This window comes from Tympanuchus pallidicinctus, unplaced genomic scaffold (genome assembly GCF_026119805.1).
Source record: "Tympanuchus pallidicinctus isolate F22 unplaced genomic scaffold, pur_lepc_1.0 scaffold7, whole genome shotgun sequence".
Classification (NCBI taxonomy): Eukaryota; Metazoa; Chordata; class Aves; order Galliformes; family Phasianidae; genus Tympanuchus; species Tympanuchus pallidicinctus.
The window spans coordinates 15,092,501-15,217,258 of record NW_026294791.1 but is presented as its reverse complement, the minus strand read 5'-3'; the positions used below and the strand labels follow the sequence as shown (position 1 = coordinate 15,217,258).

The following is a 124,758-nucleotide window of genomic DNA, read 5'->3' as shown; positions in this document are numbered from 1 at the left end:
CTTTATCTTTTTTTTACTTTATTTAAATTTAATTGCATTTCCTTGAGAATACTTCCAGGCAGTTCCTAGTGTATTGTATGCCTTCACTGTCAGTTTAAGTAAATCTGAAGTTGAGTAGAGGCTTGATTGCATTTTTTTTTTTTCTTAGAAGGATGCATCTGCATATACATGCAGATGAAGGTGAGCACTACTGAGCAAAATAATAAGTGAGGTGACAGTAAATGGGACTAGTCATAGAGATAGCAGAAGTAGCCTGCCTAATAAAATGCTAAAGAGTGTTTAGGTTTAGAATGGTTAAGTGTGTTCCTTTGGGTTTTGAGTGAATAAAATATCTCCAGCTTCAAAAAAGCAAATAAAAAGCAAACAATGACAACAAAAATGCTGAAGAAAACTGGAATTTTCTACAATCTGTGTAAACACAAAGGATTGTTTCAAAGAAAAAAGAATCCTGCAGTTACAGCTCATGTAATCCACCTTGGATTCTGCCTGCTTGTCATGAACATTCAGTGTGTGCTGAGTTTGCTGCAGAAGTACTGCTCGTTGTGCTCTGTAGCTGGGAATGCAGTAGGGCACGGAGAGGCAGGCTGCACAGTGACTGTCTATTAGCCACTGAATTACCAGAGGACAGGCAGATGTCTTCTCTTCTGAGAGGAACTGAGCAGTGCTCCGAGGGAAGGAACATCTGGCACTCCCAAGTGGAATGAAGAAGGAAAATGCAGTGAGCCGAGATCTTGTCAGTGTTGTGAAAGAGCTGGGACTTTGTTCGCAGGTTAGAGCCAAGCTCTAGAAGTGAGAGGAGGTTGGGCAGCTCCCTAGAGCAGGCTGAGCAGTAGCTGAGGTGTTCTGTAAATCACTTGGAAATGATCAGATTGGAAGAAGGAATGGAAAGATAGATTTATTCTATAGTAGCCCGCTGTGGACATTCATTTTCAAGCTTTTTAAATTTTATCTAGCCGTCTAACAGATCAGATTTGATTTAGAACAAATATTTCTATCCTGTGGTTCTAATAACACCTACTCTTATGTAAATCTGGATCCTGTGGATATGCTCATCAGAAAGCAAAGCTTGCACCTAAGGACAGTTGATAATTCAGGGTTATGACTCAACTCAAAAAGAGCTAAGTATTACTTGACCTTGTCTCTCCTGGTTTTGTTTTTTGGGTTTAGCCTTACAGAGAACACCTCTGGTCCTCTGAACCTGTTGTGGGAAGGGCCAGGCCAGGGACTTGGGTCTCATGCTCACTCAGGTATGTACAAGCTCTAGAGGAGTGTACTCAAACACAACATGTCTGCCACGTTTTTAATGTGCTTTTCTTCTGGAAGACCAAACCTAAGGATCAGAAGAGCTTATGAGTAACGCTGACTTGTGCTGTTGACTAAGATGTATTCTGCATTAATGCTTTTCAAAGTAGCTGTATGTTCTTTTTTGGGTTATTTATCACTCGGATTGATTTTAAAATGTATCCTCCACTTTCAAGTTTTCAGTTGTTAGCACTGAAATATTTCACTGTGCCTTGGGGTATGGTGGCCCCGCCTTAACTGCAGGCCACACCTTTTGCATACTCCAAACCTTGTGAGAAACTGTTTCTTTTTCTGGGCTGTGAGGATGCATAGAGTCTGTATTCTTTCATATCTTTCATACCTTCTCTGAGCGCTAGGCTGATACAGTGTCAGGTGCTGACAGTGCATAAGTGTTCACTGCAAAACTTGTGGCTGCAATCAGAGGTAAGGCCGCTGTCAGACATGGAAGCATCCTGATGCAGGCTTGCAAGGAGAGTCTTGGGGCCCTGGATAAAGGCGAGCACACAGACCAGCCTCCTGAAAAGTGTCAGCCACCTCAGAACAACTTGAAGTGCAAACAGGTCATAGTCTACTCCGCTGAAAGAGATGTGCAAGGTAGGATGGCTAAGGAAGATTCTCATAGAAAGCTTTTTGAGATAAACGCAGTCCCGTAACTTGCATTTTGGAAAGGGACATCTGGCCTAGGGCTTAATGCAGTTCATCTCCTAACTAACAAAAGAAAATAATGATTTTTTAAAAAGGGAAAAAAAAATCAGGTGTCCTTCAGAGACACGGCTTTAAGAACCACTTATTGCTTTTGTGAAGTACAGAGGCTTGTGGTGACACGTTTGGGGCATTCCTTCATCTCACTATCAGCATTTTGCCTTTCCTATGGATGAATGCTGTGGATGTGAGTAGGAAGGCATTCTTATTGCTAGACTGGGTTATGCTGACTGGCCAGCCATTCTGGAAGTCAGTATGACTGAAATGTGATCGTGGGAAAGTGGAACATGACCAATAATGAAAGTAATCATGGAGAATATCATGTTAAAGCATGCTCTGCTTGTGCCCTGTGCGACACCAGCTGTGGTGCCAATGCAGTTCTGTGGGCAGTCCTGTGTAATGAGTTTCAGTGAGTGAGTGAGTATTCTCCCTGGGAACCACATCTCCTACCTCTCAGCAATGCTGTTACTGGGATAAATTGCAGGTGTGCAGAAAACAAAGCAGACTGAAAAATCATCTTTCAAGATTATAATTCACCCATACTTGAATTGTAAAATAATAAATAACCTTTTTTTCATGTATAGGGTGTCAAGGGCAGGTGAAATACACTAAGAAAATAGAGATTCTACACCCTAAACTTTAATAGAGCTGTCGCTAGCATTAGTAAATGTCTTTTCAAGTGTATATGTTAATTGTATCTTAGCAGTCCTGGTAGCCTCACAGACAGCTGCAGGTGTGTTGGGATTCACCAGGGTTCCGTCCCATCTTCGCAGCTTTACATGTGGCCTTGAGACTGCTGGCCGTGTGTCTCCAGTGAAAGAGCTGAACAAAGAGTAGCATTAAATTTACATTTCCAGTTGCAATGCGGATGCAAAGGGAAATGAGCCAAGTGGAATTAGTAACATCATTTCAAGCGCTGCCTAACGTCCGTAAGCAGCTGTGCCTGCCCTCAGACTGCGATGGGCCATTCGGAACATATTTCTTTACAAAGTCATTGAGGAATACAACCCCCAGCATGCACTGCTCGCTAAGAGTTCTAATGCGGCTCTTACATCGGCCTCACATCGGGCAAACCCTTTCTTAGTTACGCTAACCATCTCCGGCCTGAGGCACATTGAGGAATGGCCCATCTGCGTGGGAAAAACTGGACACGGAAAGCAGCCAGTTTTGTTTTTTGTTTTTTGTTTTTAATTAAGGCGGCGCTGCGCTCCCTCTCTGCACGCAGACGGGTGCCAGGAGCCGCCGCCGCCTTCCCGCCGCCCTCGCAGCTCGCCCGGGACCGAGGCGCCGCCTCGCGGGGGCCAGGTGGCCGTGCTGCGAGCGGAGTGGCGGCGCTGCCCGGGCTCGAACCCGGTGCAGGCCGCTCGGCCGTTTCTTCGAGCGCCGCTCTCGCGGCCGTCACCTTGGAGACGGGCGGGCGGGCCGGTGGTGCCGCCATCTTCCCTGCGGCGGCGGTGGGTGGGTGACGGGGAGAGCCCCGGCTGTGGAGGACGGTGCGGTCCGAGGAGCACGGCCACAGAATTCCATGAGGAATGGCTGGGAGTCTGTGACTGCCGGCGGCTGTTGGCCCTGCCGATCCCTTCAGCCGCTGTGGCTCAGCCAGGTGTGCGGCCGGCTCTCGCTTGTGCAGAAATGCAGTGTAGAAGCAAAGACTGGCCTTGTGGTGTAGGACTGGAAAGAGCTGTTACTTTAAATGGGGAAAAGCCTAGCCGGTAGCTGGTCGGCTTCGTCATTCACACCCACCTGGTGCGAACAGAGCCAGCGCACGGGGTGCAGCCATCATCTTGCTGCTGCTTTTACCAGCGTCTGCAGCAGCATTCAGCCCAGGTCTGCCTGCCAGCCGGGCGTCCCTTGGCGTGTGCAAAGGCAGAGAAGGAAAAGTGCTTTGCATTTAATGCAGAAGTAAGGGATTTGTTCTTTTTTTCCTGCAAATGTATTGCATGTTGAAAAGGAAGCAGAGTGCCCGAAGCAGCTGTTGGGCTCACCTCCCTTTGCTGCGCATGCAGGCTGTGTGCTGGCAGCAGTGGAGCTGCAGGCCTTTGCTCTGGCCTTGCTGGGCCGGCCAGCAGGGCTGCAGGCAGAGCGTCCCAGAGCGGTGCCAATGCATGGGCTGCTATCTGCCTTCACCTCCCCTCCAAGAGTTCCTAAGGTGTTAACTTTCAAAAGGGAGGCCCTGCTGTGTATTTCTGTCAGTGATTTGGGAGTTTTAAAGAATTCATGCATGAAAAATGACTGTAGGAGCTGTATGCTCCCATGTGTGGGTAACGACTACATGGGAACACAGATCACAGCAGTTTTGCACTGAGACTGCTGCCGTTTACATGCTCTCTTTGGGAACGTTATGAAACGTTTTTAAATACTGGTGCATGTTAATGCATTGATTTCAGTCAGCCCCTTTTTGTCCCACTTGAATTTGTTCAACTTAACAGCTCTCACGTCTCATGTTTGCTCTAAGATATGCCTAGCAAATTAGACAAATTAAAAAACGCATGCAAAAATGCACCCCTATGCACATGTATCAGGTTTGTTATTTATTAATGGACTCCAATTTCCGTACGATAGCCTACATTATTTTTTTTTAACTTTGGCTCAATGGGTAGTTTATGCCAATTACATGTAGTTTAACAGCTTTGAAATCTGTTTTTGCTTTTCTTATGCATAAAGACATGGATTCTGTTTCAGGTTTTAATTAAACTCTACACTGACTTTAAAGATTCTATTGTCCTTTCATTTAAATGGGATTTTTGTTAGATCTTTAACAAGGCCTCTGTGGGGTAATAAATCTAAGCAATTGTCCTTATTAGGAGTAGATTATTCTCAAGAGATGGAAAGTAACAGAAGTAAGTAAAACCATTTGTAGAGACTGAACTAAGGCTTTTTCTTCCTAAACATTAAACAGACTTGCAAATGACTTGCTTGGGTGCTCAAATTAAATTAAATTATATTTTGTTTATTTTTCACATTTCTAGTGGAGGCTATTTGCGTTTACTTAAACTTGGAGTTTCACTGAGCAGAATTCACTCCAGGGTATGGATCCGTACCTTCAGTAAACAAGCCGTGCATGAAATTCAGTACGTGCTGCAATTTCTTTTGTTAGTAATTGTTGCCACACTTTTATATTATGGGACACGCAGACCTAGTGAGTATATTCTTGCTCCCTCATGTGTTCCACAGTAGGTGAGTCTTGGCTGGAGAATTTGCCTGTCATTTGCCGCACACCCCAGCCAAGCAGAATTGCAGAGCATATAGCAGCATGCAGTTTGTCCAAGGGCCTGCTCAGGTGCTCATCTAAAACTGCAAGTTGTTAGTCAGGGAAAACTTGCCACTAAAGCACCCTTAGCCTTCAGTTTACCTGTTGTCAGAAGGTGAAAGGGCTCTAGTGGTTCTTTTTGTTTGAGGTGTTTGCTTCATTTGAGGGTATTCTCCACTTTGTAGGTGTCCAGACCTTGTTTTATTCCTGACTTTAATCATAGGTTGGCTGCTGCTGCGGCCTGGTTTCCATCACATACAATCATATCCTGAATTTTAGCCATACATTTAATTCCTAGCTTTGCTAAACACATCATAGTGCAAATCTTTTCAAGCATCCACTTATTTGAAAGTTCCATTTTTGTGGTGCTAGGCTGGGGATGCTCATTTGTGGGACTCTAATTTACCCAAAATCAACTGGTGAAGGCAGAGATCTTGTGCAAGGACATGCAGTGAGACATGTGACATGAGAGGCTGAGTTGTTTTCGCTGGCTTCAGTTCCCGAGCTGCTTGAGCTGCTGCCCTCTGCAGAGCATGCAGCAGGAAGCTGGACTCCAGGGACACGGCTGCACGTGACGCGACCCACGTCCGCCTGCACCGGGAAGGAGCCCTCAGCCCTGCTCAGGAGCAGATGAAGACAAACCTGTCTTGGTTGCTGCAGCCACCAGGTATTTAATGTCCTGAAGCTCTTCTGTCCGTGGGCTGTTCTGTCCCTGTCCTGCGCGCCAGCACCTGGTAGAGCCAAGTGCTGTGAGGCTCTGATCTGCTTCTGTTCCCTGCCTGGTACATGGTCATGTTTCTCCATTCTGACTTCTCAACTCTTCTTGTCTCTGCGTGACACTGTAGTGATACTTTGGGCAAGAACATAGTCTATATGTATAATTTCTAATTAGGTATTTTTTTCAATTTCCTGGGCAAAACAGCAAGTTTTGTTCAGTCTTCGTCTCTTCTTGTTTCTGTAACTCAATTGGCAAAGAGTTTGGAATGGTAAATCATGAGGGAGGTGGGAAATTTGCTGCAAGTGAAATCTGTGGCTCTCAAGCCTCGTGGCTTCTCTGTACTCTGATAGGAATTTAGGAAAACAGAAGGTACTGACAGCAAATACGTCACCTGGTTGCTGTTCTGCTTTTGGGATAGAGCTGGAGAAAGAAAGAGGGCAAAGAGGAAGCTCATAGCTGAGCTTATGGGCTTGGATTGCCTGTCTTCCTTCCTCCTAGTGCAGCACGGTGAGAGAGTGAGTGGCAGAGAGTCAGAGGCTGAGTCCTGATGCTGATTTAACTTTTAATGTGACACAGTGCCTAGGCCTGTGAACCAGCTGTGAGTGCTCAGGGGCAGACTCTGGGGAAGTTAAGAGTCTCTGTCCTGTATTGTGTGGCATTAGATCTCCTGTTTTAGCCAAGACATCTTTGAGATGAAGTAATACTATATCTCAGCCAAAATCTATGGGGTGTAGCTATGGCATCTCACCAGTATGTGGGATTTCCCCTCTGTTTCCTTCAACAGCAGCAGGGCCAGGAGCTAGCTCAGCTCTGGAGAGTGAGGCTGAGAGGGCTCAGCTCTGCACCTAAGAAGTTTGTTGCTTCTGTTCCTCCATCCCCCAACCCCTGTTTCTGGGGACATGAGCTGTTAGCAGGAGCTGGGACTCTGTGCCTGCAATATGAAGGCAATGATTGCTTGCTGACGTGCACTATCTGACAGTTGAAAGGACCTCTGCTTGCCTGGCACTCTAAAGCTTTCCAGTGCTGGCTATGCGCTGCAGTGCCAAATGCATCTTGTAGATGCTGTTTGCATATTGCCCAGAGAAGCAGCCACGTTCTGTCCTGTTTGCAGCCACCTCCCCTGAGGGCAGCAGGCTGTGTGGGTCTGGAGCACCTGTGCAGCACAGGTGTGAAAAGCTGCCCTGCTCCTGCCCTGAGGCACAAAGCTGCCTTCATTCTGCCAGGTAGAGCGGAAAAGCTGGGGTCCGGCTGTGGGACACATCCCTGAGCATCTGTGTGATGCAGGTGACGTGTATTAAGAATGCCAGTTTGCTTCTCAACATGAGCAGATTGAGACTTAGGTGGCAAAGTAATGGGAATGCTAAATGATTACTGCTAACCCTTACTAAGATGACAGCAAATCTCCTCTATATTAATGTTCCGCTTTTGAGACTAGGTTGAATCTTTCTTTATTAAAGAAGGTGGAAAGCCTAGATGTAACTCTTTAATCCTCAACTGGAAAATACAATTCTGAAATCTATTATCTTAGGAATGCAATAATCAGAGTAATAACTGATATTAAATCTACTGTGAATATTATTTAAAGTACTTCCCAAATGGAAACAAAAGTTGAGAGGACAGCATCACGTTCACTTGGACACCTGCTTTCTCTGCAGTGGCACACAATAGGAAGAGACTGATACCTATTTTCTGCCTTATGTGATTGTTTCAGGATCTACCAAAGGCTGGAGATCATTGTGATATTCATAAACACATCCATTTCCTCTTTATTCCTAGAAAAGACTGTTGGAATTACACTCTACAAACGCAGTCCTGAGCATGAGGACCTGTGGTGGTTACCCATGTGGAGTGTCCCACCTCTTTGGAAATCTGTGGCATTAAAGAGAATGTAGTCAACCCCTTTCCCTGGCCTACCTGCACCTGACATCATGTACACGTTGTTTCTCACAGCATAACAGGATTCCTGATTTTCCCCAATGATGTTCTTCCTCCTCCCCATGTTTTTCATCTGTCTTTGCCCATTTGTATAATGCATCTGCCTGCTCTGTTGTTTTCATCTTCTCCTAATTTAGTACCCTGGTGAATTTCTCACTCTCTGCAAACCGTTAATAAGAGGCTCTGTGGCTCTGCTTGCGAAGGAAAATGCTGTGTTCCCAAGATAGCTTAGAGACTGGTGTTTATCTGTGCACACTGTTTAGGAACTTTATCTTTGTTTTGGTATTAAACAGGTGGAAAATGATCTCTGGATTGTAACCTGTTTGCCTCTCTAGTTTGAGAATGCAAGGAACACAGAAATTCAGAAGTTGCAGGATGTGAGAGGGCCTGTACAGCCTGAGGGAAGGGGCAGTTTGCCATGTAAGCAGAATGAAAAAAACAGATGAATGAAAAGCTACAAAGCCTGTCAGGTCCCAGCCTGTGGGCCCACGAGGGCAGCCCTCTCCTCCTTCCCACCCCCTTTTCTGTGCAGCCTGCTTCAACCCGCTGCCATGCTTGGTGGCTGAAGAGCTGGCAGAAATGGGCGTGTGCCTGAAATACCCTCATGCTGTGCAAGGCCGAGCTGGCTGCCCGCGTGTATGGCAAGGGGAATTCTGCTTGCTGCTGCCATTTTTGTGCTGCTCTTGCAAGAAGCCAGGGTTCGTGTAATTGCTTCAATCCAGCCGAAATTCCTGTGGCTTGCGCAGCCCAAAGGAGCGCAGCGTGCTGTGGTGGGTGGTGGCCAGGTCCAGCCCCATCAGGCTGCCCGAGGGCCACAGGGACATGGCGGAGGCAGTTGTTGGGGTGACAAGGGGAGGGTGGGCTGACGTAGACCGAGGGGCTCAGCACAGTGCTGATGGGAGTGTGACTCCTGGTGCATTAGGGCCTGCTGTTTTAGGGCGGGGATGACACTGCTGCAAGTGCTGTGTGCGTTAGGCAATGCCCAAGGTCTGTCTGTGCCCACTTATTAAAGCCGTGTTGGATCAACAAAGTTGTCCCTTTCGTTTGTGCTCCCGGCTAGAAGCTTTCACTGGATAAAGTAATCAGTCTCCTTTCTGTGCTAGGGCAGCCAGAATCGCCCTGTAGCTGCACCTCTGACTGGGTAAGGACCGCTCTTGGCCTCAGCAGGTTTCTGGAAGCACCCTGCAGGCCGTATCTCCTGGCACAGATGTCTTGTGCCCTCGAGCCTTCTTGAGCAGCAGTGCAGGAGGGAGCCTGCTGCTGCCGGACAGTGGATGTTAACTCTTTGTTTTCTAAATTCAGTGTCCATGTGACACCGAGGGAAATAAACCCTTGGCCCCTCTGTACAACCACATGTACCTCCTGCTGCTGCTGTTAGTAATGCTGCATGCAGTCCCTCCGTGCAGGCTGGGAATCAGAGAGCAGGTGGCAGCAGGCAGTGTTTGAGTCTGGGCAACAGCTGACAGCGCTGCCGGAACTCGCGGTCAGGTAACTCAGAGGTAACCGTCAGCCTCAGTCAGCAGCAGCGTTGTAAACTGAAGCAAACAGTGTCGCCCTTGATTTTTCTAGAGGGGGTGGTGCAGAAGGAAATTGAAGTAAAAATTAATTTTGAAGTGAGTCAAGGCTTTTTGCAAGCTGCTTTCAAATCTCTGATAATAACAGAACCTATTTAAAATAATGGAAAGCTGCCATCTGCTGGTAAAAAAAGTAACGCACATAATGAAGAAGCAGACTTCAGAAATGATAAACAATTCTTTTGTATTTGACGTGCCACAGCAAATATATATGTGATGTGGGAGCTGCATATATTTATTTTACTGTTTTCATCTCCATTTGCATTTTCATATAGAATATGCTAAACAGATGCGTATAACATAACTAACTTTAACGACAAGAGCAGAAAACCAAAGACAATAAGAATAAAGAATGAGGACTAATAAAAGCAGATGAGCGATCGGGGTGGTGACAGCCTCCAAATGTGTCCTATTTACATTGCTAATAAAGAATCGCATGTACTTCCTTCTTTGATCCCCCCAGCAGACCCTCCTGTATGACCAGAATTGTAGCACTGGGAAACATTTCCCAGCTTCTTCAGTGTGATCTCTTTGTGTGTGGTTTCTTAGTTAAGCTTGTAAATAGGAAGCAGGGAAGCGGGTCTTTAATTGTTTCTGATTTAAGTAGGTCACCTTCACCGATACCCAGATCTCCCATGTTATAAGCTAGGCTGACTATTGAATGAATGTAGGAAATACTTATTACACAAATACGAGCAGAGAAAATAATTCAGCAGAGGACCACTCCCACATTATACGGCCACTTACACAACTGGGCTCCATAAATCCCAGGTATGAGTGCACAGCAGGGGAGAGACCATCCGATTTCATGTTTGTATAGTGCCTACCAGGTAGCTGTGCTGAGCGCCCCTGGTCCCCGAGGTGCTGCTGCACTATAAATAGCAGTATTAGCGTGAATTACCTCCTGTGCAAACACCAGGCCGCTTGGCTTTGTCATGCATGCAGTTTTCTTTTACGGTTTTGGTTACTATAAACATAACCCGTTGTTTCAGCAAACCAATTTTGTCATAGGAAATGCTTAAAATGGGCAAACTGAAAAATAGGTCAGCTCTTCCTTTGAAATCAGAGAGCAGTGTGCATTTATAACATTTCCCAGGTTTATTTCCTTGGAGCAGGTTTGGCAGGTATGAGAGGAAGTCAGAGATTTATTTTTGGTGCTATGTACCAGATGTCATACCTGCTTTTCTGAGACAGCGGCTTTTATCTCCAGCAGTACCTGCTTTAGTAGTGATGAAAGAAGTGACTCGAATCCCATTTAAAGCATGTAGTGTGCGCTGTTTGTATGCTGCTGAAGGGAAGGAGAGGCTTCTTTGGGAAGCTCCAGGCAGAGTCTATGCATCATCATAAAGCGAACGTTTGCATCCCTCCTGGCAGCGTTTTTGCCTCTATGAAATGAGGAATTAGTGCACACAAGTCCAGGCTTGCAATCCTAGCACGGGCTGAAGGTCTACAAGGAAGCCTGGTTTGAAGTGTTGTTGTATTTATGGGAACTCCATTCGTGGCTTGTTTTGTAACATCCAGATTGTTCTTTGAAAAGGACTGGTTTCAGGGGATCTGTGATGCTGTGTGTGCTTCATTCACGCTGATCTTCATTAACTCCAGTGCTGCTCAGCATCATGCCTGATGGGGCCCTGCTTGGTGGCAGAGAGAGGCTTAGAATATAGGGCTCAGGAAAAACACTGTGACTTTTTTGACTTTCAGTCTGTGGAGGATCTAGCCTCTGGTACATGATCACAGGGGCCCTGTTTACTGAAACGCTCCAATAGAAACACAACATGATCAAAGGGAAACAGAGCCAGGGGAGCAGCGGTGCCCATGGATACCTGTTAGCAGGCAGGAGCTGAAGCTCACAGCTGCCATCAAAGACCCTACTGTCCTCTGCTCTGCTCTGCCGCGCTTCCATCTCCCTGCTGATGGGATGCTGCCTTCCAGCTGGAGCATGACTGACAGCTGAAATAACAGTCCCAGTTTGTTCCAGGTATGTCAGTGACCTGCATGACCTGTAGGAAAGATAAGGTAAAGGCAATCAAAGCATCACACTCCCATAGCCTCTAAGGACTGTAAAAATGGAAACCTGGGAAACAAGCTAGTACATATGTGAAGGAAAGAAATGAGGGTGGAAGTTCACCCTTCCCTGCTAATATGCTAAATCAGGAGTTCAGTGAGACTGGGCTTTAACCCAGTAATAGATAGGAGGTGAGTAAGAAATGATCAAGAAGATAAGGCTGATATTTACTTTGTTTGATGCTAGAATCATGTTCAAAAAGTCCCTCAAACCATAGAAGGCTGTGGCTGGCAGGGCTGAAAAGGTGGGTTATAGCAAAAAGGAGTTATTGTCATTACATAAGTTGAAGCAGTTCAGGTCTGTTGAACCGTTTAATGCCATATCCCATTTGTCTTTTATGAGCTTGCTTTGCTATGAGATTCAGGAGATTGTGCTGACAACACAATTAGCTGGTTTTGTTCTGTGTTTCTAGAGGATTAAGCTGTGTCATGCCTCTGCCATGTTTGAAGTTTGGCAAAGGGTTTACCATTCTTTTGGCCAATGTTTGATCCTACTTCTTTTCCACACTGCCCCTCATGTACCTCCTCTTGAAATGGAGTGCACAGGCTAAGTAACAGTAAAGCTACCAGTGGTTTACCTAGAAGCAGGAATGCCATTATTAGCTTGGTCCTAGCAAAGTGTAGCTCTCAAGGTGAAATGAGATCCTGATTTTTGTGAGTGATTATTATGTAGTGGACTCAGAAGGGATACGTAGCAGTTCACTGCTGTTCAGAAAGCAGTAAGACATTCACTTTACAAGTAAGAAGTATGAAACATGCATTATTTCGCTCGCACAGAGAAGGAGGAATGCGAAGAGAGACGTGTAATGGTTACACAGTTGTCAGTTGTTGCGAATGTAGTGACATTTGGAGACCTCTGTTATTCATTTGAAATAAACAATGGAATAGGACCCATATGCTACATGCTTGTCAAAGCCAGGCGTAGCGATCGGCTAACGCGCTTATCGGCCAGGCAGTGTGCATGGGGATATTCTCCTTTCACACTGTCTGCTGACTGGAATTGGGCCCATGAGGAAGCCAGGTGATTAATCTGCAGGGGTTTATTTTTTCTGAACTGTTAATGTCCTCTGTTTCAGAGCAACAGCCCATGGCTCATTAAGCAGGGAGGACTTGAATGCAAGTGTGAAGGGCAGCACTGAAAGATTCTCTACGCATCTCATTGGAGCTGAGAGATTAGAAAGATTGTGTTGGAAAAAGTTTGTCCTATGCTGGAGCTGAGTTAGTGCATTCTGAGAAGCAGCAGTACCATTAGAAATACTTACACATTGCAGTCAATAGGAATAAAATCTAAAGCCACAAGGCTCTTGCAGGATGGTAGCAGACACTTGGTACTGGCCCAGAAGTGCACAGCTGCTGTGTAGCTGACCTGCTGGGAAGAGCACGCTCTTATTAAGTCTGTTGCTCCATTTCTTTGGTGATTACATCTCTCTCTCACTGTGTTCCTTCTGCCTGTACTGCTTGTGTGCTCTGCTGTCAGATGCTGAGAAAGCGAACGGGGTTGCTGAGGCTAACTGCCTCGACAGAAATGCAACAGAGGAAGGATGCTTACTCTGAAAGATGTAGAAATATTAGATTAATCTTGGGATCTGGATGTTATTAGGCCTCATTTTAGTCTGTTGTACCTGTATTGAAGACTAGTTTGTCTGCAAGTGGAATATTTGAAAAGATGTTGATTTAGGAAAAATAGTCTTCAGGCAATGTGATATTATATAAGCATTATTTTATTAGCCCCGGTAACCTGGAGAAAAAGGGAAGCATCTCAAGGCAGCTTTTACAGATAGGGAAAATCAAGGCTTTGATGTAGAGATTCAGGCCTATGTAGCCTTGTGTCTGCTGGTGCTTGGCCCTGCTTGCTTTCACGTGAGTCTCTTCCTCCCCTCAATTCCCAGTCACAGAGTAGCCATGTCCTGCGCAGCTCTTGGCAATGCTGATTTCATCCTGTGAGGGAGTCTGTGTCGAGAGGGCAGCCGTGAAGATAGGCTGTTGTAGGAGAAGGTGAGGATGATGAACTAAGGGCTGTCTTGCATCAGGCCGAGAGGCTCTCTTAAGTGTAATTGTGGTGTTAATTTTCCCATGATCAGAACTTCCACTGGTCTGCAGAGATAAAGTGGCAGCAAGGATGTGTGTGGGAAGGGAAAGTAAGCAGGCTGCAAGGCTTTCTGGGCTTCGCTCTCCACTGAACCTCTTATGGCTTCTTTATTTTTCTCTCCCGTTGTTCTTTAAAGTTCTATAAGCAATTAGAGGAAGCTTAGCAGTAATACTGCCTGTGGAGACCAGGAAAGCAAGAATACATTCTACATCATCGCTTCCCTTTGTTTGTCTTTTTTATCTTTGATCAGCTGCAGATGAAATACCCAGCTAACTGCTCACACACTCAGGGCTGCCACTCACGCTGATGGAGCTCCCTGGCACAGGACGATGCTCTGCAGCAGTCTGGCAGTCTCCATTTCTTATTCCAGTGCTCTGACAGGTCACTCAGGGAGACTAAGAACCTCTATTCTGGAGTGGAAGAGGAAGTGCAATTTCAATTTTGTTTTGATTTGAAATTTTCCATCTACCTATCAAGACCAAATCCTTGAACTATTTACTTAGAATAACTGAAATACCCCTATCTGAAATAGTGGATATGCAAGATTTAGCCATTAAAGAGTTGGGGTAAAATTAAAATCCCTTTCAATAATAACTGAAGTCGGAGAAAATCTTTCAAGAAAATTAAACACTTGATCAAAAAGAGAGAGGGGTTATTGTTGAGAGCATAAAGATTAAACAGGAGAGTTGTCTCAGAGAATAACCATCAATGATAAGTAGCAGGCAGTTAATAATATCCCCTCAGGGATCTTCTTTTACTCATGTAGGTTTTTGGACAAATACAATATTACATTTTTTATAGCTAAAGCACAAGAGAGCTTTGTGCCATTTCAGGGTAGCAATAAAACTTCAGTGGAATAAGGACAACCGGAGAGGTGGGCAAGGGGGTAAGCCAGGCGCTGAAGCAGTGGGGAAGCAGTGATCTGCCTCTCAACCCCCAGCCTCTGAGACCCATTCTCAGTCCTCCCTTCCATGCCCCTTTTTCCTATGGGCGGTGCTGTATCAATGCTGAGATGTCATATGGCATTGCCCCTTGTTACACAGCAGCTGAAGATGAATGGCAGACCAAGTCGACTAAGGGTGTGATTCCATGCTGTAGTTAAGAACTTGTTTAGAGCTCGAACATGCAAATGGTTGGAGTGGTAGAATTAAAGGGATGGGAATCCGCAACCAGGGGAAGGCATGTAGGGTAGAAGGGCTGGGGGCAGGAAGGTTTGGAGGACTCCTCAAGCCAGCTCTGCAGCTGGAGAAACTGTAACATGAAGCAGCTCCCTTGATCTCTAATTTTTCTTCTCTTGCTCTCTCCTCCTATGTAATTACAATAATAAATCTTGTTGTTCCTTAACCATCTTGTGCCCATTGCAAACATTTAAGAATTAATGCAGTTTTTGCATGTGATGCACATGTTCTGCATGTCCCCTTGTGTCCCTTCACTTATTCATTTATCGTGTACACACAAAATTCCCATAAAATATTAATCTGAAATACAAATCTCTCTTTGCACTCTGGGAACATTTGCATATAGTAATGTTAACGAGATTATTAATTCTGCATGCACAGTCTGTGGGCTGCACACAGGGCCAAATTTCTCTCAGCGTCTGTACTGAAATCAGTGTCAATTCCAGAAATATTATTTTAATATTAAAAAGTTAGTGGGAAAGGAGAGTTTTCTAGAACTGGGACATTTCCTTCAAACTCAAAGAAGAGAATTTGATTCTTGGCTTTCGGTTTTTCCTTCCAAGTATTTCTTTGTGGAAGGAATTGTATACTGCTTGTATTTCTGTCTGATGACTCCTTATAGATTAGTACAGCCTGGAGTCAAAGAGAGATTTTTTTAACAGTGCTGTAATCCATGAGGAATCTGAACATTTCTTTTGCTATTCCTCCTTTTTGGGACCATTGGGAGTAGCTACCCTTCTGCAAGGCTGCTAGGGGCCAGGCCTCCTCTGCACCTCTCTGCTCATCCCTGCCTTCTGCCAGGTGGCATCTCTGGAGCAGGGATTTGGTCTTTAGGACAGAAAGTCATACTGGTCCTGTCAGAAAGGTCTGTTCTGTGGGCTGCACACAAATCCCACCATTCAGAGCTATCAGGGCACGTTGCACCCCTTTCCCAGCTTCACTTCTGCAAGCTAGCTGTTTCTCCTCTTTGGTGGACTGGGAATGGCCATGTTTACCCACAGTGAAACCTGAGTCACTGCAGCTTTTCCAAAGGCTTCTACTGGGAAAGTCCCAGAGTGCTCCCTGCTGCAGGGGACAGTGGGGTAAGGCCTGTACAGTGTGGGGCCCTGCGGCCGGGCACTATGGGGCTTGTGTTGGGCACTGCAGCCCGGGAGCTGGGCCTTCTGGCAGGGAGCACACAGAGGTACCCAGCTTGCTGCTTTGGGGTGACACAACATGCTGCATGTGCTGCTGTACAATCAGAGCCCTTCTGGTTTCCGGAAACAATGTATTTTCATTTTGGTTCAATTTCTCTGATGGAATTCAAATGTAGATGTCTGCAGTAGGAGAAGTCAGTGCTTTAGTATCCACAGGAACAACACCTCCACCCTCAGCAATGAGTGCTAACTTCGAAGCACTCATTTGGCTGTATGGTTTTTTAAAGTATTATCAATGAGGCATGTGAGAACATTTCCCCAGCTGGAGCTGAGCACTTCCATGTGCTCACCGAATTAGGGACCACGTCATTAATGAGATGCTTAAGGACTGACTGGAGATCCAGAAGAAATGGTCCTGACTTAATCAAGCCATCACATTTCTCTTAATCATTACTACTCCATCATCTTTCTTTTTTCTTTCGCTTCCTTCTTATTCGTGCTTAAATGAGAAACATCTGTTTCCATTTTTCACATTGTTCTGTTATGTGAGTAACAATATTAAACATGTTTTTTTCTGCACTTTGAGAGAATAAATTAATGCTAAGTTTTGTGCTTTTAGAACACTAAAGCAAAACATCTGTTTCAGCTGCAGGTCATTATGATGAAAAATCCTACTCTGTGTGTAGTGCAAAACTGCCAAAAAATGTATCAACTTAAGCACATTTCCTCACCTGTCCTTTTACTATAGCAATTGAAGATGGCCAGAGGACAGTAACACTTGTCTTTGGGGATGGAGCAGTTGCACGTGCTCGCTGCTGTGACCCACGGCAATCCTCGAGATGATGGATCCTGCTCTGATGTGGTGGTGCCCCGAGGTTGCCCCATAGCATCGGGCTGAGTGTCTCCATGAGACTGTTTCAGCCAGGCTGGTGCTGTGCAGGGCTGCCTGATACCCTGTGAGCAATACCCTTCAGTTGAAAACAGCCCCCTCAAGTCAGCTGAGGTTTGAAGGTTGTTTGTGGGGCATGTGGCTTGAAGAAAGTTCAATAGGCAAATCTACTGCCTAGGTGAACTGAGATGTCTTGTTGTGGCAGAGCTCAAAAGTAGATGTCTGTGTTCCTTTGTTGATAATGATCTCCTTTGTGAAGCACTTTGAGGTCTACAGATGAAAAGGCAACAAGTACCTTAGAGCTTGGCTATTAATAAATAAAACGATGACTATTAGAAAAAACCAGTGCAGTCACTGAATTATGCAGGGAGAGCCTGGCTTTTTGGGCAGGTCCTGGCAGGTAAGTAATCACGTACTCCTACAGGAGCCTGGGTCCACCCTCGTTTCCCTCTGTCTTTAATTACAAGGTTCAGATCCTTCCTAAGTATAAAGGAGGTGCTCAGCATCTGGCAGGAATGATCTTCAATGCTGCACAGGGATTTTCCAGCATTTTAATAGGAAATTTTTTTTTTTTGTTCTTGCAATCTCCTAAAGCAGCCCTGTGCTCACACCTCCATGGTGCAAACGGAGGTGATGGCTTGGGGTCTCTAGCAGTCCTGTGTGCTTTTTGTGAAGTGTTCTGGCTCCTGTTTCATTTAAACATGGAGTTTTTGAGAAAAGAGCCTGTGTGTACCATGCTGCACTGGGTCTGTTCACCTGCAGCCTTCCCCACCCCCAGCGTACGAGCGTGATTTCCTTTCTGCACTGCTCTGTCACCGCTTGGCAACTTTCCCAAGACAATCCATACCAGAAAGGAGAATATGAGTGCAGAGACGGGAGCAATGCTGATGGAACAGCTTCATTTAAATACCATGAAATGTTGAGATAAGAGACATAACTGAAAGCAAATCACAGCCCCTAATCTCTACCATCAGTTCTATGGTTTGCCTTCACTACCAGCAGCACCTAACAGCCCCTAACTGTCCTCCATCTTGTTCAAGAAACTGCCTGTGGCAGAATGCACAAGCAGCTTGGCAAGCAGTTTGAGAGGCAGCCATTCTATTTATTTATTTATTTTCTCCTAATTCCTCGTGATTCTCATAAGCATTTCCCCACTGATGTGCCTGTGGCATCATTAGGTGTTTAATGAGAGTGACGCCTGATTGTTACTGTTTTTATAGCTCATTTTGCGTTGACAGCTCTTTGGTTTTGGCAGCTTATGACAGGTGTGCAGACTTCTTGCTACACCCAGCTTTAGGATTTGTGGAAATCTTTACCACTGAGGTATTGTCATAAAATCTGCCATAATGGATTGTCAACATGGATTATTTTTGAGTGCGATGTGTGTCCAACAGCACAGAAGTTTAATAGCCAAATAATTATTTGAGCGTGTTTCTTTTTTAGTTTAACTGAAACATTGGCGGTCCGCCAACAGCCACGATCAGGCAGAAGTTAAGTGCAGTTCTGCTCTGGACAATCCTGTTGGGCATCCTTTAGCTGCTCTGAGACCAATTTCACTCCACGGGTTGTGGGTCACCGTCTCATTTCTCTTCTTCCTTGCATCCAGAATCTTGACCGTTCTGTGTTGTGCTCAGAGAGAAAATGCCAGCATTGTATCTGCAGGACACAAGGCTGTTACAATTGTAAGCCTCGGACAGATGCGTGCAGTGTCATTTTACTGCCTGAGTTTAGTCTGCACGATGGCTGTGCTTCATTCCTTTCTTTACTGATGAAATTAAATGGATGTAATTTTTGTGTGTAGCCAATAGCGTAATTCATGGGAATACACTGTCTTCATCTACAGTGTCCCGTGGAAGATAAGCACTGAGCAGTGCCTTTATTTAACAGTTGTCTATGCAAGGAAAATACTGGCATTTTTTACAGAGTAACTAATATCTATGGAGCTGTCATTTTTGTATTATTATCCAAGCGATTTTGTCTGGGTTAGGATGCCAGTGCTTCCTTGCAAAGCGTGCACCCTGTGTGACACAGAAAGGGAGCGAGCAGCACCTCGCTGCAGCCCCACATCTCCTGCTGACCCACAGCAGTGCTGCCCAGCCCAGCCTGAGGCTGCCCACAGTGCAGGCCTGCAGCTCTGTGCTGCTGCTCCCAGCGCTGCACAGCCCCAGGAGCGAGCAATGCTGTCTGCTTGTCCTTGTATACACAGCTACTGTTTCAAATATTCTTATCCTGGCTTCCAACATCTCTACTTTTATGTCCTTGTTTACATTTAATAGCAGTTACACTGGTTAACTGGCTTTATTTTGGAAACCTTGACATTTCTCTTGCCAGTACTGAAGCTGTGAAGATCTGAAACAAAGACGTGCCTTTTTACTCTGTTCCTTCTGATAGGTTTTGTCATTTGGCAACTGTTGTTCTGTTAGACTTAGCAGAATTTGGACAGGATTCTGATCTCCTACAAAGTGACATGCATTTATTAGAATGCAGGAGCAGGTTTGGGGCCTTTTTTCTGATACACCATGCTGGGTGCCGTGCATGAGAAATTAGAGTCTGTCTGTTGTTATGTGACCCAGCAGCTGCGGGAACTTCTAGGGCTTCTAAATAGTGAAATGAGAATCAAAATAGTATTCCCTTAAGGGAGAAAAGAAAGGGATCCAGGCTACCCTTCTGCAGATCTCCTGGGCTCCAGAAGAGGATTAACCTTGGGCCAAGCCAGCCCTCATACACTTGTAGTTCCACTGAGGTAAAACAAAAAAATGAGGAGAAATTTGGAATTATTTCTGCAGGCTCTTTCAAGATGTTCTTACTTTCATAGTTTCTCCTGAAACCCATCCAAGTGCTTAAAAAAAAAAAAAAAGAAGAAGAAGAAAGAAACAATTGTAATTTCTAAACTAAATGAAACACGGGACTTGGGATTTGCTCACTCACTGTGTCGAGGGTGTACTTTTGACACTTGTGTGAAAGAAAGAGAATCCCATGGTTTGGATGGCACTGCAGTTGACATTGAAGCGTACTTCATTTTGTGTTTGGTTGTTTTTCCTTTTTGGTGCACAGGTAATTGCTGACAATTGCTGACATTGCCAAATAAGCAGTAGGGAAGTCCCCAAGCCATTTAATATTCCTGCTCCTGCTGGGAAATGGGATTTATTCCATCAGCCACCCTGCAAGCGCAGTGTCCTCACCCGACTCAGAGCAGGAGGACTGCCAAGTGCTGGGGGGGCCAGCGAGCCCTGTCCTCCTGCCCAGCAGAACTGCTCCTTTGCTACCCTTAAGGTTTTATTACCTGGCCATTGTCTGTCCTCTGGGCTCCCTGGGAGAGTCCCAGCTGGGACACATCCTCACAAACATACTCTGTTCCCCCTAATGCCCATGTATGTTTGGATCGCCTTCGCCTGTCCTCAGGGCACCCCTATACCTGTCCAAGAGAACCATATGGCCTGGCGCTGGGCTCTAGCTCTGCCTGTACACGTGCCCTACCTGCCCAGCCCTGCCCAGCACCATCTGGCCATGTGGTGACAAGTTGTCTGTGCCTCCAGCCCAGTTCCTCCACGTGGCCCCATGCTGCCATCTTCAAGCTCTCTGGTCACTTCACAGGCTCCTCCGTGTTTGGGAGGCTGCAGCTCCAAGCTGAGGTGTTCTTAATTCTGTTAACCCGAAGAAGCAGCAGCACTCCTTCCCAGCACTAGAATCTGTTTCTAAAAGGTAGGGCCTGAGTGTGCCACCCCAAATGGCCTGAGAGACCTGAGAGATGTGCTGGTTGTCCTAGGGAAGGTGAGGCATAGATGGGGACAGGGCCTCAATCTGTACTTTGTGCTGCTGTTTTTATTCCTCCTCAGCTACAGACTCAGTATGCTCATGTGGCATGTCCTCAAACATATCACATGCCACCTGCATACAAAAACCAAACTAGCAGGCAAGCCAAGTGTGTCCAGTGAGCATTTGAGAAGGAGCCCTGGCTCCCCCAGCCAGTCAGCATTTCCTCATCTGAAGCTGCCTGGAAGTTCGTGCCTCTTCTCTTCCCTTCCCCACATCTGTGGTTGCCTTTGGCATCAGTGTTGGGCTGAGAAGAAGAGCTGGGAGATACACAGTGTTTCTGCAGCTGCTTGCTGTGAAGCAACCCTGCTGCTGTCCCAGCAGGCTCTCAGGCCACTGCTTATCTTCCTCAGCCCAGGAGTTCAATTGGGTCAGCTCCTGCTGGCCAGGGTCTAGCAATGAAATGAGCGCTCATTGAGTCCTTATTTCTTTATAAAGGATGGAATAAAGAGTACTGATGAAAGTGATTGTATAAAATTCATGCTTAGTGAGTACTCTTTGTCTTAAATTAATCCTAATAAGACAGTTTTTCCCAGCATGTGCAATTTTAACAGTCACTGTGAGAAGCTGTTCTCCCTAATACACTGTCACAAATGTGATGGCACCATCCTCCTTTGTGTAATTGGTAAAATGTTACAAAAACGTGGTTATTGCTTCTCCATAAATGGCATACTTTTAGAAGTATTCAGTCTTACACTGATTTGGCTCAGTTGCTTGCTGATTAAGATGCCTTCATGAAATTTTAAACCACTGTTACCTCACTGGCTCTTATAAAAGTTCAAAATCAGGATTTTCTTTTGAGCAGAGTAAATAAAAACATTTCTCCTGTTTTAAAGCAGAATGTGAACATTGTAACTCAAAGCTGAAGGTATGTTTGAGTGACCATTCATACGTAACTTCTTACGGAAGAATTTTAATCTGCTTGGAATGGGATCTGAGAGAGACATAGATATAATGATAGATTGCAGAGATTGTGTACATATACAGCTGCATTTGTTGGAATTCCCAAAGTGGAACTACTCTGCTAACAGTTCCACTCTCACAGATAGCCCATTTTTACTCTGTCAGTTGCCTGTATGGTCTAACTAAAAATACCCTTTCCAATGCCTCACCTGAGCCCATTTCCACACACTGACCTATGAACACATTGTTGGGAACCAGAGCCAAGTGATGTGAAACTGGGACATGCTGTAAAAGGAGCGTAACTGTTCCTCTGCATTTCTTCATTCTTTCTTTTGCTGAGAAACTTCTGCTCAGTTTGCATTCCAAAATACTGAAATAACTATTTTACAGTTACTTTAAATATGTAGATTTCTATTACTAGGAAAATTAGTGCTGGAATTCTCTTTCTTTAAGCCTTGTTGAAAGCTCATTAAAGTCTTTGCACTGAGCTTATAATAAGACATTTAGTGTTCCTATGAGCTTCCTACTAAAAGTAGCATTATATCACAAGTTTGGTCTGTAAATCCCAAACCTAAGATAATATTTCTCGAGTGGGATGATGGCAAGGGAACTGCTGAACAAATAACTCATCTGAGAACACAGGCAGGACGTGATCTAGAAATTCTGGATGAACAAGAGAGAAGCGAAGGCTTAAATGTAACTTTGATCATTACATTGAAGATGCTTTCTGGCAGATGAGATGCAAAGATGTGGCCAAGCTGGGAAATGGGGTGGTGCTTCTCTTTTGTTTGCATAAAGAGGCAGGGAGGCTGGGAAGAAAAAAGTTGCTGGGTAATAAATCTTGCATTGTAAGAACCCTACGTTTTCACTTGCTCTTTTCATTTTTGACATTAATTTTATTCTACAAGAGGAAACTTTATGTTCCAGTGACCAAGCTGAGATATGAGATACTCAAACCAACCACGCCATACGCTGATTCTGTGCAACCACAGAATTTGATAAATAATTTTTCAAAATTGGGTGATAACTCTTAGCCTGACAAGAACTATCACAGTTTTATATATTTTTTCCTCCTTTTCAGGATTCAATTACAAAGATGTCTGTTTTCATGCCCTGAAGATATATGCTCATCTATACAGCACAATATACACTAAAAAAAGCTTGTGTAGCTTTTTAAGCTGTATCTCTGATGTTAGAAAGCTCGGCTATATTCATAATTAATTGTCTTGATCAAACCCAAACTCCTTACAATTAAGAAACAAACAGAAGGTATGGCATATCAAACAGACTTTCTGCTGCTGTGATCTTATCTAAAGACAAAGTAAGTTCCTTGGTACTTTCACATTAATAGTAATAAAGGATTTTTTTTTTTATTTTCTTCTTTAAATATTATTGTTATTATGTCTTCCCGTGCACAAAGCTCTGGAGCTCTACAGATGATGATGATGATTTATGTAATTGAGTCAAGCATAAGGACAAGAGGGTGTATGTCCACCTGAGTTAAGGCAAGAAATCACAATCACTGGTGTAGGAGCTGCAGGGCAGGACGGCAGGAAGCTGTGTGGAAAAGAGGGTGGTATGAAATCCTGGCTGGTGTGTAGTGACACCCTGGCAATGCCAATGACAACTGAGATCCTGTTGTTCATTTTTTAATATATGGCACTTGCTTTTAGAGGCTGCAGTTTCTGGTGAAATCGTCCTTACTTGGACTCTTGTCCTCACTGCTCTCTGGCCAGGTGACTCTGAAGTGCAGAAATGGTGGGTACTGCCTGCCAATAACAAACCAAAGCTTGTCCTCCCTGTGACGGTGTTGAAATGGTGATCAGCTGAAGGAAGTGGCCTTTCCCCTTTGTGCTACCTCTGTCCCTCACTGTGACCTGTACAAGTTACAAATACAGATTTGGAGCTTGGCTAAAAGAATCATTGTCACAAACTCCTCATGCTAAGCTGGGAGGCTGTAATGTGGCGCCCAACCACCCAGTGCAATTGCCTTCTCCTCAGCAATGCTTTGCTGGCGTAGGGTGCTCATGTTGAAGGTCAGGGACAAGGTCAGTGGCAGTAGGAGCTGCACTCTCTTCTGCCCTTTCCTCTGCAGGGATACATTAAGGGTACTAGAGGGGCACCTGAGACAAGGAACTTGAAATTACTCCATCTTCTCTCTGTATGCTATTTTAGCATTTTAATGTGAACTGGATCATCACAGCAGAACTGTGATAATTTATTTCTATTGTATCTAGGTCCTTTCCATTATCTGCTGAAGGCCAGTTTATTGCTGCAGCTTTTCTCCTATCCCACTGAATTATAGTTCATCAACAGGCTCAGGAAGAAATTTCTTACTATTTTTTTGTTCATAGCATATTTTCTTATATTAATACTTCCTGTACATGCTACAAATGGCAACCCTCCAAGGAAATACATTGTTGTTTTGAAGAAGGTCAATGCTATAATATACAGTGGTATTTTCCTGCCCTGCCTTCTCATGATCTTTGAATTCAGTGAGAATTGAACTCAGTAACTCAGACATAAGAAAAGAGATGTCAACTCCTTCTTTTTAATGTGAGATGGATAATAATAATGCAAAAGAAAGGAAGGAAGGAAGGAAGGAAGGAAGGAAGGAAGGAAGGAAGGAAGGAAGGAAGGAAGGAAGGAAGGAAGGAAGAGAGAGAGGGAGAAAGAAAGGAAGAAAGAAAGGAAGATCAAGGTTAATTTGGTCTACTGATAATCAATCCATCCAGGATTAGTTACCTAATAATATTTAGTATGTGGTACCTGAGGAACAGCTAGGAATGGAGTCTTGCGTGCCAGGCAGCCAGCACTGCCCCAGCAGCTGCTGCTCCTCTGACCAGATGACAGTAACACTCCTTCCTGGTGTGAGACTGAAAACAGGAGGCAGCTGTGGGAGGCTGCACCCAGAGCCGGTGCCCTTGTGACAAAAGCTGTTTTGTAATTGCAGCAGTAGGCTCAGCTAAAGGAGGTCTGAGCAGCAGATACCGTGTTTCTGTGCTGCTGCTTATGGACGGAAACCTAGAAACAGGAAAACACTGGTAGTTGTCCTTATTATTTAACGTACTAGGAAATACTTTCCTAGATGGGAGATTTAAAAGAGCATGACAGTCCTGAAGGCAATTCACAGTGGCAAGTAGTGCTGCTTCCCTAGGCAGTCTCCAAATGTTGTACCTCAGGACTAACCTTACCTTGGGATTACAGTCTGGAGAGCGAAAGGCTTCAGTAATATGTAACTTTACCTATACATTCTTACTGCCCTTCTACTGTTTTATTGACAATTCTTGAAGTTTTATTGATACTGACAAGGATGACTAAAATATCTTGATTTATAGAAGGAGAAAAAGATATGTTATGAATAGATTCTTTTTTTCTGTCAGAAAAAGACAAGACTAGACAGTCCTCTTTAATTAACGTTGACAACTATTTCAAAAGGAAGAAACAAGCCAACAGGACATGAACCAGCAGCTCAAGCAAAAAAAAGTTAAATCATTTTTCTTCTTTCAATTTTTACAGTGTTGAAGTAAATCAAACTGTTCCAATTAATTCTTCTGTTAGTGACTAGTTCTTCTAAAATCTGTAGAAATATGCTAATTAGTCTTTGTAGAAACAACCAGTATATTGAGTTCCAAATTCTTTTCTGTGTTGGTGGAATGAGTAGCATATTTTTATAAGAAAGGAAAGGAACTGGAAGGATCTCTGTAGGATGAAAAGAAAAGCTGTGCAGCAAGGTGAGCAATAGCACACAGATCTTTCACACGATGTATCTGGGGCCTTGTTTTGTGCTTGTGAGGGACTCAGAATGATGACAAGACAGTTTGGTAGGCAGAGGTTATGATGCTTTTTTAAAACAATAATCTTAGCTAAAAAACCCAAAGCATTAAATCTGAAATACTCCAAGTTCTCTACTTTATGACCTCGTTGTAGTGAATTGAAGATGCCACCTTTTCCTATAAACTCATTTTTTGTCTGAAATTCTGGTATCAAAGATCATTGCAATTTTGGAAGTGTTATGGATGATAATTTTCTTCTTTTTTACCAAAGGTCGCAGTATGAAGATGAAATTAGCCTGAGTGGAGAGGGGAATTGCATGAGGTTATAGCAGTGTACCCATTACTTGAGTGTGTTGCTTTTTTCTACAACTCAAACCTATGTAATCTAATATTTTCTCTGGTTTTGTGTTGGTTTTTATATACAAGGTAAGCACAGTATTTTGGTAATGAAAGAAATGTGTAAACTGAAAAGGAATTGTTCAGAGTGATGCATGTAGAGGCTACATTTCTATGGTGAAGCGTTTTGCATAGAATTAACAAAGTGCTTGGGGTCCTAGGGAATAAAAGGTGCTATATAAATGTAAGAAATCATCATTAAAAAGTTTTTCCCTCCAGGCATTTGGGATTTTGCAGGGTTTCAAGGAGGCATTTGCAGTCTTCTTTCATTCAAAATGCTTCAGCTTAGACCTGCTCCAACTCTCTCTGCAGCGTCATCTACAAAAATGTTTATATGAAGAAACAGTTTCTGCACTGGTTTCAGTTAATCATATTTTGCTGCTAACAAGAAAGAGTCTGCTTTGGCATAAGCTTTTTATAACCATTTTGAAGACCAAAAGGAACTAGGTAGCAATCTTTCCTCAAGAGGTTTTCATTTGCTCTTTTAACCATTATTAGACCTTGTCTGCACTGGTGGAGAAATAACAGAGGTTCACAGCCAGGATATGTGGGTACGAAAAGCCTACTGTGCACTATAGGGATTAGAGTTCAAGAATTATATCTTATGGGCCTTCGTGGCTGCGCATGTTTGTGAACTGATCTTAGAATGCCTTGTTGGAGGCTTTCCCTTTCATCCCAAATTAGACTGATTGGTTTTGTATGTGTATATTTCTGTACATTTCTGAACTCCTTTTTAACCCAGCATGCAACATCTAAGATAATCTACCACTTTCCACATATTGTAAGTGTAAGTGGCAAAGCTGGCAGAATCAGAAATCAAATCGTTTGTGAGATGGCTGGACTGTCTTAGTAACTGTCATTTCGAGGAAATGGTGAAGTTATGTGCACCATGAATTCACACCAAATGTAGATCATGGAGTGTGGCTCATAAGTATTTTCATGGAGTTCAGTACTGTTTAGAGAATAGGAATTTTTTGATCACTAAGTTGAGGCACTAAATAAAATGCTAAGTATCTTTAAGCTCTTAAAATTGTGAGATATTGCAGCATTAAAGTTTAGGCTTCCTTATGCTCTCATTTTACTCATTTACATATGAAGTTAAAAACACTGCATCTTCTGTAATAGTATCATACAATTTGGTATTTTCCTTCAATTCCTACAGAATTGAAGCAGGAATTGCCGTTGCTTACAAATTATCTGGTAGGGGAAACAGGAGTGAGTGAGTGTAATTACCTTAAAATAATTGGGTACAGTAATATATATGATATTTAGCAAGTATAGAGCCAGTATCAATACAATATGTGCTTTTTTGTGCTTTTGTTTGCATTTTGGTTAGCACGGAGCACCTATTAACAAGACCCTGAGAAGAAATCTGTGGGTTGTGTGAGATGTTTCTTATGCTAAGGAACAGTGGAGAACTATCCATATGTGCTCCAAAATACCAGAACTTGATTTTATAAATGTATCTTTTCAGAAAACAAGCTTAATTCTCAGAAGAGTCACATTAGCACTCATTAGGGGACTGAGTGCTTCAGGGTACTGTTAATGAAATTCATTGCCTTTTGCCTGTGGGCTATCAGTTTGAATTCAGTTGAACTCAGCGGAGATTTAAAATTGTTCTATTTAATGGCCTTTTAGTCATCTCCAAAGAGATGAGTTTGGTGGCTCTCAGTCCCAGAATGTAAACCATTTGCTCTGCCTTCTAACTGGCAAGCTCCAGAGAAAGCCGAAAGTTTAATGGATTCTGGGGAAAGATGTGTATGTTACCATGAAAAAGCAAACCAAAGAAAAGAAAAGGTCTTGATGCACGCTAGTTACATGAGCACTAACAAACACGTTCGTAAATGTACAATCTGCAGTCCACATATGAAGTCTGTAAATTAGCAAATTAGCTGAGCATGTGACATACACTGCTGTGCAGCAATGCACAGAATGCAGCGTGACAAGGGCTCCCAAAGGGGTTATCTACACCTATATGTAAAATCACACCAACACATTAAATGTTTAAATGTCTCTGGAATTCCTGTCAGATAAATATATATATAGGATCAGAACAGCTATCTGGATAGTAACTGCAGTTGTGGAAAATGATGCAAGAAAATTGATTTCTTAAATGTGCTCCATTACTTCTCAGTAGTTAAATGCCTCTCATCTATTTGTACAGATGTTTAGCTCAGTTTTTTTTTTTAAATGGGAGTGATGTCTTCAGAACCCTCTAGAGAATACGTACCAGCTCCATTTATCCATGCTGTAGTGAAACTTTTCCTAATATATCTAACCTTAATTTCTTTTAGTGCAGCTCGAAACTGTTACTTTTTGTTCTTAGCTGGATGGATTTAAGTGTAGTCCTCTAATCTCTAGAAATCTCTAAGAAATTTAAATCATTCATATTTTCAGTTTGGGTTACATTTTTCATAAATTCTGATTGGTTGGTTGGTGTTTTTTCCCCCTCCTGTTCTTTTCTTCTATTGGTGCTCTTTGAAAGATACATTTTCTTGAAACAGAGAGCCCCAAACTTAACACAGTATTCCAGCCAAAGATTTACCAGAGTTAAATCTAAGGAGAAATTCTTTGTATGTCCTAAATATGACAGTTCTGTTCACACATCTCCTTGTACTGCAGCTTTTTTTCACAAGTGTGACATTGTGGATGCATGTTCTGTTTGTGATTTACTGTGGTCCACAGCCCCTGTTCTGAAGCCATGGTGTTTATTCATCTGTTCCTAGCCTTGCAATTGTGCAATCGTTGTTTTCCCATTTGAATTGACAGAAATTGACAGTTGCATCCTATTTTTGCAATCAAGATCATTTTGAATCCTATTTTTGCCCAGCAACATCCTTACAGCTCTTCCATTTTATTACTGTTGGCAAATCATAGAATCATGTAATATCCTTAGTTGGAGGGGGCCCAACTCTACTCCATTACTCATGTAGTTAGAGATACAGGACACCTCCATGCCCAAGAAGCTGCATTTGCTGTATTCTGTTGTCATTCACTGCCAACTACTTTTTGAGTAGTTTTGTACCACTGCAGTCTTTTCTGTTCAGATTTCTTTCACTTGCTCAGTTATGGAGTTCTGAGTCAGTGTCAAAAGCCTTTTGGCAGTCAAGCCACAACAGACCTGCCGCTATTTCCACCTGCAGTCCATTATACAGTCATCAAATGGAATGACTTTGGCTCTGTATGATTTTGTTGACAAATCCACGTTGGCTGTAACTTATCACTTCATTAGCTACCACGTACTTAAAGATGTGGGATTATCTGCTTCAGTACTTTTCCTGGCTCTTCCTACACTCCCCTTGGAATTGCACGTGCTACGCATTCCCTTTTCCCCTCTTCTGAAGCACCAGTTGTCTTCATGAGCTCTCAGTGACAACTGCTCACACCTCTGAAGTCGCCTTATCACCTTCTCATTCTAGCGTGAAATCCTTTGGGCCCAGCAAATCTAAAGAAAATCTAATTTATCAAAGCAGTCCCTAATTTACCAATTTGTCTCCCTTGAATCCCTGCCCTTTTGAACCGGAGCCTGCCATTACAGCCATTAATCTGAAGGGCTGGCAGCTAACGCTAGCTTCTTGGAGTCCCGTCAGAGCTGTTCCCCAGAGCGGAGCGGCCACCTCCGCGTTTTCTCCTTTCCCCTTGCCGCCGCTTTGCTGTGTTTCCTGCTCCGCTCTCATTGCCCTGTCACATCGTTTGCCAGCCGCTGCTCGTTGCAGGACTGCCTCTTTTGTGCAGCTCCTTCAGCGTTTGACCTAGTTTTCCACTTTCTGTGGGAAAGGCACCGCTAAGCAGCAGGCGCTTCGACTTCCCGCTCCCCGCGCACCGGGAAGCCCGGCGCAGGTGAGGGGAGGCCACGCTGGGACGGGAAGCGGCCGCGTTCGGCATTTCGCCTTTTGAAGAGAGCTGTTAGGAGTTTCTCCTCACGCCCACAGCAGGCATTTCCCGCCCGCGCTCACGGCGCTGCCGGGGACAACCCGAGCCTGACGGCGCGGCGGAAGCTGCGCGGCGATAACAGCCCCGCTCGCGGCGGCGGGCAGACGAGCGAGGTCGCGACCCCGCACCTCCCTGCGGGAGGGGGCAGCGCCGGAACGGGAACAGCGGAGGGATGAAGCGCGCATGCGCACTCCGCTCCCCGGGACGTGGGGCTCCGTGTGCGGTACGGGGGGGGCGGGAATCTTACGCGATGACGTCATGACGCCGCGCGCAGGACGTAACCCCGGCGTGACGCACAGCCCGGCGAGCCCGTGAGTTTCCCGTTATGCTTTTTTTTTTTTTTTTTTTTTTTTTTAAATGCCCTCCCCCCGCTCCCCTCCCCCACCGCCGAACGGACGGCCGGGGGCGCGCGGGCGGGGAGGGCCGGGGCGAGGGCGAGGTCCTGGGCCGTGGCGGGCGCGGCGGGCCGGGCCGGCCGCCCTAGCGGCGGTTGGCGGGCGGCCGTCGCCTCCATCCTGCCGCATCGGGAACATGGCGGCCGCCTCCGACCCGCTGCGGCTCCGCGGCTCGGCCGCAGCCGCCCGCGCGGCGGTAAGTGCCGGGCCCGGGGCGGCGGCGGCGCGGCGGGGAGAGAGTGGGGCGGCCGCGGAGTTCCTCCGACGCCTCGCCGCCTCCTCCCGGCTACACCGGCGGTACCCGGCCCTTCCCTGGGCCGGCGAGCGGCCTCCCGGTGCCCCTGGCCGGGCCGGACACAAAGGGCCGCGCTAGGAGGGCTCTGCGCGGTCACATGAAGCGGCGCAGCCAGTGAGCGCGGGGCGGGGGGGAGCGGGCCGCCGCCATTGCCGGGCGCGGAGCGGCGGGGCGGCCTCGGCGGGGCCGGGGGAGGCCGCGTGCCGGGCGGCAGGTAACGGCGGGCGGGGGGAGGCCGTGGCTCGCGGGTTGGCCGGGGTCGGTGCGGGGGGCTCCGGCGGGCCGCGCTCCCGCCGGCTCCGGCCGCGGAAGCTCGCCGCGCTCCGGCCGGCCCGGTGACGCGCGGTGCTGCCCGTTCCCTTCCTCCTCGGCTCGGAGCGGGTCGGTCGCCCTGTCGACTCGTGCCAGTCCCGGCCCGCTGACGGCTGACGTCTGCGCGGTGCCGCTGCGAGGCCGAAGTTAGCGGGCACCCTGGCCGTGGGGCGGGGGCTTCCGAGCGAAGTTTGTGTTACGTCGGGCTGCGGCGGTGAGCGTCGCCGTGCGCGCGATCCTTATCGCACGAAATCTGCAGAGTTCTCTGTCGTCGAGTCTCCGTATACAACCTTCAGTCTATCTGAAGTTCTTGCGCTGGGATAACGTGGGCGATATAAACTGACAAGTCATGATGGTAATGAAAAACAAACTGTGCATCCAAGCAGGCTTCCATCAGTGCTGTAAAACTCTGGCCCTTTAAGCGAGATCTCACCTACGGTCACGTTCTGATTCCGCCTCCCCTCCTCCGTAACACGTAATTAAGTTATGAAGGTTGTATCATGGAACTTCACTTTGAGACTCATAAGGGGAATGAACATGCACCAGGTTTTAGGAAGAAGCCATTTCGTGTTGTGTAGCTTAATGAATTGTCACACAGACAAACAGTTGGAGAGGTTTGTGTCCTAAAGATAAGGATTTCTGGAATTCCATCAAGGAATTGTGCCTCTTACTGAGAAGCTTAGGCATTTTTAAAATAAAAGTTGCAAAATATTTTTTTCATTCAAATTATGAAACAAGGCTCTAACTGAAGCATTTTCACATTTAGGAGGTACATCTGAGTTTTGACAACTTTATGTGGTTCTTTTGTATAAAATCCTTTGCTGCCCGACTTGTGTAAAGCAGGTAATTTGAGGGCAGAGCAGGTGAACTGATTAGGCAATGCAGAATAGATCCTGAGGAGCTTTTAATGGGTCACTTACCTGGAGAGGAAACACTGCAATTTCCTTATTGGAAAGGGGTTTAAGTAGGGTGCATGGAGGAGCAGTGCAGTGTGACAATCCTATTACACTGACTTACCATCAAAGCTGATGATGCAGTCCTGTCTAATATGACTGCAGAGGGATGCAGCACAGAGTTATGCTTGAGTAATAACTGAAATAGGAAGAGTCTTCAAAACATTGTCTTTAAAATAGTTTCTTGCAACACCTAGCACAACTTCAAATAGAGGTTTCTTATTATTGTTTTAAAACTTAAGTAGGAAATGTTTGGGGGGGTAGGAGGATGTTAATTTCACCAGTAAACACCTTTCTTGTTTACAGGAATAACTTTTCTTTTGTTGTTTTTTGTCATACTGAAAATAGTCCTTGGCAATGTCATTTAGCAGAATCAGGGCAGAAGTGTTACTATTTTGATTTTTTTTCTGGAATCTTGTGAAATCCAGCATCTCTTCTGCAGTAACATGTGAAAATATACGCCTAGGAAAATGCCAATAAAAGTTTGTGAGTGAACGTAAAAAGTGATCAGATGGCCTTCAAATCTCAGGAGGTGGCCTGAGCTGTAGGAAGAAGAGGCCCTGTTGACATGAAGCATCCTTGTGAAGGTAATTCTCAGAGCAACAATTGATTGAAGCTGGAGCATCAGCAATTGAATTAACAGGATGTTAAACAATAGTGGCAGTGCCTCCCACTTTAAAATAACAGTGCAGGCTGAGTTTCAGTATGGACAGCTGAGTTGCCAGGGGAGTTTCTGGTGGGATGGTTTGTGCTTACACTTGTAGGTGCTTGCACAACTTACTTGTGCACAAACCTTCTATTTGTAGGGCCTTCTGCAGAAAACAAATCGAAAGAAAATAAGATTCTTTGTAGTAATAAAGCATATGCACGCTCACATGCCTCTGTTCACCTTGAACACTTGCAGGTTTTTTACCAGCTTGCACAAGAAAGCCAGCAAAGCAGCTCAGCAGTGAAAACTGGACAAAATGCAGTGTAGTTGTGTCACTTGCTTTGCAGTTCCCCTGAAGTTGGTTTGGCTGAGGGTTCTCTGATCTTGCAGTCTGGCCTGGTTGGTTTGGCTGGTCAGGAGCTCTCTGTCAGCATGTTTTCATATTTTGTAACAGCTTTTTGTGTTCTGCAACCTACAAATGATGCCGCTTTTAGTGGGCTGCCTGTTGAGATTATTGCTTTTAATTTGCTCTATTATTTCAATCCCAAATGCCCCACTCTAAAGCTATGGTTATTTTAAGCCAAACTGAACTGATTTCTTATGTTCTATGCATTTTGATATTCTGTACTGTGTATTGAGAGGGTGAAAACATTTAGTAAAATTAGGTTATATCTGCACAAAGTTGCACTCAAATTGACTTGTAAACTGATTCAGGATGGCAGAGCCTCCAAATCATGATTCCTTCAGTTGAAATTTGTGTCCAAACATCTCGTGAATGTGAAGAAATTCCTGGTAAAACAAAGCAAAACAAGTCTTCCTTCTCTCAAAATACGTTCATTTACCCTCCTTTTTAGCACTCTAAAAAGAAGCAGATTTTTGATAGTGAGCCTTTTTCCTTGCTGCTTTTTTGAGATGTAGGCGCAAACTTTATATAGCTGCTGGCAAAAGAGCTTAAGTTACCCAAGGAAGCTATGAATGTTGGTTGTTATGGTTGATACACTTAGATACTACTGGGCTAACTGGATTAAAGGTTTCCTCATAGTTTATAGTCAGGAAAGCACCCCTTTAATGCTTAATTAAGGAAGAAGTCTTTTATGTCTGTGTGCAGTGTGTCTCTTGAATCAAAACTGTGCTAGTAGCAAAGAATTCACACAAGCAGGGATGGTAACTGTCATGCCCACGTCGTTCACTGCATTGTAGAAAAGGCTTCTTTCTGCTGTATGAGGATGTGAAATAGGCACTGGGATTTCCCTCACTGCCAAAATCATCTGAAATGGACTCTGGCGTGGTGCATCTCTACAACACAGTACTATTTGTGCACGATTAGTTTAAGTCGCAGCTGTCTGTCAAAAAGGGCCATGTAATGAGTGTGCACAGACTTGGAATGTGCACTTAAAAAAATGGAGAGAACGTGATGGTCACAGGATTGATCACGTTACCTTGTGTGCGATGCCTTTAATCCTGGGGTAAAGTCTACCCATAATTCTGTTGTATTCACTCATAAATCTCCTTCGCTGAAGGAGAACAAGCTTTTAAAAATTCTAAAGTAAGGAAAAAAACCAAAAAACAAATAGAAACAAATACCTTATTGTGCTGTGTTTCTGTTACTGTCCAACCCCACCGAGCAGCTGCTAGGTTGAGAAGTTGTTGTTGCAATGCCTTTAAGGTGGTGAATTAACAGCGAGTGTACAACTGTCTTGTTTTTGTTATGCTAAACATTAACTGACTGTTTCTTAGCAAGCTTGGGACTACAGAGTGCGCTTCCTCCAACGGAGTGAGTGTAGTGCTCTTGGTAGGGGAGCTGCTGTTCTTAGAGGTGGCTTAGTGCAGCCTCTGGGAAAGGTGGATCTCTAGCTGGTGTTATCGCTGATTGACACTGAGTGCTTAGTCTTACATATAGTTGATTAGTTGAAGAATGATGGATTATGTAGAAATTTAGTATTTCTTGAAACTTAATCCAGAGGGTACAGAGTCTGCTTAAATCAGAACAAAGGTCAGATCACTGGGCTTGGAACATTTCAGGTCTGTTGTCAGTGTGTAGTAATGATTTTGTGTGACTAACATTGCAAGTTGGATACGTTCTGTACTTACACAAGCTTTGGAGTTGAAGACATACTGTGTTTTGGGGGAATTCCAGGTGCTTTAGTGACTGGTCCAGTTGGAGCCGAAGACTGGAACTGGTCATTGCAGCTCTTCCATTTCCTGGGCTGACTGTTAGCACTGCCCTGTAAGAATGCTTTTGCCAACAGTGGTAGAACATAAGCAAAGTAAGATGCAAATTGTAGATTGTGTATAGTTTTAAATATTTTATTTACATCCAGTTGCCTGATCTTTCCTTTTTTAACTCGTGAAGAGTGAGGAATTCCTTATCATGTGTCATAGTAATGTTGAAGAATAGTAACGGAATGCTTCCTACCTGTCTGCTGAATAATGAGCTGTGCTTTATCCCGTCCACCTTTCCAGTCCTGCTTCTTCAGGGGGACAGCGGTAGGCGTTCCACTCGAGATTTATTTCCAGCGCAGACGTCCAGCACTGATGTCTCAAAGCAGAGGGCTGCTTTGGGAAAACTGTTGCTGATGTCTGCTTGTAAAGCATGGCAGTGCAGTAATGGCTCTGTGCTGCTGGTAGGAAGTGGCAGGTATCTGTTTCTTGTCCGCCTGCAGGCAGCAGGCTGGTGGGGGGTGGCTTGGTTTTGTTTGGTTTTGGTTTTGCCTGTTCTGCTTGATAGTCTGCTGTCTTTTTTTTCCTCTCTATTCTTTTTTTTCTTTTTTCTTTTTTTTTTTTTTTTATCTTTGGCTTTGTGCTTCTAATGTCAGTCCTCTGAGTATTTCTACTGTTTGCTTCTGATTTACACAGCTTTTCTAGCAGCATCGTTATCCAGTGTGAAATAATTCTTGCTTTCTGTTTTTACAAAAGCCCTTAATGTTTACAGTGTTTGCTGCTGATATCTTTCTTCATCTTCATACCCAGGTATAAGCAGCAGTTTCATGGCTGCAGTGGTTCAAACATCATCTCACTATTATCTTTATTTAAAAATATATAGTTTTTCAGTCAAAAGAGGCAGGAAGATCATAAAATGTTAATCCTTTTACTAAGTTTCCATGCACCTTAACAATGCTTGCAGTTTATTGAAGAGTTTACAGTATTTGTGATTACTGTGTTTGCATAAAAACTGTAACTGCTCTTAGGGAGCCGTCAGTAAAGACTTTGGTTTCTGTGCCCCTCTGATAACCATCAAGGAGGAAAGGGAGCATTTGTTATGAAAGCTTTTTTTTTCTTTGCTCGAAGTTGAGTTGCTATTAGAAGTATACTTTCATATATATTCTTATATATTTTTGCTTGAAAAGTTCTGGTATAAATAACTTTGTTTCTTCCCCCAGAAGGGCTGGTTTTTGTGCAGTACTTGTTGTGAATGTCTCTTCTGTGAGAAAGCCAGGAGTGTTTGTGCTGTTGGTGAGTGGGAAGCACCAGCTCTGCAGCTGGCTGTGCAGTGGGTGCTCGTCCTTCCTGCTCGCTTCCTTTTTGTTCGTGTTTTTTCTAGATCTTCCTAGATTTTCACATACATTTAGGCATGAGTGAGATCAGTTTTTTCGTGAGCAAGGCTTTAAAAACAACCTGTTGCATGTAGAGAAAGCAACTGTAATGCATAAAATTTATACCAAAGGTCAGAGCTCTGAAAGTGCTGCAAAAACAGTTTTTTGTCTTCTATTGACTTGAAAACAAAACACCACTTTTTGCCTCCTTCTCGGGTACTTACTAACAGAAACAAATTGTGATAGTTTTTTTTTCTGGGGAAAAGGAGAGAGGATGGGTGCTGGGACCATGAAATGGTGAATGAAGAGAGGAGCTGTGAGCAGCAGCCTCAGAGGCTTTGGAGCAATTACAGAATGGGAAAGAGTGCTCTTTGCCTCACGTGCAGACTGCAGTGCAGGTGAATCTAAGGTGGAATGGTTGCTCATGTGGTACATAAACCAAAGAAGACACTAAAGACAGCGTGTTGGAATTTTCTACATCTTTGTTTTGGAGAAGCCTCAGAAGGTTATTTTGTCTGGCCTGTTAAGGAGTTTGGGCTAGCACTTGTGTCCGTGTCCTTATAAAGCCTTGAATGTGCTGGGTAGTGGTGACACACATAGTGATGAGAAACGATAGGCTTTTTCACGAGCTGCTTTGGCAGTGACTCTTATAGGCATTGCTGTGTGTTCCTGCAAATTACTGGCTTCTGTTCACAAGCTTTTTGGGTGGTAAGATTTAGCGGCTAAGTTCGCCATGATTCTGACTGCTGTGGTGTGGCAGGAGCTGCGTGTGGATTAGAGGGTCCCTTTCCTTGCCCAGTGTGCATGAGGTTTGGAGAGGAGGGCAGCTTGCCCACAAAAATCTTCTTTCCCACTTTTACCTGTCTGCTGTGATTGAAAGAGTGCTGCTGCCACTTGTCATTGTGTACCAGTAGAAATGTGTGTTAACTGGCATTATTTGTTTCTTTTGAAGAAGGAGGGGAACCAAAAATAGAAGAGCTGCTTGGGAGAAACCATTTGAGTTACTGTGTAACAGAAGTGTCCTACTATTGCCAAAAATACCGCACAGGTACAGCGATAACTCGTTTTTAGAGATGTCTGAGAGAGGAAGAGCTCTCCTATTTTGATCCTCTAGAGAAAGAAGTGATTGCAGCCTTCTTGAAAGAGATCCTTCAACACAGATGGTTCTTTAAATGTTGAAATGGGTAGTGGGAATTGAGAAGTGTAGTTCTCTCTTGTGTTCTGCGTCTCTGCCCTTGATTCATAATTCTGTAAGGTTTGTTTGGCTTGAGATGGGTTGATTTCATTGTTCAATTATATAAAAATTGGTTAATATTGCATTTCTGAGCCTACTGGAGGTCTCACGCGGGTGAACAGAGAAGGTGTGCAGGTGGCACTGTAGTAAGGTTTCATTTAAAAATAAAAATAAAATTCAGATGTTAGTTTTTGTGATCATTTCAGGAGTTGAGTGTCCGTGTTCCTCTTATCTATCCTGATAGATCCTTATAAGCATTCACATAGAGACAAGCAGTTCAAATCCTCTTATGTTATTTTCCCATGTAAGAGCCTTGTGTTATGGAGCAAGATGCAAAGTTCTAAATTAATATCATCTCTAGGATCATTTGTTGGCATTTAGAAAAATTGGGAAGATGTGCACGTTCTGTGATCTCTTCAGAAATCCAGCAAAATGCATGAGGGAATTAGAAGGATGGGTTTGTACTTCTGCATGCAAAGCGCTGCAGCGTTCCAGCTGAAAATTTCCTAATAGTGTTGGGAGTGTTAATGAGGAATTGTTTGGTTTTGGCTTGTTAAACCATTTAGGGAAAAGTGGTTTTGTTCATATTCTGTGACACGATTGTTTTGATATTTAGGATGTTGGGCACTGCTTTAGTTGAAATTGTATTAAATGTATTTCACATAAACTTAGCTTTAGATTCACCTAGTGAGCTGATTCTGAAGTGTGCTGGTGCCTGCAGTGTTCAGGGGATGTAAAAATACCAAAGAGGAAGGATTGGAATGGTCCTTTGTTTTGTGGTTTCCACAATCTTAAAACAAAATCTGACAGCTTAGTAATATTAATGTTAGGGCCCAGGGTAATTTTATTCAAAATTATCTCCCTGCAACTTCGCTTCTTTTTCTCCAAATAGTTTTGGCTTTTCTTTCTTTTTTTTCTCCTTTTTTTTTTTTTTTATTTCTACAGTAAGTCATTTGGAGTGCCATTTTCAGCAGGAAGAAGCGTAATGTTGTCCTTTTTCTTCATGACTTCTGTCACTATTGATTCATTAGCATTTCTTCCTGATCTTGAAGGAGATTTTTTGCATTCAGATGTGAAAATCAAAGATGTATGAGCTTAATCAACAACTTATTTAAAAGAATGCATAAATATTAAAGTACCACTATGAAGCATAACCTTTTGTTACCACTGCTTTAATTCAGAATTCACACTTTGTTTTTAGCAGGGCAGCCCTTCCAGTTGAGTAAAAAAAGCAAAAAACTTAAGAACACCAAAGTCAAACTCCCCTCTCCTTTAGTCTTGTCCTCAGTATGAATCTGAGTGGTTTATGACAAGCTATACCTCATTTAAAAAGAAAGACACAAATGTTGTATTGTTTTCCTCTAAATACTGTGAATTCCCAGCGACTTTCTGATAGGCCAATGTAGTCAAGGAACGGGTTTGCTAAGGGTATTCCCAAGCCTACTTTTTGGAGGAATTTCACTCTTCTTTGGTGGAATTTCCCTGATTTTGTTTTAGCTGTCCTTTGAATTTGCTTTTGTGAATCTAGGAGAAAGATGCAATTTCTTAAATGAAGTCTTAGTACTAGCCTGTGTATTTATGTACTTGTAACAACATTCTGGAGTGGAATTAATTCTTGGCTCTTACTTTCTGTGTTGCCTAAAGTTGATTAAATAGGAAGCGATCCAGTTCTAAGCATTTTGTTAGACTTGCTCTGGTGAAGTCTACTCCTTTCTGTTGTACATAATATCACGGCAGAGTTCCTCTCTCATGCATTTAAGCCAGAATAATTCACATTTCAAAGAATGGTTTGGGTTGGTAGGGACCTTTAGGATTGTTTATTTCCTGCCCTCTGTTACAGGCAGGGATTTATTGATATTCTCTAAGCATTTACTCTTGCTTGTAGTGTTCTAGATGAAAACAAATATGAAACAGTGGAGCTAAGCTTGAAAATCTAAATGTGTATGTGTATATATATAAAAATCACTTGCAGTGATTTTTAGGTATGTTAGTTAGTATGTATGAATTGTTTGCAAGAAGTATTACCAGATCTCTTTTTAATTGTGGATGTGCAAGACCAATAGCAAAGCTTCCTTAAATGACGGTGAGCAGTTTCATTTGCTTTTAGGAAGTTTTTAATTTGTGCAAATTAGATAAGTATTTACTTGCTAGGAGAAATGTATTTTTCTTTTGGTTATGTTCTTTTTTAAGGAGCGAGGTTGGCATGGGAAACATACAGGTTTCTTAGCTCAATTAAAAAACTGTATTGTGTTTGTATTCTGAAATGGAATGGTTGCACATGTTAGTGGTGCCAAATGTATTGATGTTTCTTAATGATGATTGTATGCGACCTTAGCCACTGCAAATTCAGTTCTGTGGTCTCCTGTAACCCAATGTAAAGCCTATAAAATAGGCTTAGAGTGTGGTCTCATGTCCCTTTTGTTCCTTGAGCTACTGTAGAAAATTTGGTTGGAAAATCTGTTTTCAGTAGGAAAAGTGAACTTAAATGGCTGTATACCAGAACAATGACAAGAAAGTCTATTTTATTACTAAGTCCCAACCAGACCAACTGCCTGAGTGCAGCCAGTGGGCTGGCTGTGCACAGATGAGCATAACTAATGTGGTTTGCTTTCTGCCGTTGTCTTTTCTGAAAGTTTTACAACTTGAGGAGCATACCAGAAGAATAGGTTTCTGTAGGCAGAATTAGAGTGATTTGCTGCTGTAATCCATCATATGATGGAGACTTATATCATGAGCAGCAGCGTTTGTCTTGTGACTGCAGTGGAATATTTAAGGAGGTAAAGAGTAAGTGGCCAAACACTCAGGCTCTAATGGTTTTTCTTCTCTGTGGCATGCCAGGTATGCTATGATCTTTTGACTGTAGCTGCTGGCTCACTTTATTGGCTGTGCACCTGCAAGGCCAGGTAGTGGAAACTTGGCCAAATGTGTACCCAAAAAGTGGAGAGAAACTCTGATACTTAGTGTATGCAAAGGGAGGCAAGGCTCCACAAACATTTAAAGGGTGAGAGTTTGAATAGAGTGGCATTTATGTAAGTGATGGACGGCATTGGAAGCTTGATGTGCTGCCAGACCAAGAGTGAGCATTGAGTAGCTCAATGAGGAACAGGGTTTTACTTACTTGAAAAACAATTTGCAGCACCTGCTATAAAATGACAGAATGGTTTGAGTTGGAAGGCACATCAGTCCACCCCCGTGTCACAGGCAGGGCACCTTCCACCAGATCAGGTTTCTCAAGATCCCAGCCACCCTGGCCTTGAGCACTTGCAAGGTACAACTTGACCCCAGCACCAACAGCAGTCCTCTGTCTTCATAAAGCAGGTCCCTGTGGAATGAAGGCTTTATACTGCTCAAGTGTGACTCCTCAAAGTGATCTTTGATATGTCATAAGGAATGGAATGTAGAAAGCAAAGTACTTTGTATCTTCTTTTCAAATCTGATGAGCAGTAGTTGAATCCTATTATATAAAATATGTTTTTAAATGTAGATTTTATTTGGACAAAACTATTGCAGGAAGGCTGCTGGTATTGGAATATATGTATTTAGATGAGTGTTTTATGTAGTTTTCTCCTTGCTGGAGCACTGCTTGCAGTGGCTGCTTGGCTCTCCAATAAGCAGTCTGTGGGAGCCAGCTGTGGTGCTTATGGACGCTAATGCTCCAGTGTCTGCTCTGACCTCTGCTGGAGGTTGTCATCATAGGGATATCAGAGTAAAATGTCTCAGCCATACCAACTCATAGATCAGCATAAACCTGTGAGGTTCTTATTATTAGTTTATAAGCATGGTTTTACAAATATTTATGGAAATCTAGGTGCATGGAATCTCCAGAGAAATTTTGTGAAGACTTTTTGTGTTTGCACACTCCCACAAAGGCTCCCAGCGTGAGATTCTCTTTCCTATCACTGTGTATGGGAGATATCAGAAATGTGCCTTGCCAGATGCAGCAGGCCTTAGAGCTTATGATCAGAGCTCACGTGTGCGTTCAGCTAGAATAGACCTGTGAGGAGTTGCATTTGGAATTAGAGCCCTGGTTATTAGGGGATATTCATGCTCAATTCCTGTAGGTAACTTTCAGAAACACTCATTTAGTCTTTTCTTCCATTGCTGTTATGAAAGGAGTGTATATTTCACTTTCTTATTAGTGCTCTCCCACCATTGCTTGCTTGTTTGCTTTGAAAATGTCATGAGAAGAAGGGTTTTTTTTGAGAGGGAAATGGAAATCATAGAGCTGAAGTACATCTCTCTGAAGAGAAACTCGAGGAGCTGGAGCGCTTCAGCCTGGAGAAGAGACAGCTCTGGGGAGACCACGTAGCGGCTTCCCAGCACTTAAGGGGGGACAGAGAAGCTGGAGAGAGACCTTTTACAGGGAAGTGTTGTGGTAGAGCAAAGGGGAATGGCTTTAAACTAAAAGAAGGGGAGATACAGATCAGACATTAGGAAGAAATTCTTTACTGTGAAGCTGCTGAGGCTCAGATACCTCCCAGAGAAGCTGTGGGTGTCCCACCCCTGGAGGCGCTTAAGGCCAGGCTGGGTGGGCCCTGGGCAGCTGAGCTGGAGGGGAACAGCCCGCGCATGGCAGGATTTGAACTGCATGGACTTTGAGGTCCCTTCCAACCCAAACCCTTATGTGATTTTATGAAAGTTGTTGCGTTTATCAACACGCTGTAGGATTTTAGGCTAAGCCTTTTATAAAAACAGCATTCCAGTCTTAAGAAAGCAAGGAAAGTGTTTCAGATTTTGTCATTTTTAAGACTGCAAAAATGTCGAGAAGGAGTTGGAAGTGAGCACACACTGTTTTTGTCTCAGATTTTCTAAACAGAAAATCCAGGGAGATGTGAATCTACTAAGAAGCTGCTTTTGGCTACAGCACCTGCTCTGATTATGTAATCTCTGTTTTGAGAAAGGTTTTTCAGTGGTTGCTCCTGTAAGGACAGAAAGTACGCTGCTACCTGAATAACCTCATACTGGACCGTGTTCTTACAGCCCGAGGGTTAAAATAATTAATTACATTGCTGGTCTTGTTTCCAGTGTCCCACAAACTGGCTACAAAGTCTCTTAAATGCGGTTGTTTCAAAAGTGCACTACTGTGCTCTTTTGATTAATGTTACTGAATTTGCACAGAGTACAGTTTTAGAGAATACAGATAGATAAGTACATCTGACTAAAAGAGATAGTCTGGAGTGAGATATCTTCAAGTGTGTAGCCAGAGAGAAAACTTGAGCAATTTGCTGCCTTGAAATTTAAACAGAGTTTGTAGTAAGAGTTGTTGGTGTCAGAAAAGCGCTAAAGCTGAGAAGAAAATGGCGACCCGAAATCATTGTTGCTACAGTAACAACATGGCTCGACTATTAATGTGCTGCTCTCATCATGTTAGGTGTGCTGTGTGAGATGCTGCTCCCAGGTAAAAAGGACCTTACTGGGAATATATTTAAATCCACTTGGAAGCCTGACAATAACCATTAACATCTTTTAGAATATGAATCTATTTATTGGAATGACTAATTTGTAGTGAATATTTTTTTAACTACTGTTTTCTACAAAAAACAAATTACTTAACCGCTTTCGATTGTACTGATAACTTTGTTGTTATAAAACAATTTGCAGGAAGATAAGGTGCAGTGTGACTGATCTTTTGGTAGTAAGTTTAAAGGAAAACTATCTGGTTTGTTCTGAATTATTCATTTATTATTTTGTTCTATTTATTTCCATGGAAACTACAACAGATGCAAAGAGCACAATAATAATATCTGATAGAGCAGATTCTCAGCTGCAGAACGCTATTTTTCAACATAGTCACCACAGGTAGCAGTGTATTTTCACCAGTGGTGAGAAGAGCCTGCGTGCTGCACTCCTAACAGTCTGCACCGGTGGAGGAGACCCAGTGTTGCCCCTGCTGAAAGGCACCACCTGCTGCCTCACCGTGCTCACATCTACTGATGGGTTTCCATCAATGTTCAACAAGCATCCGTGAATATCAGTGGGTGCCACTTTTTCCACACGGAGGAGTTCCTTGATGCTGCTTTGCTTCATGTGCCCTTCCATGTCAGACGCCATTCTGTCAGTGCCCCTCTGCTGCCATCTGTCACACAGCAGCAACACGTAGTGGGATGTTGGTGAGATGGTCAGCCTCTACTGCTGTACCACCAATGTACGCCTCTGACATCGTGTGCTGACATAATAAAACATGAGGCACTGCATTTGGAGCACCCCTCATATTACTCTCATGAATTTAGTGTGCTTTAATATCATGGTTTCTCAGGAGTACAAGTAATTTTTATTTAACACTGGAAACCCGTTTGTTTCTCTTGTTTCAAATGCTTTACTATTTTGAATTAAAATTAAGAAATTGACATCCTGATTGAAGACTTAAAAACAAGGAAGGGTCTTATTTAAAAGTGTAATCTGTGCATCTTTTTGCATTATGTTTTATTTCATAAGGCTGTCAACGTAGGCGTTCTGCAGTAAAATTTGCAAGTTTTTCTCTAATTGAGGAAAGCTCATTTACATTGAAGAATTTCAAAGATGTGTAATGAAGAGGTCAGTCAGGAAATAGATGTGTGAAGTGCAGGAAATGTGTGAAAACAAGTTGATGCATTGCTGTACGCCTGGGTTCCGCAGGTGGTGGGCTGGGAGTGGGTGCAGATTGGTAATTGTCTGCTCTCTATACAAGTCCACTGTGTGTGGAGTGCATTGTATAGTGTGTCAGATCCCATGTGTGTTTACTTTGAATGTACTTGTGTAGTATTTGTATTGGACAATCTTATTCCATGTACTATTACAAAACAGCCTTCTGACTCATTTCAGTGGAACTCTGCTTCATTTACTGCATCTCAGATGTGTGCTGGATATATAAATTGCAATTTCAAGACTGTAGAAAAATGCTTGGTATGTAAGAACAGTTATTTGGGCAGTGGAAAAGGATGCACCAATTTGGTGTACATGAGGCTTGAACACTTTGTGGCTCTTACGTGCAGCTTTGCCTCTGTGTTTTATTGACATTCAGGGGGCTTGGCAGAAGAGAGGATGGTTGTTACTTTAGAAATGAACTGGCTGTGTGTGTGTTCTGGAGTGCATTCATGTCCCTGTATGTGTGCTGTGTATATAAAGCTTGTGTGATGATATAGCAAAGGAATATGCAGTAATTGAGACTGGAGGAGTTCCACAGCTAAAGGGCTGAGATAGTTACCACACAGGTAATGTATTGCAGAGATTCTGCTGACGGTATAATGATGAGAGAAGTGTTCAGTGTCAAGGATGATGCCAAGGTTATGTACAGTGTCAGTAATGTGGAGTGAATCAGAGAGATGATGTCACGCTGCTTTAGGCTTTTCCTGTTCAAGAGGAGCTGTTATGTTCAAGGTACATAATGGCAGGAAATCAAAAGCTAGTTTGTGTGGTCAAGGCAAATGGAGTGAAGGGTGACAGAAAACTTACGGATGTCTGCTATGCAAACTGTATTGATTTGTAGTTTAAACTGGTAGAATGTTACAGAAAGAAAGGGAATTGTTGCTCTGCAGCTTATTGGATGTATTATGGTAACTACCATTGTGAGGAGTGCCATTTGATTTAGCTGAATATTGACAGACTGAATATCAACAGTATTTAGGATATTACATCCAACCTTAGCAGATGGGGAAGCTGCAGTGGGAAGTAACCTTTAGCAACAGTATATTAATATTCTTTCTTAAGATCCAGAAGTTCTTTAAACTAATGCTTCAGTTTGCTTCTACCATGCTTTAATTTGTTGCTTACTATATACTTGCTTACTGGGTAATGTATGTTCAAAGCAGACAGTTCTTAAACCTATCTGCTTTCCGTCCGCTTGCTTCTCTGCAGATATCTTTCCATCTGACTGTGTGCCTGCTGTATTCATCATTAAACACCTACTTCTGTCTGTTTAGAGATGAAGATGAAAAGTAGCCTTTTTAACTGGTAGCTGTTTCATTAGTCCAAACCCCAGTCTACCTAGAATATTTTTCCCTCTGAGAGCTTTGCCTTTTTTTCCCTCCCTTTATTTAAGTAGTAGAGATTTTTGAAATAGTAATTAAATGTCATTTGACTTGACTGATGATAAAACATTAGCTCTTTTTTCTTGACTCAGGTAATTCTCTCTGACAACTTTTTTCCCACTGTGATAGTCCAATTGATGTTACGTTCATCTACTTGTAATCTGCTTGTTTGGACTGAAACAGCTTTCCTCTGAAGCATCATCAGTTGTGTTCCACTCCTGCGCTGTCATACTTCTCCTTGAAGTGCTTTGCCATCCCATATGGGGTGTTGTCAAAAAGCAAAACTCTTCTCAGTAGAAAAATGAGATCAACAGTTCCACAAGAAAGCCCCACCACAGCTTTGGGAACTGTGCATGTGCTTTTTACTGTGGTGGGTACTGTGAAAGGAAGAACTGCAAGGGTTGTTTTTTTGGTTTTTTGGTTTTTTTTTTTTTTTTAACTGTTTTTTCATATATAACTCAAAATCTAACAGGAGATGGAAAATGCCGGAGACAGTCTTCTGTCTTTCAGTCCCTTGCTTGCTATTTCTTTCAGTCAGTGAAGACTTTGAAGGCAGAAGCATCTCCAGTAAAAGGATGTAATTCTTTGTAGGTTGTTTAATGTTTGGTTTTGGCTTAATTTTACTTCTGGATAATTTTTGAAATAATGGCTTCAGTCCGGTACCTGTATGCGACTATTGCAAAAACAGTGATTGTTATTTTTCCTTTACAAGTTTAACTTTGGTAGAATTGTGTGGCATTTGTAATTCAGTTGGCTAAAGTTGGAATAGCACAGGTTGAGATAACTTCTACAGATTCTCCAAGGGAATGAATTTTGTGGTTTTAGAAAAAAACGTGTTAAAGTTCAGTCAATTGTTTAACATTATGTTAACAGCTGAAGGGCTGTTAACATAAACTGTTAACAGTTATAAATGTTAGCATAAACTGAATGATAGTTCTGTGTTTGTGGGTACTGAATGTTTTAACATATATCTAAAAGCATCCAAATCCCTTCTACCAGAGAGCAAGCAGCTGCATTTTGTACAGACTACGCTGTTTCTGATGACTTGCTGGAAAAAAGGGCAGTCGAGGTTTGTATTCAGTGAGTATTCGGCTGTAATGACTGATTCACTTGCTACTAGCTGTGAAGGTCTTTCCTTTATCAGGCTTCTTTTGAAATTATTTTTTTCTTGGTAGTAGTGGGTGACCGTGCTAGTGGGAGCTGCTTCTGGGTTCCTTGAGGAGTTTTTTCTTATCTGCCACATTAGATCTATTAGATTCCCGTGGATTTGTCAAAGACTTCCTGAGCTGCGTCAGACGGTAGAAGGAAACTTCTGCCTTTTCACTGCACCTTCTCTCTGCCGTGTTTCAGTTTGATCTTAGTGCTGGGACGCTGGTGTCCTGATGAATGTATCTGTCACTCTCAACCAAATAAATACATTTCTTTTATCTCAGGAAGTGCTTGAGGTTACGAGCACAGGTGCAATACCAGTGCTGTGTTTTTTGCATTAAGCTGCTGAAGTGAACTGTGCAGCCCCAGCTTATACCAGCCAAAAAAAGCTGTTGCTACAGCTTATTCTCACCTTTGTTCCTTTGTCTTCCTTGCTTCTTCTATAATCAAAATCAGCTGTGAAGGAGAAAGCTGGCTTTCTATTACATTAGAACTTTCACTTTAAAACAACAAAATAAATGCACTTCTCTAAATACTGCAACTATTCCAGGAGAAGGTGCTGGCTGGAAAGAGTTAAAGGTGTTTTCCCAGATAGATGCAGAAGTACCTATTGTTGTGGATCTGATAGGGTTTTTTCTGTTAAAATTAAGGACTAAGTGGTAGATAAGTGCATCAAAAACTTTATCAGGATTACTGTAAAGGTTCCTTGTACACCTTTGCAATCTGGTGTTCCTCAGCCTTTGCAATCTAGTGTTTCTCAAAGGCTTTGCCTAGAAAGGGGCCTGTTGTAGGAGGTACTTCATTATTGAAATCAGGATGCTACTAACTTAAACAGAAAGTGGACAGAAATGTATTTAATCTTAAAATAAAATGTAATTGTAATGACCAGAGGAGAAATGGGGCAAATTTTGTGAAGTAAATCAGATTTAAACTCAGGTGAATTATCTTAATATACACTATGTATTGTGAATGACTGTGAGTTCAGTGCAGGAGTCATAGGTACAATATTTTCTATTCTACTTACAGATGGGGAAGTGGTTACCTTAATTGTTCTTTATGTACCTGAATTTTGAAGTAGCAGCTGTAGCTGTTTGCTTTTGAAAGCAATACTAAGGAAGCTTTTATAGCTGATCTCCAGCTAGTCATAAAGATTGGAGTTTTTTAGTAGCTATAGCGTGGTCATCTCTAACAGTTTTGTAGCTTGTGTATTTTTAAGTTATTCTTAAGATACTTTTTGAGAATTTCTGTCTCTCTGCAGCTCACCCATGCTCGAGTGACTGTGCTTGCCTGGGTAGTATCCATGTACATGTCTTGATCTGTGTATGGACTGGAGAGCTTCTTGTGCCTGCTTTGGGCTGTTTGATACTGTGTATGAACGGCAGCAGCACTGATACGCTGTTTCTGTTGTTGGTTGTTTTTTCCACTGGTTTAGGTGATCAGCCCTGGCAGTGCAGAGCAGCATTAGCTCATATTCACTGATTAGCGGGATCTGCTTGTGCTTTTGGACATTGAAGTCTGCCTGTTTTTCTTTGTTATTATTGGGGTGCTTGTGAGGCATTGTCCATCTCTGCCTGTGCTGTGTGCTTCGTGCTGCCTGTTCTCAGCCCTTACAGAACAGGCTGGCAGCAAATCAGTGGTCAGAAGCGCAGCTTCCTGCGGTGGCCACTTCACTGCTGTGGCCCACTTCCCTCCTTGGTGAGGCCTTGAGGTGAGAACTCTATTCTTACTGGCCTCTGAGTTCCCTTGGGCCTTATCTTTGTTACCTGGTGGTAGAGAGACTTTCTTTACAGCTGCTTTTCTGATTATGAGAATTAAGACAGGAAAAATCAGAGGTAAAACATTTGTGATTTTGCCTTTCCCTCAGGAACCCTGGGGAGCTACCTCTCTTGGATCTGCGGGGAAAGAATTCTGGGTGCTCAGTTATTTCAAGTGTCAGCAGCCTTGAAATGAGAAGTAGCTGTTAAGATTGGGCTGTGTGTGCTATAGCGAGAGGAATCCTCCTTGACAGCAGAAGGACCTTCGATGGGGAGGTGTTGGCTGGGCAGTGCAGGTTTGGTTGCTTTAAGCGTGGTCAGTCTCAGTGCTGTCAGTCATCAGCTTATGAGTCCCACCGCAAGACGTGTGTGCTGCTGCAGTGTTGGCCGTGTGGCGGGGCTCTGAGTGTAGTGGTTACTAAATCCTTAACAGGGGAGTTAAGAGCCTGGAGAACTGCAGCAGGCTTTGGTAGCCAGCCCGTCGGTCCTTCTGCAGTTTGCTTGCTGGTGAAACTTGTGGCACCTGCCTCTCAGCTGGACAGTATCCTGACTGTGGTGGTCTGTTTTCTCTCTTCCCTCTTTTTCCCTCTGTGCCAGATGTAGATAGAGGATAACCTCACTTTTTTCCCAGTGTACTCTAAGAGCTCCCTGTGAGCCAAAAAAGTAGTTATATCCAAGAATACTTGTATTGGAGCTTTTTCAAAGGTGTGGATCTTCTCCAGGTAGGCAGTATAGGTTTGCTATTTTATGCAGCCATCTGAAGCGCTTGGTCTCATGTAAGGTGTTGCTGTGCCAAAGCTGCAGCAGCGCAGCATAGGCTCTGCCTGCTGGATTGCTATGTCCAGCTTGGTCCTGCGGTGCAGAGATGCTGTGCAGTTGAATAAGAAATGATGGAAACTGTACGGAGAGCAGTTTTTGCTAGTGTTGGGCCAATTGCAGTTTTCAAAAGATAAGAGGATTGTTGCAGTGGTGAGATGAGTTTGCAGGGTGGCTGGGTCATTACATTGAAAAATTGCTTGCTGTGGAGATATGTTAGGTTGGGCCTGGCTTTCGCCAACCAAATTGCACAGGCTTACGGAGATGTCTGTTTTAGTGCTAATCCTAGTGCTTGGTAGTATTAGGCTGCATAGACCTTCTTCCCCTTTTCTGAAAGGTGTTCTGGCACATCGTCCATGGAAGGTATATTTTGTGAGTTTTTAACTATACTTGCTGTTGAGCCTTCTGTTGCATCTAGTGGAGATTCACTGCTTTTTGAAAAAAATTCTTTTGCTTCTGTAGGCACAGGGTTTGTCTCTTTATAAACTTGATTTTTTAAATTATCATTGTTTGGGGAGGGGGAGGGAAGTATGATGTAATTGAGAAAGGAATGCAGCTTTTCAGTAACATGGCAGAAAGGTTGTAGTTTTATGTGGTAATCAGGAAATGATCCTGTGGCTTGTGAAAGGAGCTTGGAGACTTGTCTTGTGATGGGTTATAGTGCCTACAAAGACTTGGCAGAGGTGTCTTTCCCCACTCTCTGCCTTTGTATTTCAGACAGATGGCTTTGCAACAGAGGCTGACTGGGGAACTAAGATTCAAAAGACCTGCTGCGTGTGAACCAAGTTAGGAAAGGAGTCCTGGGCAGTATGTGAGGATCTCTTTCCAGTTAATTCTGATGACGGATTCATGAGTTTTGTCTTGATATGAGTGTCTTGTGCTATAAAGCTGTATTCTCCTTGTCTTCACTGGTAGTAAACCAGTTTTACAGAGATGCTGTATTTTGATCCGTTCTTGTTTTGTACAGCTTCAATAATTTTCAGTCTCTTCCAAATGTCCTGTAGTCTGGTACCTCCAACTAGGAAGTGAAAAATTTCCTTACGAAGTTCTTTTGAAGATTTGTAAGCAAAACTGAAAAATGGTTGGTTAATCTGGTATTAATCAACCTATATGAAAGCAGAGTAGGCTATGATTTTAAAATAGGCCAATTAGCCTTTAAATTATAGTTAACTTTTTCAAAGGAAAAATGAACTGATGAGACCCTGTATTTAAAACCTTCCAACACTTAATTTCAGGTACTTTGATAGTTTTTATGAAAAAGGTCAGAAAAACTTTTATTTCTGACCATTTATTCTCTGTGCTTCATTCACTGTTAAAGGAACATAAAATAGCTGAGTTTGAAAGCACTAGCTGAAAATGCAGAACTTCTCTTGCTATGCAACTTTTTCCCCCTCTTCTTAGTTTAATAGCACATATATATTTATATGGCTTCTTGATGTGTTTGAGAGAAAATCACTCGAATTTTGATGTTTCCAACCTAGAATACATATAGATTTCTCTAGGTTTGTGTTAAATTCATGTTTTATTTTGCAGGTTTGTTTTAATGTGGAAGTGGATCTCAGAGCTTAATGCAAAAAAAACAAACAAAGGTATGTGGAATTTTTTTCCCAGATTGCTTGAATCCATTAACACATACTGCTAAGCTAAGAAAAGCAATCAGTGAAAAACTGTTGTAGTCAAAAAGCTATTGTGGCATTCTGCTAGCTGACGAGAACCAGAATTATGAGTACTTAAGATGGATTTCATTCTCTACATATTATCTGCCTGGTTTCTAAGTATTGAAAATGTACTTTGCATTGTGAAAGGAGTGTGTTAAATTTCCACTTATTTTTTTAATAAATAACCATGTGGGAAATCTGGCCAGCTAACAGAATGGTATTTCAATTTCTTAATTAAATTCTTTTTTTTTTCTCTGTCCTGTTCTTAGGAAGAAACTCTTTGTGGAACTATTTGTAAGCAAAAGTATATGAAAATCTACTGTCGAATCTGGATGTCCATTTGCATTTGCAGACTGTCAGTTTAGGAGCTTAAGCATTTCTTGGCATGCTCCTCTTACCCCCTCTAATTTTTTGGGACGAAAGATTTAGTTAAACACGGATTTTGTTTCTTTTCACATTACTTCATGTTTTACAGCAGTAATACTTTGATTAATTAATTTATTCCCTATTAAGTTACATTAAATACACCTACGAGCAGTTTGCTTTCATCTGTTTTAGCTTGATTCCTTCTCAAGTATCTTTAGGTAAGATCCCAGATCCAGTAAATTCTCATTATTGTGGAGATGGGTCTTGATAGTTGGACATGGGGGCTTTAGCAAGTAAGATCTGGATTCCCAAGTTTTCTCCTTGCTGCTGACTTATATACCATCTTAAATTCAGCTCAATATTTTGAACAGGTGAGAGGGAGGTCCTAGTGTGTACACAACAAGGGGATAGAAAAAATGGAAACAGTATAGCGATGTTTGATTGGTACTGCTGCTGCTTGGAGGAGATCTTGAGGCTCTGACAGAAATAGGCAAACCAGCTGTACTTGGCTGTGTCTTCTGTCTCCACTCATGAGTGACTGCAGCATCTTGTAGACTTCTGACCAATGAATTCAAATTGCACAACTTGATGCAGATTTGGCCTTTCGTGTAAGCTTATGTCACCTAAAGCAGTAGTTGAAAATGTGGTGTAATGATTCACTCAAACATCTTGTGCTCTTGACAGGAATTTAGTTCCTGATGATGGAAAGTGCCTTCTATACAGGTTTTCTTTGGGAGTAATGAATTTGGGTTTTTGCTTTCTAATTGCAAATAGTAAGATATCTTGACTTTAGGGAAATCAAATAACTTATTGCCAGTTAAATGTACACAAATAAGAAACTATTTAACAACAATGAATGTATTTTATTAAGATAAATGTCGTCTATGTTGATCAGAACCAGTTTGCTGTTGATGATCAGTGGATGCCACTGAATGTCATTTATTACTCTAGAGTTGTAAAGTAAGTGAGTAAAAGTAGAGTGTTAATTTGAGGAAGTCTTGTAGTAATTGGGAAATACAGCATGCTTTAGGAGATCTCTACATCAGCAGGAGGTACAATCTTAGAATTTGTGATACTACTGAAATACCTACAGCAAATGATTGTCAGTCAAAGAAAGTAAAAAGCATAATAAATTGCTGCATACCTCTCAGAACATGCTGAAGAGAGAAAAGATACTACTTTTTTTCATTGTAATGGGAAGTGTGGTCAGAATTTTTCCCAAAGTTGGAGAGTGTGTCATGTTCTAAGATACATTTCCATAAAATTGAGTTAAACTGTTTTAATATCTTCTATTTAAAAAAAAAAATTAAAAAAAAAAGGTTGCACTGCAGATGTGTGGCAGTGCTGTGCACATTCTCAGCTCTGATCTTTAGGAGTGCCATCCCAGGAATAGCAGGCACTGCTGACTAACAACATACAGCTGATGAATTTGAGAAATATTTCTGTCAAAAATAGTCAGATGAACCTGATTTCTAAAGCCCTTCCTAGTCTGGTTGTGATCTCTACATGCTGAGTTTTGAAATACAGTGAGAGTAAGCCTATGTGACTGTGCAGTTGTAATCACTGGAGATTTGCATAGGGTTATGACAAACATAATTAGTCAGTTTGCTGATCCCTACTGTATTTGTAGTGGAAGAAAGAGTTCTTCAGCTACTGCTCACAAAACGTGTCTGAACAAAAACACCTGATTGTAGGGAAGCGTTTTCTTTTAAATTGAGAGTCACTTTTGGATTTGACTACTAAAAATACATAGTTGTGCTTGGATTAGTTTGAAGTCTTTTTCTTAGTACACCTTCAGTCACTCACTTGATGGCTGGGGAACGTTTTTAGTTCTGTGGGGTCTACACGTGGAGTCACTACATTTGCATACGGAATCTCACCACCACTTGGTGGCACTACTTGGCTTCGGAAGGACTTTTTTCTGAACAGATAATGCCTTGGTTCCACAGAGCTCCAATTTGAAGAGGAGCAGCCTTGTTTTAAATTTTCTAGAAGTTCTGATGCACTTCAGAAGTGAAGAGGCTTCTTATTTAACCTACTGAAAGGATTTGCTTTTGTATGTCTCTGTGGAAAATCTAGCTATCATATATATGTATTTTAAGATAATTTCTCATGATAATAGTATTCTCAGAAGATGTATTATTTAATGCTCCTCAGCTGAATTATTATCATAGCATTTACTTGTAGTGTTCTACTTAGATTGAATAGTATACTTCAAGTGATTTTAAAAGATAACATTAGTTTCATGGTAGCGTTCTTCATTATGTTATCTGTTGCAGGCAAATAAGGGAATGACAGAACTTCTTTCTTGCCTTGAAAAAAATTTTCTCTGCACTGTTACATTTATTTATTGATTAAAAACATTAGGAAAGAATTCCCCCATTTGATGAGTTCATGGCCCTTACTCTTAGTTCCTGCCTGGCAGTTGTGCCAGTTCAGCTGTAAGTGTGCCAAGCTGTTAAACTAGGTAAGGAAATTGTTAATAAACTGAAAGAAGAGATGTGGAGGAAGGCAGGAGTCATTTAAATTGGCTAAGAAAGGCATAATTCCAATATGTAACCAAGTAATGCAAGCTGAAATCTTCTGCAGTGACAGCAAAGCTTTTCTTTTGTGTTTTTTTTCCCTTTACAAGAACTCTAGTAGTGGTGCTAGAGCCCATAACAATGCATGTACTTTCTTAAGCATGTTCTCTATATGAAATTCTTCACTCGCTGTGACTATAGTCATAACTGATGGAACTAGTTTTCATGATGGAGAAATACTTTCCTTACATTGTCTGGAAAGCTGACACTGAGAATCCAGCTTCCTTAGGCCCGTCTGTGGTATGACAAAAAGGAATCTAAGCTAATTGTGAGCTGGAAGAAGGGTTCATCCTGTGAAAAAGTAATAATCGTGGCAAATTCTAAGTAATAGAACTGTTAATAAAAGATGAGGTAGAACTAGGAAAGTGCATGTTTATAAATTTGAGAATAATGAGATTATTTAGTGAGAGAACTCTGGAAAACAGCAACACTGGAAGAGAGGGATATCAGAGTACAGTTCTGCTGTCTGTTCTGCCTAGCTTGAGAATATGCCCTCTTCAGGTGGAAACTCACATGTTCCTATCTGTCCTTCCTATCCCTGGACACCACTGAAGAGTGGGCAGCACTGAGTCCAGTGCTGCCCTTTTTGCACTCTTCCTTCAGATGTTTGCACATATGGATGAGATCTGTCTCCAACTCTTCTCTATGCTAAGCAGTCCCACTGCTGTCAGCATTTCTTCATATGAGATGCTCCAGTCTCTTAGTTGTCCCAGTGGCCTTTCAGGAGACTCCACAATAGCTCCAGGTCTCTCTGTGCTGCAAATCCCAGAACTCCAGATGTGGCCTTGCCAGGGCTGAGTTAGAGGAGAAGGATCACCTCCCTCAACCTGCCAGCAGCATTCCTCCAACCGCAGCAGGGAACCCACATTACCATCTGACCACAGTAATTTATCTGTGCATGTGAAACTATGGAGGGCAACAGGTCTGTGGTGAAATAGTAAGTATTATCTCACCACAGTAAGTCTGTAGTTTTAGAAGTTCTGTATGCACTCCTGGTGTGCTGTTAGGTATTACCTCATCTGTGTCCATCTCGGAAAAATCCGTGGTTGGACTGTAGAAGGGCAGTGTCACTTCAAGCTTGTTCGTACTTGTGAAAATACAATCTAGACAAAGATGCAGGAATGTGAGGACTTCAGTACTTGACTGTCCTGTATGGATAGCGCTGTCAAGTGCTATGGGGAGTTATGGAAGCCTGTGGGGCTTCCTCTGTTCGAGGTTTCCATTGAAGATTCAAAGGCTTGGTTTTGTACAGGCTAGGCATCTTTTGGCAGTATCCAGTTCACTTTGAAAAGTCTTTGCCAATGAGATCATCTTAAATGGCTGCAGTAGCTCTTAAAGCTAGAAAAATATTTTTGAAAGTTCTACATCTGATTCTTTTGACACTTAAATTGTATTTTCATTTATTTTATTGATTTTAGTATTGGATTTTAGTGTGATGTACTCCTTTGCGACAAATTGGTATATTTTCCCAAGGAAATCAATATTGGAGAAGTAAGATTAAGAATGGTTGGTGGCAGTAACAGCATTCTGTTCTACCATTTCTGAATTGTAAGACAGTCTTGCTCTGGTTGTGAACTGTTGTCTTGCAGATGTGAGATGTTTCAGTATCACTCTTACACATTCTAGACCAAAAATCATGTTTATAAAACTCTGGTATTTTTTCTAACTATCGGACACATGGCTTTCAAAGGAGCTGTTTTGTTAGCTACAAATTTCCAGCTAACTTTTAGAATATAAGTGTGCTTCAAGTTTGATGTTCCTGAGTATCACCTTACTGGAAGGACAGACATTTTTTTTTGTAAGTTGATAGACCAGTAGAAATGCTGTCTCGCTTTTCCTGGAAGATCTGAACTTAATCGTTTGTTTAGACAGAAGGGAAGTCTTTAGGTTTAAATTCTAAAGATTTTGTAGACTTGATGTCTTTTTGTTGCTTAGAGAATTCTGAGTCCTAAAACTTCAAATTAGTAAATAAAATACTTTTGAGAAACGATTTCTTACTTTCCAATATTCTGCATTGGAAATGCTTTGGATTTGTTTTTTGTTTGTTTGTTTGTTTTTGAAATACAGGTAAAGTTTTGGTAAAGTTGCGTTGCTGGTGGCTACTAATGGTGAATTTTCCATTGCTGAGCAATGACAGTTGCATTTATTTTTTCTTTTTTTCCTCCCCTAATTGTGTTGATCTTCTGCTAGCCTGTGTAATTATAAAAGACTCCTGTGTAAGTTTCTCTTTGGTCAGCTTTTCATAAAGAAATAGGACAACTTGGTGAAAATTTTCAAATTTGATTTACCTACTTCTTGCTGCCTTTTTAAGGAATTGGGAGCAATCTTTGCAGTTTTAAAATTAAAAAAAAATTAAAATTAAACATTTTTAGTTAGTAGTATTGTAGTCATTGGGATCCCTGTCCATTGCAGTAACTTCTGGATTTTTCATAGTGTTGCATCAGTGAATTTTCTTACTGTTTTGAAAAAATCACTCTTAATTTGGGAACCCAACTAGTTATGGGGCCTTTCCAATGTTTGGGCTTTCGCATAGCCAGCTGCACATCAGAGTTGGTTTAGTTCTCAGTGGAGCTGCTCAGGCTGTAGTTATGTTACTGACCACACAGCTGTGTGTAGAGGTGTGAGAGGGCAGTATGGTGGTGCAGGGCAGTGCATGCTAAGCAAGCTCTCTGTTCACTGCAGGAGTTAAAAATACCCAGAAATGTTCAAATGAATTTGTTTGTTTCAAAGCTCAGTGAGGCAATTTATGAGTTAGTAGTCTGTCTGTGCTGTGGAGAACTGAGTGTGTTTTCAATGGCTGAATCTGCAAACAAGCTTGGCGAAGGCAAAGTGAATCACTGGTTTGTTCTGTGGTCATCAGGCTTTGTGGTCCTGTTTTCATCTGGGTGGTGGATCAGGAGAGATTTTAAGAATGGATGGAGGAAAACTATTAGTAGGTATTCTATTCTGATGTTTAAAATACCATAATTTTATCATCTTAGAGTATTATTACTGCTAGATAGCACCCCATACTTAGTAGGTGTGAAGTGTGTGCACTGTTATATGGAAGAGGCTAAAGCATTGTGAAGTATTGCCCAGATGCCCTCCAAATAAGATGATTTTTTTCTTCATAAAGTTGTGATGAGGTTATGCTTATACACTTGGCTATTTGGGAAACAAGGTTTTTGGCTTTCTCATCCCCTCCTGTTGATTTCTACAATTTCTACAATTAGCATTTATACAATTTCTTCCTGTTCTGCATGTGTCTTCGTTTTCCAGGTGTTACAAACATTTCACTTTTGATGGAAGCTCAGTACTTGTCAGTGGGCCATGATCAAGTTAGTAAAGGAATAGACTGCACAGTGAGGGAAAACAGGGATCCTCTCTGCCTTAACCTGGTGCCACGATGTGCTTAAAGTTCTTTAGTCAGCTGTTTGGAAATCTGTGACTTTGGTTCCATCAGTTGTCATTCCAGAAAGATTTGTTTCAGCAGTGCTGCTGGATAGAAGTGATGACATCTGTTGTTTTTTTTCTGTTTTAATAACAAAGTCTTGAAGGAATAACAAATGTTAATGGAATCAGTAAAAGCCTGCAACACCTTTACTATCTCTTGAATATTTGAATAATCTCAAGTACCTTGGTTATTCATGGATGTGGCTTAAAGATCTGGATTTATGGCTAGTTACTTGGTGCAGGACAAGTTCAGTTTTGCCTTTGTTGTAGCACTGTATAAATAGTGTGTTTGTTCAGTTAATTTAGTGAGTAAATTCAACCCATTTAGGAGATGACTCTTCAGTCACTGTGATACTTAATAGTGACTCTGTGCTTTTAGCTCGCTGGTTTATATTTATGAATTTGGTGAGAAACTTGGTATCAAAACACAGAGACGCTTAACGCTTTTCTCAATCTCAGCCTTGTTTTTCCGACTTAATTTTTCACCTGCAGTATCCTTTCCAGTCTGTTGTAAATGCTTGTAAAACAGCGTTGTTGTAACAGAAATGGAGAAAGCTCTAGCTGTATCTGCTCGTAGACAACATCGGAATGCGCTTAGCATTGCAGTGTAAGCTTTAATGAACTTGTGTTGTGGAAGGCACTGCAGTTTGGTGTGTGACACTGCTGTGTAGTTAGGGTTGTCATTATGAAATAGGAGCTTGGAAATGTCATAAACCTACTTGTAATAAATACAATTAATAATGTACATAGAACAATGGAATTACGTAGATTCCTATCAAAAAGAATTCTTAATGAACAGAAAGTGGACAGCATAGGTTTGATGACAGGAAGGTTGCATCTAATCTGAATTACTGAGTGACCTGGGAAGCTTGCTGAGAGGGATTACCGAATAATTATGTTAATATGCAATTATCACCTCATTTCTTCTGCAGTAACCTCAAGATGTAGTGTAGTCAGGGTGTTATAGCAAGTGCTGATAGTTTGCAAAAATACTGATGTTTGAGATTTTTGTGACTACAAGATTAGCTTAAGGCATTTAAATGATGATCTGTCAGCTTGAAGACAGATCTGACCTTACACTCTTTTAATGCTTACAGTATCTGGCCACAGGCATTCATATCTGCAGAACTAATTATGATCTGAAACTGATATTTTATGAGTAAAAATAGTATTTAGAAAGCAAAAATGTATATTTAAAATTACTTAATTAAATCAGTTGGAATTGGGCTTAGTTGGCTAAATAATTGGTCATTTTCTACTTTTGAAAATGAAATAATGTCACTGTAATAAACAGTGGGTCACCTAAGTCAGGAACAACACTGTTAACCATGCTTCATTTGTTCTAAGTTTACCTAAAATGATTGAATAGAATTTTGAAGTTTCCAAGGTATGAGCCTAGAATTGTGGTGTTTGTGTAGGCTTTCTGTGCTCTGCTGTTTTGCACGCATCTTCTGTGTGAATGTTTCTAAGTAAAAAATTAACTGCTTTGCCCTGGTAGTGGATGTGCCAAGCACTATTTGCAATATTAAATCTGAAGTTTAATCTCAGTGTTTACGTTTCAAGTACTCTAAGGATTAATTACCATATATTTTGACAGAACTGGTACAATGTGTGTTTTGAATGTGGTGTAGAAAGCTATAAAACTATATGGAAATATGCAAAGATTATTGTGTACTCTTTGTTAAATCTTTGTTGTTTCAATGATTGATTTTCTGTTTTTTCCAAGCAGTTCAGGATTATGTAGCATTTCAGTCTGGATATTGTGCTTCCTCAATGGCACAAGTGAAATAATAGCAATGTTCTTCTCAAAAGTAATGACATTGTGTGGCATCATTGTTATTGAGCAGATTCCTACATGTACAGTACTGCATTTTGGCTCCCTATTATCACAATACTCACAAATCTAAGAATATCTTTTATGTTTTTTTTAAATACACTGTTAAAAATGCTAACTCCCTTGTTGTTGTCCTGCACACCTAATAGTGAATTGTACCACCCCAATAGCTGGAAAAATGTGATAATTAGCAGAAAATTATTAAAATGTAACAGCAATATTATCGATATGATAAGCAGCTAAGGCTTAATTCAAAGCCTGAAATCTGTAGGGACTGCTGTATTACCATAGATGTCTTCTAATCAGATCCATATGGAATAGTTTACAATCTCACAAATACACAGTACAGAAGGGAGTCTCTTTTGAGATTGCACGATGTGATGTTTTGGATATTGTTCATGATAGTCCTGAAGATTGAGGTGGTTGTATTGTGCCCTCTCCTCCTTGTTTTAACTCAGGTTTTAACAATATTGCACACAGTTTTTGTGTATGGAGCAACATGATTTTTCCTTCACCCTGTAAACCTGTGAAAAGTTTTCAGGAGCCATTTGATAATGAGGGCTGCAATCTCCGTGTTCTCAGACAGCCTCCCTGCTGTTTGGGGGGTACCAGTGGGGTTGCTTTAAATGGGAAGCTTCTGTTCTTCCTCTGAACCCCTAACACCACAACAGATGGGTGGAACTTGGAACGTGGAAGGTTTTACCTCAGAGGTGGTAACAGTGAAGCCACTCATTAACACTGAATTTACCACTTTGTTAGCAACGTTGCTTCCTGTTGAGAAAAGCTAATGTAGGCTCTGAAATTGACTGAGCATGCACTTGTCTACATCTGCAGTAACAAAATGAAGAAAATGTACGACTTTTAGGAAAAGCTAACTTGCTGGATTTCTTCTAAACTTTCTTGGAACGTTTTAGAGTCTGCTGTTAATTATTAAATGGAGCTTATGCTTCCACTTATAAAATCATTTGAGCAGTCCTGTGTCTTTGGAGCTTTCCCCTCTTTAATTTGATTTTTTTTTTGCACTACTGATTTTGTAGTGCATGTTTGTAGTACCCTTCTCTAACTTGTGTTTATGTTGTAAAGACTCCTGCTGCGTAGTGCGTTATCACCATTTAAGGATGATACCGTAAATATGGTGTTATTGGAAGTTCGTGTTGTGTAGAAACTGGCTCATCTGAAAAGAGCAAAGCAACTCAGAAATTACAAAATGAAGACACATATCTGGAGCATCTAGTTGAACATTAGGACATTCAAGTAGCCTAATAAATAGAATCATTTCATGTGCATTGGGCATTTGTTACTGAGCTGATGTGAGTACAGCAGCATTGCTAAATTGAATAGATCACTAACTAGGTAGCAAAGAAAACACTTTTTGAACTTCCTGTAAAAAGTTTTTTTTCACTTTATTTGTACTCCCTATACGGTTTATTTTTCTTCAAAATGGTTAAGAAAAAAATGCAGTATACTGAGGTTTGTTATTTAGAAACTTTAAGGAGATTAGATTATTTTGTCAGTTTACTGATTTGAAGAGCACAGAATTTCATGAGGCTCTGGCTAGCTTTGAATTACATGGCTGGCTATCATGATGTTGAATTGGAAAAACTAATAGTTCTGAATTAATTTTGGTGTGTGATGTATGAAGATGAAATTGGTGCCCTTTAAACAGCTTATTTTGTATCCTTAGGAAAAAAGGATGTCAAGCGTGGTCTTCCTTGATTTTGATGAAGGACCACTGCAAGGAGCCATGGACATTTGTCGTGAGTTATAACACCGTAATTTGAAGAGTCTAGGTAATGACTCCATTCAATAGGATTCTTTATTCAAAATGTTGATTAATGTCTGAAATTAAGCATGCGATGGCAGGCACAAATCCCCTAAAATATGAAAGTACAATTCAAGGGTAAAAATGTGTTTTCTGTAAAACAGGTAAATGTTTCCATCTCCGAGGTGGATGTTGTAATGCCTTACACTTATTGTGTTCTCACGACCCATATGTAGGAAACTTCTTTGTGCTCAGTAAGCATTGGGTAGATTGTGTGTAAATGAATGTTGCTTATGGAAAGGCGTACTTAACACACGTGAAGAATTAATTTGTAATATTCTCTGTCATAGACAATTCGACGTGGTGACTTCGTTAGGTAGATAAATCCTAACTATTTTTTTAACTGATTATTTTTTTCCACCTCTAAGAAAATCTGTTTTATTTGATTACCATTTTAAATGGGCTCGGAACATCAGCAGGATCTGTTTTATGTATTTGTCTGAAAGCAAGGAGAGTGCTTTTTTAAGAACATAATGGGAAAACATTTCATTTCTCCAGTGAATTTGATCCTTTGCTATGTTTGCAGCAGCAGTTATATGTCCAAAATTGGCCTAGTTGGATGTATTCTCTATTAATACCCAAGTAAAAGCACTACAAGCTCCTGTGTATCATTATGTCAACTGTATACAAGTGCTTTGAAAGAAGCGATACCTTGAGATATACAAAAATTATGTTGGTTTATTTCTTAGGTCTCAAAGGGAATTACATTTTAAAAAGCAATATAAAAATCACTGAAATGACTGTAGTGGCTGTCTGGATAACCTTAACTCCTTACTTGTTTTACTTTTAGAACAGAATTAAGGATAAACAGTATGCTCAAGTGAATATACATGTAAAATGCATTTGCACAATTTTTGTCAATCATATTTTTGCATGTAAGTGTTGAAACTTTTTTTTTGACTGAGATAATACTAGACAGTGCTGTACCATTATTATTATGGTCTAGCAAAAAAAGAAAAAAGTATACAGTTTTTGGTTCCCTTATTGATTGATTTAAAACATGTCTCAAACTTGTTAGAATATATTTTTTTCAATTCAAAACATTCTGACTACAGTGTGAAGGAGCATGGTCCTCGAGAAAATTGTAAATTAAAATTGCCATTCTTATATTTCTGTGATTCTGATTCCTTTCTTTCTTGTTTTGTTGTTTTCTGTTTGTTTGTTTTAGTATAAATGTACTTAATGGACAGACCAGCAACATGGATGATTTAGAGATGAATACTGAAGTTACTGGTGCTAAAGAAGAAGAAGAGGAAATCCTATGTGATTTTGTATCTGAGGAGGAAGGTGGCATTCCTGAATCGCAAGAGAGTGACGCATTGTTTCAGAAAAACAGTACATTGACTCTGCCTGAGGAGCTATCCAGGGACAGATCTGAAAAAGCCTTAAGTGGAGGCCAGACTTCTCTATTTATACACACTGGTGCTCCTACTGTTTCTAGTGAAAACTTTATCTTGTCTAGAGGAACTGCTGTTAATGGACCAGTTTCACACTCCACCTCAACAAAAACTTCCATTATGAATAAAGGCAGTGTTTCACTAGCCACTGGACAGCCTGTAGGTCATCATACAGATTCCTGCTCAACTTTGACTGTGGTTCATGATCTTCAGCTGCCTGCAAAGAGTACAACAGAAAATTCAAATCAGCACCAAGTTTTATTTTTGTTACCTGATGTAGCACATGCTAAGAACGTGACTCATTCCATTAAAAATTTACCTACCTCTGCTTCAGTTGGTTGTGACTCACAGAAATCAGTAGGAAATAGTGTAGACAGCACTTTAGTAGGCCAAGTAGAAGTTTGTGAGGATGACAAAAATTTACTGGTAAAAGACGATTGTGTTGATGCATTAACAGGCATTTCCTCAGGTACAGGTGGTTTCAGATCGGGATGTGAACCCAGCTGGGATCCACAAAAAGAGTTTATACAGTTTCTTATGACAAATGAAGAAACAATAGAGAAATCTCCCATTCACTGTAAAGTAGGTTTAGAAAAAAAGAGAAAAAGAAAAATGGATGTTAGTAAAATAACACGCTATACTGAAGACTGTTTTGGTGATACTACTTATATTCCTAGTAAGTCAAAACTGCTAACTGTTGACTTCTTAGAACAGAATGAGGAGCTACAAATAGTAGAACCTCAGAAATACTCGTTGAGTAAAGTAAAGCCTGAGTCCACAGATGAAGAGCTGGAAGCTGTTGATGCTATCCAGCAGCTCATTTATAGTCCCACTGGTAGCTGTGCAGAGGATGCTTCTCCTGTTCACACTAGCACTTTTCTTTCCAATACTTTAAAAAATAAATGTGAACAGAATGATTCTGAATCACCATCTACCTTCAGTACTGATGAACCATCATTTTATCCCTGTACAAAGTGCAATGTGAATTTTAGGGAGAAAAAACATCTGCATAGGCATATGATGTACCATTTAGATGGGAACAGCCATTTCCGACATCTCAATGTCCCCAGGCCCTATGCGTGTAGGGAATGTGGGAGGACATTTAGAGATCGTAATTCACTTCTTAAACACATGATCATTCACCAAGAACGAAGACAGAAACTGATGGAAGAAATCCGTGAGCTGAAAGAGCTTCAGGATGAGGGTAGGAGTGCACGGTTACAGTGCCCACAGTGTGTATTTGGTACCAATTGTCCCAAAACATTTGTGCAGCATGCAAAGACCCATGAAAAAGATAAAAGATACTATTGCTGTGAGGAATGCAATTTCATGGCTGTGACAGAAAATGAACTTGAATGCCATCGAGGGATTGCTCATGGAGCAGTAGTCAAGTGTGCTGTTATTGGTAGTGACATGTCCCAGAGGAAGTCACAGAAGAAGGCATCCATGAAAGATCCATATTTAGGATCCTCAAAGAAGTCGTCAACGTACATGTGTAAGATGTGTCCATTTACAACTTCAGCTAGAAGCATTTTAAAAAAACACATGGAATATTTACATCCAGCATCTTGCATTGATCCCTTTGGTAGCCATCTCAGGCTAGAAAAAAGAAAAAGCAGCATAATAGAAGAATCTTTAGATTTTGGTAGCAGGACAAAACAGTTGATAAAACAATCTTCTACATTTCCAAAGAACTCAGTTTTAAAACAAGATGTAAAACGATCATTTGGCTCTACTTCACAGTCCAGCAACTTCGGAAAACTTCACAAGAGACCCTACAGGATACAGAAGGCTCGGAAAAGCGTTTCACAGTCATCTGTAAGTGTGTGCAATCTAAATTCTCCAGACAAGATCCCTTTGATTAGAAATAGCAGTGACCAGAAACTTAGGAAGTTTTCATAAAGCAGCAAAGCAGAGAGCTAGGGTCAAAGCAAGCAATAATTATTTATGTAGATCTAAATGTGAAAACTACAATGATTAAAAAATATACTGATTGTTACTGTTTACGTTTAAGAGTCCGTCTCTGTGAGTTCTTTACATTTATTTTCTCCATCAAGTAGCATCCATAATAATTTTTTGTCATGGATTCAGGTAATCTTAATTGCAAAGGAGCAGAAGGCTATAAAGATAATAAGCATGTAGCTGTAGTAAGAGTGGTTAAGGAGGGATGGCACTTTTACAGGAAATGGTTTGGATTGCTTTTCAGATTTTCTGCATAAAATGGCTGTTGTTGTTTTACAGAGACTTAACTCTGCTGAAAAAAAAGACAGCTATGAAACAGAGGATGAAAGTTCATGGGATAATGCTGAACTGTGTGATTACACAACGCGGTCTGTGGAGGATGAATCTTACAGTGATATTAATCAGGAGCATGTAAGCCTATTCCCTATATTCAAAGGTAAAATGGAAGATCATGAAGCTGGTGATAAATCTTCACTTAGTTATGAGCAGAATGATGGCTTTTATTTTGAGTATTATGAAGATGCTGAGAGTAGTAACTTCCTGCATGATTTGCATGATGCACAGAATTTAGAAAATGTAGGATCAGCGTTGCCAAAGCATAATTCAGTTTTCCATTGGACTGATTTGTCACTTGAAAAGAAGTCCTGCCCATACTGCCCAGCAACCTTTGAAACAGGTGTTGGATTGTCCAACCACGTCAGAGGACATCTTCACAGAGCTGGATTAAGCTATGAAGCCCGTCATGTTGTTTCACCAGAACAGATAGCAACAAGTGACAAAATGCAACATTTTAAAAGAACTGGAACAGGAACTCCTGTTAAACGTGTTAGAAAAGGTATGTGTTTTTTAAATTTGTTTATTGTTGTTGTTGTTTTTTTTTTAAGTTTTGGTGTAGAGGGGACAAAGTGCACTAAATTGAGCACTAAGCAAAACTTGCTTTATTTTGTTGTAAAGCCTCTCTTCGTCCTTGTGATTTGCTATTGTAATATTTAACAGTACATAATTGTCAAAATACATGAAAATTATTTTCTTTGTAGCAATTGAGAAATCTGAAACTTCCTCTGAGCACACGTGTCAGCTCTGCGGAGGCTGGTTTGATACTAAAATTGGATTGTCAAATCATGTGCGAGGACACCTGAAGAGGCTTGGCAAAACCAAGTGGGATGCACACAAGTCTCCGATCTGTGTTTTGAATGAAATGATGCAAAATGAAGAGAAGTATGAAAAAATACTAAAGGCTTTGAATAGTCGCCGTGTTATTCCCAGACCCTTTGTTGCTCAGAAATTTGCATCAAATGATGACTTTTTATCTCAGAATGTTATACCTCTCGAAGCATACCATAATGGCCTAAAGACTGAAGATATATCTGTGTCTGCATCAGAGGAAGAAGGGCTGAGTTTCCTAAATGAATGTGATGAAACAAAGGCAGTACTACATAATGAAAAAAAAAATCAGTCACTTACACTGATAGAACTTCTGAAAAATAAAAGGTTAGGAGAAGAAAGGAGTCCTGGTATTTCTTCTCAAAAGATTCATAATCAAACTGCGAGAAAGAGGTTTGTTCAGAAATGTGTTCTTCCATTAAATGAAGACAGTCCATTGATGTATCAGCCACAAAAAATGGACTTGACTATGCAGTCAGGTAAGAAGGTGTTTCTCGCTGTCTTCACAGCATTTCCAAACGAATGTTTTAATTCACAGAAAATGTAAAGTGCAGAGGATTTTATTTTGGAATTTGTTTATTTAATTCTTGTTTCATTTCCAGAGGACCTTGACTGCGAGAGGTAGTGCAAGAAATTTTTCTTGTGTGCTTTTTCTTAAGTGAATATTCAGTACTGAGGGCTTTTGGCACAGAATGTAGTACCTGTTCTGTGTATGGTTGGGCTTACAGTTTCAAAGTGGGCATAAAACGAGCCTCAAAAAGGAAGAAGACAGATCCTGCAGTAACCATATGTCGAAGTGTCCGGGCATATATGGTAGACTTAACAGTTCTGAGATGTTTGGGCTTGTGACCCTGTTTCTGGGCTTTAAAACTGCTGGTTTGAGAATCACATCTTTTAAATCTTGGAGGTTTGTGCAAAACAGCATTTGCTCAAACTGACAGAACTGTCGATGCCATTATTAGCACATAGTGTTTTAAATTGATTAATCTCTCTTAACTAATTTTGATGTTTTTAGGCAAACATGCTCTTACACCATAGATTAATTATTGTTTGTTTTAAAATTGTGGCTGCTCTGAGAAACTGGTGCTTTCTTAAGGTCTGTCTGTCCTGAGTGAAGATGTGTGTTAGCTGTAGCCAGTAGAGTTCTGATAGGCAGCATCGGACTGATAGGGACGAAGATGTTCCCTGCACTGAGACTTGTGCTGATGAGGCAATTCTGTGATCAACTTTCTAGTTACTCTATTACTACTGCTACTTAGAAAGCAGTTTTTTTGGAGCTATGTTTTTAACCTACTTGTCAGGTAAGAGTTGTTTCTTGTCTCGGGAAATTGTAGTAGAATTCTTTTGAGTGTGTATACAGAGCTTGCGTTTACCTGTTTCTTGTTGGAGCACCACCTTATGGTGCTGCAAGATTCTTTAAGCTGAGGAGAAGGTTCGTAGTTTTATACTCATGACTTTTGGTTCTGTTGGTTTTCTCATCAGTACCCAGTGCAGGTTAGTAAAATTGACAGTGCCTTGTACTTTTTTTCACCTCTATTCTTGTCTGCCCTTAAAGAAATAAGAAGCCCAGTGTGCTCAAAAGATCTTTTAAGGGACTATTGAAAGTGTGGCAATCAATTTCTTAGAGTGGCTTTCTAAAATGACAGGTGGAACAGAATTATGTTCAATGTCATGTGGATGTGTGTGGTTGTTGTTAAAGAAAGGGTACTTTATACTGGAAGGTGTGTCTTCGACAGGCTTAATTATTTGAAAAACTGTGCTAGAGGAGAAGCTTGCTAAAAACAGACACATTTTATTGCTGTCTGTTTAATGTTTATTGCTGAGTGCTGGATAGCAGGCAGCACCTGCTTGGTTGCGATGAACGATCAGGGTAAAATAAACATGTGCTTATATAATACTAACAGTTATGTACGGGGCCCTATAATTATCTGTGGCTGAGGTAACAGTTTGACAACTAACGATCGCACTGTGCCAGTTGAGTTGGTGAGAAAGTATTTAGCATCAAGTTGAAGTCCTCAATTCTTCCTAAAATGGCAAACGTTTCTAATCCCATTTTTAGTTTTCAAAAAGCTTTGTGGTTTTTTCTTTTTTGTTGTTGTTGTTATTTGTTTTCTGAACCAACCAGACCTTCTATAACTTACCTGAAAAAAAACTGCACATCTTCTGTGTGCTGCTGGAGAATAAGACTCCTTCCTTTGTGCAAGCAGAAGCATTCTTTCTGAGTAGATTGGGCTTTTTTAATCTGTTCTAATAATAATTTATTAATAGAGAATTGGAAACAGTATCTTTAGTAAAATGAGGGGAGAACATTATGGTAAAGTTGAGCAGGGGAGAAGTAATAATGCTTTCTTTGTCTGGTAAATGAGGGGTTCAGTATTGTTGCACTTTCACTGTTTTCCTGTGATAAAAGCATGCTCCTTTGTTGGTTATTTAGCACGGAGATTTTAGCAAAGATCTTTGAATCATTAACTTTCATTATTGGTGACGTATCTAAAGTAATGAACAGAATATGCACTGAACAAAATGTTTTGTCTAACAGATGTTCAGTTATGTGCTTTACCACCTTTCTCTCTAAGCCTTCAACAGTAGCCTAATTTAGTATTGAGCCTTTTTGTCTTATGGGTAAAACACTTAATTACCACTTTGTCAACCAGACTTTTAAAATTCTCTTTATTGGAAATGTTACAAGCTCTGAAATTTCTCAACAGTACTGTGCTATTCAAATTGCAGGATTGTGTTTGGGGAATAGAGCTTCGTGATATGGAGATCTGTAGGAATTTGTTAGCAGCCTGATGCAGAGTAGCCTAATGGGTTCAAGTTGCCTTCCTTCTGTTCTTTTCAAATAACAAGGTTTGGCTTAAAGCACTACGTGGAAAGCTAATGACGGTTAACTTCGATCCTTCTAATATACTAAACAATTGCATCTATGCAGTGAATATATTTAAAACCATCTCTATTACAGAAAACCTTTTACAACGCTTTGAGAATTTCATTTTTTGAAGAGAGAACTGGATTATAGTTTTCTTTTGAATGATAGGTATGCCTGTGAAGCTTAGAACGTGTGTGCATTGCAATACGACGTTTACAAGTGCTGTTAGCCTGTCCAACCACTTACGCGCTTATGCACGAAAGAAGAGTGCTGGACTTTTGACTGGGACAGGTATGTTTTGTTACAGATGTAAAAGCAAGTCTGTCTATGATACATTTTCCTCATCAGACTGGACAAAAGCATATGTTAATTCAAAATAATTTTGAAGCTTCCGTTGATAAAGAATTTATTTGCCATAAAACTTCAGCAACTTGTAAACACAGATATGTTGCTGTTGTCCACTCTCATGTCTGATTTTCATTCTTACTCATTTATTTTGGATCCAACACTTAAGGTATGTGTAAGCAAAACTAAGAGATGTTCACTCAAAATTCATTCTCCCACGATATCACAATTTCCAAACCAACTAGTTGACCATCTAATAAAGTCTTTATAAGTACGTCAACAATTAAAAACATTAAGAAATAATTACATTACATATAACTACTAAGAATACTGTGGCTAAAAAACGGAAGAACCAAGTAATTTTCCGACTTGTGTATCTCTACCAACATAGTACATGTAGCTGTTTTCATTTTTTGTTTGGTTTACAAACCAATCATGGAGTGATAGACAATAGAGTGAGTGTGGTACAGCACTTGGCACTGCTGTTAATGCTTTTTTTTTTTTAATTAAAACACGTGTTTATTGAAAATCGTCTAGTATTCTGTATTTTGTCTCATTTCCAGAGACATGCAGTTTTCTTGGCTATAGGCAGATTCCTGAGTTTACTTGGAGTATTGCTTAGATCAGTGGGATTTTGTATGGTCAGTGGCAAGTTGGGGAGCAAACATGGAATATAGTGAAGAAAACTTAGACAGATTTAAAACAATGAAGTAATTCAGAAGTGCAGCAAGCAGTTGCCTGTATTGATAAGCACAGGCATTTACATAATGCTGAAAAAATATGTAATTCCATTTTTTATCTGTAGATGCGATTTGTTATGCTAGGTATATAAACAGGCTTTCTCTGTGGCAGGCTGAATAACATTTAAGTGTATTTTACACACGGAGCCTGTGGATGCCAGGTCTTGTTATACATAATGATATAATAAAGTAGATTTAGAATGAAAACAGTTGCACTAATATCCATTGTGTATGAGAATGATTTTAGTGATTCTGAAAGTTTTCATTTTTACGTGGTAAAAAGATGGTGATAGTAGACTTCTTATACCACTGCTGTCATAGAATCATAGAACCATAGAATTGCTCAGGTTAGAAAAGACCTTAAAGATCATTGAGTCCAACCACAACCTAACCATACTACCCTTACTAACAATCCTCTGCTAAATCACGTCCCTGAGCATCACATCCAAGCAGTTTTCAAACACATCCAGGGATGTGTTTCAGCCCCCTCCCTAGGGAGCCTGTTACAGTGCTTAACAACCATTTCTGTAAAGGGAGTTTTTCCTGATATCCAACCTACACTTACCCTGGTGCCAACTTAAGGCCATTTCCCCTCGTTCTGTCAGGTACTAGCCCTATGGTGAGTTATTTTGCTTCTATACCTATTGGTAAATATAACTGTATTTAAATTGCTCATTAAAATCTATCAGTTATTAAATGAAGGAGACGCTGAAACAAAGAAAATAGTACACAGAGCCTAGAGAAGCTCCTTTCACCTCAGCTAAATAGGAAATGTGGAAGCAGCTTCGGAGGTTTTTTGTTGTGTTGTGTTGTGGTTGTTGGGTTTTTTGTTATTGGTGGTGTTTTTTTTAAGGAACAGTTTGCAAGCTAATAATATAAGCAGTTGATGCCTTCTTTTTAAGAACTTAAGCCTCCTGGGTCTTGTATCATCGAGACTAGAAGTTTGTTTACAATGAAGTTAGAAAGAAAATTTAACAACAAAAACCAAAAACTTGCTTCTAATCTTAGAAGGCAGAGCTGATCTACGTTAATAGCCTGTGCCATGCACATAAGGGCATTTCACTGAAAATGGTGGCTTAAGAGAGACTTAAGTTATAGCTATAGTATTATGCAACCAATGCACATGTGCTCATTTAGTAGTTACCATTAAAAACTTTGCACAGTTACAAAAGTTATAAAGTTTGTTCGTTGACTCTTCATTTGAGCAAGCTCAGTGTAAACCTATTAGACCGGATAATACAATTTTAAGCTTTTTTTTTTCCTGATACTGCACAGTACACTGGAAGTTTTGCTAGGAAGAGGACAGCTTTACAGGATTTCACTAGCACGTATTGATTTAAAACTTTGCTGAATGTTGTGCTTGGGCAGATGTCGGTTTATCTTTTGAAAAATAGTTGTGGCTGAGAGCCACTTGTAGACATCTTCTGCTTGGCTTCAGCTTGGAACTCTTATGGAGACAATGACAATACATTTATACAGGTTTCTTCTTCAGTTTTCATGAGATGATCTTCTAAAGCATACAGAACTGCCATGAAGAAATCTTATTAGTTGCTTATCATAGAATCACAGAATGGCCTGAGTTGAAAAGGACCTCAGAGATCATCGGTTTCAACTCCCCTGCCATGGGCAGGGTCACCATATTTATCTTAGTTTCTTGCGGTCATTAAATAAGTGTGTGCAAACACACACTAGTTCTTTTATTATTTGGTAACTGTTATGGGAGCTATCTAGGTGTTACTGTTTAGTAAAAGCAGTACAGTAAGCTGTACAAGTCACCTAAGTGAGAGCTGTCCCAGGCCTACATTACTGTATGCACCAGTCTACTCAATTTTTCAATTTGTCTGCGTGTTTTCAGTAGATGGTTATCATATTGCTTTTCTAGCAGATGCCCATTTTCTTCAGAATCAGCATTTTTTTCATGTGGTCAAATGTTACAAGTTCCATTTTTTTAAATGCAACTTGACATTTTTAGTTATAACTGAAATAGCTGCATGATTGTACATTTTGAGAATAGGCTCAGGAGAAAAACATTCAGAAGTGGAACTTTCTAGGCTGTTGGCTGTTCAAAATTAGTGTTCATTATTAAGCTTAATTTGTGCTTAACTGCTGCATAGCAAGTGCTTCACTGAGTTCGTTTTTACAGTTACTGGCTTTTGTATTAGGGGTTGCATGATGGTCTGTCTTCTCAAAAGCGTGTATCAAACTGACTTATCAAACAGACCTGTGCAAAATCTTCTAAATGCATCCTTCCCTTCTTGGTACAGTTGTATATCCAGCTTCCTTTCTTTTCTTTTTACCAGGCTTCTCTTCTTACTTAAAATCTCCTACTTCTGTCTTGCAGCTTGGCTTTTTACATATTCTCTTTTTCTTACTCTGTCCACCTACTTAATCTCTTCTTAACAGCTGTAATTTCTGGGAGTCATCACTCTCTTCTTTGCTCTCTGCTTCTGTAGATGGAGGATACTTTCCCAGAAGTTTGGGAGAGAACAATAATATACAAGTAAGGACTTTGTCTTGGAGCCAGCAGTATGGCTGAGGTAGTGATTTCTGTGGTCACCACCTTTCCAAATAGTTTCTAATATTGCAGTTGTAGCTTCAGGGAGTTTGCTGTATAAGTGTGTGCAACCACAGCAGGGATCAGAGATCTGCTGGATTTGCATGTCTTTATTTGATGCTGATCAGCCAGCAGAGTGGGCTGAATTTAGCATTGCATAAAATCCTTCAGAGAGCCAAATTATTGGAGTATTTTATATATATATATATATGCAAAAAAATTCTGAATTTCTTTTGCATTGTACTTTGCAATAATGATGAGACAAGGTAAAAAAAAAAAAAAGATTGAATTTGACTAATTAGTGAATAAATACACAAGAGGGATGTTTTTCTAACTTGGCAGTGTTTTTAAATGGTTAGAGTCACTTATGTATGCAGTTATTCAACTTGTGTCACATTTTATGACAAAAGTCATGAAGTCTTGATAAAGACAGGGCTTTGGTCTGCTGAAAAGAAAGGTGTTCCACTCTGGAGGGCATTAAGAGGTGGAGCACACAGGTTAGCATAGGTGTGTTTTAATTTTGAGACTCAGACCAAAGATCATGGATTTAAGGATCCCCAGTTGTGGCGTTTGTAATACATATTGTCCTAGATGTGCTGATTATAACCTCCTGTCACCATCTACTTGTCAGTCTTTCTTGATAAACTATCACAGATACAATAGTTTTTTATACGCAGTCTTTTGACATAGCATGTGTTTTTCTAAACATTGTGATCAAATTGGACTTGAGTGCCTCAAGAAGTTCACCCCAATGTTTGGTTATCTTCCTTAGTTTTACATGAGTTTTCTCTCTGTCATGCTGTGTCAGTTTTGATGAAGTGGTACAACTTGTCTTTCACAAAAGGCTTTTGGAAGCAGCAGGTGGCCAAACGTGAAAGAAGGAGGCTTCCTTCAAAGAGAACTGGTTCTTTATGGAGAAAGGCCCATAATTACAAAGGTTAATAGTTTTGGGAGCTGTCTTTGCCACAAAGTAGGCATGATTACAGGTAGCTCCTCCATCTTTTTGGCGATTTGCTGCAAGTACGGTCTGAATTTCCATTGCTAGAACTGCATTGTCTTTGGTCTCTTCCTGAGAGTGCTAAAAATGCTTTCTGCTGAGATCATGCTTTGTTTTACAGTAAAGGTATCCAAAGAGTTTTGTTCAGAACATGCTTTGTTACAGACGAAACAATAGTATGTCTTATTTGATGCTTGCAAAGGCTTGTGGGCATCATACCAGCAGTGTGTAAGCAGATGTGACATGTAACTTCATTTAAAGTCGTTACTCTCTAGATAGGCAAAAATGGAATTAATGTGACAGCTCCTGGTGTGTGTCCTTGATAACTGGTGTTGGATTTGCAGTTTTCAATGAAGTTTACCCAGGTCTTACTCTTTTTCACCATTTTTGCTTCATTGCTTCAGTAAGATAACTTGAAAATATACTTGTGTTGCTTTGCACCTTCTAAAATGTAAAGAAATATATTCACTTGGTCATAAGACAAAAGTAACAAAAATAACCCTTGCAGAACACAGATTTACTGTCCTTAGTATTTTTTGTGTTTTTTAACAGCAGCTTCTTGCTGGGCATATGTTCTATGTCCAATCCTAGCTAAATTATTCAAAGAATGCATTGAGTGATCTGATTATTGTTTTTCTTGAAGTTTCATTATATTTTCTGGTCTTCGTTTTGTATTTTCTCTGTCTAGAATGTCTGTTGTAAATGATTCAGAGATGTCCATATGTCTGTTTTGCTTTGTTTTTTGTGGGGTTTTTTAAGTCGTTCTTGGGAAAATATACCTTTCACAGAAGTAGTAACTACTTCTCCTGGTGTATTATGATTGCCTGTTTACCCATGTTGCTGTCCATTTGATTTCATAGTAGTTCAGAGAGTTTTTTTTTCCTAGAATATACAAATGCTTAAAACTATTTGGGAGCTCTGTTACAGAAAACCAAATAAGAAGGTGAAGACTCTGAAATGCTTGGGATGTGTGTGAGTAGAATCAAATTTCTTGATGAGAATGAGTGTCTTAAGTTTGCCAATCTGAAGGAAACAAGCTAGTTCTTGTTTCAAATGCCTGTGGGCTTTTCTAGGTGGAGCCTCCTGTCTGCTGCTTTTTGCTCATTTGTATCAACTGACATCAGGTGCGACTCCTGGATGCCTTTGCATTCAAAGAAAATGACGACTTATAACTGTTTCCTTCACATGACATTTTGCAAAATCAGCAGTGGCAAAGCTTTTGCTGTAACAACTGCTTCAGATAAGTCTTCCCTCATGCAAGTAATTCTCTTGAGAGAATCAGCCTCTAGGTTTCAGTATTTTCTGTGCTTACATTTCTGGTGCTGTTGTTACAGGTGTTGCAGCATGTGACATATTTATACTACTCAGTAGTTCCTAGAGCATTAAAGATAGTGATTTAAGTTCTTAATTATCTAAAGGATATCTTTTTTATGAGAACATAAAACAGTAAGGACCCCTTACCTGTTCACTTTTTCAGAAGTTATCTTGGCCATTTCTCTCTCACTGGCTTTATATTGAGACTGCTTTCCTTGGTACTGTCAGAAAAAAAAACAAAAACACTGTTGAGGCTTATCTTCGTAATGGTGGCTTCACCCAGAATCTGAAAGAACTTTCCTTAGGTTGGTGTCTCCTCCTTTTCTACTTGTCTGCAGTCTGATTTGTTCTCTGGTTCCTTCAAACCTCCAAAAATCATTCATTTTTTTTCGAAGTACTGTGAGAATCTTCAGTCTGGGGATGGAAATGGGAAGTGCTCGCTGTGTCTGCAAGTTTAAGGTTTAGCTACAGGGTAAAAGCCATGTTTGGGAGGTGCTCTTTTGGAAGGCATAAGAAGAATGACGGATGCAATTGAGCCTGTTTGTATGTTCTTTAAATCAGCATGTTTTGCCTCCACAGATGACGTCTTATGCTTCAGGATACTAAGCTTTTCTGTTTTCTGTTACACGAGTCAGAACTTAGGCAAGTTTAACAGCTTTTGAATTCCACTGTTAAGATGTCTCAGTAGCATAGCATATGCCTTTTTAGTATCAATATCACTCATTACTGTCCTTCATATTTCTGTGTAGTTTTAGTATATCTTGTTTTTGGGATATAGTATAGCTAGTTAACACTTATCAGTCCCGAACTGCTTGTCTTTCTTGAGCCTTATCAGTTATTTTCATCATACCAATATTAACTCAGTTTAATGCCCTCATCCTCCTACTTTGGATACATACTAGAATCTCCAGGTTTTGTTGTAGATTCCCGTGGCATCTGTTTATGGAAGGTGTAAACTTTTTAATGCAAATTGAACCTGTTTGCTATGTGTTTTCAGATAACACACATTACTTTCATAAATGGTTTCAAACAGACTGAACTTAAAAAGATGGCCTTGCCATCCCTGTTGGTCGTTCTAATACCATCTTCTACTGTAGAGGATCAATACATGAGTTTTGCAGGATGCATTATGGTTCAGACAGGAGTGAGGAGGAAGTTCCATTTGAAGTTGATCCGTAGCATATAAAAGGAAAAAGTTTTTGCTTCGTTGAAAGTAAATGACGTGTTGCATTCAAACTAGAAATTCTTCATTGCGTTAGCTGAAAGCTACAATTTTGTGAAGATGCAACCTGCTTGAACATGAGTGGTCTTACAACGTTCCTTGAATTACAGAACAATTTTCACATTTTGTCAGTGTTTTTTGAATGAAAGGGTATTTCCAATGGTGCTTTGTTTTTGTATAATTCCAGAAGTTAGCAGGTGCCTGCTGGTACTAAAACAACAGTTTAATGCTAAATGTCAATTATCTAGTCTTTCAAACTGCAAGTGCTGTGCTTAAAGAAAGGTGGAGGTGGGGAGGAAGGCATTAGATGTTTCACCAGCACATTTCTTAGAGCATGTTACAATTGTTTTGTAATGTAGCTATAACTAAACATACAATAACAAGGAGGTAGATATCTTTTCACCACTTCTATAGGGAATACTCACTGAATATCTCTGGTTTAACACTGTCTGAAATACTGCTTTTTACATATGGAAATTTCTCTCTTCTTAGCTTTGGACTGTAAGCAAAAGAAGTCAAGGTCAAGATCTGGAAGCAAGAAAAAAATGCTGCCATTACCTCATAGTGCTGATGAAGTTTACATACTCAGATGCAGGTACATAGGGTTATTTTAATTGAAAGACTGTGTTCTTACGAGCTTGCTTACTTTAGTTGTAGGAATATTTAAGATTACATTCTGTAAAGTTTGTGACGCTGGATAAGATGAGGGGGAAAGCAGTTGGTTATTTTCATTAATTTGGAGAAGATAATTTGAATCAATCATACTTAGTTGTTAAATTGCCAGCTCCCATTTCTCCAGCTAAAATCTTATTGGCCATTTTGAGTAATAATCTGTTCTTCAAAAGAAACCCTAAGAGGATCAGATTGTTACTCCTAGTATTACAAACATAACTTGTATGAACTGCAGAGAATTGTGTTTGTGGTTACTACTTAGTTACTAACATTTTCAACTAAATATATGGAGAGGCAGACTTGAAGAAAATTAGGGCTTTGTTTGCATAATGTTTGAGCAGTGCTAGATATATCTTGATGGAACAATTTTAATATTTGCATAGGTTTTGTGGTCTGGTCTTTCGAGGACCTTTGTCTGTGCAAGAAGACTGGATAAAGCACTTGCAGCGACACATTGTCAACGCAAATCTTCCACGGACTGGAGCTGGCATGGTTGAAGTCACATCGCTACTTAAAAAACCTGCTTCGATTACTGAAACTTCATTTTCTTTACTGATGGCAGAAGCAGCATCATAGAACAAGAACACATTTTCAATTTGAATTGGGTGTAAATTTGAAATACTTTGTCATTTTTTTTAATAAATTGTTACACTAAATTATGTTTATAAATCCTAAAGGCAAAAATAGAGGAAGTGGATTACAATAACATCAAAATAAATTGAATACTTAACAGTTGCAGTAAGTAGTCTTTATATTTTATATAGGGTGGAAGATGTGTTTTTAAGGTTTATTATGTTTTTGTCAGTTACTGTGTTCACTATCAATACAAGACCATTACATGTATGGCAGCCATTTTTAAATCGTTGCACATGGGTACTAAAAGACAGATTTTAATAAAACAAAGAAACCACGTTCTCTGCAGTGTTACCCAAATCAAGGCTCTGTTTATTCCAAAAAAAAAAAAAAAAAAAATTACATAGTAAAATAAGATATTATATTTTGTTTGTATGTATGTAGTGTTTTGTATAATATCAAGAACTGCTAATAACAATTTACTCAACTTTAGGGCATTAAATACCATGTTACTTCATAGTTCAAGAGACTGTTTCATTCAAATAGGGCAATTAGTACTCTTCTATCTAGGTGTGTAAGTGTTTTTTTTAAATCACATGAGGCTTTTTGTACTAAAAAGTGGAGGGAAACTTGTCTAAACAAATTTCTAAGATAAATATGTACATAATACTGGAAATTTGTGGTAAGGAAATATTCTTTACTTCAGTTGCATTTCTCACTGACAATAAAGTGGTGCATCCATGCTACCTCCTACTTGTCAACAAAGATGGTATTTACCCTTATGTTTTTGTATCATAGTAGATTCAATCCAACTTTCTTTATTACAAAGCATCTTTTTGTTAACAAGTTTGTTCTTTATGACGATTTACTTAAAGTCTGACTTGCTTACAGAAGTTTGCCTCTCTACTATTTTATTTAACACTGTAGAAATGTACTAATAAGCATTGCTCACTACACGGTTAGAGTAGACTTTTCATTTATAATTCTGTTTAAAAGGTTGATCATTTTAGAAAATTTGAACACAGGTTGAAATGTTTCTACATATGAAGAGAATGTTTACAACTTAAATTTTAGAGCTTGTTTTGGATGTGATTATATGTATGAAAACTGTAACACTATGCTCATGCTAAGGACCTACTTACAGAATTACTGAAATAAATGTGCTGTGAGGATGGAAATATGGTGCAGGTGTCTTGGTCATGCTGAATTGTGTTTGTTCATTCAAACTGTCTTTGAAACATGATTTTTGTTTAAATCATAAGTCAGATTCCTCTACAAATCAATTTTGTATGCAAATAACATTTCATTTTACTCATGTAGGGTAACAAATACTGTAGTTAAGCCAAGGATATGCATTGATATTTTCCTTATATGTAAATAAAGTTAAAAGCAGTTAAAGCAAGAGGAGTATTTTGGTAGAGTATATACATACCTCACTGCCAGTGAAATTGCTTTCCTATGGTATATCTCCTTACCAGAAAAATCTCTAAATAAAAAAGGTTTAAAGAAAATCTAAATGTCTATAATGTGAAGCATTTATTTACATTGTGTGAATTAAGTTTGTGAAATGGATTTGTCTTGCTTGAAATTAAAATATTCTCATTATCTTAAGTAAAAATAAGTTTACTTGCAATAAAATGACTTGTTCAGACACGTTACATTTGGTTGGTGGAAAATGTGAATGATGTTGATCTGCCTCTACGTGTGCAGTTAACACACAGGGTTTGTTAACGTTCTGATAAAACAGATGAACCAAAAACAAGCAGTTGTGGGGGATGGAGTCCTGAGACAAGGCCGTCCTCTGTCTGGCAGGGTTATCATTTGGTTAATGCTGTCGGGTGTGTTGCTGTACACGTTCCTACTGGTAACATAAACTTCATTGTCCAAATGTATTCCTACTGTTTTGTTTTGTTTTTTAACCTGGAAAACACCCATCAGTCCATCTAAAGGCCAGAAATAAAAATTGCTTCAGAGATCTTAGGAAAGATAAACAGAGTGTTGAAGTGTATTGCAGACATATTATGTGTATACAGACTGACTAAAAAATTCTGAATTTGTATATAATTGTGGGATTTTTTTTATATGATGTGAAAATTACGTATTTACAGCAACATGTTGGAGCGGAGAGAAGCGATCAGATCATCTTGAATGTTTGTAATGCTTTAATTGAGTGGTTGTTTACTCATGTCACCAAAAAGGGTGCCTTAGAGCACCAGATTCTGTTGCTGTTTAACATGAAAAGTTCAATTAAGTGCAAATTATATTTATCTAGAATCTTTATAAGGGAAAGCCATACCGTGCAGAATTTAGCATTTGGAGAAAAAAAAAGAAAAAAGAAAAAAAAAAAAAACCCTGTCTAGATTTATAATAATAAATCTAGTTAAATTTATTTAGTTCCTTCAGCCGCAGTAGTGAACACCAAAAATATAAGGCTGTGTCTGAAGTTGAGAAAGCTCTAGTCCTGGCTGGTTTCCAAAATGACGTTCTCTGGTTAGGAGCTGCTGCTTTCATTGGCAGGCTTTGGGTGTGTGTTGGAGCTGCCTGAGTGCTTAGCTGTGTGGTTTTTGTCGATGTTCCTGCCCTGCTTACATCAGATCCTTGCTATAATATGGTTTTGAAATATAACCTGGAAGTTCTCTGATTAGTGGTTTCATTGCATATAAAGCTGATGGACTGAATGATCAAAAAGTGCACAAGCTTTCTTTAGCTTATAGGTCTCAGATGGGGCTGTTTGGTTTCTGTTGCTTGGAATTAAACATCTTTTGTCAATACTGACTGGGAGATAGAAGCTCACCTTTCCAGAGTTACACAGGTTCTAATAGAATAGGTGGAGTTCATTAAATCAGTCACTTTATTGTACAGATCTCGTGTTTTGAGATCTGTGTGGCACGCTTAGACCTTGGCATCAGTGAGGGAGTCTCACTGTCTTGGGTGTACTGCTGGGTTAGAGAAGCTCTATGGCAGTCTGCTGAAGAGCAGGACGTCTGGAATTGCACGTATAAGCGCAGGTGTGACTTGGCTCACCTTGGCTGTATTGCTTCAGGCTAAAGACTGCAGTTGTTTAGTCATACTTGGTAGTGGTCAGTTGGCTTTGGTTCCTCATTGCAGTCTTCAGGAGTTGTACTCCTCTTCCAGCACCTACCCTACCTTCTGGTAAAGCTCCTGTAAGTAGGAGCTTTTGGAAAATTGTGAGAAGTGTCAGAATACTCAAGCCAGGAAACCAGAGGTCCAGCTCCACACTTTGTAAGATGATTGCCTGTGTATTCAGTCCCAGTGCTTTTCCAAGTCATCCTTAAAAATAATAATAGAATAAGCTCTATTTGCATTCCTTGAAAGAGATTTCTGCAAGACTTTGGAAATGTGCTTTTCAGGTGCATGTGGTAATCACTGCCAAGTGATGGTGTGGTAAGGCTGTACGTGTGGAAAACATCCCTGGGCACTTAGCTCCTTCTGGCCATGTGCTGCTTCGCATGGATCGTGCGGCTTGTGCTGTTAGATGGTTGGCACCCATGCGCCAAGGCAGCCCAGCCCTGCGTGCTGGTGGAACTTCTGCTGGCTCAGGGTCACCTTGCCCTGGCAGTGGTGTCAGGGCTGGACTGAGGCTTCTTCTTGATGCGAGGAAAAGCGTACTGAGACAGTAGCTACCAGGGAAGGGAAGAGGGAGCATGAAAGGTGCCAAAGAGAGGGATTTTAACAATTGGCATTCTTGTCCTGAGCCAGATGTTTTATGTTTGGAGTCCTACATTTTCAGCCATGCTCAGGAAAATCAAGGTCTGAGGTAAGTGCTTCACAGGAAGAACATGGATTGTGAATTGGGCTCAGAGGCGTGCATACACGTGAGGCTTGGAAAGGCCAGCTTTACAGGGCTGTTCCTACAGAGCTGTTGTGAAACAAATGCTTTCTCTGAGCTCATCCCACATTATCCTACAAGTCAGTAATACTTTAAAGGGGCTATTCATTAATTCAGTCTTTGACCTGATCTGGAAAATCTACAGGGAAAAAAATGGCTGCAAGTATGTGGAAAAAAATGACAGTAAATAACAAGTACTTATTTTTTAATAAATTGTAATGTCTGTGAAAGGAGCCTCCTCACTTAAGTACTACAGTTGGCAGACTTTTCCAAGTTTTTACCACAGTAGTTAGTGGCCTGGATGCTTAACCACTAGTTTCCTATTCCAAAAATCAGTTCACGTAGTCCTGATTCCATTTAGAGAAAAAAAAAAAAAAAGAAAAGAAAAAAAAAAGGCATCTATTTAGAACAGTACTTATTAAAAAGGTCGACTGCATCGTGAGTTCAGGTATTTCAATCTGCGTGCTTTGTAGGTGCTGTTGCCTGATAACGTGGGTAGCAATTTCAATGTAATGGAAACGTTTTGGCCAGAGCGCCAGGTCTGTAATCTCTTGCAATAAAATGTTCCTTTCTAACACTGCAGGCTTCTTGGTGTTCTTCCCCTTGCCCTGAGGTGAGCATGCACAGCATGCTTCTGCTAAGCCACCCTAACCTGGGTCTGCTTCCCTGAGCAGCTGAGCAGCGAGGCAAGGAGATCGTCCGCTGGCTGTAGCCTGAAATGCCGACAGGTGAGGCAGGAGCTGGTGTTTGTGTATTGGTCTTGGATGCCAGGAACAAGGGTTGGTGGTGGAGGGAGCATCACCAGAGCTGGGTGCCAAGAATAAATCTGAATCTAATACAAATAATGGGTGCTGTCACCTGTGGATACCCTCCCTAGTTGTTCTGTGAAGTCCAGGTAAGCGCTGCTGGCTGTCCTAACGCCGGCTGGCCTGCCTCTCTGAAAGGGCTGCTCGTGTCTAACTCTGAAGAGGTGGGGCTTACACGTTAAGTAATGACTATAATACCTTTCATGTCAGAGACCCACACCATGAAACCCATGATTTTCCTCATGCCTGTTCCTCCATATCAATAGTCTGCTACTTAAAGTCTGTTGAGTGCTCCCAACCTCTGTGCACTTAAACATCTGATATACTCTTAAGTTGGAGCAGCTGTGAATCACATCTGTAGTTCCCTGAGGTCACCCACCAGACCCTTCATGTTACCTTCATTCCTACTTTGTTCTCCTAGTTTTTTGTTTATGTCCTTGTTTTCTTTTTCCTTTCTTTGTTTCTTGTTTTCAGGACTTTACCGCAGGCCACGCTGTTGAGGTTTTTTGGGGCAAGCCGTACATTGGTGTGAACACACACAAAGTGCTGCTCAGCATTCTCACGTGTGTCTAATGGTCCACTTTCTGATGCATTCCACAGGGAGGTGTAGTTGGACCCAAGGGGAAATTGGACATTTAAAAGTGACTAGAAATGATACTATGCACAGCAGAAACCCAAACTTGTGAAGTTCGGACCTGCTGAAGGCCCTGAAGGTCTCTAATGTTTGGTATTGCACACTCAGCGCCATGTTTCTGTTTTGCCTGCATACAGGTGAGATGTTGCCTTTTTGTTTTTTAACTCCTGGCAGCCTTTCCAAAGACAATTTTGAGAATATGGAACATTTGCATGAATGATTTTTGTGAACAAGCAACTGGTTAGCTTCTGTCAGCAAAGGGAAATGGATATTTGCTAAAGGCTGGCAAAGACATTGCAGATCTTAGTTTTATTGATAAATGATGAGTATGGTAGGTAAGAATTTCTTAGGAAATTAAGCTGTGATTTCAGTTGTATGTGTGCAAGCATCTCAGCAGTATGTGAGCAACAGCACCCCGTGTGCACACAGTGTTAGCTGCAGGCAAGCAGCAATCTGAGGCTCCTGTAACCTGCATGATGGCATAGCTGATGTGTAATTTAACGAATGATGGGGAGAAGAGGGGGAAGACTTGGTTTTCCATTGCCCCTCTTGTGTTTGTATTGAACAATTATTAGTAATTACTACAGTGTTTGCTTATCTGGTTATCTCTCAGATGTCAGACATTGTCAGTACCCAAGCAGGCTGTTTCCCTCAGCATGTGATGTACAACTGCTGCCCTGGTCTCAGAATGCTGAGGCACTGGCACAGGTTGCTCCAACATGTGGTGGGTGCACCATCTCTGGAGACGCTCAAGGTCTGGTTGGATGGGGTTCTGAGCACCTCATCAAGTGTAGGGGAGTTGGACCAGATGGCCGTTAAGAGTCCCTTCCAACTCAGACGATTCAATGATTGAAATCCCTATACATTTGAAGTAGAGCTGGTTCTGGAGCTAGGAAGCAGAGCACCAAAGCTGGGACCGAGGGGCAGAGGCTGAGTGCTGGAACCAGGCAGAGCTGGGCCCTGCTCCTCCCCTTTAAGTTCTCATTGGAATCCCCACAACCTCTCCTGGTTGTGACTGGCAAGAGGAGAGCATGTCTGCTGCCACAAACACTGCTCAGAAATGGCTGCCACAGTGTAGTGACGTGCCCTTCCCTTGGGCTGAGCTGCTGGGGAGTTGCTGCTGGAGAGTAAGAAGCATGAGGTGCAGGGCTTTTGATGAACAGACACAGCTGACACCTGGCATCTACTGGAAAGATATGTTGGTACTTCAGGACTGTGTGTTGTGTAAACAAATAGTATGAGCAATTAACTGCACCTGGGAAAGGCTGAGCAGTGCGTCTGAAGCTGGGTAAATGAGAGGAGACCTGAGGAACTTGTTGTCTCTCACAAAATAAATAAATGAATGAATGAATAGCAGTGTATGCTATAGACTGGGAAATGAAAGCCAGAAAAGTGGTGCAGGCAGTCAGCCATGTGCTGCACCCAGCGGTTTCCTCCAGATAGAGCCATGTCAGGCTGGGCGGTGCAGACACAGGCTCTGTCCGCCAGGCACAAAGCAACAACTTCAGAGAAAAGAAAGAGCAGGAATTGACCAGTAAGGCATCTGCTGTGCTCTGCAAGAAACCTTACAGAGGAATTTATGGAGCAGATGGGCATGGAGTGCTCACAGCCTTCTGTGCCTGGACCTTTTTCTAAACAGATACCAGCAAACGCATCGTAGGAATCCCTCACTGAGACTCTTGGGTGATGTGAGAACATCAGAGAGGCCTGCTAGAGGGAGTTCTGGAGCCCGCAATGAAATCATCACAGATATGAGCAAAGCACAACAAAAGGCTTGTCCCTGCTACCGAGGTAGCATTTGTTCACCTTATTCACATTATAAGAGACCAGGATGAGATGTCATTAGAGCACCTGGTGCTCTGAGGAAGGCTGAATTAAGAATGCCCCATGTGGGGTTAGAATTAGGGAGTTCTTAAGAGGGATTTTCACTGGCCCATAGAAGCACTAACACCTTATGCTTCCCTGCAGCTGCAGTTTCAGCTCTAACTCCAGTGACTCTGGGGTTTTTAAGTGGCTTTGGATACTGGGCTGCACATTTGAAGTCCCTTCCTGGTAATGCAAATAAATAAAAACAACCAGATGGAATTTAGACTGAGCAGTGGCGAAGCAGCAGCACGAACAATGCGGCGGACTGGTTGGCAGTTCTGGAGAGACATGGTAGCTGTCATGGGATTGTCATCAGCTGGTCCTGCGTCATGATTTAACTCCTGTGTGAGGACAGGTTCAGAAGATTTACTGCATTTACAGCATTTGAGACTATTAGCTGTCAAGAGGAAGATGCCCTAAATTACACAGTATGCAGAGCATGGGAGCATGGTAGGAGAACGATGTTACTGGCATATGAGAATAAAAAGGCCCGAAGCCCTGCTTTGTTATTCTGTAAATATGCTGTGCCAGAGGCCCTTGCAGAGCAGTGGGAGCACAGGGGTTTAATGCTCCTCACAGAGCAGTGCTCCTCGCGCTCGGGCGAGCGAGGACTCTTCACAGCAATGGCTTTGCTCAGGGAGTCCCCCGAGGGTCTGCAAGAAAGAGTGATCAGATGCTGAGAGATGATAGAGCTCTGCTCAGCCATCAGAGTTTGCCCATAAGCAGTGCCAGACAGTGTACTTACCTTCTAGGAAAAAAAAAATTACAATAATTGGATAAACTAGAACGTTTTTTTTTTAATAGAAATGCATAGTAGGAAATAATTTTAAATATTAGTGATTAAAACAATGAAGATAACTTAGAAATTAACAAAAAATGGTACTATTGAAATATCAGATTTTCCAAATAAAAAAAAAAAAAAAAAAAAAAATCTCCATTGCTTTCATTTCTGACATGAAAGCAGTGTGAGAGCTGCTGCTGTGCAGAGCTCTGGTTGGGCGGTCGGCTCTGCACTCACTGCTGGGCAGCTCGGTGCTGGGCTGAAGCCCGCTGCTCCTGAGCTGCTTGTGCTTAGAAGGGACCGAGAGGGTAACAAAAAGGAGTAACTGCATATTAAGGAACTCCTCTTAGCATCTGAGTCTCCTAATATCACCAAAAATATACAACAGGCAAAAGCAGATTGGGGGAATAACTGAGATTGCAGTAAAGTGTGGTTTAGGAAGGTGGGAAGAGATTTAGGTTTAGAGAAATATAGCATTTATCTGAGCCAAAGGACTGGTTTACCTCCATTGCTCGTTTACTGAGGAAAAAAACCCGCGTTGTGATACGTGCCCAGGAAGGAGGGCTCCATCTGTGCCTTAGGGGATTGGTGGGCACGTTTGGAACCACCTGGACCATGTGGAGGAGGATGCACTGTGAGCTCTGCCATGTGCCCAGGCACCGGGTGCCTGCTGGGAAGTGGAGCCACCGGGAGACTGAGGGGAGCTACCCCAGCTCTGTGCCAGCAGCTGCAGGGCTGCGTGCCCCCGGGCAGCGAGGGGCTGAGCGCAGATTTCCCATGTCCCGGGTCAGTGCCCTAATTGCTGGGTTAGCAGACAAAAGAGGAATGACAGCAGCTGTGGTGAATCCAACCTCTTGTTTCCTTGGTGGGTTTTTTGTTTATTTCTTTTGATAATTTTATTTTTCTGTTGCAAGTGCCCCACATGCAGTGTTTTGGCTGAAACAAAGCACCTTCTTCAATGCAAAACATACACAGGTTTTTTTGTTCTATCAAAGAAAACCAGGAAGTGTAATTTCACTGTTTCATTTAGTGGATCTGAATGTGCTTTTGTGTTTGTTTGTTTTTGTTATTTGTTTGTTTGTTTCATTCAATTGCTCTACGGAGAATCAATCATTTGCACAAACATAATTGTGAATGTTAGTAACCACCATTTGGGCTTTCCCAGAGGATGGCCTGGGTCTCTGGGCAGTGCCCTCCTTCCTTTTATACCCTTTACTGAACCCTGGGTCAGCTGATCCCGCAGCAAATACCTTTGGTAGTGTGGTAAATAACCACCCAGGGAGCACCGGGCTTTTGTACAAGCCTTCCAGTGGCCCTTGTTGGCAAGTGCTTGCAGGGGAACTGTGTTCACGTGCTTCCTTTGTGGCCGGACGAGGCAGCAGCCTGGCTCAGTGGATGAGGAAGGGTGCTGGGGCCGGGTGTGGGCTGTGAGGAGCTGGATGCTGTGCAGCAAAGCTGAGAAGGGGCTTGGGGCAGTGCCTGGCTCTGTGGTGTGCAGGGCTGTGATTTATGGGTATGGCTCACTGCTGGCTGGGCTCAGCTCGCTGCAGCCAGCACAGCTGGCGGGAGCAAATGTACATGGTTATTCTAATATTCTCCTCTCTGTGCCACTGTGGATTCCAATATGTCTGTTAATTTCATCTTATAGATGGCATAAATGTGCTTGGAACATTACAGCGGGGAAAATATGACAACAGAATGCTATAAAGCATAATCCCTGCCTCAGGAGCTCGCTGTCCAAGGGCCTGAGCGCCTTCTTTGTGCCGAGGAAGGGCGCAGTGTGTAGGTGTTAGCTCCGCTCCGCTTGACACGGGATTTGGAGTCCAGTGAGTGGGCAGGAGGGGGGCTGAGAACCCCTGAGGCTCTGCAGATGAGCAATCTGGTTCTGAGCATCCCCCCGAGCTCGTGGTGCTGGGAGCCCGGGCTGCGTGGTGCCAAGCGTGCAGGAAAGTAACGTATGTGGGAACCAAACACAGCTGCAGTCATGTTTGGGCAATGCACTTCCCCTGCTACGTGCATGCAGTACATTGCAGGGACGTGGGGCCACGTGTGTGCCTGAGGTGGGCAGAGCCATGGCATGAGGGTGTGGGAGAAGCACGGAGCAGGCAGTCACAGGTGCTGAGAATTCATTGAGGATAGAGCTGGTGTTTTTTAATACAATTGACTCCTTGTTCACCACTAAAATAAATACTTCCCCAAGGTCACTTGAGTTTTTTGCTAGGATCACAAAGCTGTTCCAGTCTCCACCGGGGTTGGAGCTTGAGTTAAATGTGTGCTGGCATCTGACAGGGCTGTCTCAGCTCCCTCCTCCTGCCCAGACAGCAGTCCTCACTGGTCTGGGAGGAGCTGAGCTCAGAAGGCTCTGAGCCCCAAGAGGAGCTGTGGGGCCTGATGCAATGTCCCCAGTACGTTCTGGTGTCGCCCCGGTGTCCATCCCTGCCTGCAGGCCCACAGGCCCTGGGCCAGGTGTATCCCAATAGCTTCCTGCTATAGCAGTGCATGGAGCTCATTGGCCCCAGATGGGATGGTATGTGTGGGAAGGGTGGCATTGCTTCCCTTTGTGGTTCTAGGGACCAAAAGCAATGCAGAACACAGGCTTCTATGATGGAACAGACAGCCAGGGGCCAAGTACTCCTGGATTGCGGTTTCTTGGCAATGGCGCAGGCACTAAGTGCTCATTAGGGGGTCCCTTATTAGGCACCAGTTGCAGCTTATTAAGGGGAATCCGGGAAAGGCCACCTCGGTGTTTGCTTGGAGATGTTTAATTTGCAAGCCCATTGCCAGGACAGGCAAAGTGCCTTTGATACTTTGTCTCAATTGGAGTCTAAGACAGTTGATGACATTATACTGGGCACTTACTGTAGATCCACCGAGCCCAGGGAAATCAATAGTTTTCCATTATCGGGTCCAGCTGGGTCACCGGTCTGTCAATGAGCTGTTACGGGCGCTGTACAGGGATGAACCTGACCAGTCAATTGCTGCTGACAGGAGGAAGGCACGCTGACAGCCAGGAGAACAAGCCACTGTGCAGCTCCGCGCCTCGGCCCGCCAGCCAGGGAGCTCGGGGGGGCACCTCCAGGTGGGGGCACATGCATGGGGAGGGGCTCATCTGCCGTGTGCCAGGCCCAAAGGGATGCGCGAGGGGAGGCTGCTGCCGTGCTGGACAGAGCAGGCTTGGCCTGCAGGGGGCAAGGCCAGGGGATGGTGGGCTCCCAGCCCCCACCCGTGGGTGTACTCAAAGCCCGTGGGCCTTGATTCCTCATCGGGCTGTGGTTTAACGCTGACTTCTGAGCCAACATAAGCGCCTTGCAAAAATAAATATTTAGAAATTATCCCAATATTATGATTTTTAATTTTCAACTTTATTAGCTCCTTTCAAGTGTTAAATCCTGACCGCTTTATTTACGCCTCCAGTCCTCTGTTTGATTCTCTGCAAGTCAATATTCGCTGTGTTCCATCATCAAACACAAAGCTGGTAATCAGCTCTATCACTGGGAGCCAACTGCTGCCTTTTAGCAAACACACCGCCCCACAGAAAGCCCATTTCGGGAAGCGAGGGGCGAGGGAAGCGTTTGTACCGGGGCTGAGCGAACCTTCCTGCAGTAATTAGGAGCACCAGCCCGACATGACTCGCAGCACTCATGGCTCGGAACGCGTCAGATCTCTTACAGCATTAATTAAAAAGAATTTATGTTTTTTTAATAAAATGCTTCGTGTTTTAGCCCCTTTCTTCCTCCCACCGAACGTGATATGGGGCTGAAGGGAATTCAGGTTAATGTGTTGACACACTTAACAATGCGGGGTCATGTTGCACAACACGCCTGGCTGCCTCGACTCGGCGCAGCCCCTGACAGGTCCTCATCAACCCCTGCCCTAAAGGCAGAGCCAAGGAGAGGATTTTAATTACCGCTCTGCGCGCGGGTTTGCCAGCATTAAATTGAGACGTAATTAGGCCGCCGCATTTTAATAATTGTCCTAGCTAATTGGGCAGACAAGTTACGCTCCGCAGCGTGGCGTGATTAGACAATCAGTACTTCCAATCGGGCTCCGGATGACGATTCCGCGGGCGGGACGGGACGGCTCCGTCCGGCAGAGCCGAGGCCCCGACATGGCGGAGGAGGCGCCGCGCCCTCCTCGGCCGCCAGGGGGCGCCGCAACCGCGCGGCGGCGGCAGCGCCCGAGCCCAGCGCTCCGCGCCCCGCTCCCGCGCCGCCGCCGCCGGAGTACCGCGCTGCGCCCCTGCGCTGCTCTGCGCTGCCCTGCCCGCGGAGCACTGCGCTGCGGCCGCCCGCGAGCTTGGCGCTGAAGCCGCCGTCCCGCGAGCCGCTAACGATATTTGTAATTTCTACTTTTTAAAATGTTTATTTCTTTTGATTTTTCGCTCTCCGCGCTCCGCGCCGCGGGATGCGAAGGGCGAACGGGGAAACGCAGCAGTCGCCTTGCCGTTTTCTCGGGAGAAATCGGGGCGAGCAGCGAGAGGAGCTCCCGAACCCGGCCCACCGTGCCGTCCCGCCGCCGCCCGCAGGTAAAGCGGCTCCTGGGCGGACGGGAACCCCCGGGCGGTGGAGGCCCCGCGGGGCCCGGGACGGGGTGCCGGGAGCGGGCAGTGCGGCGGGGCAGCGTGAGCCTGAATCGCTGATGGCAGAAAGTTGAAACGCGGGCGTTTCACTGGGCGCTTCAAGCAGATGCTGCGAAAACGCTTCTTTAATCGTTACCGTTATTTTTAATCTATTGAAGGAAGAACAGTCTTGTGGTTTAAGAGTGTGTATGATCGCACTGACAGCGAAATACAGATGCTCCAGCTGAAATCCGCGTCGATGCTTCTCGCTGGAGCCTCGGGACGTCTGTGCTGTAAGGCTCTGGCCGTTTGCTCTGGCGCACCGACACGTTGACTCCGGTCCGCGTCACGAAGCAGCTTCAGCCGCCGCAACGCCGCGCGTGTAGGTACGGACTTGCGGAGGGGCTCCGACCGAGCGCGGCGCTCCCGAGCGGCAGCGCAGGGCACGGGGCGGCTCCGGGCGGGCGGCAGCCAGGAGGGAAGCGCAGAGGCGTCGTGACCCATCCGTGTGCGGGGCGAACTGCGTGAATTACACGGTGGCAGATGCGGAGGACTGATCTGCCAGCGCGCAGTTCGCGCTGCTTCGAAGGTGGGAGGGGGGTTGAGGGGTAGGAGGCTGTAGGCGCCAGGAGAAGCCCCCTTCTTCGTTTCTTATCATCTCTGGCCACGATGGGCTCCTGCTCGCCGGGTGACTCCCCCGAGACTCCGGGCAACTGTCCGCCGGTACCCGCCCCTTCCTGAGCAGCCCCGGCTCCATCCCGTGACCCCCCGGGAGGCTGCCCGCAGCTCTGGACCGGCTGCGGTGCGCGAAGGCACCCAGCTCCGGGCTGCAGTGAGGCGGGTCCTCTCGGCGAAGCCGAACCATTCTGTCGGTGCCCGACCTGGTGGTTCCGTCTGTGCTCTGCCCAGTCCCTTCGCAGTGTGATCTCCAGCGGCTGGGATGGAAGAGCCGCGCAGAACGGAGCAGTCCCTGCCCTGATCCCGCACCCCACCGGGAGCACGGGGGGACGCCGTGTGTGTGCAGCGCTGCGCCGGGCGAGGGCTCTGAGGGCCCAGGGCAGCGGCGCGGACATCTAAGGACACTGTTGCTGTTAATTAGCCAAATACAATCCGCAAGCAGCAGTGCTTAGCGGACCTCGCAGGGACGTTTTCCTGCCTGGGGAGAGAGCTGCGGATCTGCTTCGGGGACGCCTAGAAGTGGCCGGTGCGGAGCTGTGGGGATGCTGATTTCGGGGTGGGGGGCAGGAAGGCCGCCGGGGCTGTGACACTGGGATGTCCCACCGCGACTCCCGCGTTGCCCCGGCTGCGTTTGGGTTCCGGGGCAGAGGGGGGAGCGGTCCCCCCGCCTTGGGGCCCGGTGAGATTAGAAATTCCCTTTTAATGTCCGTGTCGGTGCGATCGTATTGATGGGTTAAAGCACAGAAAGTGCAGTTTCCTTCCCGGCTCTCACCCTCCCACCTCCTGCTCAGGCCCAGGCCACGTTTGTTACAGTTACACTGAACTGAGTCTTCCTGCTTTTGCAGCACCCCGCCCCCCCCTCCGTGACAGTGCTGTTGGGCCCGCTGGGATGGACAAGTGTAGTTGAAGAAATTAATGTACTTCGTAAGTAATATATTTTTTTTTCTTCTGGGTACCAATTTGATAGTGCCTTTTTCTCCTTATTCCTAATGAATTTAATGACGATGAGTGGGAAAAAAAAAAAGAAAAAAAAAAAGTAAAAAAAAAAGTAAGTGGTTAGAGCTATAAAATATGCTGTATTTATTTACAAGCACTTTACCGGCGCGGTGGCTGTAAGGTGGAAGCCGCCCTCGCAGAGCACGGAGCTGCAGGGCAGCGCCCACATCCCGCTGGGTTCGTTCCAGCTCCATCCCGCAGCGCCGCCCGCTCCGTGCGGTGCCGCAGAACTGCCCTCTCTCCGCTTTGCCCCTTCGCAGCCTCGTTGGAGAACGGAGGCGAAGAACGCACGCGACACACTGAAAGTCCCTCGGATTGGTGACCCTGGAAGTCACTTCCCGTCTCGGGACACCGGGCGAGGTGTCTCTCGCAGCGCCTGGATCCGCGTAGCTAATTGAGGCCCGGCTGAGTCTTCCCGCTGAGGAGGGATAATAAGCGGGTCTGGAAAAACCGCTGACAAATACGGGAGACGGAGAAGTGACAGCCGGGGTGCGGCAATCGCCGAACGGCGGAACGGTCACGCTCCTTCCGTCGGGAGCGGAGTGGGGGTTCATTGCAGTGCGGTGCCCCGGAGCTCAACGTCCCGTCGGTGCGGGGGGAGCGGCGCGCCGCTCCGGGTTGGTGCCGCTCCGCGCTCGCGCGGGGCCCCGCGGCTGCAGCGCGTTTAACTTCTCGCCGGGCCCTTTCATTGGGGCATCGCATTTGCACCTCGCTATTAGGAGAAGTAATAACACTCGCAGTCAGGGGCAAATCCTGTTAATGAACAAATTAAAGTTCAAACCGTTATTCAAGTTCACAGCCCAGAGCGCTGCTCCTTTAATAAGAGAGATACACGTTACTTTCTCCAGGACTCCCCCCAACCCCCCTCCTCTTTATTACTTTTTAAGCTTTTCATAAGTGCTGACGGGGTATAGGGGCAGCTCCCGGCCCCTAAAGGACCCGCGGAGCGGGGGGGGGGGGGGGGGCCTAATCCGCCCTTCCTTTGGCGGTTGGTGTAGGACGCATAAAGGCGCTGTGCCGCCGGCTGTGCCGATGGTTTTGCCCCCCCGCAAAATCCTGCACCCACGGCTGCGGCCATCGCCCCGTGCGCTGCAGCGGAGGAGCGGAGAGCTGTGCGTGTACGAGCGGAGGAGATCACACTCCCCATTATCCACCTCCCGGCGAGTGTTTGATTTGTGACATCAAAAGCTTATCAAGGCGAGCTCCAAAAAAAAAAAAAAAAAGCACCCCTACAAGGAGGGGGAGAGAGCGTTCGGGTTTGGGCGACCGTGGGGGGAACAGTCGAGAGAGAAGGGCTCGGAACTGTGCTTCTCGGGACGGAGCTGCTGCGTAATTCCCCGGGCAGCGCTGCGGGGCCGGGACCGGGCTGCGGGGAGGCCCCGGTTGCTCGCAGTCATCCGCACCGAAGTGGCTTGATATAATCACCATGACAACTGCCATCTATGGGCATACAAATAACGGAGATGGAGTAGAGCGAAGATTAGCATGCCATGAAAAGTACAATAAGTTTCTTATTTAGCATTTAGATAACTGTCTTTCCTTCGGAGCGGGCTTCAAAGTTGAACCCAGTTTAGACCAAGAGGATTAATTCTCTCTCCCGCATGCTTCATTGAATCTCTCATTACCAAACTTTGTCTGTATTGATGTAAGATGTGATTGAAGATTAGAGCATTTAGCAGATCTCGCCTTTCTGCGGGGCTCGGGGCCCTTTCAGGCGCGGCCCAGTGGTCAATCCCCCCCCTTTTATCCGGTGTCTGCTTCATTTAAACTTAATCAACTCCCTCAATGAACTGGAACGGGGAAGCGTCCCCGCGGCAGGAATGCTGCGCTTTCCTTAGATCGCCCTTCGCTCCCCTTCCCGATCCGCTGCAGTTAAAGCCCAAATCGCTCTCTGATGAACTTAATCAATATGATAATGACAATCGGGGCCGAGCGGCTTTGCTGAGGCTCGGGGTGGAAAAGGCGGCGGCGCCCATTGCCCCAAACCGACCTCAGCTCGGCTCCCTCTGTGCGCTCTGCTCCCACCTCCCTCCCCCCTCCCCATTCCCTCCGCCCTCGCGGGGTCACGCAGCGCGTTGCGGGGCTGTTACCGGCTCGGGAGTCCCCGGCCCCGGCGCTGCCCCCACCGCCCCGTCCCGCGGTGCGCAGGGCATCCATCAGCGCTGGCGGGCGCGTGTGGAGCGCTCCTGCGTAAATCTGCAGCCCCTGTCCCGGCTCCGTCGGAGCTGGCGTCTGTATATCATTTTTATACTGCTACCAGTAGAGCAATTTCAAAAGTATTTGCAAGGAAAATGGATGTCCCCATCTGTTCCCGAACTCATAAATGTGCCACTTTCGGAAGGTTTTCACCGGTAATCATATCTTTAATGATGAACAAACTTGTGATATATACCTTTCCATAAAATGGGGTTTTCTTCGCTTCCCCGTGATTGGCCGCGATAAATGGCTTTTCCATATGGTGGGGAGATAAAACATGAGATTACCGGGGCTCGTCGGCTGGGTCGTAAACAAAAGAAACAATTCACTCCGAACGCTCCTTAAAGAGAACCAACCGCAGAACTAAGTTCTATTAACAGGGGGGAACGGCCGCCCCCGTGCCGAAGCCGGGTCCCTCGCACCGCGCTGCGCGGCCGCACGCATTAACGCCCGACTAAGCTCTAATTGTTGCCATCGTTTTGTCTTTGTCTCCGTTCTCCAGCCCAAGCCTGGATCCCGGTGCCGGTACCCGAGCGCATTGCAGAGGGCCTCCCGGATCTGGGTTTGGGAGCAGCCCGAAGAAGAGACGCCCTTAGGACCGATTGTAGACTTCCATCACAAACCGCTCCCGGGCGGGCAGGGAGGTTCCTGAGGGCACAGAGCGATTCGGCCGGGAGCGGCACGGGGTGATGGCCGAGAGCCCCGGGAACCCCGACGGGGCGGGCAGCCCTCGGCTTCACCGCTGCCCCTCCGGTGCTGAGCCCGCGGCTCCGAGTGGGCAGCGAGCGAACGGACAAACGAATGTGTCCTCGGGCCAGAGGGGACTTGACACCGGCCGCCTGTTCTCCTGCCTCTCACGGCCCCGCAACTTCCCAGCTCCCAGTGCATTGAGCCACATCGTTTTGATCCCTGGCAATAAATTCAGGGCCTTCGGCAATTAACTCAAGCTCTTCAGCAAATAGACACTCCGTGTAGGGAAGGTTGTTACTCCTAAGCGGGACATCTAGAACCTAAAAGAGCAGTTAGAGAAAAATGCGTCCCGCAGGCAGGCCGCTCATTTCGGGAATTTCGAGAGTGGCAATTTGGCCCCTGCCCGGGTACTTCGCTCTGGCAGCCAACCGCCGTTAGGAGCAGAGCTCCAGCTCCGTCACACACAGCGTGGCTCGGTGCTGCCCGGCGTGCGTTTGCGAGCCCCCGAGCCGCGCTGTCCCGCCCAGGTGCCAGCCGGGGTCCCCGCTCTGCCGACCCCCTGGAGTGGGAACGGTTCCCAGCCGAGCCGCCGTCCGTGGGCAGCGGGACGTTGCCCGTCCTGTGGGTCCCAGGGCCTGGCACAGCCTGGGGGCGGCTGCCGTGGTGCTGGCGGCTCTGCACGCTGGTGGGAGGGCGTGGAGACGCGTGTCAGCGCAGCTGAAGGCACCGCGTCTGTTGGTCGCTCTCGGCCGTGTCTTATTTACTTTTTTCTGCTCAACGCTTGCCTCTGTGTGTGTGAGGTCAGTGCAGTGCATGGCATCCCGCAGCAGGACGGGAGGCTTCCCTTCCTCGGACGCAGCCCCCGGCCACCGTCTCAGCCCCATGTTATAGGGGTTCCTCGGGCGCTGCGGGGCCGGGGATGGACCTGTACAGCCCGCGGGACCCGACCAGGACACTCCCGGCTCAACCCCGCCGCCTTCACCGCGACACCGGACCCCAGTTCTCCCCGAATGAGCGGCTCGGTCCCCTCCGAGCCCCCCCGGACGGGTTTGTCTCTGTCCCCGCGCCCCGCCCGGGCTCTAGCGTGTCATTACCCAAATCCCAGCGAAGCGCCCGGCAGGAGCCGTCAGGCGCAGGCAGCCAGACAGTTTTCTTGTACTTTATTAAAGTGTAATCAAACATCGGTTAAGTGGAAAATAAATATCCAGATCTAATAAGCTGCTCAGTCAGATCGTGTAAATGCAAATTGCAAGCTGGTTCCCATCTCCCCGCCAGGGGACCGAACAAGCCACAGCAATTGCTTCATCCACCGCGATTGTAAATCAACTAAAATAATGGCTGGATAATGACCGGTTTGCGGTTTCAAGCAGATTGAATGATAACAAACCGCGTGTGCCGCACCGGCTTTGCATTTAGCACTCATCACGGCGCAGCCCGCACAGCCCGGCCGCCTCATTAGGCTGTTGTCTGAGCTCCAGCGGCAGCCGGCGCAGCGCTGCCAGAGCTCCTGCGAGGGGAGGGCGAGACAATTCAATCGGCCCTCCCCGCGAGGGGGGGAACGCGGGTCCGTCGCAGTGAACTGATAGCGAAGCGATGCTGCCTTAACGGGGCGACAGGAAAACACGCGTGGGGATGGGGGGGAGAGAGAGCCGCACACAGACCCCAGCCCCGCGCGGGCTCCCTTTTGCTTTTTAGTGATTTTTTTCCTTCTTTTTTTTTTTTTTTTTCCCCCTATTTTTTTTTTTTTCCTGCTGTTGATTTAGCTGCTAATTGGTGACAGAAATTGTCAGCTAAGTGGCAGATAGCGGCTCCGGTAGCTTCCCCCCAGAAGGTGCGAAAATCCTTTCAAAGCCAAACCGCTGCCTTAAAAAGGGAGAGGGAGAGCTGGGGGGGGGGGGGGAGGAAGGAGGGCTGCGGGGGGGCTTGAGAAATCTCTCCCAGATATTTATTGCGCGCATTAAAAAGATAAATCGGGAGAAGAGAGAGCGAGGCACGAAGCAGGTAGTACGGAGCCGTCCCGCTTTATTTAGAACATGGATCATCGTGTTTGTTTGTGGAATATGTTTGCTTCCAGGATGTAATTTAACATACTAACACTCAACCTATTTAAACAGAGAGACAGATAAAGGCTTACGGAGATCTCAGGGGGAGCCTCCGGAACCCTGCTTTGACTTCTCCTTTCCTCAGGAGCATAAAATGAACAGTAATTAGGCTTTGATACTCTGGCAAATGAACAGTAATTAGAATCTGCTACCTCCAGTCCTTAACTCCGCTCCTCATAGAATATTCACACCATTATTGAACATTTAGATGAGGCCGCTCCGCTCGCACCGCCGCGCCGCGGCCCGCAGATGGCCCAGGGAAAGCGGAGCGCCGATTCGCCGGAGCCTTTGGGCCCACAGAGGGGATTTTCTGGTTATTAGAACCCTCCTAGATCAGGGCCAATTATAAAGAAAACTGTCAGTCAAGGGAAAATTGCTACATGATTAGTGAAAAGGACAAAATCAGGTGAAAAGTGTGAATCATTCAGGCGGCTTTGATTTGCTAATCAGGGGAAGGAAAAGAACAGGAAAGTCCCCAGCTGTAGCCCCGGTTTACTCTTTTCATTTTATCGTGACCTTCTTAGCAGTTACTGATATAATCTCTAAAAAAAAAAAAAAAAAAAAAAAAAAAGGGACGGTGCGGCTGTGATTGCGGGGAGGGCCCGGGGGGGAGGCGAGGCGGAGAGGCGGAGAGACCCCGGCACAGCGCCCGGCCCTCCGTACCGCGAGGGCAGGAGATTCCTAATTACGTTAATAGTTTTTAACAGACTAATTCCCACCGAAAACCCTTTGTACGAAGACGCCGCCTCCTCCGCAGAGAGCGGCGGTGCAGCAGCGAGGCCACGCGGGGCGGGCAGGTACGGCTGCGGCTGCTGACGGGCGGCGGAGCTGCTGACAGCTGTGGCAGCTGACGCGGGGGCTCCGCTGCTCCCTTCTCTCGGAGGCGGTGATGGAGCCCAAAACCCTGACGATCCCATTAGCCCCGTCTGGGGTGGCGGTGGCGGCTGAGAGCCCGGGGTGGTGGGGCGGGAGGTGAGAGTGCGTCTCTCCGTGAGCTCCCCCCGTTCTCGGGACAGGTCCGGGGCGGGGGTCACCGGGCGCTGCCCCCCGGCGCGGGGCCGTGACAAATCGGGCGGCGCGGGGGGAGCGGCCCTGACAGTCACGGGGGGCAATTATCACCGCGTGATGAAGGAGCCTCCGCCAGGATGGATTGCGCCGTTAATTACTGTCCTTTTCCTACAGGCTTCTAATGTGAGGAAAAACACGCGGTGACAAGTGTGGAAAAGAGCAAGCACTAAATTACTGTCAGAAAAATAAACGGCGGAGCGCGGAGCTGCGCGGTGATTTACGGGGGCAATTAGCCCGCCGGGCCGGACCCGCCCGCCTCCATTCCTTCCCCGGCCACAAAACGGGGAGGGCCGCCCCGGCGCCTGGGCACCGTGCGGTGGGTACGGAGCGCTGGGTAAACCTCGGTGCTGCTGTGTCACCCGAGTGGGGTCCTAGGGGGGGATTGTCATTGGAGCGACAGAGCGGAGGGATGTTTGAGGCTCTGGTACAGCCCAAGCCGTGGCAGTGAGCCCTCAGCCACTGATCTGTGGGGTCTCCGGAGGGACCACTGGACCATCGGTGTGGCTGTGCAGATATCTCTTCCTGGTGGCCAGAGCAGAGCGTGGGCTGAGTGCTGTCAGATTACTAATCACCCTGCAGAGACACTGCTTTGCCCCATCTCGCCCTGCTGAGTGCACTGTGAGTGTGGTAGCTTTGACCCTGACCTGCTGATCCTAATCTCTTTGGTGCCTGTACATTGATTTTCACTTTCTGAGGCTGCGCTGTGCACCTGGGCCAAGAACCAGGGTCTGGCTCTGGGGCAGCAGTGGTATCTGACCCGGGTGCTGGCCCTGCCTCTCTGACCAGCACTGCCTGTCCCAGCCAGGGTACTACTCATAGGGTAGGGAACGTGTGGGGACAAAAAGAGGAGCAGCAGGGCCAACCTCTCCAGATGTGGCTCTGAGTGTGAATGACAGCCATGTGTGTTTCAGAGGAAAATGAAGAGATATCATGGTTTGTGTATAAGAAATGGGCATGTGGGGGAAGCAGCAGTGTGTGCTGGGCTCAGCCCTGAGCCGCTGCCTCCCTTTCTAGAAATGCTCTGTGCAGAGCCATGGGTGTGTACCTGTAAGGGGCTCCCTGTGTGTGTACAGCCCACCTCTGCTCTGGGCTTCTGGACTGCCTCCCACCATCACTGTGACCAGCATGACCAGCATCTCTCTTGTGTTCTTCTGCTAGTAAAACTGTGGATGTCCTTTAAATAAATACTTAATTGCTCTTCTTTAAATAAATACTTAATTGTTAATCTTGCTTCTTTCTCCTGTTCTGCCTCATTTTGTTACCGAAGGCAAAGTCAGAATTCTTTGGGTACAAGTGGTGAGGGATGGAGTGAGCCCTCAGCTCCAGGAATACGTGTGTTTCAGGTATACAGACGTACCTGCAGTGGGTGTGAGAAGTGGAGGCGAGGTCAGCGTCCATGGCTCTGATGAATGGGACATCAACAAGGAGTGTGGAAGGATCCTACTTCAAAGCACATGCAGCACTGGGGCTGGGAAGGACCTGGGCCTTTTCCCACAGTCCCAGCTGTTGGTGGCCATGGCACTGGGAGTTCTATGAGGGGCCTGGAGCTGCCCACACATCTCTGTCACCTCTCGGTGTGAGGTACTGAAGCCTCAGTGCTGGTGCTCGTTCATCCCCTATGCTTCTGCTCTCAGCAGCCTGGTCCAGCCGCTGCAGGGCTTCTCTGACAACTTGGCTCCCAGGGCACTGGGTTCCTGCACCAGAACCCTGCAGCCAGAGCCCAGCTTTGTCCTTGTGGGACCCTCTTTGGGCTATATTTGTTGGGGTGGTATATTGGAAGAGCAGCAGTCCTACCTGGCCTATAACAAGTGGGTGCCACAGCCATTTCCTACAGCTAGGTGCCGGTCAAGCAGCTTTCATTTGGAGTGTGCTTCCAAGACATCATTAATATTGGGCGACTGATGCAGGGCGATGCCTTTTAGATGTATGCCACAGAAACCATAAAGGTGCATCGTGCTGTCATATGCCAGGTCTGCCTGTTGGACTGGGCCCGCAGTGCTGCAATCTGGTCCCACAGTGGCGTTTGGCCAGACCCAGATCCAGGGGGCTGTGAGGAAGATGCAGGTCGGAGTGGTGAAGCCTTCCTGGCCTGGGAGGCTTCCGCAAGGGGAGATGGCTCCAGCACACAGGCTGCTGTGCAGCTTTGTCTGGGTTCTGCCACACAGGCAGCTCTCCTGGCTGGCAAAAGCTCCAAGCCCTCAGGTTTACTTCTTCGGAGGTAACCAACAACCCAGCTGTTACGGGAAATATCAAAATGAAATATTTCTGATGGATTTCATAAAGGATGACTTACAGGAGAAGAAATTATTTTGGATGTAAATATATTGTATTTCATTCTTCAATCATACTGTATTTTTACTTATCTGAAAAGATTTAAGATGGCCCAAACTGTTTGGCTGGCATGCTGAAAGCATCCCTGTTTGACAGAAGCTTGAATTGATAACTTTGCTGAGAGAGGGAAGGGAAAAAAAAGAGTTTTATTTAAATCAACTTTAAAGCTTTATTGTAAAGGGCGGCTATCGGGAGCCAAGCAGTGCTGCTGCCCCTCGCTGCAGCTGGGCTGCGGGAGCCGGGCGGTGCTTATTTATTTCCCTCACAGAGGGGAGGAAAATACAGGTCCATGAATCAATCTAGATAATGGGGCAGGCTGAATGTAATAAATAATACAGTAACAACCCTAAACTAATGAGCTGTTGCTAAGGTACATTTCACAGGCTCATCCTCTATATAAAAAGTCACTAATAATCCCTTGGTGTAATCAGATGATAAAGCTTTGCCATAAGGCAACACCTGTGCAATTAAAGCTGCGGATTCTTTTGCACGTTTCATTAATTTCAGGATTTTGTAAAGGCACAGTGACTACACTAATAATCTAGTCTACTTGACTCCATGTCTACTGGAAACAGGGTGTCTAATTAGGTAAAGGTAATTAATTAGAGATAAATGGAGCTAATCAGACTCGGTTAACACTAATTCTCTGAATTAAGACATTTTGGGACACCTACTATTCTGCTGGCTTTGATGTTTCCCAACAAACACAGGCTTGGAAAGGGCTCGGCAGCATTCTGTCTGCTTGGTGCCACCCACCAGCCCAGCCTGCAGCCCATAGGATCCCTAGCAGTGCCTTGCTGAGTCCCTACCTCCTGCATCGAGGCCTGGGGCCGGCACCCACAGTGTCAGTGGTGATGTTCCGGGCTTCTGTCAGCCTTCTGCTGGCTGCTGTTCTCCCTACAGCTTTCTTCCCTGATGTGGGCACTCTATCAAATGCTATTAAATATTAAATGTTGTCTGATTCAAAACCTGGATTATTTACTGAAAGAACCAGGATTTCACAGGTGCAGTTATAATGCTGTGGAGGTCATGGTCCTATCCTGAGGATGGCTCAGGTGCTTTTCATCTTGCGCAGCCAATGAGCTACACTGAAATCAGGTGTCAGCTTCTTGAAAGCCAGCAGGGTCAGGGGTGGGGGGACAGAAAATGGTTGGGACAAGAAGTGGGCAAGGAACAAAATTGCTCAAATATCATTGAGTTTCCATGCACCTCTAGAATTATTAAGGTTGGAAAAGATCACTAAGGTCACCAAGTCAAACTATCAACCCATTCCCACTGTGCCCACTAACTCAAATCCCTCAGTGATACATTTACATGTTTCTTGAACACCTCCAGGGATTGTGGCTTCACCACCATCTCTGTTGTCAGCACTCTGTTAAAGGAGTCCTTTGTTAATTCTTTTTCAATATAACCACTTATTTCTGGTATGAATTCATGCCCAGAAATGATGGTAGGTGTGGTAGAAAGATATTGTAGGTGGTCTGTACCAAAATAACAATATCACCACCAGCTCTGCGAGCACTCGTTAGCAATTGGTGATGGGACTGTGCTGGGTGCATGGAGCAAATGTTTTTGGATGTCCCTACATAAAGCAAAGCTACAAAGGAGGATAGCTTTCCATCACCTGTGGCCAATCTGCTAACTCCAGCACAGCTGAGGGAGTGCTCATTGTCAGTCACTTGAACAATGGAAGCCTGGGAAGTGCTGCTTTCTCCTGCATCTGAGGAAAGCTGGGTGTTTTTTCAGCTTACATTTCTAAAGCACCTAGGTGGGTGTTGCGCAGTGTGGTACGTAAATAACAAGAGTGAGGCAGGAACAAGTCCTCACAGGGTGAGCTATAGCCCGAGGTAAGTCTCTGCCAGCTGAGCTACACTGCCCTCACCAGAGGAGATGAAACAGAAATGTCTGACTACCTTTATTGCCAGATATTTTCTGGATTGACCTTTCAATAACTTGTTAAACTACAGAAAATATTTCTGTTTTCTGGATGTGAAAGACCTGCTGGGTTGAACTGTTCATAAATGCACCTCTGGATGTTTTTAATCACAGCTTGATGGCTCTGGGCTGTCAGGAACAGGCAGCCATCCTAAATGAGATGGTTTCTGCCCACCCCTGCAGGGCTGTATGAAATAATTCTCATTTCCAAAGACATAGCAAATCCTAGATAGCTGTTGCAAAGAGCTGTCTCTTATGCCAGTGTCACTCCTGCCATCCAGGTACGCATGGTCCCGGAGCTGGGGCAGATGCGGTGCCCTGCATCCAGAAACATGAGACCTATGGGTGTCCCTCTGGCAGGTACCTTGCTGGGCAGCAACTAGTGCTAATGTTATCTGCTGGGTATTGGAGGTCAGTATGGGATGGAATCTGCTTGGAATGTCTGATTTTGTAACAAAACTCTTTCCTTACCTCCCTGTAAAGCAATGCAAAGCACAGCCCAGCATGCAATTTAACTGCACCACAGTAACAAAATGCTTAATGCTTTAAAGAGGGAGTTCTAAAATTTAATAGTTTATTTTATTATTTCTCTTTTGGATATAATTAACTGGGGATGCTCTTCAAACTGTGCTCTCTTTGCCACCGAGATGTGTTTTTATGTTTTACTCTGGGGGAAAGAGAAGGCTGTCAGATCACGGCCTCTCCCTCGGTGCATATTATTAGAGTCTTTCAGAGCCAAGCAGGCAATTCCACTGTCACTGGTCTTGTTTGGATGGAGGAGTTTTCCTGGGAAGTCCCCAGAGAAGGGTGTCAGGGGCAGACCAGCAGCCAGCATGGCTCAGCACAGCTCCTGGCCTCCTTCCTGCAGTGCCACTTTTGGGTCCCTTGATCTGTAATATGCTGGCTGTGCTAATAACAGGTAGATGCTTAGTTTCTTCATGTCAGAAGTTCATTTATCCTTGGAGAAAATTTTTTCAAGCTCATTATCCAGTGATGAAGACTGGTGCAGCCTTTTAGTGATGCTTTTCTCTAAGTTTTCACATGGATTGGACATTTTTTTCCAGCTTCTAGTGGGTAAGGAAGCCAAAAATATTGTATACAAGAAAAGGCTCTCTGAATATTCCTTATTCTGTGAATAAAGCTTTCAGAGTGGCTCATGCAGGTGTTCTCTGTGCTGTTCAGAACAACAACTGAGAGGTTCTATAGTTACCTAGAAGTCATTGTAGAATAAGTCAAATGTATTTCTTTAAACTTCATAATTCTGCATAGGCATATATCAGTGATGTGATAGTGAGATCTCCATCTCCTTGTCTCTTTGTGTGTAATCAATGAATGTGTGAATCATATGGATGCTATGATTCAGAAATATATAGGAAACTGAGGCTGAACAGGTTATCACACTAAAGAAGAATGGATGGAAAGCATGTCCTGAGCTCACTGAGAAGACTCCAAGAGAAGCAATCTCCAGAAGAGATCCTTCTCCAGGGGTAGTCAGCTCTTAAATGGGTCTAGGAGAGGTGCAGCCAGGCTCCATCCCTTCTGGCAGCACAAGAGAATTGTCTTCACCTGTGCTCCCAAGGCTGACTCAGTGCTCACCTCAGGTGGTCAATCAGAGGTTCAGGCCATGATTCAGCAGTTCCCATACACTTTGTTAAGGACAAATTCATCCCAACGGTGCAGTATGATTTCAGCAAATAGTGTTATAATAGCAAAAATGGAGAGCAGGAGTTGATGATTAAATTTAAGTGTGTGTTGTCCACATGAAGCAAGCCATGTGCCTTTTTTCATGAATGTGAATGTTCATCACTGGTGCTCAAGAAAGACAACGTGTGCTTGCTAATTATTGTGTTTTTAACTGATAATATGCTGTAAATTTTGTATAATACAACTGTGACCTTACAGAGAATAGAAGGGATGACAGTGCACCCGTAATTATAGTATAGTGAAGAAATGCTGTTATTATCCACTATTTTTAGGACCTGTGTGTGCAGCCTCTTAATTTGCATAAGCTTTAGACATTCACACATCCTCCTTCTTTGCTTGTGGATAAGTTTTGTTTAAATGAAATATGAAGGCATCATGTTGGCTGAGAGGTGAGGCAGCTGGGAGCTCCATCACTGCAAGCAACGTCTTCGGTGCCAGGTGAAAAAAGGGCATTTGTTTGAGAAAGAATTGTTAACACAAGATTAGTTAGAAAAGATATATTTATATCCACCAGCATAGCATTCAAATTGTGCCTTGATCATGTGTGATTTGTATTCAGAGCACTCCTGAGTTTGGCCTGGTGTGCTGTAGCCGTGTGCTGTCAGGTTGAGCTACGCAAGGCCTCGTGCTCTGCCCAGGGCTGTGCCTGCCCCAGCTGGGCAGCCCCATCGAGCCGAATGGAAGCTGGCCTGGCTGCAGCCTGGCCCTTTGCCCAGTATGAGCCCTGTGGCTATGAAGGAGCACTGGTCTGGAGGTGGTGTTCTGCCCGACCAGGTTCTTCCTGCAGCCATCAGAAGTCTGTTTCGCAAAGTGCAAAACAGAGAAACAAAAAGATCTGGAGATGGAAGAAAAGCTTGCTTGTACTCATTACACCAGGGGATGCTCTGAGATCAGATCATCCATCTGAAATTATGACCTCCTGTAACACTGCCCAATACGGTCAGGGGCGGCTGTGTGCCTTTGCTGAAGAACTGCCTGCTGCAGGCTCGGCTGCCCGCAAGCACCTCACTGCTAAGTCTGGGTTTGTCAAGCTGAAAGAAAAGAGGGAGTTTGCTCTTCAGGGTTTGACCCATTATTTTTCTGCTTTGTTTGACCCATGTTTCTTTTCTTTCATTGTACTGATGATATAAAGAGTGTTTCAGCCATGTTTCAGATTTTCATGAAGGAGGCTGTATGAGGAGAGCCATTCACTTGAACAGCTGTTCAGATCTCCCATACCCTGTGACTTCTTGTTGCAGAAGGGTGTGGGTGTATCAGCAGGGACTGGTGCAGCTTCTGCCGGGCAACCACTGTCTGTGCTCGAGGGAGGGGATGCTCCTGGGGTCCATTTTATGCCAGACACCTTGGGGAAAATGCCAGTATAATTGATTAAAAACTTCTGTTAGTAAAGACCTTTTCCAAATGCCTGTCATGACAACAAGTGTGAAGGGAAGAACTCCCTGGTCGCTCCGTGTGGCTACTGAAAGAGCTGTGATGGCCACATGCTAACAGGCTGTAAGGCTTACTCCATCATCAGTACATGGGCAATGTGGTGGATGTTTTAATGTGTGTGCAGCTGGACTCAGCAGATATTAAAACCTGGAATGTGCCCAAAGAAGGACAACAGAACTGAGTCTGGAGCACAAGTATGAAGGGGAGCAACTGAGGGAAACAGGATGGTTCAGTCTGGAGAAAAGGAAGTTCAGGGATTTATTTATTTATTTATTTTCTTTATTGCTCTCTACAGATACCTGAAAGGAGGTGGAAGCAAGGGGAGTGAGGGCCACTCTCTCAGGTAACAGCTATAGGACAAGAAGCAATGGCCTTAAGTTGCAACAGGGGAGCTTCAGGTTGGATATTAGGAAGAATTTCAAAGAGTGGTAATGCACTGGAACAGGCTGTGCAGGGAAATGGTGGAGTCACCATCTCTGGAGGTGTTCAACAAATGGGTAGATGTAGCACAGAGAGATGTTGCTATTGGGTATGGTGGGGGTGGCTTGGTGGTTGAACTAGATGATCTTAGTGGTCTTTCCAACCTCAATGATTCTATGATTCATTTATTTGGAGAGGAACAGACCCAGTGATGTCAGTGGGGCTTTGCTCTATGGAGAAGGGTGTTTGCCAGCCCTCAGCCTCCAGCAACAGTGCCCCACAGGGCTGGGATGGCTGAGCAGAGGCATGGGTGCTGGTGGCAGCTTGTTTTGTGTTCCCTTACTGCAGCCTCTGGTAGTTCACTGCCGAGTGACAATATCTGTGCAAGGCGTTCTTGCTTGCTTTGCTTTATTTGCTTCTGTATATGTAATCACTCCAATCTCCTTCCCTCCAAATTTCTTACAGCTGAGGAAAATGAGCTTGTCTGTCCATAAAGCATCTTGCGGCAGGTTAATGCGGTTGTATATCTGGATAACCCCGTCTACCTTTGCCAGTGCAATCAGTGTGGGTGTGAATTACAGGCAGGGGTGAGCACAACCAGAGTAGGACTGGGATTGATGAGTAGTGTGCAGCTGTATGTGGAGCAGGCAGGGATGGAACATCTGCAGGAGCCTTTTGTTCTTCGTTCTGTAATGCCATCAGTGGAGCTGCTGAATTAAGCTGTATTTCCATGATGAGTGGGGATGGCAGGGGTGGCACAGGTGAGTGCCATGTGTGCTGTGCTGGGTGCTACCTGTAGAGCTGCTCTGTGCTGGCATGAGTAGCCTTGCTAAGCCCTGCTTAGGCATGCCAGGTATGGATGAGACCTGGGATCACCTGGAAATCATGGGATTTCTCTCCAGGCCACGCTTTGGTGGTAGTATTTCTTTTAATCCAATTCAGTTTTAAATACTGCCATGAAGAATTATAGCTGATTGCATTGAATTATGCTTGGAATCTCCTGGCTGCTTGATGAAGAAATGATATGAGCGCAGCGTGGGCCTGACTTTACGTCTGTATTAACAATGTTACAGGCACACGGCCTCAGTCTGATACATTCCTAATGAGATTTTGAAGTTCACACTATAAAATGTTCTGTCAATTAAGTCAGAAATTCAGAGCAACATATTTACTTCAGCTAACAGTATGTCCTTTCAGTGCAGGGATCTCGATGATTACAGCAATGTTTTCTAGTTCCAGCCTCATCAAAGTCCAATAAAATATTCTCATTGTAATATGCGCTTGTCGGTAACGTGCAAGTTTTTTGACTGCAAAGAACAGCTCTGCAAAAACATATTCAGTGAGGAGGAAGCAGGGTAGCAGATATCTCTAATACAAAGGCCTGTCTTTCTGTAGTGCCCTGTAGCTGAAATGAAATCAGGCAGGAGCCCTGTTTTACTAGCAGCAGGTTTCCTTGATGCACACCTGTGCTTCCTGATGCTGCTGACTCCCAGGAAGAAGGCCCTCCAATGTGCTGAGGAAGGGCTGATTGCGGCTGTCACCAATTAACAGGAGATGGGCATGCAGGTGAAAGCAAATCCTGCTTTGCTTTACTGGGTCATGAAAGTGCAAAGCCAGCCACAGCTCCTACATCAGCTACACCCATGGAAGCAGCTCCTGCATTACTTGAGGAGCGTTGCTTGCTGCTTCTGTGATTCGATAAAGTCCCAGATCCTTAAAGTCTTTGGGAAGCCATGAACTAGCAGCAGTTAAGGGGATTCAGCCTTTTAGCACGCGGAACTGCCCCCCTCTCGTGATCTGTGTGGCTGGTGAATGGCTCAGCTGTGGAAAGAGCTGGCTCTGCTCCAGATCCCTTCCCTCCCAGCCCAGTCTGGGACTTGTTCTGAGCATGCCAATAGTGCTGGCAATTTTCTCAGGTTTGGGATCTGTGCCTGAAGTAAGAAGAAATGTATAGGTACTGACTATGAACTTCAGATCAGTTTAAAAGAATTGGGTTTGGTGGGGTTTTCATATGTTTGGGGCTCTGTGAAAAAGGGTAGCTACTTGGAGTGAAGTCTTTGTGTTGAAATCACAGGAAACTGTGCTTTCTCCTTAGGCATGATCAAGATGTAGTTATGGCACTGTTTTTAAGAAATCATTTGGCTTAATATTATTGCCCACAAATACATTTTTACACAATTAGTTTGAGATCTGAAGTACTCGGCTGTTGGTGAGCACTTGTGGTGGAGCTCTTGTTATAAATAAGCCTGGTTTTCTCTGTGGGCTGTTGCACATGTCCGTGGTATTCATTCAGCTCTGCTCTTTCCACACCACTGCCACGGTATGAGCGTAAGTGCTCCACAGAAGTCTGCAGGTAAGCAAATGGAGTGTGGGCTAGATGAGTGGAAGTGAAATGGGTGAGAACTGGCTGACTGGCAGAGCTCAGAATGTTGTGATCAGCAGCACAGTCTGGTTGGAGGACTGTAGCTAGCAGTGTTCCCCCCAGCTCTCAGCAAGTTTGTGATGCTACAAAGCTGGAAGGAGTGGCTGACGCACCGGAAGGCATTGCTACCATTCACTGATACGTGGACAGGCTGGAGAATTGTGCAGAGAAGAACCTGATGGGGTTCAACAATGGCAAGCATAGGATTCTACACCTGAAGAGGAATAACTGCATGCATCAGCTGGAGAGAAGCTCTGAAGAAAAGGACCTAGGTGTCTGGTTGGCCATGAGCTACAGTGTGCCCTTGTGGCCAAGAGGTCAATGGCTTCCCTGGGGTGCATTAGGAATTGTGTTGCCAGAATGTTGAGGCAGGTGATCCTCCCCCTGTACTCTGAACTGGTGAGGTCACATCTAGAGTACTGTGTCCAGTTTTGGGCTCCTCAGTTCAAGAAAGACAGAGAATTGCTGGAGAGTCCATTGGAGGGCCACAAAGATGATGAGGGTTCTGGAGCATCTCCCATGTGGGAAAGGCTGAGACCTGAGGCTGTTCAGCCTGGAGAAGTATAAGGGGGGGATCTTATTAATGCTTATAAATATCTAATGGGTGTCTAGTGGATGGAGTGAGCTCTCTTCTGTGGTGCCCAGTGACAGGATAAGGAACAACAGGCACAAACCAGAAAATAGGAAGGTCAGTATGAACTTGAAGAAAAACTTCTTTACTTCAGGGATGGCAGAGCACTGGAACAGGCTGCCTGGGGACGCTGTGAATTCTCCTACTCTGGAGATATTCAAAACCCACCTGGATGTTTTTCTGTTCAATGTCCTATAGACAGTCCGCTTTAGTAGGGGGTTGAACTGGAGGATCTCCAGAGGTTTCTTTCAAGCCCTAAAATTCTGTGAGTCTGTTGTCCTGAGATCTGCCCCTCCCAGGCACCGTGTCCCAGGAATGCCTCAGGACTGGGATCTGCAGAAGAGGATTTGTTTAGTGATGTAAACTAAATAAATGTAAGCTCCTTTACACATTGTCTTTCCAAAAACTGATGGTCTTAAGTCATCTGGAACGGACACCATTCTCTCCAAGCAGTGTGTCTTGTTTGTTAGACATGTTGTGGCTCAATGACACATTGCTAATGAGAGAGATCTTTTGGCCTCTGTGTTCTTCTCCAGCCCCACGTGTGTGCCTGGCTTTGCCTTTCACACAGCTGGGTGCCCAGGTCTAGCATGCTGTGCTGTTCCTGTAATTGTTTGGGGAAAAGGGAGGAGTTGTGCTACATTATATTTACCTGAGGCTAGGAACCTGCCAGGTTGATGGTAGAACTGATTGCTTGTGAAACACTTTGACTCAGATTCTTTCAGGCAGTGTGATTCTTGTAGGATCCTTGTACCTGGGTCTCTGTCCAGGTGCAATGCTGGCCAGCAGGTCAAACACCAGGCTCCCAGAGCAGGGGAATTGCTGTGCCCTTGCTGACACTTGCTCATGGGCCCTGTGCCCAGGTATGCTCTATCCTGGTAGGGTCCCCCAGTCCTCCATGTGCTAGGAGGAGGCTTTCTCCTGGATGAGAGGTGCATCCCTCAGTGCCATGGCCCTTACAGCTCCTGCTATCAGAGTGCACTGTTACACTCTGGATGCAAATGCCCTTTTATTTTCACCAGAACTCTGCAAGTGGCACTGACAACAAGAAATGTGCTGTATCTGCAAGGGTAATAAATATTACTGGTTTGAAATTTCTGCATGCAACTGGGCATGGGTTAGGTTTCACTGTATTTCAGGGTACGATGACAGCAAAGAAGTTCCTTCCACTTAGCATGAAGTAAACAACAAACATGCAGCACCGGTGTGGCTGTCACTGCACCGTCAGCAGCCCTATCCTGGAGCACTGTGAATCCACATTGCTTTCATTTCACAAACAGAAGTAATGGCAAAGCCACTTCTCTTCTATCAAAAGCTTCTAAAGAGAGTGTTTCATCTCAAGTTTTGTGTAGGCACATCGTACAAATATTTCATCGAATACATTACAAAGTCAGTGCTGCTGCTTGCTTTGCTACTGCATGGGAGCTACCAGTATAGCCACCACCGTCTGTCAGATAGGTTTTCATCCTGTTTCCCTTCATGTTTTTTATTCTAATATTGCTTTTCTTCTACTTACTCATATTACAGCTGAAAAGCATTTCTTAGTTCAACAAGAGCTAAATGACGCACAAGTATAGATAGATAACATTGCCCTTTGAAGTCCTGTGCACAAAGGATGAAGGCTCCTGATAGTTGGTGCTCTACTGGAGGTTATCTGCAGTTGTTGAGCCACCAAGGTACAACACAAAGTCTTCCTATTAGGACCTGCAACATCTGCTTAATAGAAAGTGACTGGAAAGTTGCAGGTTCCTCTGCCAGCACTGAGTGACGCTGAATGGCTGAAATGTGTGGCAACTGCCTGTGGTTCTTGCTCTGCCTTGTTTGTGGGAAGGTGCTGGTCGAAAACAACTTCCTGGCACCAGTGACAGGACTCAGGATGGAGGAGTGAGGCCACAGAGGGCTGCTTGCACAGGAATGTCTGTAGGTGCCAGTGGGGAGAAAGGGGGTGAGGGGAGCACTGCTGCTGGCACCATGGCGGCAGGCCTGGAACAACACCATCTCAATTACATCCAGGCAGCGTCATGCTCCCTTTGCAGCCCATGGAGCTGCCAGGCAGGCTGCCAAGGCAGGCAGCAGTTTGGCAGGTTTTTAAACACTGACTGCGAGAGCGTGTGCTGGGCCATTTGTACCATATGGCACCCAAGAGCTAATCCAGGAGAGGGTGCAGGGTGGTGTGGCAGGCCAGCACTGAAATGCCATTTAGAAGGGAAACATCAGCCCAAGTGGCAGAGGGTAGGCTGGTGTCTGCACGACCAAGTCCAATTCCCTCCTACTGTCCCTTCACCGAGAGTTTAGAAACACTGTTCTGTAAAGCGTAAACCTATACCGTAAGCACATAAACAGATTTCAATGCAGATTTTGTATGTATGTATTGCTCAAAAGGCAGAGCTCTGTGGGAAAAAGCATTTCTGCCTCTCGACTGGGAGAGGATACTGGTGCCTGGTGCAAGCAGCCGCCCTGCCCTGGCCTGTGTGTGGGTGTCAATTAATCTCAGGAGGCACAGGCAGGATGGGAATCCCAAGCTTCCACTGCCCTTGACCATCCTGGCCCCAGGAAGTCAAGCAGATCTAGTCCATGGCCACCTTCCCTTTGAAAGGACATTTTATCCCACACGGCTCAGTTGTAAGGGCTTTCATTTACAGCGTCGTTATATTAAACAAATGACATCTTCCAATCGTTTGCCCTCTGCTCTTGGGCTCTAATGGATAGCGCTTGTCACAGTTATTGATTTTTCCTCTCTTACAGAAATCTGTTACTTTGGGAATATTGAGTTGTGCTATTATCCAGACAGGTGCCAGCCCTCTGGGTGACAGACAACTGGTTGTTACTGTAAACACTTGATAGCTGGCAAAAAAAGGTACACAAATGTCATTTATCCACTAAAATACTATAAATAAAATATAGATTTGGTAGCTCTTTCATGACTAAGCTCATAGAGAAGATGGGATTTGTCATACTAGAACAGGCTGAGTTCTTCCATGTGTGTGCAGCATGGCATGTGCAGTGCCATGTGCACAGTGATGACACTGTGGTGATGCCAGGTGGCACTGTAGGGGCTGGGCTTGCGCACACAGTACTGGGGCCTCCTCCCACCCCAACCACAGCTCACCTGGCTTAGTGGCTTCTGCAGCAGCTCGCGGTTCAAAAGAAGCTAAATCAGGGGTGCTTATTTTACTGGGAGAAGCTGGTTAGTATGCATGTCATTTCTGTGCCTCTACAGCACTTGAACAGCCTGGGCCTTTCCCCATTACACCAGCGGATAGCAGGCTTACACAAGCAAATGCGATCAGCTTCTACATCAGGAGGAAGAGAAATCTGTGGCTGTTGGGGAAAACACTTTCAGGTATTTAGAGCTGTGAACTGATCTGAGGGAGCTGTTGATTATAATCCTGCAGCTGCCCAGGACTTGCTGTCTGACAACAGAGTGCCTCGGTACAGCGATCCCACGCAGTGCTGCAGGGTGGTGCCTGTGCTTGCAGGAGGGCTTGGGAGCAGCAATGCCCTGGGCATGGAGGTGTCATGGAAGTGAGACATACAGCGGCTTCAGCCCATCGAGCAAGTGTACCCCTCCTGTCCCAGGCTCTGCCTGCTGCACAGTAGGTCACAAATGAGTTTTGCTCTTAAAAACTCTTCTGATGCTTATTCCTCTATCTCCCCCTCATCTCCTGCACTTGCAGTGCACCCCACTTCTTCCATAGACTCAGCCCCTATCTAAGCAGAGTGGGTGGTTTCACCTCTCACTAGAACAGGCTTGGAGCTGTTGCAGATTTCCCAGTGTAATGGGGCAATACAGGTACTTGCAATCACAAAATGTTTGGTTTGGTTAACAAGCACCGCTTTGCAAGCTCTTTCATATGTCGAAGTTGTCACATTATCTTCTTCCTAGCTGGGATGTCTGTCAGAAGCAGCAGCTGGTTTGTCTGGCACTGTTTACTGCTACAAACCCTGCTGCTAATTGTTCGTCCTTTTCTGTTTGTCTTTTCTTAATGCCTCTTCTGCTGTCTCTCTAGGCAGACTTCCCAAGCAGAAAGGTAGCAGTCTGGTTATTTCCCTTTTAACTGGATCTTTCAGTATCTCACTTTCCTTCTGCAGGCCTATGAGGGGCATCTTCTAGGGAAAGCCTGCTTGCTGTGTTCCCATCACATACTCCGTGCCTAGTCTTGTCCAGGTGCTGTCCCCACTGCCCAGACGCCAGCCCTAGGGGCTCTCCAGCAGTCACACCCCACTTGGTGCAGCTGAGGCCAGGTCCCACCTTGTCCTTAGGTAAAACATGATTTTGTAGTGTCATACCTGACATGCTGAGGGATGCCTTTCTTGGGAAAGCTTGTCTGGTGAGGTGGAATGGAAGATGTGTTCATTGTCATCTGTTAATTATTGCAGAATCATTTAGGTTGGAAGACATCACTAAAGCCACCCAGGCCAACCGTCAACCCATCACCACCATGCCCACTACACCATGTCATCCAGTGCCACATCTACCCTTTTCTTGGAAAGCTACCCAGTGCCCAGAAAATGGATATCTGAAACTGTGGAACAATGTAAATACATATTGGGAAAAAAAAAAAAAAAAAAAAAAAAAGAAAGAATTTAAAAAGATAGATGCTAAGCCATTCTGGAGAATTAAATCATAAAACTTTAATTGAATTAATAAGTTCAAATCTGTTCCCAGATATAGGCTATTTCACTGAGCTTTAATGTATTTCCCCTTAAGAAGATACTCTGTAATTTATGACTGCTTGTGTAGAGGATACAATAGTTTGCATAAAAAATGGAACTGGAGGCTCTTTGGCTGTGCGGTGGTGCTGGAGCCTCATTTACCATCTCCTTTAAAATGTACATCTCTCTCTGACTCCAAAATCTTTCCTACAGAATTGCAAGTCCAGGCTATGAGCTGGGATTTATACAGTTGTTTCTGGAATTGGTTCTGAAAGCATGTTACAATAAGAACTCAATTGCAGGACTGCAGCTACTTGTCCTGAAGGAAATGAAGGCGCCCTCCATTTCGGGAAAGGTGGCTAACCTGAAGGTAGGAGCCACAGCCTGGAATATTTCATAGGTTCACATTGCTGTTTGTTGATTCCATATTAAACAGAATAACCGAGCGTGCTGAAGGTAAAGCCCTCGTTTAATTAACCCTCTTGGTGTAGTACCATGTGATTAAATGTGACTGAGCTGCTCCTTGGGGCTTCTGCTACTGAAAATACTAACAATAATCATTTGTTTTGTTTTTATATTTAAACACATTATTGCATAGCTTGGTGCAGGGATAATTACCAATTTTATCTCCTGTGTTTTTCTAATGTTCATTAATAACAATAAAGGGTTGTAGGTTAAAAACTCATTTAATTGCCTTTATGTTAATGACATTATGAATAGCCTTAGCTACAAGATTCTAATTCTGTCCAGTATCCTGTTTCTCGGTAGAGCCCCAGGAGAGCTGCTCATTTTATCAGCATTACTGATTCAGAGTTTTTCCTTGCAGGTGGGTTTTTGTACATAATCAGAATTAATGCACAACACATTTTGCAAGGAACGGAGTAGAAGCACTCTGAATAAGTAATTAACTGGAGTGCCCAAGGAAAAATGCCTGAGCAAATTTCTTAGCATATTCATAAAACATTAAGAACAGTCACAAACACAGTGGAAACAATTTACTGGTAATATGCTTTCATGCCATTTTCTAACTCTTTTATTTTTTCCCCCCTTTCCTCTTTTCTTTTCAATGAATGGAGAAGAAGAAAAAGAAAAGGAGTTTTCAGTTCTCTCATCAAGGAGCACCTGCCCTTGGAACAGCTTACATTCCTTGCCATGTTGGACAAGGACTTATTGGAAGATAAATGGAAGTCAATATGAAGCTTTCTTAAAGTAAACAGAAAAGAGGCTTTTCTCCTCCCTGTACAAATGGCCACTCTCCACATCGCCTCCTGGGCCCTAAAAGTCACCGATGGAAAGGTTATCTCAGCCACTCCTGCGCCTAGTGATAATTAAAAATAATAGCTCCTGTAACAGGCCAAGGAGGGTGTTGCATGAATTTTTCTGTTGTTTGGATGAGCAAAGCGCTTGGGTCTGTTGTGTACCTACAGGGTGCACTGAATACGTGTGTTGCTCAGCCATGGGATCCATGTTCCCACCCATAGAGCCATTTGATTCTCACATCTCCAACCCAGCAGTGGGAGGGTGAGGAAGGCAATGCTGGAGCATCTAGACCAGGGGCTGAGGACCATCTGTTTGAGCCAAAGTCCAGACTGATCCTGTGGTGGAGCTTGGCTGAAGGTGGCATTGCCCTTTGGTCACAGGGAGGCAGGAAGGACCAGGATGGCTTTTTCTTTCTGAGGTGACAGCTCTGATGGCTGTGTTGAGCTGCTGGGTGAGCCCACGCTGCTCATTCCTGTTGAAGCCTGGGTATGCCAGGCAGTCTGGAGGCAGTTGCTACCCTTCAGTGTGAGCCGTGAGCTGGGGCATAGGGCTTGCCCCACCAGACCTGCCCTGCTGCCCACTGAGTGCCCCGCCGGCCACAGCTTGTTGGGTGATCTTTCTGACAGGCAGAAAAAGCACAGTTGTTTGCTTATTTTCCTTTAAAAATAGATTTCTAAATATGTGAGCGACAGTTGTGCGTGTCTGGAGCCCGGTGCCCGGGGCAGGCAGTAGCACCAGTAACCACAGACATGGCGTGGGCTCATCGGGGCGCTGGCGGTGGCAGTGCTGGAAATGCTGATGTGAGAAAGCCATGTAGAAATCCATCAGTTTTCCATTCCCTTCACGGGTGGGAGGATGGAGCTGCTGTGTCCACAGAATGTACAGGACCCCAATAGGCTGTGGCACCAGAGGGTGAGGTACCTAAAATTGGGGTGGTGTGGAGGGACTGGCGTGTGATAACAGTGACAAGCTGGAGACATTCTGCTTTACACTGACACTTTTTCAACTTATTTCTCAAACTCTACCTCAGATTTCAAAATGAAGGGTCATTTTTGGATGGCTAAAATGAATGACTTTCAGCAGAAACGTAGGAATGAGCATCCTCTCCCCATAGGAAGTGACCAGGCAAAGATGACACCCCTTTTTTAGGGAGTTTCCCATGGAAAGGTGTTTCACCCAAGCATCACATGCAGTATTTTAGCTCTCTTCACCCTCCCTCATCCTGTGCTGCGTGTGGCTGTGTTCTGTGCCTGGTGTGGGTCAGAGCTTACATCATTATTTGGGAAGAAACATGTACTCTACTACACAGTAGAAGAACTAACAACCAAATGACAACGTGATCTCATATGCTGATTTCCAGCATATGAAAGGAAAATATTTTAAGAAAGTGTTTATTTCCTTATTCTTAAGCAGTGCTTTTTTCTGACCCAATACCTGCAGCCTGCAATCATTTTGCCAGAGCAACTTCTATCCATGTTTTGATGGTAAAATATGTAATGTGACCTCCCACAGTTCATTAATTTGCCTTTTGTATGCTCCTAGCTATCTGTGCCACCCCTAGGCTTTTGGTTCTGTGTTACACCGATTACTATTACAACAACTTACCCATCAGCAAAAAAAACCCTACAGATGAGCCTGAGATACTTCTGAATATGTGCATTTGAATCTTGGAGCTAGCTCTGTAAAAGGTAGGGATTTAAAAATAACAAAACAAAGCCCGTGGAAATTACCCAATCCATGAAAAATATGCAGCCTCAGCGACGCGGCATCACAGAAGCTACAGCAGCTCTGTGCAGAAGTGATGGCAAGCCCCGTCTCGGGGCTCTCTGACTGAAGGCTCTATGCCTCAGAGGCATCTGCATGCAGTGTCCCCCTGCCAAGGTCAATGGGAGCCTCGTGGGGTGCTGGTGGGATCAAGCTCTGGGCTCCCATCACATGTAGCACCCAGGAGTAGTGTGGCTGATTCTTTGCAGCAGTGCTTTTTTAATTCTTGCTTTTCTGCAAATTAACTACTCTCTTTCATTATTGAATATAGGAACACTAGGGAATTTCTTACACAATTTTTCTGTCTTTGGGGGTGTAGTATGGAAAAAGGCAGTTGCATCTAAGTAATGATTTCTGCTTACACACAAATCCGATGTTGTGAATTCACTGCCCTTCCGAAGCTAGGCACATTCCCTGGCATTTTGTGGTGGTAAATATGCAGACCTACCACTTACCCAGTAACAAGCAAGTGTTTTTGCAGTAGATTGCAAAGAATAAAAACAAACTAATGTATATTTTTCAACTTCCTGGTGCTTTAACCTTTCTTAAGAAAAGCCTCGTGGGACATAATTGAAGGAAAGTGTTTTTCCTTAGCAGATGGATTGCTTTGCTCGGATAATATTTTAGTTATGCCAATAAAACGAAGGGTACACAGAAAACCATGAAACTGCCAGCAGTTGTTAGTGCACGACTATTACTGAGGCAGAAATGAGGCCAAAGCGGTGATAAATGTGCATATCTCCCTCTCCATCAGCTGAGGAATGACCCGGGTACACTTTCCATCTGAGCACCGAGCGGGCCGACATTTTTCACAGCAGCGCTTAATAGTGGACATTAACTTAGCCCTCTCCAAAAGGGCTGACCCAGAGGCTACCCTCTGCAGTTCTCCAAACTGTAATCGCTTCTTCAGTCTGTAATTTTATCAAATAGCATGCACCTTTTCCAGCCACTTATTGGCCAATTAAGTCAAGTTCTCACTGAGGGGGTCCAGCTGGTTTCAAGTTATCTTAGATGAATTGATTGAAGACATTCTGCAATCTATGAACCCGGTTTAATGATCTAGGTGATAATACTTGTAATTCTTCTCAGTCAAGGGAATTTGCTGCAGCTGTTGTCTGCAAATCCGTGTTCTGATACAGTGAAGTACCAGAAGAGCACTAATCCGCCCTCAGAGTTTTATAGCGACGGCTGCATTGTGAGATGAGAAATTTAACATTCACACGGCATTGCTGGGTGAAGACAATTTTTTGTTGATGTGTTTTTTTATTTCATTCTATTGCAAGTGTTAAAGAGGTTACATTGAGGAATATGTTATTGATAGTACTTAAAAATTGGCAGCTGTAGAGCAGTACAAAACAGCCTGCTAAAATATTGCATAAAGTGTTTGCGATGGAAAATAATTTTGCCTCTGAGCATGAGCACAACTTTCTAAAAATTTGCAGGTGGAATGGAGCTCCAGAAATAAAGCCACTGCACTGGATCATATCACTGATACGGTTCTGGTTTGGTTATCGATACTGTATTTTGGTTTTTCCAGAGTTACACTGGAATAAATGAGGGGATAATCTTGATGCTGAGCATAGGAAATAACTCTGAAATTAACTGGAGAGGGGCATGCTCCTGCCTGACATAGCTGATCTGTGCGCAGCCAAGCCTCCGTGTTGTGTTGGCCATGCTTCAGCGGGCGCGCTCCCTTCTGTCAGTTCTCACAACAAGCAGCATGCAGGAGACGTCTCCATGAGAGGGGCTCAGATTAGAGTGAGGCTGACTGAGGGAGCCTGGTATGGCCATGGAGAACATCTTGTTCCCCACGTTTAGCCACGGGCAATGTCAAGTAATGTATGTTACATGAATGTTTTTCTCCAGTCTCGTAGGCCGTGTTTTTGAGGTTGACTGTGCAAGGCTTTGCTTCACAATAACAGACCTACATGCAAATACTCAATTCTTCATTTTCTTCACCCATCCCAAACCATCCCCGTTGCTGGGGACAGAGAGAGGCTGGACTGAAAGGGAACCACTGCTGCAGCATCGCATCCTGGGGCCAAGCTTTCACCATGATGGGCTCAACAGAAGGGTTAATTCACACAGCTGACTTTTATCCTGCATTCATAAGGGAAGACAAGGTTGAGCCAGTAATGACAGCCAACTTCCAAACACATCGTGGGTTTTGGTAAGAGGCAGCACAGTCATAACATTTGAATATTAGCACTTTTTAGCTCTGCCACACTAACAACTGCTAATTAGGCAGCTTGGGCACAGGAGCACTGCCTTGAACCTTGTGCAGTAATTCACACCTAATTGTGGCTCCAGCTCTGATGCGGGAACACTTTAAACCTAGTTCCTATGTACAGTGACTATCAATCAGCAGCAGAGGGGAATCCCAACACCAGGTTCTTGTGCCTCACCCGTCTGTGCTCTCCCTGCACTCGTTTCTGCTCCCAGCAGCACCCAGATGCAGGTAGGACACCGGGCGGGCAGCTGTGCAGGGACATTTCTCAGCAGGGCACAGCATACTGCCCTACATGCTCCCTTCCCATGGCCTCTAGGGGCTCTGGCAAATTTGGAAATGGGCTCTTCCCATGCTAATAGATTCTCGTTTGGCCATCAGCGATACCAAAGCTGAAATGTTTGATAGGTTATCAGTGAACATTGTTTACTCAAATTCTCATTACAATCTCCATCTTGTGCGTGTTGTCTTATACAGCCACCAGATACACCTTTGCATTTTTAAATTGTCACTGTTATCCTCGTCCCTCCACCTCATTTCATACATCTCTCGTAAAAACCAATACAGCAAGGTTCTCCGCTCCTTGAGCAGCCCTTTCAGTTGATCACCAGCACTCAAATAATCTCCTGCAGGGTTAGCTGGGTTGCTCAAGGTATGGCAGATAAATGGGGTGGAGGGAAGGGGGGGAGCTTTCCTCAGTGACTTGGATGCCTGTTGCTCTCCAGACAGAAATGAGGGGTATGGGAGGTCAGTCTAGGAATAATTTACTGTTGTGTTAATTACTTTGTGTTCCTTGTGGTATCTACAGAATGAAGGTGACCTCTCCGTGTGTGAGTGGGGTGTTCACCAAAGACAGGCCAAAGCATTGCTGCAGAGCTCCTCGTCCCTACCTACCTCTCAGCCAGGCTCATAGCTGAGTGCTTGGTTTCTTCCTGCCCTGGTGGAGCATTTTCCTGGCAGTATTTCCTCCTGTGGTGGGGAGTTGTTCCTCATGCTTCTGGGGAGTGGGGTAGCCCTGAGGATGTGGCTGAGGCTGCTCTCTGCTTAGCAGAGCAAAGGAGATGTGTTCAACTGAGCTAAAAATAGTGCCAATTCTTTTTTAAATAATACCAATCTTTCTTTCTTTTGGAAGAAAGCAACCAGGGCCTAATGTAAGCAGATATAAAATAAGGGCGAGTCTGGCTATTTCCCTGGGGAAAGCTTGAGATGCTTACCTCATCATTTCTTGGAGTGCTCTAACATCAGCTCTGTCTGTCCCTGGTGAGGTACTGTCCTCACTGCTGCATGGGGAATAGACCTGAGTTTCATATGCAGCACTAGCTGGGGGAGAGGGAGGTTTTTATACCATTTTCTAATTGTTTTTGTATTTAATTACAGAGATGGGTGCTTAACTCAAGGTGTCTGCAAACAGCCACAGAACAAAGCAGGGCTGTGTGTTTCTGCAGGGCTCAGGCTCTAGGTGTGCACAGTGGCCTGGGGATTGGGCACCTCTTGATGTTCTGTGCTGCAGCTCATTAAGAAAAAGGAAAGTTAGCAGTGAAAGCCCACAATCAAATAAACAACAAAAGGGCAAAACTGTGTTTCCCCCTCTGTAATTTGATCTGTAAGAAATGTAAATCGCTCATCCAGAAGAGAGTGATTTTCAATTAGTGCTGTTTTCTTAAACATGCAAATCCCCAGCCTTGTTTAGCTGCACAGTTTTGCCCTAACTCTGCAGAGAATTCCCAAGCAACCTTTAATAGACGGCCATGCCTTCAGGCTTGTCCACTTATGTTTTCTCTCCTGCCTGGGCATGAGATAGATTATGCGTATTATTATTCATAAGTGCCACCTATTGAAGGCACCACCACAGGCACGTTGCAAATGGTGGGCTTGCCCCAGATGTCCCTGCTCATGCGGAACATTCCTGCTCTCTGACAGACCCCCAAACCTCACCCTCAAAATCACTGCTATTTTTCTTGGCACGAGGAAGGGCTTGCAGGATATCTGGTAGCCTTCACAGGCAGCTGAAATCAAGAGTTTCCCTGTGCCATCTTGCAGAGGTTCCTGCTGGCTGTTGCTTTGTCTCAGCAGCACTGGGGAGCGGTGCAGTGCTGGTCGGCGGGGCTAGAGGTCCTCTGGCTGGTACAGGGCATGGTGAACAGGGCATGGTGAACAGCTAGTGCAGAAACACAGGGAAGCAAATGGGAGACTTTCAAACAATGTAGTTATGAGCTTGGAAGTAGCAATAATATTTAAATAAATGTTTTGAATGCTTGTGGCTAGAATTAAGCATAACCCTACATTTCTACAAAAGGTCAATTGTGATTCTAATTACTCCTATGCAAAATAGCTCATGTTTGAACTGTGCAGTTATAATTAATACATATGCCTTACTGCCAGCTGTGAGCGTTTTTGATCATTAGATTCTGGACAGCCTTATTATGTCCGGACAGTCGGAGTGAAGATGTGAGTGCACCTCTTTGGGGTGACTTTCCTTGCATTATTTCACAACAATGTGACTGTGCTGGCTCTCGTTGCGCCATTCCAATGTAACAGCACTGAGGTGCAGTGTGGGCCTGGGCTGGGCATGGTTCTGAGGGATACTCGTAGCTGTGCGATGCTCTACGCCCCTATGCAGTGTTCTATTCCTTCACATAGCTGCAGCTTACAGCGTGGGTAGAAGCCTCCATCCATCTCCCTCTCCTCAGCATACGACGGCTGATCATTGCTGCGCATCTGTCTTTGGCAGCAGGAAGAGGGATAGCGCTTTGCTCAGTGGAAGATGGATGTGGCAGAGGCTCGGCTGCCGTCCGTAGGTGCGTGTCCTGCACTGTATGGTGCATGCAGATGGACTGTCCTGCATTGATGATGCACCCAAACATGCACATGGTGTATGTGTAAGGGCTGGTCCAAAAGTAATGCCTCCCATTTCGTTATGTAGGGCCATGATACCAGAGGTGGAAATTGGTGGTGTGGCAGTTGAGAATTCCCAATAATATCCCATTACATTTGTTGCCTTGACAGATGGCAGCAGAGGGGCAGTCTAACGGAATGGCATCTGACATGGAAGTGCACATGAAGGAAAGGTATGTCATTGAATTTTCTCCCTGCAGGAAAACATGGCACACAGTAATATTCATCGTCATTTGCTGAACACTTATGGGGACTGAACAGTGGCTGTGGGCACACTGAGGTGGTGGGTGGTGTGTTTCAGCAGTGATGACAGTGGTCACCTCTGCTGATACAAATCCTTATGACCATGGCATGCAGGCTCTTGTTCATTGTTGGTAAAAATGCATTACTAACGGTGGTGACTGTGTTGGAAAATCAGAGTTTTGAAGCTGAGACTTTGCTCTGTCAAACAGTGTTACTTTGCTCTATGTACCTGTGTCATTTCCATGGCAATAAATAGGAGGCATTTTTTTTGGAGCAACGTACATATCTAGGAAGACGCATGCTTGCTATGAATGTATGTGAGCACTTGCATGCACGAATACTTTAAAAAATAAAAAATCAAGTCATTGCATATAGTACCACTGGAAATTTGGAAAGGAGTTGAGAACAGAAGCACTTGTGACCCAGGGAGCAGCACCATCCTCCGTATGGAGAGAGGGGACAGTATATGTCACGTGCAGACAGTGTGTGGGCACCGTGGGCTCCCACACCAGGAGTGCCTGCCTCCATGGCAGTGTGTGTGTGTGCGTGTGTGTGTATTCAGATGTGTGCACAGCCAGATATGTGGGTGTTACTCTGTATCTGAAGAGGGTCCCTGAAATAACGTGGTGTGAAGCCAGCGCGTGTTTGTGTTGGGTGAGGCACTGGAGCGGCTGAACAGCTCTATTAGCAGGGCTCTATGGCTCCAATTTCACTTAGCATTGGAGTTGTTCACATTAAAACATGCCCTTGGCCTGACAAGGCATTATTAACTTGCATTTAATAAAATAAAATATTACATTTTAAAAAATTGAAAGCTGACAAATTTGATTTAAATGAATGCTGAACTCCAGGCAAATGTGTTGCTTGAACTCTGCCTGCTGCACTGCAGCTGACAGGAAGCATTACAGTAATGCTGAGTGGTCAATATGTGATTAAATATCACATGTCAAGCTTAGCAAGAATGTTCCTTCCAAGGAAAATTATATTGTTAAAAATAAGTGACAAATTCTAAGCAGCCCCCTCAAATTCACAAAGACATGTGAAAGAATGGAATTGTGCTCGTAATAGACCCAGATCTCTGCAGGAGACAGAGTATGTACCATCTTCTGTACAGAGCCACACAGAGCACCTACAGGTAATCAGGTAAAAATGATTGCACATATTTTAAGCAATAAATTTCCTTTGCATTTGCCATAGAACATAAAGAGAAGAGACACGCTACATTTTCACACCATGTTTTCATCTGAAAGCTTTTGCTGTCATGCTGTTCTGTCTAAAGGGATTATTTATTTATATCAAGACTCGGGTGTATAGATGCGTACATACACACATGGGTGTGCATGCACTGAAGCAATCACGAGTGGCATACGGAGTGGATAACTTACATTTAAGTTCATTTTTGAACTAAATAACAGTGATAATTGTAATAGCAGCAATAAATACCTCCTGTCAGTAGGTGTTGGGAAGTTCCAATTCTGCATGGCTATGGTCCGTTATGGCCTCCAGCTGGCAGAATGCACTCCAACACCACCAGCCCTTCTCCCATGCCTGCTGCAAGTGGGGCATGGAGCTGTCTGCCTCCCCGCAGCTCCAGCAGCATCAGCCTGGGGTTACCCGGGTGCCACTAGGCAGTATCCAGTGGTCTCTTTAGATCAGGCACCGCAGGCAAAATATCGGGATGCACAGCCCCAAACAAATGACTCTGTGTGCTTAGGTCAAGGGGTCACCAAGGCCAGGTGATATCTGAGACTTATTTATCACTGCTGGAGCACAAATTAAGTTTTAAATGTAGTCAGAAATGAAAAACTGCTACCAGATGGTGTCAGGATAATTCATCTTGCTGCACTGAGACAGTGTCTTCCAACACCACCATGGTGCCCACTACCCCACACAAGGCGCTGTCAGTGCATCTCCCTGAGACACATGATGTGTCTGGGCTGTGTGTGGTGCTGGGATGTCTGTGCCATGCATGCAGTCCTGCCAGCAACACAGCGCCCTGCAGAGCAGAGTTACCTGCTGTGCTTTGAGGCCTCTTTAGCTTGTACTGGGCTGCAAGCCTGTTCCTTTTCCCTCCTGGCCTGGGGAGGGGGGCTGGATGGGCTGCAGGAGAGGTGCTGGGGGATGAGGTATTTCCTCCTGATGTGCTGCTGCTAATACTGGATATTAGGAAAAATTTCTTCTCGGGATGAGTTCTGATGCACAGGCTGCCCAGGAAAGTAGCAATTACCAAACTGAAGGTGTTCAAAAACCACGTATATGTGGCACTGAGGGACGCGGTTAGCGGGCATGGTGGGCATGGGTTAGTGAATGGACTAGATCTTGGAGGTCTTTTCCAACTTTAAGATTCTGTGGTTCTACAAAGAATGTGGAGCTCTCCCATAGGTGGGGAGCTGGCTGTCTTCCCCCTTTCCATTTCAGGGCTGTAAGGTGTGTGCCACTCTGCCCAGAGCCATTGTCCCTCGGGTGAAGGCTGGGATGTGCTTTAGTTTAGTGTCCCGGGGAACACAAAATGACATCCATCGATGTAATGCTTTCCTTCCTGTGTCACTCATCTGCTCCCCTTTCCGAACTCTCAGACCCAGAGCAATGTCTGAGCTGTGCGGCCACCCCCCAGATGGGTGGTGTACCTGGGCATGGTGCCTGGGCCACGGGCACACTGCAGCCCAGCATCTGCTGCTGTTGCTGGCCCAGCCAGTCTGCATAACCGGAAGGGTTTCTTATAAGTGCAAAGACTATGGGAAGTCAGTGCTCTGTTCAGTGGTCATGGTAAAATTGGGCGAATGGTGGGCAATGCTCAGAGCCCTGCAATGCTTGCTCTAGGAGGTGGTTAGAACTGAAGATGATGAGCTTTGCTGCACAGCTGCAGCAAGAGTGCTGCTGTTTGGAGTCAGGATGAGAGGTAGGGATGGGTGAATTGCACCAGGCAGATCGTGCCTGGCAGGCCAGCCTGATTCTGCATGTGCACCAGGAAAGGCATTTCACTGACGTATGAGAGTGCAGCGTAGGTTTCCTACCTCAAAAGGGGCTAACAAGATAGGTTTAGCATCTTTATGGTCCCTCTGCATGTGGGCAGTACGTTCCCATTCTCCAACCCCATTATCTGTGGAGGAGGATGAGCACAGCGCTGCTGGGCACACGTCCCCCTTCACCAGGAAAGGGTGAGGACGTTGTCCCAGGGGCAATCACTGCTGCAGAGATGGCGTTGGGCGTTCACCCGGGATGCAGATGAAGCAGTTTCCAGCAATTGGAAGGACATGGTAAAGTGGGACACACCAGCAACAAGCAAATTATCAAGCCTGTAAGCGTAAAGATTGCAAATGTCTACTGGTTCCTTAACTTATTATTTTTGGCAGGGTTGCATATGTTCTCTGTGCTCATTCCATGAATCCAGCTGATTATTATTCCAATCACCAGAGGAAGAGAGAGTCACATTAATTTGTAGTAATTAATAGCACTGATGCATTTGACAGCGCATGTTAACAAGCCTCTTTGATTGTTTGGATCTCTAACTGCGGCCCTTCTTGTTTGCATCTCCTCCGAGGAATTCATAATATCAAAGCTTAACGGTATCTGATACTTGTCAAAATGCAATTTATAAAAGTTTAATTCTTTTATTGATTTAGTTTGGTTTTGATGCCTGCAGAGTCAGCTCCCTTGACAGAACTTAGCGGATTCAAATGCTTGTCACCAGCTCGGCCTCCTTTTTGCAGGGAACAATTGCCATAGGCCAAGCCAACAGGCATGGTTTAATTGCCATTAATTAAAAGCATAAATCTCTTTTTTCTTCAGTTGCTCTGCTCTTAAAGGGGGCCGCATCTCTCTCTCTTTTCCTGTGTTTGTCAGAACACCTTCTGGCAAGCAAAGTTAACCCATTCCGTCTTCCCAAGCACTTTCTGGAATAATCTTTTGAAGCATAACTCCTATGATCTGATGTGAAATGCATGCGGTTCGGTGATATTTAACAAACTGGATTTCGTCTTTATTGCAGTATAATGAGGTCAAATGAATCCCTCCATGGGTTGTATACATGCTTAAATGGTTTCGGCATCAAATTCTTTTTGACAGCAAATAAAACAGCAGCCAAACAAAACATCAGCTACTTAAAATTGGCCGGAAAATCAGAACGGAGCGTGATTGGCAAAGCGGCCGCGGAAGGCGACCCCCGAGCCTGGCAGGCAGGGTGCCGCGGGGCGGCCGCTGCCGTCGGGGCTCGGAGCGGCTGCGGGAACGGGAGCAGCTGCGGACCGGACCGGGCCGGACGTGGTGCTGCCCCCGTGCCAGAGCGTGGGCCGGGCTGCAGGAGGCCGCCGTCGAGGGGCGCTGCGCGGGGTCGGCAGGGAAGAGCGGGGCCGGGGCC

At 44.1% G+C, this 124,758-nt stretch overlaps 1 protein-coding gene and 1 long non-coding RNA gene across 8 annotated transcripts; both read left to right on the top strand.

The window, feature by feature from the left end:
* The first annotated feature begins 5,808 nt into the window (after positions 1 to 5,808).
* Positions 5,809 to 80,684, top strand: ZNF644 (zinc finger protein 644). 7 transcript variants are annotated; one of them, XM_052665928.1, is made up of 9 exons: positions 5,809 to 5,921; positions 50,288 to 50,343; positions 60,311 to 60,416; positions 61,617 to 63,663; positions 64,087 to 64,642; positions 64,845 to 65,450; positions 68,009 to 68,131; positions 75,505 to 75,607; positions 76,068 to 80,684. In XM_052665928.1, the coding sequence occupies exons 4-9, from the start codon at positions 61,648 to 61,650 to the stop codon at positions 76,258 to 76,260; spliced, it is 3,597 nt and encodes a 1,198-aa protein (XP_052521888.1). In that variant the 5' UTR covers positions 5,809 to 5,921; positions 50,288 to 50,343; positions 60,311 to 60,416; positions 61,617 to 61,647; the 3' UTR covers positions 76,261 to 80,684. The 7 variants fall into 7 exon arrangements, with proteins under 7 accessions (XP_052521888.1, XP_052521885.1, XP_052521891.1 ...); XM_052665925.1 differs by lacking the exon at positions 5,809 to 5,921 and adding an exon at positions 29,885 to 29,969; XM_052665926.1 differs by lacking the exon at positions 5,809 to 5,921 and adding an exon at positions 30,138 to 30,249.
* A 14,545-nt stretch (positions 80,685 to 95,229) lies between these two features.
* On the top strand, positions 95,230 to 97,607 carry LOC128072531 (uncharacterized). The gene is made up of 3 exons (XR_008202329.1): positions 95,230 to 95,313; positions 96,112 to 96,211; positions 96,597 to 97,607. It is a non-coding gene; the product is annotated as an uncharacterized LOC128072531 (long non-coding RNA).
* Positions 97,608 to 124,758: the final 27,151 nt, after the last annotated feature.

Bases quoted from the DNA above. Each gene is read 5' to 3' on its own strand.
- ZNF644 (XM_052665928.1), top strand. From the start codon at position 61,648: ATGGATGATTTAGAGATGAATACTGAAGTTACTGGTGCTAAAGAAGAA. The intron at 65,451-68,008 runs GTAAGAAGGTGT...TTTGAATGATAG, and splicing joins GGACTTGACTATGCAGTCAG to GTATGCCTGTGAAGCTTAGA. The intron at 68,132-75,504 runs GTATGTTTTGTT...CTCTCTTCTTAG, and splicing joins TGGACTTTTGACTGGGACAG to CTTTGGACTGTAAGCAAAAG.